The 144,179-nt window shown below is 37.6% G+C and overlaps 3 protein-coding genes and 1 non-coding gene across 6 annotated transcripts; 1 reads left to right on the top strand and 3 right to left on the bottom strand.

Annotated features, from left to right (window-relative positions):
* Window positions 1–7,001: 7,001 nt before the first annotated feature.
* Window positions 7,002–43,679, bottom strand: LOC149842402 (eukaryotic translation initiation factor 3 subunit A-like). Its single transcript, XM_089999135.1, has 14 exons — window positions 43,545–43,679; window positions 39,397–39,557; window positions 38,527–39,008; window positions 35,982–36,197; window positions 35,523–35,891; window positions 35,393–35,422; window positions 33,441–33,668; window positions 33,188–33,349; window positions 31,944–32,162; window positions 31,633–31,839; window positions 10,306–10,512; window positions 10,106–10,186; window positions 9,096–9,297; window positions 7,002–7,636 (listed from the first exon to the last, which is right to left on the bottom strand). The coding sequence occupies exons 2-14, from the start codon at window positions 39,440–39,442 to the stop codon at window positions 7,218–7,220; spliced, it is 2,868 nt and encodes a 955-aa protein (XP_089855261.1). The 5' UTR covers window positions 39,443–39,557; window positions 43,545–43,679; the 3' UTR covers window positions 7,002–7,217.
* A 23,960-nt stretch (window positions 43,680–67,639) lies between these two features.
* TRNAL-AAG (transfer RNA leucine (anticodon AAG)) lies at window positions 67,640–67,720 on the bottom strand. Its single transcript has one exon. It is a non-coding gene; the product is annotated as a tRNA-Leu (tRNA).
* Window positions 67,721–71,943: 4,223 nt separating this feature from the next.
* LOC149842400 (nascent polypeptide-associated complex subunit beta-like) lies at window positions 71,944–76,208 on the top strand. The gene is made up of 6 exons (XM_089999134.1): window positions 71,944–72,021; window positions 73,237–73,304; window positions 74,015–74,163; window positions 74,253–74,309; window positions 75,715–75,753; window positions 75,936–76,208. Exons 2-6 carry the CDS (start codon window positions 73,237–73,239, stop codon window positions 76,088–76,090), a joined length of 468 nt encoding a protein of 155 aa, XP_089855260.1. The 5' UTR covers window positions 71,944–72,021; the 3' UTR covers window positions 76,091–76,208.
* A 13,463-nt stretch (window positions 76,209–89,671) lies between these two features.
* On the bottom strand, window positions 89,672–121,775 carry LOC149842399 (uncharacterized). 3 transcript variants are annotated; one of them, XM_089999133.1, is made up of 8 exons: window positions 121,162–121,775; window positions 120,339–120,438; window positions 116,991–117,059; window positions 116,180–116,297; window positions 109,431–109,486; window positions 90,784–90,845; window positions 90,587–90,683; window positions 89,672–89,954 (listed from the first exon to the last, which is right to left on the bottom strand). In XM_089999133.1, the coding sequence occupies exons 1-8, from the start codon at window positions 121,389–121,391 to the stop codon at window positions 89,901–89,903; spliced, it is 786 nt and encodes a 261-aa protein (XP_089855259.1). In that variant the 5' UTR covers window positions 121,392–121,775; the 3' UTR covers window positions 89,672–89,900. The 3 variants fall into 3 exon arrangements, with proteins under 3 accessions (XP_089855259.1, XP_089855256.1, XP_089855258.1); XM_089999130.1 differs by having other exon boundaries at window positions 109,392–109,486; window positions 121,162–121,627; XM_089999132.1 differs by having other exon boundaries at window positions 109,392–109,483; window positions 121,162–121,523.
* Between the last annotated feature and the right edge of the window lie 22,404 nt (window positions 121,776–144,179).

Genomic DNA, 144,179 nt, shown 5'->3' with positions numbered 1-144,179 from the left:
TAACGAAATACTGAAAACAAGAATATAAAATGTGCCCAAGACGATAATGCCAAAGATGGGTAGGACTGAAACTAGAGAGTGTGACTTCACTTTAGATTTCAAACATATAAAGGTCATTTTGCATTTTACCAACTCCAATCATCTGCTTCAAGCAACAGTACTCTTAAAAAATACAAGATCCATTGGTGAAAACATCACATTGTAAATCTTTTGTCAATTTGCTAACAGATATCAATTTGTATTTAAAACTAGGAACACATAAGACATCGATGAGGCATATTTGTGAATTTATGTTTGCACTGACAATGTGGGTGACTGGAGCAGAGAATCCGATGGGTAATCTTATTAGTGGGCAAATGATAGATCGTGGAGAATGTAACAAATCTAAATTAGAAACTATGTGGTCGGTAACCCCAGTATCTATTATCCAACAAGAAGAGCAAGAAAGAAAGTCTAAAGTTTTACCTGCTAGATTGACTTGTGGTTGTATTTTACCTTGTGACATGAGGGTTATGAGGTGTTTATATTGTTCGGTTGTGATTTGAGGTATAGCAGCTCCTTCACTCGGCGTAGCCGAATTCACCCTTGCATTTGTATTGCCATTGTTGGTTGAATTTGGATAACCATGAAGTTGATAACATCTAGCATTGATGTGACCCAACTTACCGCAATGATCACATTTGGGTCTTGAGCGATTTGGACGTGGTCTTGGTTGGTAAAATATTGGATTCATGCCTTTATCGTCCTTACGCTCAAGGATGATTCATACAACAGCAGTGAAGGTGCTACAACTATGAAGATGAGGAGCATAGACAAATCCTCATGTTCATGCTACAATAGCAGTGAAGATGTTGACAGCGGATGCAAAGACGTTGTCATTGTAGAGAAAAGCCGATCTGGATTGAAACAATCAATCGGTTTGATTGAGGCAGACGTTAATAAACTCTGCAACTCACTTTGGATGGTCAGGTATCATATGCTCTAAGGATCTGATGCCCCAGATGCTGGTGACGATGAAGATGACAAGGATGATGATGAGCTTGCCATTATACTGGAACCAGATGCCGGAAGATTCAAGAAACTCAACACACAAACTATGTTGACAGCAAGTCAACTTCACAAACGAGATCAAGGATGTCGACAAAGAATAAACGAGCTCGGAAAACCGACGCTCTAATACCATATTAAGACGACACGTACGGGGCTATGAAAATAAATGAGGACTTGTTGAGAATAACGTTTGATTATTATTCACGTCTCAAGTATTACAATATTTATACAAGAAGAAAAGAATAAGCTTCACGACTTTTTGGATAGTTCTTATCCATTGGTTGGTTATAACAAAAATCTTTTCAAAGTTTGATCAGATAAGAGATAGTGCATTTGGCTTATCCTTATGTAACCAATCGATGAGATCACGATAAGGATTATCGTGATCTCTGGTTGATCTCTAACACATGAGGCATGAATCCGTTGGAATTTGAGCTGAAGGTGGCCACCAACGTGGAGAATGTTATTGCCCGTATCAAGGGGATAGCTCCACTGTGTGCTGAGGAGGTGAGCTTGTTGCACATGATTTATTCAAATTTTTTGCTTTTTTTGTCAGAGTAAATACAATTTCGAGACTAACCACTGACTGTGACTATGCTTTTATATGTTCATGGTGTTTTTGTTGTAATTATTTACTGAAATTTTGTTGTAGTACTCTCCTGATTTCTCTTCATGGAACTTTGTGTAAGCAACACATGCTTGTTACATATGTTAGTTTCTCTAGCAATGAATTGACAAAACATACCACTCCTTTTACCACTTAATTCACAAAATCGTTGAGGTTGGTCAGGTATTCTCCTTATTATATCGCTATATGATCAGTGATCTTTTGTATCTTCCTTTCTATTCTAAGATGTACAGTTTAAATTTGTCTGGGTCTATTCCCTGGTGGTCAAGGAGGACCTAGGCTTTTATGCCAATAAACTCAGTGAGTGAGGCCATTTTTCCCCGGTCGTTCCAAAAAAAAAAAGGAAAAGATGGAGTTTGAGAATGTTACAGTTGAAATGGTTTGATTTTATTGGACCTATTAGGACGTGGTGGCTACTTTTTCATCGTCTTTTCCCCCCCATGCAGGAGGCGAATGCAACAGATCCACCTGAGTCAGTTCAGAGAGGAGTGACTGATCTAGTTGAAGCTGCATTGTGCCCCAGAAGCTTATGCATGATGGACCCGACATGGGATCCTTGGTTTTTAACAGCTCCGCGATTCGTCCTGCCGTAGATATCATACGATTCACCGAAGTGCAATTGTATCACTTGTTTATCATACTTCAAGCTGAATGTCATCCCAGCAGAGCCGGACCTGTCAAGAGGCCAATGAGACTTGGGCCTCAGGGCCCCTGGGCCAAAAAAAAATTTAGGGCTCATTTTTAATATGGATTCCATTTTTAATAGGGACCCCAAAAAAATTGGAGGCGCTATCCTCGAACTCCTACTATTAATAAGAGGCTCAAAAAAATTCGAGGGACTGCCCCCGAACTCCTACTATTAATAGAGGGCCTATTTTTAGAAAGCCGATTTTTAATAGAGGCTCAAAAAATTTCGAGGCTCTGCCCCCGAACTCCTACTATTAATAAGGGGCCCATTTTTTCCTCCGCCTCAGGCCCCATAAAACACAGGTACGGCCCCATCCCAGCATGTATATTTTGTAAATGTCTTCAATTGCAAAATCTGATCCCATGCACGGTATCGACAAAGTTCAGAGTCCTTGGAACAGTTTCACAGGAGAATGTTCCCTTCAAGTTTTTTACAATGCGAGGAAGCTGTAAAATTCTTTTGATTTCTAGCAGTTTGTGTTTGAACAATTCGTGGTGCAGAAATGTGTAAATGGAAGTACTCATGGCATGGACACGACTGAAGTTACCGTCTCAGGTGAATTTCTTTGAAAACTCGGTCACAAATGGGTCGGATTTCGGGTCAGGCTTAAGCAAAACCCATCCTAGAACTATTTTTGTGGACACTTGTCCGGTTTTGAGCTCGGATCCAAAAACTGCATCTCATTTGTTGGTACTGGATCCTTCACCAAAACGTGCATTCTTTGGAAAAATGTTTAGCAGTGGCATCTCTGTAATCATCACTTAGCAAAAGTCGCCCCTTGATGCAAACCTTTGGGTGGTGGCAACTAATGTAATAACTGAATGTTGTGGGGTCAATGTTATATGGTATTAGTGTATGTACCACAAACTACCCTGTTTTTCCAAATTCCATGGTTTAGTGCGTCGTTCGGGTTGGGTTGAGTCGGATCCGGTTTTGTTTTTTTATTTATCTGGATCCAAGTGTGCTGGATTCAAACTGTTTTTAAAATGGAACCTGATTTCTTGGCCCGTATATCCCTGTACTATTTTCGCTTGGATCTGAATTGGGCTAAGACCAGGTCCACTTACGCCCAACTAGCGCAACCTTATTATGTGCGTTTCAGGTCTCCAACTGTTTTGGATAAGATCTAGTCTCGGCTTTATATTACGGGAGTCAGGCCCAAATCCACATGAAGTCAAACACATGAAGCTGGATGAAATTAGAAGTGTAATATGAATTGGTGCAATACACTTAAGCCAGTGATATGGGTTTGGATCCTGCTACTTTGATAACTTTTTGGGGCCAGGGTTCGCACCAGTCCAGGCCATTGACAAGCCTCACCCAGTCATTTGAATGAGCTAAGATTCCAGCCAGCCCAGGAAGCTTCCAGTGCGGTCAACTCCATCTGCACACTTGTAGCTGGTTAACGTGAGATCAATCTTGATTAGCAATACCAGTTTGAGTAGACTCGGTCAGTTGGGCCAATGCTCAAGGTGTACCCAGCTAAGCCAAGGTGCCTCTAGCCCATTGTCACAATATGGCTAATAACCTTATATAACACGATATATCACTAGTCAATCCAAATCCTACAAATTTACAAAAAAAAAATAGCCCAAAAAATAGACCACGATATGTGTTTGAGTAAAATTCAAGGGGTTTTCCTGTATTTTTCTGTTCTGAAAAATTAACCTTTCAAATGATGTAGATAAGCAAAATTAGACAGCTTTGAAGGGTTCAATTTAGAAAGAGTATGATTCCCTGGGATTAAAAAAAGAACATGATTCCCCAATCCACATTTTTTTTTTTTGAAAGGCAAGCTGGGGTTAGGCAGAATCAAGTGACGGGTCATTACCGGCTTCACTCACCAGGTGGGTTATTCAAACGGGGCTCTAGCAGATAACTCTTAAGCCCCATGTGGCAGAGGGATTCGAACTTGGGCCTTCAGCTTGGCACAGGACCCCGCATACCACATGGGATACCACCTGGCTGGTGGTTGATCCTCTGCATACCTTGTAGATTTGAAGATTCAAAAACATACAGTATGTGTTAGCAAGTAATTGCATTGAATTTTATGTTATATGTTTGTTTATTTTCAATTATAATTGAAGATTATATAGCTAATGCACTGATTTAGTGTCTAAATTTGACTTTTCCTAATATGTTCAATAATATCTTGTTTTGCCGATAAATTAACAATATATAGGCTATATTTAACCGATATGCCATATGTATGGCAACCGATAATTTGCAATTATATTAACTTGTGACTATGCTCTAGTCTCACAGTTGATCTACTACCAACTTGGGTGCTTCCAAATCCCTTGAACTGTGCGCAGAGTTCAGTAACAAAATTGAGAAGTCATTGCTTATGCACTTAGCGGTTTCCCAATTCAATGGCGCAAAGAGCCCATATGCAATTAAGGCACACTCCTGTGCGCATGCTCAGCTACAACAGAACATACACAACAAGTAGTTATGTTCTGTTTTATAATATAGCACAACGTAACATTGAGTATGCACTTAACTCAGATGTTCATTCACAATAACAGCGAGCTTAAGTCGTTTAGCTAGGCGTCAGAAGCAAGGATACTTAGCTCGTGACGTAATGCACGAAACACTGAAATCCATGTGCATGCTCCATGAATTTAGATGTGCAAATCTCATATTGACGTTAATACAGTTCTGAACTGAAGCGAACACCAATTATAACAGTATCAACGAAACAAAGAAGAGATCGGAGATAATACACTCATCTGAAATACGCAATTAGGCAATCGAGAGCTGGATTTAGATCTAATGATTTACCTGAAGCGATTTAGCCGTTCGACAATGAGAATTCAACAACTGAACTGCAAATATCTGTAATTCGTTGAAATCCAATGGTAGAAGATACAATTCAGATGAACTGCAAAGGTTTTCACGATTGAAATTTTTGATCAAGGGATCAGACTACGAAACTGCATCTATTGGACATCGATCTAGCTCCAGCAAACTCAAAGGATCGATCCAAGGGACACTGCGATTTTTGCAACTCCTGTACGGGAAATCGATAGAAGAAGGAAATGAAAGAGATGAAGGAGAGAGATAACTCAAAGGTTATATGGTAGGGGCCAAAGTAACGAGATGTCAACTTTGTTAAAAAGTTATAGATCTTAATTGTGACTCGGGTCGGAACAAGGTCTGGTTTGAAATTTCATAAACCATACCTAGCTTCATATAGTAATCGGACTCTATCAAATCCAATATGGGTTGGGATTCAGTAATACCCAGCCCTTTGACACACCTAGTCTTGACTGGCCAACATGAGTCGCTGACTCGGACATTGCCCCAAGTCAAAGGTTCATGACTAAGCACACTTCTAAAAGGACCAAACAGCTCTGCCAAGTCCCCGGACCCTTATCTCGACAGGATCAAGCCATTGTGGAACTGCACTGGTGAGTCTTACTTGAGCCAAGCCGATCCATTAAGCCTATGTCCAAGTTTTGATTCACTTTTTTTTTTCGGGGGGGGCTATAAAAAAAGTCAAAGTTAGGCTCAACAAGTGGTTCAGTCCATGCCCTTTGGGTGGGAAACCTAACCTTAACCATCAAAAGGCCCGATCACTTAAAAAGAGGTGACCTCCGAGGTGTTATTATCACACTCGCGAGAACAATACAATTGCCTTTCTCATGGTCAAACATTTGGAAGACCCCTTTATTAAAAAAAAGAAAAGTTTCAAAAACACACTTAAACTTTTGGCCATAATAAAAAACATACTTGAGTTTTTAATATTGCTAAAAAAAACACTTAAATTTATGCTCAGTTAATCAAAAACACATTTTTGTCAATTTAACTTGGTTTGTCATTAACCCAAGTTGAGTTAATAGGATAAAGTTACTGATTTACCCTTGAACTAATATTTTTTTCTGAAATTTATCTTAAAAGCGCAGAGTTTTGAAAACACGACTAAGTTTTGGTGATTTTAATATACATTTAGTGGCAACTTAGACGGAAATGAACAATGGATTTCCTTGATTGACCATGAAAAAAAGTTTCTAAAGTGTGCTTTTTAACGATATAGAAAACTAGGTGTGTTTTTTTATTATTGCCCTAAATTTAATTGTGTTCGTGAAAATTTTCCAAAAAAAAAAATATAGTAAACTACCGAAAGCCACCCAATTGATCACCCAATTTACTTCGCAAACATTCTGGTTATTACATTCAATTGGTATCTTTCTTTTTCATTTCTGTTTCAAAAATCACCCTTGGTCTTAAAGTCACTTAATCGACCACTGTTGCGTCAGATTGTCAAGTCAAACAGTGTATAAAATTGCTTATCATCGTTGCTTTAACAAACAAACATAGGATCTTAGTTTTATCATCAACAGAGGGCAAAAATGAATTTTTCATACCTTAAGACCGTACCTGAAACAACTTAATACACACTGGCAGTTGAATGTAATAACTAGAAGCTAAGCAGCTTTTTTGAATATCTGATAATTATTCCCACTCCATTGCCTAAATGCACCACAACCATTCATCTAGGAAGAGGATACCTAAGCACAATAAACCACTCTCTCTCAAAAAAAAAAAAACAGAATCAAGGTAAACTGTGATTCTAAAACAGTAGAAACTTGTTATCCAAAATGGGAACTATCTGGTCAAAACCAAATACAAAAAAGAAAAAATATCAAATAAATGCTTATCTTGAAGAAAAACCAAAGAATAAGTTCATCCAACAAGCTATCAGTGCATACATATTCATCTGTTCTCTCAACAAAACAAGGGCCACATGACCAAAATAAAAAATCCAGGCAGCCGATCAGTATCCTCCACTCATACAAAACTTTTAAGTCAGTACTTCCAAGCTGACCAGTTATAATAAAACAGTTGTCAGCTCTGGTATCGCCTGGATGAGGACCATGAAGTTGAAGACCGCGAGCTGGAGAATGATGACCTCCGGTCATCCATAAGACTTGTCCTATCATCTGAGCGGCCCCACCTGTCTGGTTCAGGTGGTGGCGTTGCACCAGCACCAGCACCAGCACCAGCAGCTTGCTTCTGCAGCCGGAACCTGGGGACGTATTTGCCAGGAGTTGAGCTAGCAGGTGCAGCAGCAGTCTCTGCTGGTTTCACTGCATTTGGCTCTGGTGGCCTGGGATGCCTAGGCTCGTCCATCGATCTTCCAAGTAGAGCCACCTTTCGCAACCTCTCTTTTTCCTCAAGCTCCTTCTCTCGTTGCCTTTGTTTCTCAGCAATCTCGTCCAGTTTTGCTCGACGTTCGGATTCTTCACGTTGCTTTCTTTCCGCCTCTGAGAACATAATGCATCAATTTATCAAGCATAATGGATGACGGGTGGAGAAGGCAACCGCTAGCTATACAGGTCTACCAAGTATATACAATTGACCACGTCAATTTTAGAGACACCAAAGTGTACATTAAGGGTTAAACTACTCAATTCTTTGCAGACGCGTATTTTCAGTTCACTGGAAAAGCGCCAGTGAAACAGTGCAAAAGCCAGCCTCTATCACCACTAAAGTGTGTCGGATCCAGAAACTATTTGAAACCCTATTCAGGACAAAGAATTGATCATGACATTGGATCAATCAGGCTATACTTGATTGATCGTATATTCATTCAGCATAAAAACAGAAGAGCACAAAGAAATGATTGCTCAACTGTGACATTGTTGGAAAAAAGTCACAACATTGTCTACTGTGTGTGTGGTGTGCACATTCACGTGCGTGTCTATAATGTACCATATTTAAGATAACTCTTGTAGCCTCTTGACATGGCACATGAAACAGTCACAATTTTAGAATTTACTTCAGCAACTGGATTTTCTTTAGTCATCTGAAAGCTTCTAGAAAAGAGAAAAAAACTCGCAGGTTTATTACAGCCTAGCAGCAAGATTGTCACTACTATGCAAAGAACATGAATTAGAAGCGGTCAGTGGACCAGTCATGACTTTACAAAATCTGTATTTTGCAGGTACCAGCATATGTGATCAACCTTAGCAAAATACGAGGAATGATGGACAAGAAGAATCAGAAGGAACTAACATGCACTAAATGAGAACAGGAGAGAAGAAAAAACCAAGAGACTGTAGGCAGATCGGTATAAAATCTGGGCTTCATGTCAGCCCTTCAAAAATCTCATCAGTATAATTGGGTCCCCAATGAATGAGGTAGACAGTGATGAACAGGTAATGGTGTTTCCTGTGAAAATGATATTGAAGACGATCAACAAAAAACATATAAAATGGACCGCTGGTTCCTGACGAGACAAAAGGGAGAAGGAAACAGACACTAATACACAAGGGCCTTTTGTCATGTTATTGAACTTTGAGATGGCCATTGTAGGTTTTGGAGCCACCAATAGTTGAAGATGACATGAACTGATTCAAAACTCAAACTAGCATATGGCTAGGCAGAAAGTCAGGATGACTTGGACAACTGGAATAATCAAATACAACTGGCTTGTCTAAGTTATGATCCAGATCTCTATAAGCTGTGTGCTTGACCAAAGCTCATACAAGGAATGACATTGCTGTAAAATGGTCCAAGGCTCAATTATTAACCTATGGATTGTGGGCTTGCTTATTGCACAAATTCCAAGATATTAGTGCTTAGAAGATAAAATGACTCACTATGCAAAACCTAAGGGAACTCCCAATCCATAAGGAGCATAAATATATAAGCCATAAAGCAATGACAATTTGGCTAAGGATATAGTTTCAAGATACAAATTTCCAAGGAAAAAAAAACTACCTTCACGTTTCCGGGCTTCCTCCTCTTCCTTTAGCCTGGTGAGTTTTGCTGCTTCTTCTCGCCTGTAAAATATGATCTTCCTTTGTCTCAACCTTTCCTGCCTCCGTTCAGCTAAGATCATAGCAATTTGTTCATCCCTCTCTCTCTTCAACCTCTCAAATTCATCTCTTCGATGCACAATGAGCACTTGTTCAAAATTTTTCTGCAATAACGTCACAAACTATCAATTGAAAACAGGCCAACTAGCAAATGAAGCAATCAAATAAACAGTTGAAACTACGTAACAGGGATTCGGTTAGCAGGGTGCCGCACCCGCGTCGACGCGGGTGCGGGTGCAACACCGGGTGTGGTCAACCCGACCCTGGGTGCGTTGACCGCACCCAGGGACATTTCGGTTCATTTTTTGGATTTTTTTTTTAAATTTTGCCCTATGAAATGGGCTGCGGAATTTTAAAAAAAATCTTGGGGGGGGGGGCGCTGCCCCCCTATAACCCCCCGCCAGAGGCGCCCCCCCCCCTGGGCCCCTGCCCGCTGACCGTGCAGCGGGACCCGCGCCAGGGGGAACCCCGGAACCCCCTTTATATATATATATATATATATATATATATATATATATATATTACATTTTTGCCCCTGCCGCACCCCCGCACCTGGGTTTTTTGGAAGTGCCGAATCCCCGCACCCATGTGACATAGAGTTGAAACCACATAGACAGACATGTCATACTGTCACAGGATGAAGAATGAAAATTGAAGATACTTTTTAGTTATTTTTAAAGACGGATGTTATTCTTCTCATCATGCACTGAGAAAAAAGAGTGCATAGAGTCTAGTCAACACCAAAGTTGGGCGTGAAAAAGACCCTAATACCTCAATAGCATATGAAAAAATGCTATTACCCAGAAATATCCATGTTTCCCCAGTTCAAAGATGACAATTAGAAAATGGCTTTAAAGATGTCATGCTGCTCACATGTACTAAAATTATCAAATGCAGTTTCCAATAAAGTACCTTGCTTTCCATCATTCTGGATAATCTACTTTTCTCTTGAAGGTCTCCCTCATGCTGCTGTCTGCTCTGCTCAATAGCTTGCTATCAATGTGAATAAATTCCACAAGTAAGAAATGATATTGCAATGGTAAATAGGTGACCACAAGCATTAGATATATAAACAAATGAATCCAAATTCCAGCCAAGGATTTTGAAGCAACCCTCTGCTGGCGTTCAAAGAAGATCTCATCATCTTTTAAACGCTGTTTATATGCTTCCTCAATCAATAGTGCCTCCTCTTCCCTTTTTGCTCTTTCCAAATAGTCCATTGTTTTCGCTAATTTCTGCAGCTTTCTCTCCATCTCGTGTCTCTCTTTGAGTTGTTCACTCAAAGCCAACTCAAGGAGAGCTTGCTTGGTCACTTTCTCCTGCAAATATCAAAAAAAGTTGTTAGTGTATAAAAGACCAGACATAACTTTGTTAGTCCTTATGAGGCCATTCGGCCAGGCCACACGTTGCACATCCTGTCGGAGCCGGTCTTGGGTGATATTTGTGTAAGTAAATGAGTTCCTTCAAAGGTATTCACTAAGTCATCAACAATGGACACTCAAAAGAGTTCCACTAAAAGTTGTTAGTGTATAAAAGACCAGACATAACTTTGTTAGTCCTTATGAGGCCATTCGGCCAGGCAACACATTGCACATCCTGTCGGAGCCGGTCTTGGGTGATATTTGTGTAAGTAAATGAGTTCCTTCAAAGGTATTCACTAAGTCATCAACAATGGACACTCAAAAGAGTTCCACTAAAATACCACAATGAACACTCAAAGAACCACAAAAGGGTTCACTAACAAATACCCACTAAATGGGTTCAAGAACAAGAGAAAAAAATAATGATTTTATTGATTGTAGCACATACTTAAGCAATACATGGGGTGGGGGCTATGCCCCATATTTATACACAAAGGAGAAGACTCATAGAGAGTCGTTGGGATCCCAACGGCTCTATACACAAAGGAGAAGACTCATAGAGAGTTGGAGTCCCAACGGCTCTATTGGGATCCCAACGACTCTATTGTATTGACTAGTCAACATGTTGACTAGTTCAATACCAAGTAAAAAAATAAAAATCTCTAATCCTAGTTACTACTTAATTATATTCTATATAACTATATATGTGTGTGTACATTTATTTTTAACTCTCTCAAACTTACGGTTGGATAACCGAAAGTGTCTAAGAGAAAGTGAAATCTAACGGTAGCGAGAGGTTTAGTGAATAAGTCTACCAATTGATATTCGAAAGTAACGTAGGGAAGATTGATAGTGTTGTGTAGAAATTTCTCTCGTACACAGTGACAGTTCATCTCAATGTGTTTGGTTCATTCGTGAAAGGTCCGATTGTTGGCAATATAAATGAAACTTTCATTGTCACAACACAGTTGTGATGCTCCTTTGCTCTGAACTCCCATGTCAGCCAACAATTTCCTTAGCCAGACCACCTCCATAGTGGTTGTAGTCATGGCTCGATATTCTGCTTCAGTTGAAGAGAGGAAAGTTTTCTGTTGCTTCTTGCACTTCCATGAAATCAACGAGTCACTTAAAAACACACAAAACCCAATGGTTTAGTGTTGTTTATTTAGATCACCTTTTCAATCAGTATTAGTATAAGCAAGTAAATCTAAGGAACAAGAAGCAGATAAAAAAAGTTATCGAAAAATAGAGGTTTTGATATATCTAATAATAGCAAAATTGCTCCTGATAATGCATGAAATGCATATGATTTTATTATAAATTCATGCATTTATATGTGTTTTTATAGCTTAAGTACTTGTGTTTATGATGTTTTAGGTACGAAGGAGCTTTGGTTCGAATTTCATCAGAATCCAAGTTAAAACAAGAAAATTAAAGCTTTTTCAAGATAATCGGATATGTACCGATGTGAATTGGATCCAGACCCGATCCAAAATCGTGCATAATGGACCTTAGATCTGATCCAAACTCCATTTGAACCCAGCTCAATAGATCCAAAAGTAGAAATTTTGAAAATATCCTCCACATGTGGCGCATAGGGTGTGTTTTAGAAATTTTAGAAAGTTTTAAGTAGTTTTTAGAAATAACTTTATTTAAGCCTTGTTTTGGAATTTTTTGTAAATTTCTCTTTAAATAGGGGACGTCCAACATAGGTTAGGCGTCTTTTGCCTAGGGTTTCATGCCAACCTCCATATCTCCTTTACCCTTTTCTTCTTCCTCTCTTTCTCCTTCTATTTTTCTACCTCTCTTCTTTATGCTTATTTTTCTTCTCCTTTCCACCCTGTTTTCCTTTTCTTTTTCATCGTTTGGTTTTCATATTTGTTATAGGTACCCAAAGCTAGAAGCTTCAAACTTGGATTTGGTACGAACCACCATCTACCTTCATGATCGACGGCCGAGAAACTCTCCCCCTGCAACCGACCAATCTCTTTTCTTCCTCCACCGATTCTCCCCCTTCGACGATTCGGTTTCCAATATGCTACAGTAAAAACGCAATCCCAGCAACAAAAGGACGTATATGGCGTGAGATCTGAGGTAAAAGTCTGCTCTTTTCTACCCCCAAACTCGTTGTGCAGCCCTCGAGGTGCGCCTTCTATCCCCTCTCTACTTTTTAGTTTTTATTTTTATGTTTTTTTTTAAATCGAGTCTTGGTCCCTTGAGTTTAGGTTTGGGTTTTTGATATTTTATGTTATGTGTCATGTAGAATATTCTAAGGTCTGATATAGTTTTATTGGTGGTGTTTTAGTCGAGTCTTGAATCGTTCGGGTCAAAAACCTAGCGAATAGGCTCGTCGACTAGAATTAGATTTGTAAATCCTGTCTGTATCAACTAGTTATTTAATTTATTTTTATATTTTCGTTTCTTAGATTAGTTTTAGTTTAGTTTTAGATCTGATCAAGTCTTTTCGTGTTTTATATTCACGCTTTTCCATAAAATAGAATTAGGCATTAATATAGTTTTATCGATTTTCTTGATTTTCATGCATATTGTTCTTTTTCCTTCAAAATCGTTGCATGTAGTTAGATTAATTTTTTTATTATTACGTTATTTCCAATTTAGTTTAGGTCTAGATCAGATTAGTTAATATAAATTAGTTTTTATTTTTGGTAATTAGGTTAGATTTAATTAATTAGAAATTTTAATGTTAGCCGATTAGGGTTTTTGAAGTCATTTTATTTCTTTTTAGTATCAAGTCGTTAGATCTAGTTTTTCTTTTGTTATTTTTGTTAAATAGATTATTTTAATTCCTATAATTCTTGTTTTATTTACTTTCCAGAAAAAATAATTAGTTGTTATTTCTTTATTTGTCATTTATGCATTATTATTCTAGTTAAATTAGATAATCGATATAATAGATAGTTATTCTTTTTATTCCAGCCGAGTAGTTAAACCGTATTTGTTTATTCTCGTTAATTAGTTAGCTTATACTAATTCACGTTTTTATTTATTCATGTCTCAGCATAGTAATTAATTAGTTTTTATTGCTTCTCTTTGTCGTTATTTATTATTTATGCATAATTATTTTTTGTCAATAGATTAGAATAAATTAGTTGTTAGGTTAGTTTTTATTTCAGCCAATTAGAATAGATTAATTTTCTGTCCTTTAATAGTTAGTTTATTTCTGTTATTTTAAAATCCAAAATTTTATTTCCTGTAATTATTTAGATATTTAACTGTTTTATTTATTAATTAGTTTCGCATAGTTAGATAAATTGCATCTTAAACCCATTTAGCAATCATTAATTATTATTTCTATTTAGTGTTATTATCTCACATTAAATTCTGTTTTGATATTAATTAGATTAGCATTAAGTTTATTGAATTACATTAGAAAATAAATCAGATCAGTTAGTTCATTTAGATAGTCTAGTTAAATCAGATTAACCGTATTCAATTCTTTTATTTGATAGTTTTTTTTTTCTTTTAATCATGCATAGTTAATCATTAATTTAATTTCTTAGATTAATCATGATTAACTGTAGATAATGTTAGTTTTAATTCCTTAGTTCAGCTTTAGATTTAGTTATTTACGTTAGTTAGTTCAGATTTTGATTTCAATCTTGCCTAGATTAGTTTTATAAATAATGAGTTGTCGATTTCTTTATTTTAATTCATCGATTGATATTTTAGAGTAGATATTACTCAATCCAGATATGTTATTAAGTTAGATTTAAATTCTTTCAATGTTTAGTTAGTTGTTAGATTAATTAATTATTAGTTCAGTTATTCTTGCTATTCAATTAGCATAATAGTTTTAATTCTTGAAATTTGTATTTTTCAATTAGTTGTTTCTTGATTAGTTTAGATTAGTTAGTTAGTTTCTTTGATTATTCATACATTGCCTTCTTGTTAGATTAGTTATTTTACATTTTTCATCATTCATTGGCATTAAAGTTAATTTCGATAGTTTAGATTATTCTTTATTAGCCGATAAATAGAATAGTTTAGTTTTTAATTAGAATAATCGATAGATTTGTTTTTAGATGATAATCGTAGTTTATTGCTTAGCTTAGATAATTAATTTCATTTGTTATTGTCTGTGTATTCCAGTTACTTGCTGTATTTAGTTAGATTAATTAATTTTTTTGTGTTATTTATCCATTTTATTTAACTATTTAGAATAGGATAGTATGGTTTGTTTATTGTGTTATTTTACAAGTCTTCTAGACTTGCATCAAAACAAGGAGGAGGGTGGGCTCAGGTGATCAAATATTTTTTTAAAGCTCCTTGGATTTTTTTCGAGAGTCCTTGGGCTTAGTTTAGAATAGTTATTTTTATTGTTTTGTTCTTTCTATTTTAGTTAGCATTGTAATTAAAGAATAGTGTAATTATTTTTCTCTTTTGAGATATTAATAAAGTAAAGTTTCAGTGAATTGTATTGCCTAAGTTTTGTTCCGTGAGGAGACGATCCGACTTGCTATTTTGCAACGAGTGCAAGAACTGATTTTAAAATTATTATTTGGTGCACAGTTCTTAGTTTAAAATTATTGTTTAAAATTATTGTTGTTGAGAATAGGTGGTTTTAAGTAAAGTTATTTTATAGTAAGATGCCATTTGTATTTTTGTTTTTATAATTGGGGCTTTATTGTAATTATGCTTCTTAAGCCTCTCTCTATTTAACATAGAGAGAGGCCCTAATATCGAGATGAAGTTCTGAGTTTTTTGTGCAGCCGTCTCTCTCTCTCTCTTTATCTCTCTCTCCCTCTATCTCTTCTCTCTCTAGGTCTCGGGTTATCTTCTACATGGTATCAGAGCCACAGCCGATAGTGGGAGCGTGATCGACTGTGACGTGGGAACGTGATCGATGCTCAACCGATCGTGGGAGCGTGATCGACTGTGACGTGGGATTTTTTTTTATCGAGCGTGATCAAAGCTCGACGTGATCGAGTGTGATCAAGGCTCGGTCGATAGTGAAGGCCATCTTGATCGTGATCAAACTCCTATCCCATGAGTAAAAAGAAATCAATACCTAATCAGGTCAGCGATGAAAATTTTTTTTTTTGATCTGATGACAGATCTGGTCATGCTACTAGTCGTGGATGCTTGTTGTGGGTTCGCAGCTCTTTGTTTTTATTGTTTCGTGAATACCTACTGCCTCGGTGGTATCTCCTGCCGTAAGTCTCGTGACTACCTGTTGGGAGTTTGATTGCTGTTGGTATAGTTTACACTGAACATGTCGTGTGCGATATTGATATCGTTGTTGTTGGGAGTGTGATTGCTGTCGGTAATTTTATATATGGTTGGGGCCCTGTTTTGTTTATCTGGATATCGTTGCTGTGGGAGTTTGATTGTTGTTGGTACAATCTACTCCGGATATCGTTGTTGTGGGGAGGTTGATTGATGTTGGTATAATCTGGATATCGTTGCTGTGGACATGCTGTGATTTCAGGTCGTGACTTTCTGCTATTTTTTTTTTTCAGCATCCAACACGTAGTGGGCTGCTCGTGAGAAAAAAAAAAGTTGCATGACTCATTGTCGAACTGTATATGTCTGGGGAGCTGCCCCTGTTATGAAAAAAAAAATTTGCTGCATATGCAGAAGTCATGTTAGTTGTGATTCACTGACGTGCTGAATTATTTTTCTGTTTGTGGGCTGCTGCTCACTACTGTCGTGGAATTTTTTTGTTCGTAAGTGAACAACTGCTGCTTGGAATATCAGTTGGTGTGTGAGTGTACCACACGGGTTTTCCTGTTTTAGCTTGGAGACTGTTCGGTTTTTTTTAAACCAGAAGTATGGCTGAAACTTCGAAATGTGATTCAAAATTGGAGCATATTGGAGAATATAAGGCATTTGCCAATCCATTTTCGTATGGCTCGTCTGTAAGGCTAAATGAAACTAACTATGCCAGGTGGTCCTGAACATTTATGATGTCGGTATCTGGACATCGTCGAAAACATATCTTGTTGGAAGATGAACCCACTGAAAAGGTGGGAAAATATGTTACCTGGGATGAAGATAATGACATAGTTATGTCATGGATTATGAATAGTGTCGAACCCCATATTGCAGATGGTTTAATTTATTATAATACAGCCAAGCAGATGTGGGATAATCTTCGAGATACATACTCACAAGAGACTAATGTGAGTCGTATCCTACAAGTTGAACAGGAAATATACAATTTACAGCAGGAAGATCAAACCTTGGCCCAGTACTATGCCTCAGTAAAAGCTGCTTTTGAAAGACTTAATGCTCACAGACCTCTCTGTTGTTCAAAACAAAAAGATCATCAAGAACAAACTATGGTTGCTAGGTTTCTTACAGGTTTATCTTCAGAATTTTCTGTTGCAAAAGTCCAAATGTTGACTGGTTCGGATGTACCTGTTAAAATGTAAAATTGTACATATATGTATATATAATAATATTATATTATATATATATATATATATATAAATACATTTTTAATTTCTTTCTTTTTTGTAATTTTTTTCCTTTATTTTTATTTTTTGTCTTTATGTCATCTAGTTCAGTTTGAACTAGAATGACTGTTGCTAGTCAAGTCCTGTCCAGACTTGACTAGCAATAGAGCTGTTGGACTGACACATTCCAACAGCTCTAAATAGAGCTGTTGGACTGTGCCCAACAGCTCTATTGAGTCCTCTTTCAGCTGTGTATATAAAGGGGTGCAGCCCCTCTTGTATTTCACTCCAATGCTTCTTAAGCAATTGGTTTTTCATATCAATAAAGAATACATTTTTATTTTTATTTTGTTTCCAGTTATACCCTTTTTAAGGGTTATGCTTTAGTGACATTCTTGACACTTGCACTTGTTAATCAAAGCTCGTGTTTCGAAGATCCCCATTTCATTTCATGGTATCAGAGCCGCGGAAGTACTAAATCTTGAGGAAAAGCTGCCTCGGTTTCCGTGCCCGTTTGCAAAAGTGTTCGCCACTTAAAGAGAAGTGTTTTATCACTTCATTGGAGAAGATTTCACATCTTGTTGTATTGTTTTTTTTTTCTTTCTTTCTCATTTTCCTTCTTGTTTCTCTTCTATCCCTATTCTTTCTCTCCTTGTAATCGATGGATGACAATGATAAAGTCACCATCATGCCTATGAAACTAAGCGATACGAACTATGTAACATGGGCTTCAATCATGAAGCACCATATATGGGGAAAAGGCTTATGGGGGATTGTGGATGGTTCCGATTCGGAACCTAAGCTATCTCTTACTAAAAAGGAGGGAGATAAAGACGTCCCTCTATCGGAAGAAGAGAAAATCAAGGCTATTGCCTCATACGAGAAGAAATGGAAAGAATGGAGAATATCTCATGCGAAGATAATGTCATGGCTTATCAATAGCGTTGACATTAAAAAATGCTCAAGTCTTGCCAAATTTGATCATGCCGATAAGGCATGGGAATACCTTAAGAATATGTATTCCCTTAAAGATATTGCACACGTGTGCAACCTCCAAGAAAAAGTTCGAATGATGACACAAGGAGACAAAACTATTCGTGAATATTACAATGGGTTGTCCGAACTTTGGGAAGAACTTTCCCTTTTAGAACCAAAGTGGCATTGTGCCGAAGACATCGAGCTTCGTCAGAAACAACTCGATGTTGAACATTTTTACCAGTTTATCACTGGATTAAGGCCGGAATTTGAAACCACTAAATCGGCCCTACTTCACCGGGGAAAAATTCCTTCTATTGTTGAAACTATTGAAGAGTTAACAATGGAAGAAAATCGTCTCGGGAAAGGTTCTTTAAAAATTGAAGATGATTCCGTTTTAGCCGTGTCTAGACCAGGGAATCATGTTCGATCATATAGGCCTCCTCACTTTAACCGACAAAATGGTGACTATGATAAGAAGAAAGTTATTTGTCATCACTGTCATGAACCGGGACACTACAGGCCACAATGTCCCAAACTTAAGGAGCTGAGAGAAAAAAGAGCTGCAATTGCTGGATCAGAGCCTAAAGATCAGGATGCACCAGTTTCCCTGGCCCAACTAATGGAGATCCTTCAGCCTCTCATCAAAGGTGCCTCTTCCTCATCTGAAGCTTCAACCGGCGCAGCAGCCTCATCTTTTTCTGATTTAGGTAAAAATTTCTTGGCTTCTTGACTCTGGTGCATCTTTTCATATGACCCCAAATAATCAAAGTCTATCCAAATGTGTTAAAAATAAAACAAGTGTGTCAAAGGTCTTTACTGCTGATGGGACTTCTCTTGAAATAGAAGGAATAGGAGATTTTGAAAAAATTTATAAAACAAAAAATTTTTTTATTCCAGAAATTAGACATGTTCCCAAATTAAATTTAAATCTTTTATCTGTATCTCAAATTTCTGATTATGGGTGTAATATTTCTTTTTCTTCTCATGGTTGTTGGGTACAGGATCGCCAGTCAGGCAAGCTGATTGGGGAAGGCCATAGAGAAGGAGGACTCTATTACATGGATTTTTTGGAAATGCCGAAGAAAGCTTTTTGTTATAATATTCAAAAAATAGAGTTGGAACTGTGGCATAAGAGACTTGGTCACCCACATATAGCCAAAATCCAACATTTTCCAAATCTAGGGAAATTTTGTAACTCTGAATCATTTGATTGTAAAGATTGTATTCTCGGCAAAATGAAAAGATTACCATTTCAGAACAGAACCTTTTTCTCTTCAAGACCACTTGAATTAATACACTCGGATGTTTGGGGTCCTGCACCAGTAATTTCTAAAGGAGGATTTGTTTACTATGTTATTTTTGTCGATGATTTCTCCCGACATACGTGGATGTACTTTCTCAAACATAAGTATGAAGTATTTTCATACTTTCAAACTTTTCATAATATGGTTAAAAACAAATTTCAAAATGATATTACTATTTTTCGCACAGATTCAGGGGGAGAGTTTTTATCCACAGATTTTCAAAATTATCTTAAATTGCATGGCATCACACATCAAAGATCTTGTCCTTATACACCTCAACAAAATGGACTGGCAGAACGAAAACATCGCCATATTATAGAAACCACTAGAACTTTATTAATAGCAAATCAAGTCCCTAAAGACTTTTGGGCAGAAGCTGCCTTAACTGTCACCTATCTCATTAATAGGATGCTATCTTCTTCGTTACAAAATATCACTCCCATTGAAAAACTTATGAACATTTCTCCATACTACTCTAGATTAAGAATATTTGGGTGCAAATGTTTCATATTTACTGACAAAAATGATAAACTTTCCCCTCGTGCGATTCCCTGTGCCTTTTTAGGATATGCTGAAAACCAGAAAGGTTATAGATGTTTTGACTTCAAAAATAATAAACTATATGTGTCTAGAAATGTTTCCTTTCTTGAAAAGGAGAGCTTCTTTGATTTTAGAAAATTAAAAGACGTCACTGAGTACTCCTTTTTGCTAGATCTAACATCAACATCTGATGAATATGACCTTGATTGTAACTTTGATGATGATCCAAGAATTATTGATCTTAATGTTGAAAATGAAGAAGTTCATAGAGATACTAGTATTCAATATTCCAGGCGACAAGAGTCTAATACTCCATGTGCACTTGAGAAATATTCTAACATTCCAACTAGACAATCATCCTGAATCTCGAGGCCTCCAGAAAAGTTTGTATCATACGAGTCTTTCTCACCCACATATAGGGCAGTTATTGCATTAATTCACTCATATGAAGAACCATCCACATATTTTCAAGCAAAAAATGATATCAAATGGATAGAAGCCATGAAAGTTGAATTAGATGCACTTGAAAAGGCTTCTACATGGAATATTCAAGATCTTCCTCCAGGGAAGAAAACTATAGGATGTCGATGGGTTTATAAAATTAAAACCAAGAGTGATGGTACTCTTGAAAGATATAAAGCCCGTTTAGTAGCCAAAGGTTATGCCCAAGAATATGGGATTGATTATGAAGAAACCTTTGCTCCGGTGGCTCGTATGACTACTGTCCGAACCTTAATTGCCTTAGCTTCTATCAAAAAATGGTCTATTTTTCAAATGGATGTCAAAAATGCTTTTTTAAATGGAAAGCTAGTTGAAGAAGTATATATGGAACCCCCTCCTGGTCTAAGTATTCCTAAGGGTAAAGTCCTTCGCTTAGAAAAAGCTCTTTATGGACTTAAACAAGCACCAAAAGCTTGGTATGATAGGTTTAGTCGTGTTATGATTGATATTGGTTTTCAATTCTGTTTAACTGACACTGCTTTGTTTATTAAGAATTCTGATGCAGGGATCATTGTGCTTCTTCTCTATGTGGATGATATGATCATCACCAAAAGCGATAAACAGGGAGTTGAAACAATCAAAACACTTCTTAAATCTCATTTTGAAATGACTGATTTGGGCTTGTTGAGATATTTTTTAGGCATTGAAGTTGCTTATTCTCCTAGAGGATATTTATTATCTCAGACTAAATTTGCTTTTGATATTGTTTTCAGGTCTGGTATTACTGATGATAAGAAAGTTGACACTCCAGAAGTTGTTAATGTTAAAATGAAGATTGATGATGGAGAACTTCTTGCAGACCCTACTCCTTACAGACAGCTTGTCGGGGCACTTTCCTATCTATCCATTACCAGACCAGATATAGCACATGTTGTTCATACAGCAAGTCAATTTCAACATGCTCCTACTTCTGTTCATATGGGAGCAGTCATGTGTATTATCAGATACATCAAGTCCTCTCTTTCACGAGGACTTTTCTTATCTTCCTCCTCTTCTCTTGATTTAATTGCATATACTGATGCTGATTGGGGAGGTGATCCCAATAATAGACACTCAACCACTGGCTTTTGTGTCTTTTTAGGGGAATCATTAATCTCGTGGAGGTGTAAAAAGCAGCAGAAGGTATCTCTCTCATCCACCGAAGCTGAATACAGAGCCATGGCAACCACGACCATGGAAGTAGTTTGGCTCCGACGACTGCTTGCTGACATGGGAGTTGAAGCAACAAAGGCTTCACAAATGTGTTGTGACAACAAAAGTGCGATCTACATTGCCAGTAACAGAACATTCCACGAACGCACCAAACACATCGAAATGGATTGTCACTACGTCAGAGAGGAATATCTACACGGGATAATTGATCTGCCATATGTCACTTCAGAATATCAGTTAGCAGACCTCTTTACAAAGCCTCTCGCTGCTCCCCGATTTCACTTTCTCTTACACAAACTTTCGCTCATTGTACCGTAAGTTTGAGGGGGAGTGTTAAAATGTAAAATTGTACATATATGTATATATAATAATATTATATTATTATATATATATAAATACATTTTTAATTTCTTTCTTTTTTGTATTTTTTTTCCTTTATTTTTATTTTTTGTCTTTATGTCATCTAGTTCAGTTTGAACTAGAATGACTGTTGCTAGTCAAGTCCTGTCCAGACTTGACTAGCAATAGAGTTGTTGGACTGACACATTCCAACAACTCTAAATAGAGCTGTTGGACTGTGCCCAACAGCTCTATTGAGTCCTCTTTCAGCTGTGTATATAAAGGGGTGCAGCCCCTCTTGTATTTCACTCCAATGCTTCTTAAGCAATTGGTTTTTCATATCAATAAAGAATACATTTTTATTTTTATTTTGTTTCCAGTTATACCCTTTTTAAGGGTTATGTTTTAGTGTCATTCTTGACACTTGCTCTTGTTAATCAAAGCTCGTGTTTCGAAGATCCCCATTTCATTTCAGTACCTACACTTGCTGAGGCATATAACCGTCTAAGCAGACTTGCGATATCTCTTCCACATTCTCAGCCTGTGACTCAGTCATCTGCATTAGTTGTCTCATCTGGTTATGGACGTGGAAATCTTCAGAACATCAGAGGACAAGGTCGTGGACGAGGTGTGGGAGGCAGAGGAAAGCTTCAATGTACATTCTGTGGAAAATCTGGACATTTAGAAGATCGTTGCTGGGATAAGCATGGCCGACCAACCTCCTCTTCATTAAAGTCATATGCTCCTAAAGCTAATACTACTACTCTCGAGGTAACAAAGGCACAAGAAAATATCTCTTCAAGTGACAGTAGTATAACTCTCAGTCGTGCTGAATATGATGAGCTGATAGCTCTTCGTCCTTTGAGTTCTACCTCTCCTGTTGCTGGTGTTGCCTATTCAACCGGGAATCTTCTTCATCCGACTGACCGTAAGTGGATTATTGATTCTGGTGCATCCAGACATTTATGTGGCAATTCCCTTGCTTTTTCAGATCTAAAGGATATTAAGGCTCAGCTTGGAGTCTCATTAGCCGATGGGAGTACCTCCCCGGTTGTTGGTCAGGGAAATATTTTTATATCCTCCTCATTACAGTTGAAAAATGCTCTTCATGCTCCAAAATTTTCTCAAAGTTTACTTTTTGTTAGTTGCCTTGTAAAAGAACAACACTGTAGAGTAATATTTGATACAATGGGTTGTCATTTTCAGGATTTGCTGACGGGGAAGAAGATTGGTGGAGGCTATGAAGAAAATGGAATCTACTACTTACATCATCCAATGGGTATTGTTCATGCTGCAGTGGAACATTCATTTAGTCCTGTTCAGTGGCATCGTCGTCTTGGCCATCCTTCATTGTCAAAGCTTCGTTCGGTCTTTCCTCAGATTCCCTCCACCACATCATTTCAGTGTGAAGCATGTCAGTTGGGCAAGCATCATCGAAGTTCATTTCCTTCGAGTCAGAGTCAGTCTAGTAATAAAGTCTTTGAACTTCTTCATGCAGATGTATGGGGTCCTAGTAAGATTCCTACTAGGACTCAGTGTCGATACTATTTAGTTATTGTTGATGATTTCTCTAAGTTATCATGGGTGTTTTTAATAAAGGAACGATCTGATGTTCCAAATATTATCAAATCTTTAATTCTTGAAATAAAAACTCAGTTTGAATCTACTGTCAAGATTGTTCGCACTGACAATGCTCTCGAGTTTAAATCAAAAGGTCTGTTACAATTTTACCAAGATAATGGCATCCAACCCCAAACTTTCTGTGCTTATTCATCTCAACAAAATGGGGTGGCTGAGCGAAAACATCGTCACCTACTTGATGTTGCCAGGACCATTATGATTCAATCAAATGTTCCTGCAGCATACTGGGGAGATGCAATTACAACTGCTTGCTATCTGATCAACCGCATGCCCTCCTCTTCTGTGGGTGATCAAATTCCAATTCATATCCTAAAACCCAAAAACCCTCTCTTCTCCCTCTCGCCCAAAGTGTTTGGATGTGTTTGTTTTGTACACAAACTTGGCCCTGACCGTGATAAATTAGCTGCTCAAGCTACAAAATGCATATTTATAGGTTATCCCAAAAATCAAAAGGGATATCGATGTTATGATCCTACTTCTCGCCGAGAGTATGTTAGTGCGGATGTATCTTTCTTGGAATCCACTCCATATTACTCTAATACCGGTTCCACGCTGTAGGTTGATCCAGCTGAGTCTTGTTCATTACCTACACCTCCTTTTCCCTTGGAATCCGTGCCCTTATTCCAGAACCACACTTCATCCTCTTCCAGATTTCATAATCCTCCATTGGTATATGTGCGTAGAGATCCACCTCCGCAAGTGCCTCCATCTTCTTATTCCCCTGAGGTAAGTTCTACTGACAATAATGATCTTCATGATGATGATAACAGGTTGATTGCTCTACGAAAGAGGACAAGACAATGTACCTTATATCCCATATCTCATTTTGTCTCCGAAGACAAAATTGGCAATCAGATGAAATCTTTTATTTCAACTTTATCTGCTGAAATTATTCCTCTGAACTATCAGCAGGCAGAGCTTGATACTCGCTGGAAGCTGGCTATGCAAGAAGAAATTGATGCCTTAATATCTCAGCATACTTGGGATCTAGTTGATTCCCCAGCAGATGCTGACATTGTTGGATGTAAATGGGTATATACGATAAAGTACAAATCTGATGGTTCAATTGAACGGTACAAGGCCAGATTAGTAGCCAAAGGGTATACTCAGACATATGGTATTGATTTCTTTGAAACTTTTTCTCCTGTTGCACGGATGGGTACCATTCGTCTTGTTCTCTCAGTAGTTGTTCAGCATGGGTGGAGCCTGTACCAATTAGATGTGAAAAATGCATTTTTATATGGGGACTTATCTGAGACTGCTTACATGCAACAACCTCCAGGATTTGAGGTTGAGGGGGAGTGTCAGAAGGTGTGTAGATTGAAAAAGGCAATTTATGGCTTGAAACAAAGTCCTCGTGCATGGTTTCAGAAGTTGTTTGAAGTGATGTCATGTTTTGGCTTTAATAGGTCAACAGCAGATCATACACTATTCATAAAGAAAACTAGCTCTGGCATAGTTGTTATGGTGGTATATGTGGATGACATCATTCTTACAGGTGATGATGTGAAAGCTATTGAAGCCACAAAGGATCATCTTCAAAAACACTTTGTTACAAAAGACATTGGTTCACTCAGGTATTTTCTGGGTATAGAAGTTGCCAGGAGCCGTGAAGGGATGGTTTTGTCTCAACGGAAGTATGTTCTTGACTTATTAAAGGAAACAGGAATGTTGGGAGCTAAACCAGCAAATATACCTATGGACCATAAAGTTCAGTTGTTTGAAGAAGGGTCAAAACTGGTTGATAGCAAAAGCTATCGCTCCCTAGTTGGGAAACTATTGTATGTAACTGTGACCAGGTCGGATATTGCTTTAGCAGTAAGTAAAGTCAGTCAGTTTATGGACAAACCAACTGAGGTACACTGGAATGCAGCTATTATGATTCTCAGATATCTAAAATCTTCTCCTGGAAAGGGGTTATTGTTCAAGAAAGGTGGAACTCTGGATATAGTGGCCTATTCTGATGCTGACTATGCAGGGTCTGTAGTAGATAGAAAATCTACCACAGGATTTTGTGTGTTCCTGGGAGACAACTTGATCTCTTGGAGAAGTAAGAAGCAAAATGTGGTTTCTAGGTCGAGTGCAGAATCAGAATATCGGGCTATGGCCAGCTGCTGAATTGATGTGGGTTCGTACTGTTCTTCTTGATCTTCACGTGAAGGTTTCCTCTCCCATGACCATGATGTGCAATAACAAAGTTGCAACATATATAGCAAACAATCCTGTATTTCATGAGAGAACAAAGCACATTGAGGTTGATTGCCACTATGTAAGGGATATGGTTCAAGCGGGTCATATCACTACCAAATATCTAAAGTCGGAAGATCAAGTTGCAGATATGTTCACAAAACCTCTTGCTAGACCAAATTTTTCAAAATGTTGTGACAAGCTGAGCATAATTGATATCTATGCTCCAGCTTGAGGGGGAGTGTTGAGAATAGGTGGTTTTAAGTAAAGTTATTTTATAGTAAGATGCCATTTGTATTTTTGTTTTTATAATTGGGGCTTTATTGTAATTATGCTTCTTAAGCCTCTCTCTATTTAACATAGAGAGAGGCCCTAATATCGAGATGAAGTTCTGAGTTTTTTGTGCAGCCGTCTCTCTCCCTCTATCTCTTCTCTCTCTAGGTCTCGGGTTATCTTCTACAATTGTTTTCAAAATTGATACTAGTTCCCATATGGACAGTGGTGAGAGTATATTTAAACTGACTCACGGTGTAAACTGCAGGCACAATGTCAAGCCTCGTAATTGAGAGATATGACAGTGCCCCGATAAGTTGTATGTAAGGTATTTAGTTTTTTAGTGGTTCCCCGACATCAATCTTCATTTTGACATTGACAACTTCAGGAGTGTCAACCTTCTTATCACTTAAAATACTTGACCTGACAATAATATATGAAGCAAATTTAGATTGAATCAGTAAATATCCTTCAGAAGAAAAAGCAACTTCTATACCAAGAAAAAAATTTCAGAAATCCCAAATCAGTCATTTCAAAATGAGTTTTAAGAAGCCTTCTAATATATTCAACTACCTGCTTATCACTTTCAGTGATGATCATGGCGTCCACGTAGAGGAGAAGAAGAATAATACCAGAATCAGAACTCTTAACAAACGAAGTTATGTCGGTTAGACAAGATTGAAATCCAACATTAAGTATAACTTGACTAAACTTGTCGTACCAAGTCTTTTGAGCTTGTTTAAGGCCATAGAGGGCCTTATGTAACCGAAGAGCTTTTCCATTAGGAACAATTATACCAGGCAGTGCATCCATATATCCTTCAACTAATTTTTCATTTAGAAACGCATTCTTAACATCCATTTGATATATGGGTCATTTCTTTACAGAGGCAAGAGCTACTACAGTTCTAACTGTGGTCATCCTAACAACTAGAGCAAAAATTTTCTCATAATCTATTTCATACTCTTGAGAGTATCTCTTGACAATTAACCTAGCTTTTTATCTTTCAAGAGTTTCATCACTCTTGATTTTTATCTTATATACCCATCGACAACCTACGTGTTTTTTTCCTAAGAGAATATCTTGAATAGTCTAAGTATTTACCTTTTCTAAAGCATCCAATTCTACCTTCATAGCTTCTAGCCGGTCAGGATGTATTTTGGGTTCAACATAGTTTGAGGGTTCTATAAGCTGAAAAGGACTCATAGAACACAAATTTTCTAGGGGGTTTATATACTCTAGATGACCTTCTAATTTGTGTTTCGACATGGTTTTCACCATTGATATACTTTTTAAGAGTACATGGATGTTCAAAACTACCTTGTTTGAAATATCGGATACAACTTTGATCTCCATGAGATTGTTGTTCACTTATGTCATGAGAATCTTCTTCTCTTACATCCGGTTCTTGCTCAATATCACAATCATTAATTTTGATAATTAAATCCATCAAAAAAGAATATTCATTTATTTCCTTAGTTTTCTCAATTTTAAAAAAAAAACTTTCCTTTTTCAAAAAGGATACATTCCTTGAAACACAGTCTTTTATTTTTAAAATCAAAGCATTTATATCATTTTTTATTACTTGCATATCCTAAAACGACACAAGGAATAGCATGGAAGAGAGAGTTTGTCATTTTTATCGGTGAAAACAAAACATTTACTTCAAAAGATTCTTAATCTAGAGTAACCTGGGACTTGTTTAAAAAGTTTTTCAATAGGAGATATGTTTTTCAAGGAAGAAGATGGCATTCGATTAATAAGAAAAATGGTCGTTAATGTAGCTTCAGCCCAAAAATCTTTAGGAACTTGATTTGTGATAAGCAAGGCTCTTGTTGTCTCGATAATATGACTATGCTTTCTTTCAGCCAAACCATTTGTTGAGGAGTAAAGGACAAGATTTTTGGTGTGTAATACCATATAAATCTAGATAGTCTTTAAATTCTTTCGATAAAAACTCTTCTCCTGAATCAGTGTGAAAGATGAAAATATCATTCTTAAATTGGTTCTTGACCAATTTGTAAAATATTTGAAAATGTGAGAAAACTTCAAACTTTTGTTTGAGAAAATAAATCTAAGTATATCTCATAAAATCATCCACAAAAATTACAAAATACATAAAACCACCCTTTGATGTAAAGGGTGTTGGAGCACATACATCCGAATGTATTAACTCAAGAGGTCGGGAAAAAACAAAAGTTCTTTCTTGAAATGGTAATCTCTTCATTTTGCCAAGAATGGAGTTTTCACATGTAAAGTTTTCTGAATTACAAAAATTTTCATTTTTGGAAAATATTGAATCTTGGCTATGCTAGGATACCCATGTCTTTTATGTCATAGATCCAAATCTAATTTCTGAACATTGCAACGAAAGGTATTCTTGGGTATTTCCAAAAAATCCATGTAGTATAAGCCTCATTCTCTATGGCCTTCCCAATCAGCTTTTCTGACTCGTAATCCTGCACTCGACAACCACTAATACCCATAGTCAAATAATTGAGAAACTAATAAAAGATTTAAATTTAGTTTAGGAATATATATTTTTGAAATATAAAATCCTTTTGAAATGTTTTCAAAGTTTCCTATTCCTTTTATCTCAAGAGATGTTCCATCAGCAATAAAAACATTTGATCCACTTGAATTGCGACGTTCAGGAAAAATGTATCACCATTTGGTGTCACATGAAAAGATGCACATGAGTCAAGAAGCCAAAGATATTTACCGGGATCGGAGAAGCCGAATGAAGAGACCGCGGCTCCAGTGGATGAGGATTCTCCTTTGAGTAGAGGTTGAAGAGCATCCACTAACTCTGTCAAGGACATGTTTCGAATAGACAAATCTTGTACAATTTTTCCATCACTTGACTCTTGTGGAGGTCCAACAACAACTTTCTTCTTATAAGGTTTTTTTAATTTAGGGCTATATATTTTCACATGTCCTGGCTCACGACAATAATAACAAATAACTTTCTTTCTTTCGAACTCATTGCCTTGCCTTTCATCACTTGGCCTTCTATAGTGTGGTGGCCGGTAGGTGCGAACATAACTTCCCAATTAAGATACGGCTATGACAAAGTCATCGTCACTCTTAGATATTTGCTTTTTAAGCCTATTTTCTTCTATACTTAATTTTTCAATAGTGTCTTCTATTGAAGAAACTTTCCCTTGATAAAGAAGAGTGGATTTGGTAGATTCAAAATCTGATCTCAAACCATTAATGAATTAATAAAATTGTTTCATGTTTATTTGATTTTGGTGGAGTTCAATATCTTCCAAACAATACCACTTTGAGTCAAGAAGAGCCAATTCTTCACGTAGTTCGGATAAGGCATTAAAGTATTCTCTAATGCTTTTGTCTCCTTGAGTCATATTGTGTATCTTGTCTTGCAAGTTGCACACATGTGCAATAACTTTAAGAGAATACATTCTCTTAAGATAATCCTATAAATTGTTTGCATGTTCCAATTTGGCAAGACTTGAACACTTCTTAATGTCAACGCTACTAATGAGTCAAGACATAATCATGGCAATGCTTCATTCTCCACTCCTACTTTTTTTGCACAAATGGTAATTGCCTTATTTTTCTCAACCTCCGTAAGAGGTACCTCTTTCTCACCTTCAACTTTAGTGAGGATTAGTTGGGGTTCCGAATTGGTCACATCCATTAATCCCCACAACCATTTTCCCCATATGAGATGCTTCATAATTGAAGCCCAAGTTACATAGTTAGAATCATTGAGCTTGATGGGTTTTATAGTGACAATTTCATTGTCATCCATTTTTATAAGGGTAAAAGCAAAGAGAAAGACAAGAGAGAAGAAGAAAAAGAAAAAAAGGTAGATACTTCGAACACTCCACCATCAAGTAAGCACTACCAATCAAGAGCACGAGCACTCATTCACCAAGCAAGCACCACCAATCAATATCTTGAAATACGATTACAACCTTACTAGCACTCGAATAAGGATTGTAAAAGAGCTTCAACACTTTAAAATTTGGAGTGGCATGCTTCTCAATGTACCAAAAAAGATTCAGCTTGATCACCAAGCTCTAACACCATGTAAGTAAATGAGTTCCTTCAAAGGTATTAGCTAAGTCACCAACAATGAACACTCAAAAGAGTTCCACCAAAATACCACAATGAAGACTCAAAGAACTACAAAAGGGTTCACTCACAAATACCCATTAAATGGGTTCAAGAACAAGAGATTTAAAAATAATGATTTTATTGATTGTAGCATATACTTGAAGCAATACATGGAATGGGGACTATGCCCCATATTTATACACAAAAGAGAAGACTCAGAGAGTTGTTGGGATCCCAACGACTCTATTGTATTGACTAGCCAGCATGTTGACTAGTTCAATACCAACTAAAAGAATAAAAATCTCTAATCCTAGTTACAACTTAATTACATTCTATATAACTATATATATATATATAAATCTATATATATGTACATTTATTTTTAACAATTTGGACCCCCTCCCAGCCCTAGCATACCTGCTCATGGGAGTCAGGCCTGTTCTGCTATGTAGTGGGCAGACGTAGCAGGGTTAGAATGATTTGGAAGATTTTTCAAACTGCCGCTAGAGAAAACCAATTACCCTTGCCTTACAAAAAATGTGGTACATGTGGATTGCCTGTCTGGGACAGGGGTTTGAGCCCCATCTATTTGGGCTGGGCCCAGGCCAGTGCTTTGACCGCCCATCCATTTTATAGGCTGGGCCAGCCGTTGCCCAACCTTATATCTTCTAAGACAAAAATCAGAAACTCATGCCAAAGACATCACAAACAATCCAATAACCAAATTGGGCTGCTCACTATCATTTGGCAACTGGAATCACCTGGATCAGGAGATTTGGCATGAGTTCCAATACAATAACTCAGTGTAACAACCCTAGATCTACTTACTACAGTTGACATCTGACCCATTGGACCCCTCAGCATTATACATGAACTAACAAAGTTATTCCAAAGTATTAAACAGTGTCCTCATGTCTTCAAACACTAAGAACAAAAGACTACATTCAACCAGAAAAGACCATGCACGTCTTTCATGTTCTGGCACTGACCACAAAAAGCAGGCTATTGTGACTAGGATAAAACATTTCAGAAGGCAATATGAGCTTTCCATAAAGCTCATTAAAGAAAAAGTAACAGCAGCACTTACACATCCAAACAAAAAAATAAAAATTTGTAATTGCAGGTAAATCCTCTTTGATGACAAACATTATTTTTTGCATACCAAATAAGAACAAACCAGAAATTAAAAACTAATAACACAAGTGTAGTAGAGGATCAATAAGTCACTTTCACTTCCAATCGAACCATTCAACTTCACCATCAGTTTACACTAGAAAATATTCAGAAAACTCTGACAAGTCTCGACATACAAAAGGCCCACAAAAATCAAACATGATACCAGTTAAGTTGAAAGAAAGAGTTGATCCAGTTAGAATTAAAAGCTTTATGTACAAGAGTGGAAAAGAATAGGCTCACCAAGCTAGTTCCTAAATATGATTTCACAGCAAGTGAATGAGCATAAAACCAAGTCAAATAAATTTTTCAACCAAATCAGACAAATAAAATTTTCATATAAGTATATAACTATATAACTATATATAATCTACAATTCCATACAATGACAAGAAAGAATACCACAGTTATTATTTCTTTTTTTTTATTTTTAGGCAACCAAGATGTGAATGAAACTATCTAATAAGTACAATCATACAACATACCCCCTCAATGGCAGGCTTCTTTCCTTTCTTGCCTTTGCGCTTTTCCGCTTCCTGGAGCAAAGCCTGAGCTTCTTGAAGTTCTCTCTCCTCTATTTCCCTACGAATCCGTTGCTCCTCCCTTCGAGAATACTCAGAAGCAAGCCTCTTTTGTTCTGCTTCCTCAGTTATTTTCTGAAGTTTTAATCTCTTTGATTCTTCTTCTCGTTCCTTCAAGAAAATTACAATGAGAAAAGATCAATTAATCTCAATATATTTGCCTAAAGCAGAATAAGTAGCAAGACTATATGATACAGGATCAAAAGATCAGATACCATTTCCAACATGTGATGTTCTTGTTCTTCCTTGCGCTTTTCAATAATAGACTTCCGGGCTAAAAGCCTCTTGTGCTCCTTGTCTATAATATCAACCAAAGCAGGCAAGGAGTCACTCAATCTGGACGCCTTTGCTGAAGGATAAATGAGGCTCCTAGCTTTACTGAGTCGTTTTGCTAGAGAAGTCAGATGATTCTGGAGCCTATCCGACTCAAGATCCTGCACATAGCAATTTTTCATTTAACACATGTTAGGTATAATAGTTTGTCTGGAAAGGTTGCAGACAAAATTCAACAGCACACAACCTGTGTTTTAGTTTCTAAATATAACTGATCATTCACATATGGACCATGTAAAGACAGCTTCCCTTCCACATGTGAACCCACAAAACTAAGATAGAGACTCTGCTGGCACAGTGCATGAGGGAATGAAATCCAAGGGGAGAACATCAGAAAAACAAAGGAATGCCTCTGTGTACGCAGAAGTATAAATGCATGTTTTGCATTTGGAATTAAAAAATTACTATACAACCAGGTAATTCAGTATGGCCACTCTTACCAACAACAGATGCAATATAAGCCTCCGGAAGCCATTTTTAGACTCAGATGAGACATCAGACTGATCTTGCAGGAGTGATAAAGGCAAAAAATCTTCATTTAGCCTAAGGAAAATTGATCCCCTTGAACTTTAGATAAGCGGACTGGAGATCCAATTCATAACTCAGGTCATCCATATATTTACATTAACTACAGAAGCACCCTCTGACAACAACAACAACAACAATAATAATAATAATATATGCACGGATTTTGCCTTTATGAAAAAGAAAATAATACACTTTTCCATGCAATATTTTCCACAAGAATGTGTATTAGCAAGAGCTTGCTAAGCAAATGCATGTTGGACATACAATCTCAGCACACACACACACATCAACCACAAGTTCCTTGGAAGAAAGCCTAAAGTTTGTACAGGAAACCGAGAAGGAATAACCTAGTTCACTTGTATGCTAAATAAACAACAGAGTATTCCATATGCATGAACGTGCAAGTTTGTACACTACATGCCCTTACCATGCCACCAAACAATATGACACACACACATCAACCACAAGTTCCTTGGAAGAAAGCATAAAGTTTGTACAGGAAACTGAGAAGGAATAACCTAGTTCACTTGTATGCTAAATGAACAACAGAGTATTCCATATGCATGAACGTGCAAGTTTGTACACTACATGACCTTACCATGCTACCAAACAGTATGACACCCTTCAGATGGTCAACCTTCATTGCCACAAAATTGTATTTCACAGCATCAACCGAAATTCTTTCCACAACTGAGAAACTGAAAAAGGGGATCATCCTTGACAAAACCTCAATTTTCATTGTCTGATACACCTGAGAAACCTGAAAAAGTAAACAACAAGCTGCTTTGTCATATTCAAATGCCTTGCACAGAAAGGAAATGAACAGATAAGAAGGCTTTCATCTAGAAAACCTGCTGCAGCACTCTCAAGGTAGCGAGCTTCTCCAATGAGGGAATATACTGCGATAGCTGCACCTCAGGCACTGGAGAAGCTGAAGAAAGTTTATCACCAAGCTTGGAAAGCTTGCTTAACAATGGCTCAACTTTTGATGCAAGATCTAGGGGAAGGAATTCATTTTCCAAAAGATGGCAAAGTTCTTTGACTTCCTGTGGAACATATGTTATCACTCCTTTGGATGCCTGAGCATTAGAAAAAGAAGAATCCTCAGTTAATGATCCAGGTGACATCTAATATGAAGATCCACGCTTGTCTCAACAACAATGTAATAAGAAGAAATCTAGACAAAACCAAGGCAAGAGTTATCCTCAATTAAAAAAAAAGAATACAGGATCCAGTTAGCCACATACAAAAAAGTTTGTTCAGAAAAAGCTGAATACTAGTCAATTTTCCATAAAAAGAAACTATTCAAAGCTGTACCAGGATTTCTAAGTTTTTCTAACCACTCTCAGCAACAAAGCACAAAGAGCATTAAACAAATACTTGAGCAACCAAGGCCTACATGACAGAATATATTCCCTTATATAAGGTCGTTTAGAGTCAGTCACAAACTTGACATCAGGACAGGCCAGGCTCATGCTGAACTGATATCAAGCCTAGGGAGGAATCAGGGATCATTGTGTCCAGTTCAATCAGGCTTGGGATTTAATGTGCACACAGCACAAGCCTTCATCCAGCTAGACCATGGCAACCAGTCCTAGGCTCAACTTGAAATGAGGACAGGCCTTAACCAAGACCAAATACAGTGCATCTGGTACCAGGTAACCAAAGCCTATGAGAATCACATCAAATATCAACAACAACATCAGAGCCATCTCCAACACAAATCAGAATTACAGATTTCACCTTCAAAATATATTAAAAAAAAGTAAATTTCAGAGATGGGTAGCATCCTCACTAGTGGATTCTTTGTACTACAAAAGAAAAGATAGCATTCATCTAAAATAAGTTCCCCACACGGGAACTGAATTTTCCTGTAGGGGCTTTAATTACAAAAACTAGGGATGAGCAATTAGTTCTGACTAGCACCTTCAACTCATATTCATGGAAATTGAATTCTGAGCCTCCCATATATGTTTTCAGTAAATAAGTCGCAAAGGTCCAAGCCAAAAATCTAACAGACACCAATTATTACATAGTTTCTTTTCACGTAATATACTATCCAATGCAAGATAACAAGTACCATCTAGATATATCATTCAATCTATGTCAGATGGATATGGCTGTGGTTATGGGGATACCATTTTTATGAAGTTTCAAATATGACTAGCATGTAAGGGGATGCAGAACGGGAGTCAAAATGGAGTATTTGTTTGACACAGCATTCAATTAACCAAAAGAAAACATTCTTGCAAATTAATTAGAAATTTTCGACTTCTATCATATTCCCTCATTTACCAATCAACCATCAACAATGTTATTATTATTGAAAATTCCAGTTTTTCTACTTTTAGCAAAGAAGTTGGAGTCTTGTCACATGATTTCACTTTTCAACAACATTACAGCAAGACTCAACTGTTTACAAATAAAAAATAGAATACCTTAAGCTATGAACTGGTTAGAAACTTAGAATACTTTTTGCAGTTTGTTTATATATTTTGTGTATTTTTTTTATTTTTGTATTTTTTTAATTGGTGTACCGCCGCCTAGTCCCCGACTAGCCTTTTTAGGGGCTCGCCACCTACCGCTTTTGACTACATAGAGCATCTCAGATCTTTCTTTCACAATTAAGTGGGACAATACACGTAATCAAGCAAATTATAACTAATATAACAAAAAATATATCATCATATCTTCAACAGCTTTTGTACTTTATAAATGAAAACAAAATAAAAGTCACCAATCCACGGAATTCAGGGCACAAACAGGAACTGTGTGATCTAAACTACAATTTAAGCACTCTTACCAATTCTGACAGAAGTGCAGACCGTGAAAACTGTAACAGAAAAATCTAAATGTTAGAATAAAAAACAAAATAAATCAAAACAAATAAAATACCAAAAATCACCCCCACAAGGAAAAGTGGAAGCAATGACCGCTTCTCTGTTATCACGTTTTGGATCAAGACTAAAGCTTAGAAGGCTGGCCATCCTGAGACTGCGCTCTTTTTCATTTTCAAGTTCAAAATGAGCTGCACCATGCTTTTGATCATAAGGAGTAACTGAAAGTGCAGCTAACAATACTGATGAAGCCATTAACTGCAAATCTTTTTGGGTTAGGTTCTTATTATAACTTTTTTGGAGCGCATAAAGCTTATACCAAGCATAGGCATGATAAAGATGGTTCTCTGAAACCCAAAAGATTTCAGTCAGCTTGGCATAATAAACAGCCATCAATGACGGCTTTGGAGTTTTCTTGACCATGCACATGAGGCCATGAATATCTTCGACTGAACGAAAAGCCTCCTGAAAGAATAAATGAAGACATCAATTAACTAATGAAAATCAAGTGCCAACAAATGCATGCCCAAACTGACAGACTGCTGCTTCACTAACCTGCCAGAGTTCAAGTTCAGTTGCAGCTTTCAACTGCTCAAACCTGGTGTCTAAATAAAGCTGTAAGCTCTCGGGAGCTGACAAGTCAGGTCTATCCCTTTGATCTCTGTATTTGTTTAGGTTTGCCAAATGATTTCTTATAATTTCACATAGCCGACGAAACTCAGTAGTTCTCTTGTATTGCTTACAGAATTGGAAGGCCCTGTGTGCTGTCATCTGTACAGTCAAAGAACAACACAAATTTATAAACTCTAAGCCCCAAGCCATTGTCACGTAAAAATGATAGTAACATATAATACTTGAGAAAACATGATGAAACTGCAACATTTTTTTAGGAGATATAGATCCACAACTGGAAGAAAAGGTTCCCTACATCAACAAGTAGGGGTTGACATGAGCTGAGCTGGTACAGAGCTTGGCTTGTACAAGCTCGGCTCTTCACCCCAGCAGCATGTCCAAGCTCAGCTCGAGCTTGAACATGTCTTGTTCGAACTCGTCTCAGGAGGGGCTCAAGCCAGGCTCGGCTCGGCTCAGCTCGAGCTGAGCTGAGTTCATTTTAGAAACTAAAAAATCACTGCAGAGGAGGATGGGATTTGAACCCGCAACCTCCCAAACAAAATGGCAACTCCCTAACCGGTAGGATAACACATTAGTTTTTAGACTTTTAACCAACCAAAACGTATTACATCCTAAATCAAAAAATTACAAATTAAACAAGGTTAATCGAGCTTAGCAAGCTCTGTAGGCTGCTCAAGCTCAGCTCATTTGTCCAACCGAGCCTAAGTGTCATGTTCAGACTCCGCTCATTTATCATTTCGAACGAGCTCGGGCCAGACTTACACGAGCTGAGCCCGGGCAGGTCGGTTCATTGTGCAGGTCTATCAACAAGCGACTGAAAACAAATCACAGAGCTTCTATTACAATATCCAGGAATTAATTCTGGAGCAACACTAGAAACTAAAGATTCAAGCTCTCTTATCACAAACATGACCAGTGTTATCAAATATGCGCCTTGAGGCGCAAAAGACGTGCTTCGCCTTGAGGCGAGACCCTCTGCGCCTCAAGGCACCAGCCTGAGGCATGAAGACCCAAAAAAAAGCAAAGAAGAATAGTAGTTACTTTGAATTAATTAGATTATTTTCCTTTTATTTTTAATTAGTAAGTTTTTAATTAGTTTTTAATTAGTTTTTAATTAGTTTATTTTGCTTTTTATATGTTAATCTCATATTTTTCAGTACTTATTTGAGATTTTTTATTGCTTATTGGTTGTTGCTTGCTTTATACTTTATAGGACATTATATTTTTCAATTATATAATTAGTTTTCAAGTTATGTAATCAGTTTCTTAGTTACTTTGAATTAATTAGATTATTTTACTTTTATTTTTAATTAGTTTATTTTTCTTTTTATATGTTAATCTCGTATTTTTTAGTACTTATTTGAGATTTTCTATTGCTTATTGGTTGTTGCTTTATAAGACAATATATTTTTCAATTATAGAATTAGTTTTCTAGTTATGTAATCAGTTTTTAGCAACTTTTATATGTTAATCTTATATTTTTTAGTACTGATTTGAGATTTTCTATTTCTTATTAGTTGTTACTTCATCAATAAAGCATTTCTTTATTTATTTGTATTTTTAGATATTTTTTTTATAATTTTTTAAAGTTTAAAAAAAAATGAAGCTTACGCTTTACGCGCCTCAGTTTTTGGTGGAGCGCCTTGCTACGCCTCAACGCTTTTCACAACACTGAACACGGCAGCTGAAACTTAACATTGACACTGCTTAAAAATTAGTTTGTGTTTCACAAAATATGGAAAAAGGGCCATACCCAGTCAGTCCTGTACCAAGATGCTATGATGGGATGTACAAGGGTCAGTCTTAACTTTTGTTTGTGCGAGAAGTAACCTGCCTGAGCACTTTATGTTGCTCAAGAAGTGAGATGCGCTTGAAAAATACAAGAGCTAATAAATGGCACTTCAACTTTCTAAGGAAAATGACATGCCAAATATTTCTTGGTTCTAGACAAAGGATTTTGTTATGTTTGTCCTTGTAGCTTGGGAAACGAGCAATTTTCAGCCATATCTCTTATTTATGGTACTGTTGCACCACATATCTCCAAAAGAAATGTTTTGCAGGTGACTGGCAACTTAAACCTCTCCCATTTCAACTTTCTTGATAATGTGGAGAAAGTTAAACTTCTTCAGTTATTACATGAGAACTGGTCAAAACATTATGGTTTTCAGAAGTAGAAATAGTGTCATTCAAAACATGCAAAAGAATGTGTTTTCCTTTTTCCAACACAAATATACAAGAAAAATCCTCCATTAAAATAGTTAGCATTGCCAATAAATTCAAGAATATCTCCAAGAATAACCTTCAAAGAGTTTTTCTTCATATTTTTAAACAATAATGTCATCAAAAACAAAATGGAAGCAAAGGGACATAAAACTTTTCATGCAAATGCTACCATTTGCAAGCACTAGCAAAATTCGTTGGTTTTTAACAGAAATGATGAAAAATGAAGCAAGTTGGGATCACTTACTGCATAGAGATTTTCCATTTTTGAGTTGTTTCTCAGTATCTCCAGCACAGTTCTGTAAGTTTCCCACAAAAATTTAAACCATGGAGTTACCAGCTCACGGTCAGACCTTTCTTTTCCTTTCTCCCCACTAACATAACTCAACATTAAGTCTTCTGGTTTCTTGTCTGCTTCCAAGTCATCAACATCCAGAGCAACCTCCAGTGCCTGGGCCTGGCTTTGGGCTTGCTCTGCCCGCTCGGTAGCAAGGTGCATAAAATGCTTGATAACCTCCTCCAAAGAACCGACATTTACTTGCTGACATATGATACGGTACTGAATTAAACCATCTTTTGCAAATCTCCCCCTTCTCATTTCAACACATATCTCTATGTACTTGAACATGATCCTTTCAAGTGTCTTCTGCCATGCTCGATATCTCTTTGAAGTTATCAGGTCATGAAGAGCTTGCAGTGCTGCTTGCTTTTGACCAACATTTACCAGTTCTGTGTTCATGAATGAGATATATGAGACGTATTCAATGTGAGGCAGGTAATTACTTGAAGTCTTGAAGAAAAATATATAAAATTAACACATACATAAAAATAAAATGAAAATGATTTGTTTCCAGTGTCCCAAAAGAATGGTTGCTGAACTATCCATCCAGCTTAGGGCTTTCCCTTCTCTCTTTTTTTCGAAAAAAATATCTAAAATTCAAAATTGTCCTTCGGAAAAATATACTAGAAGCTTCACAACAGAAACCGGAGAAAATGATCTTCATAAAACCGCACTTTTTAAGTAGAGTTCCTTAGATTAAAACATGTTTGAAATTGACTTCAGCTACACTTATCATGACATGATTATGCAATTAAACAACAAATGGACATTGCTCACCTTCAGCACGCTTGAGAGCATTTTCTGGCTTTGCAAAGGTTGCCATGATTGCAACAATCTTAAAGAGAAGATATGACGAGTGGTGATCACTACCAGCTCAAATGGGAAGCTCTGTGCATTTAAGAAGAGAAAAAATGCAACACGCCCACTGACGCAGGGACCTGCTCAGTCATAAAATTTTGCAACACATTATCGACAAAGTTTTAATCCTAAAACTACTGGTTCAGAAAATTAATGAAGAACCATGATTCAAATCAATCTATCTATTCTATCCAATCCATTAGCTACCAGAATCATACAACAAGTTGTTTCTGAAGTTGAGGAAACCTCTTTCCCTTAGGGCCTGTTTGGTTGTAAATCCAGAAATTTAGTTTTCTGGATTTCTACTCTCCAAACTTTTAAAACTTCAGGCTTTCTAAATTATGGATAAATGCAGTGTTTGGATGCACTTAAAAATCTGGAGAACATATCAAGAATTTAATTTTCCTTATGTTTGGATGGTTTAATTGAAATTTGAATCTCTCTCTCTCTCTCTCTCTCTCTCTCTCTCTCTCTCTCTCTCTCTCTCTCTCTCTCTCTCTCTCTCTCTCTCTCTCTCATGCTAGTATGTGCGCACAAATGTGTGCATACACAGACTCACTCTCTCACTGCACATGCTCTCATAACATTGTTGATGCCGATTGTCAGCAATGCCACAATTCTCTGTATTGGAATTTTCTAGGCAAGGAAAATCTCATGATAAATAAAATTTATGCATTTGGGGAAAATCACAGGAAATATCAGCATGTATGAAATCAATAAATTTTACGGAAATATAAAACATAAATAAAAATAATAATACAAAATGGGCACTAATAACCCCCTTGATCCTACCAACCAAGTGAGTTTCTATATATTCAAACCGCATATCAAGATTCTCAAAATTATAAATTAATACTTTTACAATTTATTCATCTCATATTCCCTGATGGTGACAAATCAAAGCACTAGTGCATCCAAAACCTTCACTTATCCACACCCCAATTCTAAATCTAACGTCCCAAACAGCCTAATTGATCGTTGTCATGTTGATGACAATTATCAACAATGCTGATGCTGATTGGCTAGTGATAATTTAGAAAACCAACAATATTTAACTGCTATTCTTCCAGTAGACACTGCCATGTTGCTGCCCACTACCAAGATGGTAGTGATGCATCCAATATCCAATCCGGAAGCAGTCAGCTTGACAAGCAAGAGATTCAGGGCTTATACCCACATCAAAGTTGGTGAGACAATCCTACCATTTTCTAATTGGTACCTATACACCCCATATTTTGTCTTATAATGTGGCAACTCAGAATCAAAATGAACAATCTCAGAGGCAACAATAACGAGATCTGCATTCAAGACAAGGAACCTGAGACAATAGATGCATCAGCAAGTCAAGTTAAACACTTCTGAAAAAAAAAACCTAAAAATTTTCTTCGATTATCTCACAGAAAGATCATTGCCTACTCTACTATCTTCCAGTGTGTGAATCACATTAAGGACAGAATATAATATATGTCAATTTGCAACCAATAAAGGAACTAAACATGTGATGGAGCAAAAAAAATTGATCCCTATCAGCTTTTGGCAAACAAATAGGAATAAGGTACAAGCAACATTTTAACTACAGTAAATGAACACTTTATAAAAGGCAGTTTAGGAACCATTTGATAAGGTCGTGCATTTTACAAAAGGGTAAACACACAAAAAGAAAAAAGATCAAATTTTCATTCAAACAGAGCACCGTAACAAACCTCACCAAAACGATCCAACTTATCATTACCAGCACAGTCTAGATTTGTCATGATACCCCAAATTCAAATCACCCAGATCAGTGGATCTCCTTAACATTCCACAGTTACCCACACGAGCAACCATGGCGTATGACCAACACCAAACCAAATGAATGCCAACAAGAGAAAACAACACATGGTAATAACATAAAAAGAAAAAGAAAGCTCACCAGAAACTCCAAGATCATAACCAAACAGAGATCCTCCAAAGCTAGAACCATGCAGGGAAACACCACATATCTTGTGACCTTCCCCTCGTACACTGAACCCCAATAACTAATCACTTTTTTTATAAGGATATTAGACTCACCCCCACTAACTAATCTAATCAATTTAAATCTAAGTGTTTTGCACCAGACGCCAAATACCCCATATTCTTTTGAGTGGAGCGATTTGGCATCCAGCCCTTGATCCAGCAAGATGGGAGGTGGAGAGATATGTGTTAAACTTGACAGAGTAGCCCTAAGATATTACTTTACCTGGAGTTTAGACTTGAACCTAACAGAGTGACAGCTTGCTACCTGTAACTGTAATTTGAACAGACCAACAACCTGAGTCTGTAATTCATCTAAAGTACCTTGTAGCAACTGCTGAATTAAAGTAAAAATGAGAGAATATATCTAACAAAGTAAGGAATGTATAATTCATGAATCATCAAACGTTAACTGTTAAAATGAGCAAGATGAAGAATTCAGCTCTTTAAGAACCAAGAGTGAAATACAAAGTATCAAACAAGACAACAAGATCTGTAGAGATGTCAGAGGGATCTTAAGTTTGAACTCCACCTAAGGCTATTCCATGACAGGACCATCACAATAAAATAGATTTCAAATACAAGATAACATACAATATATAGTTTAAGATGAATAATTGTTTTAAAATTCAATCTCCATTAAGGATAAAGTATGACCAAGAAATTGTTACTTCCACTTGGATTTAAGTTGATGGAATGTGCCTAAATGTATAGGTTAGCAACACACTCCCATTCATCCTCCTTCACACGTATCTCTCCACCAGAACATAACATCCAAATTGCACCCACTCACTCTTTTCGCATTCAAACTCTTTGTATATCCTGCTCACATCCTCCCCTGTGGGTTCACCTTGTTCATCTCTCGTTTTTGCATGAATCCCTACACTCTGTCCTAGCCCAAATATTTCACTTGCTGTATTCTTTGCGGTCATTACCATTATCCTTCTTCATCCATCCTTTCTTCTTTAACAATAGCTTCCACACCACCAAGCAATGCCTCTTCCCTTCTCACATCTGTCTCCACAATCACTACCTTCTTTGCTATCCCACTAGAGTTAGCTGTGAAAATTTCTACCCACTGCTGCTCAAGACTCATTCGATACATTAGGTATCTGCACATTGCACCATTTGCACCAATCTCCTCTATGAATATACCAGGGCAGTACCATTCTCCAATAGTTACAGGAAGACTAGCTATTGGGAAATCTAAGTTTGGTAATGTTGATCTTCGAGCTCCCGTTAGAAATGGCAGTCAAACATGGCATGTTGATAGTTGTGGAAAAGATCTTAAGCAAGTACAACATGCAAGCAGAACATTGTGTGAATGATTATGATGAGAACTTTTTGCATTTGGCAATAAAGAACTGTCAAAGGCTCATCTTGAATTTCTTGAGGGATATGAACTATACAGAAACATTAGCTAAGGCAATTGAAAAGAGTGGGAACACGGTTCTCCACCATGTTGCACGATGTGCACCTGCTCAACAATGGACCAAGTAATCAACCAAACTTTCAATGTACTGGGAGGATCCATTACTCGCCCTATTTGATTTCACTCGTGTTCAATGAATTCTTAACAGAACTAAATTGGAAGAATATAGGTGATCTGAAGCTCACATGGATCAAGCACACTCAACAAATAAGCAAAATCCATCATGAAACCACAACCACCAAATATTCACGCAAAACGTCCCCAACGCACAAAACACCAAAACAACACAAAATTCAGCAAAATTACAGAAAATTAGGACCCCTAGAAAACTCAAATACAAACAAAGTAAATAATCGATTAAAAACCCCAAAAATAAGCGAAATCCTTCACAGAACCATAACCACCAATTTCACATGCAAACTGCCCCTAAGACCACGAAACACAAAAACCAACACAAAATTAAATTAAAAAATAAAATAAAATAAAATCGCACAAAATCAGAGCCCAGAAACTGAATCCACTTGCAAACTCATTCATCAGCAACCAAAAAAAATCAACAGACAACAAAATTCAAGTCCTCAGTACAATTTAAACCAGAATTCAAAAAAAAAAAATCCAAGTTATCAATAAATATATAAACCTGAATCTTAATGGAGATCCGTCTTCTTCCCTTTGCTTGTCAACAAATCAAGCACACTCTTATTCAGAGCAATCAAACAACCAGCAATGCCTCAAACGATTTCGATCGAAATTTTTGGCCTGAAATCAGAAACTAGCAACACCTAAAACGAAACAATGTTAGACATCATGGGGGCGAATTGATGAACTCAAAAAAAGAGAAGAACAAAAAAAAGAAGAGAGGAATCGAAGAAATAAACGCCAAACCCAAACTCTGACCCTTAAAAATCCAGAAAGAGTGAGCATCTCCTCGTCGAGTACACGATCGTTGTCGGCGAGGTTGGAGCTCGTCGATGAAAACGAGGTTGCCTCTGGTCTTGGAGAAGCCGAAGAAAATCCGACGATACTCTTCGCCTTCCGCAATACGGAGAGAGAGACCGTGGTTTTTAGATAAATGAAACCCTAATTTTGTTTTCTTTGTTTTTGTTAATCCAGGATTCCAGGTATCAACTAATTTCTATTTTTTTTTTTTTATTAATCTGATTTATCAAACAACAATAATAAATAAATAAAACTCCGGCTCTTTATGTTTTTCAATATCCCATCTTTCTAGTGGAAGACCCCACCCCGTGGTATGTATGCGCCAATAAGACCACCAAAACCCTTTGTGGCACTAGTCGGACACAGAAGTCATGGGTGATCATTGGTCCGATGCTTCTTCGGGCGAAACCAAATCCCAGAGGGTGTGACGTGTACAGGGCCCGGGTACATATTCACCACGGCATTCTGATTTGCGATTACTAACGATTTCAACTTCATGTTCCCTAGTTGCATAGAACAATCCCAACTGAGGCAATCTTTCTGGATTCGCTCCGCCTTACACAGCCTTTCTTTTGTTTTGGCAGGGTGTATTGTTACCACTGCTTACCACACCATCGGGCGGCTCACCGGCATGCCGAGTCTTCCTCCGCCAACAATTGTTGTTGAACCGTCACTTTTCCTTTGTTGATCATGTTATCTATGGTAAAATAGGCATGCGTATCAACGTCTAAGCTCACAGTCAACCCACAGCATCACGACTGGACCTTCCTCCGCGTCCACTTGAGAGCCTTCAGAACTTCCACTTGACTTAACAAGGCCTTCGGAACTGGACTCCACAGCTCCACCTTGATGGATTTTTGGAAGACCATAGTGAAGCGGTCGTTCACTTTGAATCCTCGTGAGATCGTGTTTTGGTGAATTTTCTATAGGTTCACACAAGTGAATAGAAATTGAGTGAGCTAATTAGAAAGATCTCATCAAAGAGATGTTCAGGAGTACGCTCGGTTCACCAGGTTCTACCTTTAGCAGGCCCAATCCACCTCAAAATAAGAGTTTGATCCTAGCTCATAATGAACGCTAGTTATATGCTTAACACATGCAAGTCGAACATTGTTTTCGGGGAACTATTGCTAGCCAAAGAGGGCTTTATGAAAGGATGGAGATCACAAAAGGAATGTCGATTGGCATCAAGTAACTTGTCATAGTAATAATATAAGAGTAGGGCTAAACAATGGGTGGAGAGGGTCTGCCCAGCCCGTTTAATGGGAGGGCTTGACCGGGCTATTGACGAGCCAAACCTAGTCAAGCCTAACCTAATGGGATCAGGCCTAGGCTTTGCTCGGATTGGGCTCGGGTCTCACGGCCAGGTCGTTAGGCTTGTGGGACTAATTCAGACCGGTTTGGACTGGGTTGCAAGTCACTGTACTTTTATAACATTTCGCATTTTTTTAACTAAAATCTAAAAAATACAAAAGAATAGATGGGCTTCAAGATGAATCTATTTTTTTAATCATATATTTGACCAGATTATATATATAGGGGAATGAAAAAACTATAAAATACAAAACCTACTAAATGAAACATGATATTGGATTTTTACGAATTTTTGGTATTTTTTTGAAATTTTAACCATATAAATGTGATCTATATGCTTGTTTTTATAAAAATCACTTCTTGAAACATTTGATTCATATGCATGAATAGGTTTTATAAAGTTTAAAAAATGAATAACCTATAATTTTCATAAATTTGTTAGGCTATAAATACCATTTTTCATCCAAAATGCACGATCCAAGTGTCGGTTTCTAGTAAATCAATTGTGCAGATTTATAGTGTCAACATTTTGAAAAAAAAAACATCAGAAATCCACAATCATGTTTCATTTAGTAGGTTTTGTATTTTTTAGGTTTCCATTTTTTCATATATATATATATATGTGTGTGTGTGTGTGTGTGTGTGTGTGTGTGTGTGTGTGGAAGAGAGTATCGTCGATCGCTCTCTTTTCCTTGCAAGGCGCTGACTAATGTCAGAGCGCAATTGTCTCCTTTCTCTATATATATCTGCATTGAGGATGTTGGAACCCTCTCTCTCTAGGTCTTGAGGATGTTGGAAGCCATCCACTGGAGTCCCCCACGACTAGGCACCCCCACCAAGCGGTGAGGACCCTTGCGTGCTTGCTCCACCCCTTTCAAATGAAATCCACAAAGGTATTTTCTTTCTCTTTCTTTTTCTTTTTCATATTTGAGGGTTTTAGGACTTTTTTTGTGACCCTTAACTTTTTTTTAGATTTTCAGGATTTTATTGTCCTAGGCTTATGGAAAACCTTGGGTTGGGTTTTGTAAGATTCGTGAATTTTTTGTAATAATATACAAGGTATTTTACCTATATTCATCGTTTTAACCTAAAAATATAAAACAAAGGAATTTTTATGAGCCCACTAGGCTTAGGATACGTACACGAACCTCCTCGATGATTTTCGTCAAAAAAAATTCAAATGACTATACCAAGCTCATTAAGTAAAACAAGAAAATTTCAAGGAGCCAACCCACTTAGTCGCAATGAGACAAACCCTGTGACCAATTTCAGTTTTTCTCAAAAAAAAATCGACGAAGTCCATAAACATGCGGACCCCATAAAATATTTTGTGGGTTCCACTAAAAATAACTGGTGGGTCGCATGGAAACATAAATATCAATTTGTTACTTTGTGCCTAAGTTTGGTGATGTGTAAAGCTCCTTGCCATATCACATAAAGTGAAATTAATGCTTTGTGATGTGACAAGCTCCTTGTCATTTCACCTTTATTGTTTTTGGATTTTGGGTCTGGATCATATCCAATCTATATCCGAACCCAAGACCCAATTTTTTTTATAAATAGAGAAGAGGGGGTCTCATTTTAGTCATTCACGATTTTGGTTCTCTCCCCTCTCTCTTGCTTCCCTCTCTCCTTTCTCTCTCTTGCTTGGGTCAAGCCTACTTGACCTAGATCCATGCCCATTTGAGGTGAGCTTGAACCTACCAAGCCTACTTAGGTCAAACCCGCTTGACCTAGACCAAGCTTGCTTGAGGTGAGCTCAAACCCACTTGACCTAGACCAAGCCCAGTTTGAGTGAGTTTAAACCTACTTGATCAGAAAAGCTTCTTCGCCTTCTTTGCTCTCTTCTCAGTTAGGAACAGGCAGAAGGAGGTTCATTGTCCCACTTCCTAATTTTCTCAATTTAAAGATCGCTGAAAGCTTGTCCCACCAACCACAATCTCCCACACCGCGCAAAATTGTCAAAAGGTAAGGAAAATACATGTGATGATGGATGATGGCAGCTGCATATTTCTAATATATGTATTTGTATTTATGTCAAAATAATATATTATTATACATACCTGCAACCTTGTATAGCCTTCTCATGTGAAGCAAACACGCTCTTAGGCGGCAGAGTGATAATGCCACATGCATCGACCTGTGTGTTGCTATGCCCTTGTTGCGCTCGACATTGTGCCCAAACATGGGCCTAGTCATCGACGTACTCTCCCTAGAACACTGAGAGAGCTTGTGCTCGTGCCCTCTAATGTACCCTTGTGAGTGTGGTTCAATACTCCTACCTATATCTATATAGTTATTTCTTTTTTTTATTTAGGCAGGCAAGCGGTTATGCTCTAAGGCCACATGCTTACACAATTTATTTAGCTTGATGCGCTTTCACGCATGGGCCACATGCTTATGCAATTTATTTAACCTGACGCATTGTTTGGGCCTAGGCCACTTTCTTATGCAATTTATTTAGCATGGCACACAATTCACATCTAAGCCATGCATTTATTTGGGCATGTACGCATTTTCATATATCGCTATGCTTTTACGTAATAATTATGCATTATATGCATAGAAATAGTACATATATACTTTACACATTTATTTGGCACATACGTGTTTAGTGTAGCTACTTTGCTTTTAATTATAATTGCACACATGTATAGGATATACATATTGGTGACTGAATCTAGGTGCTCAAGCACTTCAAATACCCTATCTCATGCAAAATGATGCTTGATGATAAACCCCTAAGTAAAGGGTTTCGAATTTGCACAAAAACACTAAAGGTTTCAGTTTTCTTTTCACGTAATCACTTAAAGTCACAGCCCGAGGCCCCATGCAAGTCTAGGTTTCTGATAAACCACGAGAAATGCAATATAAACATAACAGTGTGAATCTCTCCAAACAAGCATAAAATAATTCTCGTTTATTAAGGCAACATGATGCTGAATTTTTGCTTGAATCGACAAAGTACTCGCACAAGCTATGGATGCTCGAGAAAAGATGGCACGACCATGCCTTCATATGGATGTATGTTGTTTGGGGCCACGTCCTTGGTGGCTCGGTCTAATCTGCCTCAAATAGGCAGGTTACTTGTAAGCACTGTTGTGTTTGAGTAGTTATTTTGCCTTGACTCAAGGTGTAAGAAATCACAATTTCCTAGATTACTCGTTTGATCTTCTATCTGAAAACTGGGTTAATTATCATTGCAGTAGTATGACCAAACATGTTCGTACACTGGCAATTGTGTTGAGGTTTAAAAGAAACTTTGTTGTGCAATGATGTACAATGCTAATAATGAATCACAAAGAAAATGTTGAGATCGCCTTTACAGGCAATATGCTTGTTTCAGTTTAAAAGACCAGAGCATGGTGAATGGTTTGCTTGAATGAATAAACTTGTAAGACTACATCAAACGGGTAGACAGTGTCTAAACAATTAGGTGTATACATTATTTTTCCTTAATAAAGAGAACCCGATAAACCCATTCACCTTTATGTTCTATCAAGAGAGAGGATAGGATGCACAAGCTTTGATAGATAAGTTGTTAACAACTATGCCCCTCGAGTGGCAATGACACATTATCCCTAATCATCGGAGTTAAGGGAGATGGCTACCAATTATTATCTTAGGTAGTAGATCCCACAACCGAGAGAGAATGACCTAGAGACTGTGAGAGATCCTTAGTTGATCATTGTCTCTGAGGAATTCTCTCTCGGGTTCTAGGTCATCCCCTTTGTATCAAACTCGACTAGTCATTCAGGTTACCACTTCACATAAAATAACAGATGCCCGAATGATCTCAACTGTTTATACGATATCTCCAGTGCAAACCCATGGGTTGGTAAATATCAAAACAATAACTTGATGCACACACTAGTTGTTTAGAATAAAAATACTGCTCCACTTGTACAAACTCACAGATGCTAAGATTGCATATGTTATGTTATTTTTTAACCATAATTAATACTATGTTGATTTTGTACAACCTTATGACATCGTTGTACTGATTAGGCTAGTTGTAGTCTGACACCTTATCACTTTAGGGGACAAGTGAACGACTACGACAAGCGATGGTGCAATGACGTTGCGACATCAAGGATCCAATTTCTCTCTCTCTCTCTGGCACATTTTGAAGTTTTTTTGTAATAGTCATTTTGTAATAAACTATTAGAATCTAAGCTTTTTTTATTTGAATAAATGTTTATGTGGTATTGCTAGATTTCTGCATGTGACCCGCCCAGAGTTCGCTAACTTGGTATTAAAAAAAAACTATTTTGCTTCATTACCTTTTCAAACTCTGAAGAAGGTTTAAACTACAAAAAAAATCTAATTTTCCAAGTTAGGCCTTTGAGGCGTTACAACTTTGGTATTAGAGCCATAGAGAGAAATTGGGATTCTTGATTGTATGACATCCGCATTGTACTGTAAGCAATTTCTACTTAACTCTTTTTTATCAATCCTTGATAAGAGACTCTTTTTTTGGATTAGATGACCTACCAAAAGTCGATCAAGGCAAGGAATGCCTTAACCAGGGTCGTTGAACGATAACAAGTGTTTTTTCGTAAATGCCACTAAGCCCATCGAGGTTAGATATGCCCACGAGATCAAAAGGGTTGTCACTTCTACGATGAGTTTGGTCATTCTACTGATGAATGCCAATTCAAGCAATGCCATGATAGGAGACAACTAACACTACAACAAAGCAGTAGATTAGCGACGACCACATTCGGTCGCTAATCCGTCGCTAACATGGTTAGCGACGGATTAGCGACAACGAGGCGACATTATGCTTACGTCGCGAATATTTTGACGCTAACTAGCGACAGAATTATTCTGTCGCCAGGTCCGTCGCTAATTGCGACGGAATAACGAGCGCTATATTCTGTTGCCAATCCGCCGGTACTAAACGGCGACCACGGCTTGGCGACGGATTTACTTTCGTCGCTATGCCGTCGCTAGATTAATATGAATAGCGACGGATGGTTTTGTCGCTAATCCGTCGCAAATACGAAAAAAAATTAAAAAAAAAATATTTGAAAATTAAATACCGAGAACTGTACAATTTCTATTTCATGTACAATTTATATTTCCTGTAAATAAAAAACAAACCACACAAAAAAATTCATATAACAAGAATCTACAACAATTAATCGTTCCACCTTAAAATTAAGAAGTTTAATTATTTACAATTCAACAATTATAATTAGGAAAAATAAAAAAAATAGAACTTCTTCAACACAGTCCTCTAATCATCGCCAAGATTTTGTGCGTCATCTTATTCATTGTCTTTATTTGTCCCTTCAGCTCCACTACCCTGATCATCGCTAGCAGCCTACACAAGAAAAGAACTGTCAGTATTGATAAACAAAATATAATGAAATAAATTACACACTATATGTGATTCTATCATATGCTCATGTGTGATCTAAGGCAATAAAAAAACTCTATATGTGATTCTATCATGCTCATATGTGCTCTAAGGCAGACAAAAAGTTATATATATATATATATATCATGCTCATATGTGTGCTAAGGCAGTCAAAAAATTGAATATGTGATTATAGCATGTTCATATGTGTTCTAAGGCATCTAAAAAAACTCTATATGTGATTCTACCATGCTCATATGTGCTTTAAGGCAGGCAAAAAACTATATATGTGATTCGATCATGCTCGTATGTGTGCTAAGGCAGTAAAAAAATTGAATATGTGAATATAGCATGCTCATATGTGCTCTAAGGCAGGCAAAGCCAAAAAATTTATATGTGATTCTATCATAAATGATATATAACATGTTCATATGTGTTCTAAGGCAGTAAAAAAACTCTATATGTTATTATAGCATGCTCATATGTGTGCTAAGGCAGTCAAAAAACTGAATATGTGATTATAATATGCTCATATGTGTTCTTAGGCAGTCAAAAAACTGAATATGTGATTATAGCATGCTCATATGTGTTCTAATGCAGTCAAAAAAACTTTATATGTGATTCCATCATGCTCATATGTGCTCTAATGCAGTCAAAAAAACTTTATATGTGATTCTATCATGCTCATATGTGCTCTAAGGCAGACAAAAAAACTTTATATGTGATTATAGCATGCTCATATGTGCTCTAATGCAATAAAAAACTCTGTATGTTATTATAGCATGCTCATATGTGCTCTAAGGCAGTCAAAAAACTGAATATGTGATTATACCTGAGAGGGACCTGGAATCGAAGATCCCCTATCCTGAACAACGGCCTTGATCTCATTTCAGAGAAAGGGGGCGACGGTGTATTGAAAGTAGTTATTCAGTGATTCATTAATGATCTGGCGTACATCATCACCGGAAAGAATAGTCGGCTGCTTGGAGCTTATGTCGGCGCAAGAAGTCGGTGAGCCGTAACTGGAAGAACCAATAACTGGTGAAGTGTTTATATTACTCCCAAACCCGAACACGCGACCTTTTTTGGGTTCACCTGCTGCAGTCACCCATGCTGTAGGATCAAATGATGGATGCTGAGTAGCGTCATCGCCATATCGCTCTACCATCTGTTGCTCATATGCCTCCTACAAAATAATGTTTAAAGTATTCATTAATAATTAATGATAACATTATGATAACTGGCATATATATTACAATAATTATTAATAGAATTAATACATACCGTTGTCGTTCTCGCCTTCTCTGATACGAAGACTCTTGTGGTCTTCTGTTTATGTGTTTTTACAAACACATCCTTATATGGTACATTGCCTCCTTTTTCTGCTTCCTGCGAAGTTAAATGACAAAAGATTTAGTACACAAGTTTGCAACAATACTTATAAAATTAATATTATATATTGATGAGTTACCATTTTCTTTAGGTGGCTCCCAAATGTCTTAGATCCACCTGTGTGTAGATGGGCTTCGGGCATCTTCGATCGATTTTGTGCAGCCTTCGCAGAGCGATTTCTAAATGCATCTCCCGCCCACTTATCGCACATTTCATCCCAGTAATCTCTCATGATAGTAATAGGACCATGGCCCTTCCACAGTAATGGATCATCTACTATACCAGATGCTTTTTTTGCTGGAGTCTTCATAGTGTGCAGCATGTCTGCAAATCGATTGACAGCCACCTTCTGCCACACCTTCCTTGCATCATTTTCTTCCACCGTAGTTGCGAAGCGATTCGAAGCCTACAAATATTTTCAGAAAGTTAGTAGACATTGCTTAAATAAATTAAATATAAAACACATTAACTATGGGGAACAACTGTATACCATGAATGAGGACCACAATCTGTCTATCACCTCCTTTGGGTACTCTTTCCATTGAGCAACTGGTCCTGGTAGATGTTGAAGAAGTGAATTCCTAATCTCCCGTACTACTTCTTGTGGCTCAAACCTCGTGCTGCACATGAATTGTTACACAGTAAATATCAATATAAAATATTTAAAAGATATGCAATAATTGAAAACAAAATACTTACAGTCGATTATCGATATACACTATTCGAATGAGTCTTCTTGTGCCAGCCTGAAAAGACCCTGTTTCCTGTGTTGGCTATTGACTTGTGTGATCAACTGGTGTAGGTGGGTCGTGTACAGGCGCAACATCATCTATAAAAAAATACATTAGAAATTCTCAGAATGTGCATTTGAACTAATCAAGCATCTAATTAGTTATATAATATACCTATCACAGGAGCCCGTGAAGATGAAGGCTGAGTCTGGCTACTACTGGATGAGCGACCACTATAACCTCCACGAACCATATTCTAACAAATAACATATGTCATACAATATATTCAAATAATTCACATCAAGTATTACAATGCATTCAAGTCATTCACATCAAGCATTGCAATGCATTCAAATAATTTAAATCATTGACATCAAGTATTGCACTAATTCAAATCATTCGTTAATTGCATAAATTATAATACATTCAGATAATTGAAATCATTCACATCAAGTATTACAATGCATTCGAATCATTCGTATCAAGTATTAATATATATTCAAATAAATTTTTTAATCATTCACACCAAGTATTGCAATACAACTCACATCAAGTATTACAATGCATTTAAATAGAGGTTTGTAGTATAAGATTTTGCTCACTAGCTTGAGAATTCTTCCTCGTCACTAGTTTGACTTTCTTCTTCTTCTTCTTCTTCTTCTTCTTCTTCTTCATTGTTTGCCCATCCACTTGGTACATCATTTGGATCACATTCCTCTATGAATGTTTCATCGGCCAATGGAGATAAGACATGCATATCATGCGCAACATCGTGACCATAAGCGAAGTCATAGACATCATCTGATTGATAGTAATCACTGTCTTCAGCTAACTCATCTTCCTGTAACTGATCATACTCGGGGTATAGTTTGGATTTCACCTTGCAAACTGCCTACCATTCATTTCTATCTGACTTTTTTATACTCGGATATGAAGTATAATAAACTTGTTGAGCTTGCGAGGCTAATATGAATGGTTCATATGTTCCAAACCTGGATTTATGATTCACCTTCACAATGCCTGAAGCTTTGTCGAGTCTTGTTGCAGTTGGATTAAACCAATGACACTTGAATATCGTAACCCTGTTATTCATGCCTAAGTAAGTCAACTCCATTATTTCCTCTATAACACCATAGTAATCATGTTCATTTTCATCGTAGCTGCTACCCTTGACACACACGCCACTATTTATCGTTGATTTGTTTATACCGTAGTCTTTTGTATGGAATCGATAACCATTTATGATATACCCGTTGTAGCATTGCACAACTTTGGTCGGACCATTTTCTAAATCACATATTCCTTGATCTTTAACATCACCATGGCGAACCTACGCACAGACATAAACAATTATTGTGATCACGATCAATTAAGTAACTTAGTGTTGTTTATAAGTACAAAATTTATGTTAGCTTCTTTACCAACTGTTTCAACCACTCCACAAACTTAGTTTCACGTTCTTTTTGTACTTCTGCATCAGTGAGATGTGAAACTTCGCTTTGCAACTCCAGATCAAATCGTATGCAAACCACAAATACTTATATTACCGAGCCATGTATCCACATATAGAACATAAAAGGATTTATAATTGAGTTGCATATACATATACTTACTCAATGTATGGGTCGATCGCTGAGCAATTAAAAAGAATATAGATGTGTGCTGCATCTTGCTCTCGATCTGTCAATAGGACTGCGGGCATCTGTTAATACATCTGGAAAGTATCGCAATCTTCTTAGAATCTCTATGCCGGACAATCTTGAGGATGAACCTTTCGTTTCAGTTGTGCCTGCTTTAAATGCATTCTTTTGACGTCGGAACGGATGATCGCTGGGTAGAAATCGACGATGGCAATCAAACCAGCAAGGCTTCCTTCCATGACTCAATCTAAAAGCTTTAGAATCCTCCATGCAGTACGGACAAGCCAACCTCCCATGTGTGCTCCAACCAGATAACATATCATATGCAGGGAAGTCACTGATTGTCCATAGAACAACGGCCTTCATGTTGAAATTTTGTTTTTTGTGGGCATCATACGTGGTAACATCGTCATTCCACAATACTTTTAATTCATCAATCAATGGCCTTAGATATACATCAAGATTTTGGCTAGGTGAGGTCGGACCAGGGATCAACAGAGACAAGAAAAGATTTGGACGTTTCATACACAAGCTTGGTGGAAGGTTGTATGGAGTTACAAATACTGGCCAGCATGAGTATGGAGTTGATCTACCCCCAAATGGATTAAATCCATCTGTACATAGACCGAGTCTAACATTTCGCACTTCCATTGCGAAGTTCTGATGAGTACGATCAAAGTGCTTCCAAGCTTCAGCGTCAACAGGATGCGTGATCTTGTTTTCATCGTGTCGAACTTTATTTGCATGCCATCTCATGTGTTTAGTTGTCCTTGAAGACATATACAATCGCTGCAATCTAGGAGTGATAGGAAAGTAGCAGAGCGACTTGTATGAAACTTCCTTTGATCTCGTGCTACCATTGCCTCTTGTCTTTGGCTTGAACCGAGAATGCCCACATGACGGGCATGATATGTCGTTTTCCTGCTCCTTGAAATACAACATGCAGTGATTTGGACAAACATCAATCTTTTTGTAACCCATACCTAGAGCGTTGACCATAACTTTCGCACGATAGAAATTTTGTGGCAATTTCTCATCTTTAGGCAACATACTCTTCACAATCATGCACAAACGGTCAAAACATGATTGACTCAAATTATACTCGGACTTCAAATTCATTAGTTGAAGAACTGCAGACAAGATAGTGTGACTCTCACAACCGTTCCAAAGTGGCTTATCAGCATCTCTAAGTAAATCATAAAATCTACTAGCTGCATCGTTTGATGATTCTTCATCTACGGCAGTTCTTACATCACTAGAACTCATAGCAGAACCCAGTTCTGTTCCTGCGGCATCAAATATCAAATTCGTATATGGATTATCGTGCACCACATTCACCCGTGCATCAAAATCGTTTCTAAATTCTTCTCCATGAAACGTCCAGTTCTGATAATCACTCACAAAACCCTTCCTGTATAGGTGATGTCTAACGCCATGAGGTTCTACAAATCGATTATTCTTACAAATCTTGCAGGGACACCTAATCCGACCTGTGGGATCTACCGTACTGACACTTGTCATTGCAAATTCAATAAAACTGTCAACACCATCCATATATTCATGCGATAACTCATTGTCCACTATCCTACGGTACATCCATTCACGGTTTGCAGTCATTCTGTCGTATGATGTTACGAATAGTATCCTAACCAGTTAAAAGAGAACCATCAGAATGCTATGATGAAGAAAATATCAAATTTATCATGCAATATATGATGTCATACAATCACAAGAATTATGATGCATGCATTGATAACTTAATATTTTCATATGCAAACTATTCATGACACGATACATTCATTTGAAGCATGCTTTCAGTATACAATTTCACATGGAAGACATAATCAAATTGAAAGTAACTACATGTAAGCATGGATACAATCACATCAAACATTGCAATACATCGAAATAATTCATATCAAACAAATGTCAAACATGTACCTGCAACAAACACACTTCAATATCCCACTAACTACTACCATGCATAGCATGAACTCCGTACTCCAAAAATAAGAACACTTCCATATTCATACATTAAAATCATGCTCAGCATGATCTTCGAACTCCAACAAAGCAGTCCTAGATATCAACAACTAAGTGAGTGTGTGAACAATAAAGTGTTACATTCAATAAATTAAATAACATGTGATGCACTTGCATCACTTACTCACCACGGGTATTTACCCGATTTGCATTGTTTTTGTCACTTACTTATCATGGGTGGCGGGGCACAAGCGAGTTCCGTTGAGAAATCTGCAAAAAAAACTGTGTTAAAATGAATATTGAAGCTAATTAGGGAAACACAAACACTTATGCAATGCAAAAAACAACTAAATTGTTGATGATATATCTAATGATGAAATGCGATGAAATAAAGTGTGCAAGTAATGTACTGCAATGAATATTGAAGCTAATTAGGGAAACACAAACACTTATGCAAAGGAAGAAAAAAGACTAAACAAAGAAAAATAGAACAAAGAAAAAATAGGAAATGGATCATAAATTGTTTATCTCTGCTCAACGGACGATCTATAGAAGATCATTCTTATACAAGAGATGACAAAACAAAAATTTCATAAACCAGTACAGAGAAATACTAAACAACCACTTGCCTAATAGATTATAAAAAAGAGAGACACACTAAGAAACCATTTGCAAAATATACAATAAACTAAACCACAACCAATTAAAAATGGGATAATGATATACTCTCTTTATATATAAAAAATATCAATTCTTATTTTTTTTATTTTTACTCAAATTTTAAATAGTTTTTAGATCCAACTTGAGATCCATATCCGAAGCTAAAATCCATATTAAATATGCCTAAACATGGATAATGGTGGGGTGAATCCGGTTGTACAATTCAAAACAAAGTTATCTAACCCATTATCTGTGTGTGACCAAGTTGCCCGTAAAGCATAAATCAAATAACAAACTTTCTTGTAGGATCAAAACAAAGATTGAACGGAGTAAAGTTGTTATAAAACATACAGACCGTGTGTTATATCTATTTTGTTCAGTCATTTTGTCCAGTTTAGAACATCAAACATATCCTAAGGCTATGCTTAGAGACCGATAGTCAGACATATTTATGTACTTGGAAAAACTGTCAGGCGCCACTTGTTGAAGGTGGTAGTTACCAGTTCCAGGATTTAGTGCAATTACAAAGAGGAGATGGGGGTCACTTTCTTTCCCAAATGCATAAGCTATCATCTTAGCTGCCGTTTCCATTTGTCCACCACCAACACCAAAATAGCGTGAAGAAATTTTTATCAAATGTATAAATTCCCATCCCAACAACCACCGAGATGGTATCCCATGTGGTAAACAGAGTCCTGTGCCAAGCTGAAGGCCCAAGTTCGAATCCCTCAGCCACAAGGGGCTTAAGAGTTATCTGGTAAGGTCTGCCTAACCCCGTACAAGAGGTGTCAGAAGAAGCATTGAACATCATGGAAAAAATGAAAAAGAAGACATAATCATAAAAAGATAGTTTCGGAGGAAGCAAAAATGCAGATGAGGAATCAGAGGAAGAAGAAGAAGAAGAAGAAGAAGAAGAAAATGCAGATGCAAATGATTACCTGCGCGTCACCGGGCGGTGGCGGGAGGCTGACGGGGAGCGGCAGCTGGCGAGCGGCGGCTGGCGAGCGGTAGACGGCTGGCGAGCGGCGGCTGGCGAGCGGTGGACGGGGAGAGGCGGCTCGCGAGCGGCGGCGGCCGGGCGGTGGCGAGAGCCGATGGGCGGCGGGAGGGAGAGCGCGGCGGGCGGGAGCAAGACAGCAAAACAGGAAAAAGGGAAAGAGGGATGGGATTAGGGATTTACGCGACATTTAGCGACGGAATAATTCCGTCGTTAAGCCATTGTAAATCAAAATACCAAAAAAGCGATGGAATATATTCTGTCGCTAATTAGCGACGACAGAGTTCCCTCTCTAAATCCATCGCTAAAATGGTGTTCTTGTAATAAGAATTAGCGACAAAAAATTTTAGTCGCTAATCCGTCGCTAAGTAGCGACAGATTAGCGATAAAAGTTGTTTCCTCGCTAATCCATCGCGAATTAGCGACAGATTGTATCTCTAGCTAATCTATCGCTAATTAGCGACGAAAAAAATCCGTCGCAAATTTCCGTCGCTAATTAACAATTTTCTTGTAGTGTAAACCCACAAGACTTCTCTGATGAAGCCTCCTATACAAATGCCCTCCCTACAAACCCGAGATAATTAAGATCTCTTCAGACTCATCAGGTGCGGAAGGTAATAGATTGTCTAACTATGCACCAGACTCATCATTCTATACCCCGACTGCATCAAACTCAGTGGTCTATACCTCGGCTGCACCAAACTCACCTTTTTACACTCCTGTTTTACCCCATCTTCTATGTGCAAGGCAAGGCGCACGGGTAAAACGAGAGACTACCTCAAGTAGTTCTCAAACCATAGTTAGGATAAGGTTGGGAGAAATGGAGTTTTTGTGTTGGTTTTGGAGTCAATAAACTCATGTTAGCTGGATTTTCTCTTTTTGCAAGATAGACCATCAATGTTGGGTTTTTGTATAACACTTACAAATATATAACGTAAATACGCTTACTTCTGATATTTTAATGTGTTATCGAATCCTGACTTGGTCATCCTTTGATTTGCATCAAGGATGACTCGATGAACCAACGATGAATCACTCGACGAATGGGCCGAATAAAGAGGATTCATCATGGATACCCTCAATACTCTAGCCACAGCTTCCAGGAGCCAAGTGCATGCCCAACGGGATCATGTTGCACCCATAGGGGCAAACAATCATCAGAGCGGAGTTACTTATGTGAAGTTTTCAAAACTAGACCCTCTCACCTTCATAAACAAGACCGATCCAGAGCCCACTGAGAGCTAGATTGAGGAAACATAATCAATCTTCCAATACTGTCTATGCTGGAAGAGAAAAGGACGAACTTTAGCACTTACTAGTTAAATGATAATGCCAGAAAAATGTGAGACACAACTCGAAGAGTCTATTTTCTTGCTATAGAAGTCATCCCTTGAGAAAAACTCTAGGGAGCCTTCCTCGAGAACTACTTTCCCCTCCATGCACGAGACAAGAAAAAGATTAAGTTCCTAGAGTTATGTTAGAACTTAAGTCTGGTGGATTACACCACCAAGTTCTAGAACCTAGAATGATATTGCCCCAACCACATCACAGATGACCATGAGCGAGCAAGCAAGTTCATTTAGGGGTTGAAGGAAGCACTCTGTTACAGGGACTTGACCAATATGCCCTTGACTTTTCTTGCCACTATTGCAACAACCACCCTACTGAGCAAGGGATGGGAGTGCTCTAAGGGTGTTATGAGTAAGAAGCTAGTTGCGACTGGTGGGGTTTCAAAAGTCTATTCTCGAGTGGTGTTATCATTGCAAAATTTTACTTTTGCAAGTCAAACTGTCATTTGAAAAAGTTTTTGAAAATAACTCGCCTCTGTTTTAAAATGCAGGATAATTTTGAAGAATGGGACTCGTCTGCCGGTACGAGGTTCAACCGTTCCTGGCACCATAACCAGGGATAATTGAACCAAGGATCAATCATAAGTTTTGCTTTGCTTTGCTTTGCTCAACTTGTCTAAATCGATGTTCTATTCCCTAAATGCACAAAGAATCAGGCATGTGATATGAACTTTGAAAAAATGCAGATTGAGAACATGATGCATGTTTTAAATATTTGAAAGAATTCTTGGAAAAAAAATAATTGGAAATCATGAATTTCATTTGGAAAACATTTCTGACATAAAGGAGAATTGATTTATAAAGAAATCCTATTGTTTTGAGAATATCAATTTATGAGAAAATTCAGACAACTTTGAGAAAATCAAATTTTTTGAGATGAATTTATGAATTGATCAAAAGAATGGGCATGTAGCCCTATGAAAAACTATTCATGATGCAATCTAACCTAGATGATGAATACAAATTGAGAAAATATTTTCTGAAGAATTTTGATGAAAATCTTTGAGAAAAAGTATTTTTGTGATTATAGAACTTAGATGAAATAGATTCTTTACATATTTCTGACTATGGCCATAAATATGTATTGAATAATATCTCATTTGATTCTAAAAGGGGTAAATATTTAGAAAAACTTTGAAATATGTAATGATTTCTGAAAATGCCTAAGAGTGTAGGCCATTTGTGGTTTAGAAAAAGATGATAAATCTAAGGTTTAGTTCGTATTCTAACTATGGCCACAAATATAAAATTCACCGAGTTTATCGACTCCTTAGAAGCTAGTGCACATGCCATTCATGTAGACCATTGTGAGTTTGAATATGCATGAATCATCATCCATCACACATTGACATTTATATAAAAAAATAAACTATATGCAATGCGGTCCTATTCTAAGCAAGAAATTAAATTATTATTCCAATGTTTACAATTACAATTTACATAAAAAGGGAAAATAAAATAAAAGAAAATGCACTCTTGAATGTCCTTGCAAAACTAGAAAACTTGTTAGTGAAAATATGTTGACTTTTCTGGATTTATTCAATAATATCTAAAAAATAATGGATTTATCCAAATATAAGCCTTTTCTATGTTTTCCTATGATAAACATAACAAAATATGATATAAAATTGAAAAAATAATAAAAATAAACAACTTTAAAATTCAAAATTTGAAGAAAATTGACAAAAATGTCCCTAAAAACAAGACTATGGACTTGAAATCAGGGTTTTCAGAAAAGATTTTGGTAAAACTTTGGATTTATGGCTCAAATGGATTCAAATAAACATCAAACCAGGTGTGAAGCATCCTAGCATGATTATAAACATGATAAAATAATAAAAACATGAAACTTTTTATAAAAAATTTGAAATATCACAAAAATAGTATTTTTTTCCAGTGTCACCCTGTTTTCATGATTTGATCAAATAATATATCAAATGATTTTAAAAAATAGTAAAAATTGGCGTGGATAGTTATAATAACCCTAAAATTAAACTGTATTAAAAAATATGTTTTTGACATTATTTTAATATAAAAATTGAATAAAACCATAAAATATACGATTTTGCCCATGGGCACGTACCTGTCATAGTGTTAGACCCAAATCAGGTATTAAACCACCATAGAAACTCATAAGAATTTACAGAAAAGTACTAGACAGAAAAACAAAGATTTCACTTTTAACAGATTGGAAAAATCATCTTTGGTTAGGGAGATATCGCTCTAGCAATATACGATTAATTTCGGCTTATATGTAACAAGTTGGAATAAATATATCCGATTTCAGGTATAAGAAAATACAGCAAATCATGTTCAAAAATTATAAAATTTTAGCAAATGACAGTAGATACATAGATGAAAACAATCCTTTTTACGGATTATCGATCAAATCTCTGTATAGGGAGATACGATCTGCCCAAGTTGATCTAGGGTTTAAACATGATATAACAGGCTCTATGAAACCGATTTTAATTTCTATCAGAGGAAAAATAGCAAACAAATATATAAAAATCTGAAAAATTTACACGAATACTAGATAAAATAACAAAAACATTTCAACTTACAGATTATTCATCGGATCTTCGACAAAAGAGATATTGCCTCAGCAAGACATTCTTGAATCCCCATAGCGATTTCACAGTTTAAAAAGCAGGGTTCGGTTTATTATTCTTTTGATAGGGTTCTAAAACTCAAAACAATCCAATTTTTTTTATAAAAAAAACACTGACATGTTCACGATTTAACCCTAAAAAAATTGTATTTTTTTGACATAAACTTAAACATAAAATAATGTGATTTCCGTATGCTCGAGATCGAAATCCATAAATTATCGAAAAAATATGAAAAACCTAATCTAAATATGAAAATAATAAAGAAAACATGAAAATAACCCCACGAATTTGGATTTGACATTTAAATAACCAAAATAAGCATGAACATGATAAAAAAATTAAAAAAAATCATGGAATACACAATTAGAATTTGATTTAGCCTTCGAAAAGAGAGATTCGACCCATTAAACAGGCTAATCTCATATTGTTATTGGCTTAACATAAAAAACAATAAGTTAAACGATTTCAACGGTTTGAAATCGTGAAAACGTCCATACACAATATTAGATTGCTTTCTTGAATGAAAAAAAAGCTTGGAATCCATATACAAGGGGCGACAATGGTGAAAACCATAGCAAAAAGCATAAAAAATTAATAAAATTAATGAAATAAGGTAAAGAGAACTCACCTTGGAGGTTGTTGCAACAATGGAGGGATGAAGGCTGCTGAAGGAGAGAGAGAGAAGCCTCATGAAAATTGACCCCCTTTGGGGTCCCTATTTATAGATTTTGAAAACCCTAGAATTAGGATGTAATTAATGCTTTTGTTGACTTTTTCAAATTTCTATCTAAAACCAACTTGGGGGGGTGTTTTTTGGTGGGACTCTAATTACTAACCCTAATTGATCTAATTGGAATTCTAGGTTACTTAGGAAGCTTCCTAAGGTGGCGCCACTTTTGATTTTAAAACCTTAAAACCCTAAGTTAAAATCTAAAGTAAAAATACAACAACAACAACGCCTTCATCCCAAAACTTAGGGTCGACGATATGAACCAAAAAAGAAAATCATTCTGGGTCTTCCACATGAATCCTTCTCCTCCAATCATTTCTATCCAATGCCATGTCCTCGGTGAGGTTCAAATCATTCATATCTTTTCCTATCACCTCCATCCATGTCTTCCTAGGCCTACCCCGACCTCTTTTAACTAATATATTTTCCCATTTCTCCATCCTTCTAATTGGAGCATCATTAGGCCTTCGCCGAATATGTCCAAACCACCGTAAACGATTATCTCTCATCTTATTTTCAATGGGTGCAACGCCTACCTTCTTACGTATCTCCTCGTTCCAAATCTTATCTTTTATTGTATTTCCACACATCCATCTCAGCATACACATATCAGCTACACTCATTTTTTGAATATGATGTCTCTTGGCAGCCCAACATTCCATACCATATAGTAAAGCGGGCCTAATAGTCGTCCTATAAAACTTTCCCTTCAACCGCAATGGCATTCTACGATCGCACAACACTTCAGTTGCACTTTTCTATTTCATCCACCCAACCTTTATCCTATGATTTACATCTCCATCAATTTCTCCATACTTTTGAATGATAGATCCCAAATATTTGAAACAATCATCCACCAGTATTTCTTGCTCACCAAGCTTCACTACACTCCCATCACTACTTTGTTGCTTACTAAACCGACATTCCATGTATTCTGTCTTACTCTTACTCAACTTAAAACCTCTTGCTTCCAATGTCTGTCTCCATAATTCTAACTTAGCATTAACCCCAGCTCTAGACTCATCAATCAAAACAATATCATCAGCAAACAACATACACCACGATACATTTTCTTGAATTGATCTCGTAAGATCATCCATTACTATAGCAAATAGGAAAGGGCTTAAAGCATATCCTTTATGTAACCCAACCGTCATAAGAAAATTGGTTGTCACCCCTCCACAAGTGCGTACATTGGTTACTACTCCTTCATACATATCCTTAATTATACTAATGTACTTGAGAGAAACACCTTTCTTCATCATTGTCCACCAGATAACGTCCCTAGGTACTCTATCGTATGCCTTCTCCAAATCAATAAAAACCATATGCAAATCTTTGTTCCTCTCTCTATTTCTCTTAATAAGTTGTCTAAGAAGATGTATAGCTTCCATAGTTGATCTTCCAGGCATAAAACCAAATTGATTCTCCGATATTATGACAACCTTCATCAACCTAGACTCAATCACCCTCTCCCAAAGTTTCATAGTATGACTCATGAGTTTTATACCACGATAGTTTGTGCAATCTTGTATATCACCCTTATTCTTATATAGAGACACCAAAGTACTCTTCCTCCACTCATTAGGCATCTTATTTGACCGCCAAATCTTGTTAAAAAGATTTGTCAACCATTCTAAACCTTCCTCAACCTAGACTCAATCACCCTCTCCCAAAATCTAAAGTAAAAATAGAAATTTTAAAATCAAGTTTTGATTCTTCTAGACTCCTAACCTAATTAGAACATTGACTAACCCTAAGATAACCCTAACTCTTTCAAATATGGTGCCACCTAGGGTGGGCCCCACTTGATTTTTCGAAAGCGATTTTCTTAAAACTTGAAAATGAAAGTTTTCAAAAAGAGGTTTAGAATTTGGAATTGAAATTGAAAGTTTTTAAACCAAATAGAGTTCTGTCTGGATCAGAACTCTCCCAAATATGGCATCAACTAAATGGACCCCATATCAGGGTTTTGAAAAAGTTAAAATAAAGAGTGAAAATAGTTTCAAAACAGAGTAAAAATCACCGAATGAAAATCAAATGTTTTAAAAATATAGTCCTAAGTGAACTGAAATTCTAGACCAGAGTCCTAAACCAAATAAAACTCTAAAATTTAGGTTTTTGAAAGATTTTTTTAAAGTGAAAATGAGTCAGAAAAAGTAGTTAGGGTTAGAGTTCTAACTCAACCAAAACTCTGAAATCAAGTCTTGAATCAACTGGAACTCTGCAAAATAGACTAATTTTTGAAAAATAAGTGAATTGAATGAAAATGAAAGTAGAAACATAAATCAGAATGGAGTCCTAACCGGATTAGGACTCTGGTACTCATTCCTGATCGGACTGAAACTCTAGATTTTTTTGTTTTCTCTGACAATAATTAAGAGAGTTTTTAGGAAACAAGTGAAAATAGAATGAAATTTGAAATCAAGATTAGAGTCATAATCAAACTGAAACTCTAAAATAGAGTCCTAGTTCAACTGAAACTCTAAAATTTTGGGTTTATTTTCAAAAATCAAGTAAAATAAAGGTAGCAGATGAAATTATGGTAGAGTTTTGAACCGATTGAGACTCTGGGACAGAGTCCTGATTCGACTGAAACTCTAAAATTTTGGTTTTTTTTTTTGTAAAACAAATGAAAGGATTTTTGAAAGCAAGTGAAAATAACAAGAAGCAATGAAATCAGAATAGAGTTCTGACCCGACCGAAACTCTGGGGACAGAGTCCTAATTCGACTAAAACTCTAGAATTTTGGTATTTTTGAAAGATAAATAAAGGAGTTTTAAAAGTTTTTCTCAGAATTTGATAAAATGAGTTGAAAAATGAAGTTAGGGTCAGAGTTCTGATCAAGCTGGGACTCAGAGACAGAGTCCTAATTTAACTAAAACTCTCTGATTTTTGAACAAACAAGGAAGTTTTAGAAGCTTTTCATAAAAATAGATGAAAACAAGGTGAAAACTGAAATCAGAATTAGAGACTTGCTCTAACTGCGACTCTGGGACAGAGTCCTAATTCGACTAAAACTCTTAAAATTTAGGGTTTTCTAGAAAACAAACAACAGAATTTTAGAAAACAGGTGAAAATAAGATAGAAATTGAAGTCGGGTTTAGAGTCCTGATCCGACTAGGACTCTGAGGAAGAGTCCTAATTCGACTGGAACTCTGAGAATTTTTGTTTTTTTTGAAAAGCAAATGACGAGATTTTAAAAAGAACTTTTGAAAATAAGTAAAAATGAAATAAAAAATGAAATCAATATAAAGTTCTGATTCGATTAGGACTATGGAGTAGAGTCCTAATTCGACTAGAACTCTGAGAAAAAGACCAAATAAGGGGAGTAAACAAGGTATGAACCCACTTCTAACTCAGAATCAATAAATGAAAGATTGAAAGAGCTTAAAAATGTAAAATGACAAAGTCCTAGTTCAACTAGAATTCTGAAATAATTAGAATTATGCAAATTTTAAAAGAAATTATTGATTCAGAAGTGACACCACCTGGATGGGTCTCATTTGAGGTTTAAAATGACATCTTATTACATAATTTATGAATCCGAATTCAACTTTGCCCCATCAAGTCTAATTCGGATTCATATACTATTTGCATTTCATATTTAAATTCTGACCTAATCTGATCCAACCTAAATCTGACCCATGTTGCATCCTTAATTACTTGTTGGAGCCTCTTACATGAACCCTACGCTTGAATTATGTGTGATCAAAGAATCATGGCTGTGAACAATCTTAGAGGTTTTGTCAATGTTTTCATATGGTGAGGTATTGGAGGGATAGATCAAAGTTCTTGAAAGGCTTACGTTTTGGACCATCCAAAAAGTAGGAGGTGAAGAATGTTTTGGATTGTTAAGGTTGGGTTTTTAAAAGTGTTTGTGAAGAGCTATAGGAGTTGTAGAATGTGTTGAATTGTTAAGTTAAAGGTTAAAATTATCAATTTAATATTTTCAAGAGCATGCTCATAACCTTTTGCCGAAAGGGGAAGTTGACTGTAATTGACCTTGTCCCAATGACTACTTTAGTTGCAAAAGTTTTGGTGGACGGAAAACTGTTAATTTTGATGAATAGAAAATTAAGAAATCCTAAGTTAAAAAGAAGTAACTGTTTGGAGGTATTATTTTGACTTAAGAGCCAACTTGAAATTTTTAGTTTGGAGAAGAAAAAAGTTATGTTTTCTCTCCCCACAATTTTCTCTTCTTTTCTAACGTCACACAGCAACCCAGAACCGTAATCTTATTCATTGATTAATATTAAAATCTCTACAGCACGCTTGAAAGCGAGAAAGATGTATAAAAAAGTGATGCAAAACGAAAAATCCGTACAGTTTTTCGACAATTCCAAATGAGAGAAACTTTCTATCTGAGAGTGGTTTTCTAAAAAAGTTTTTTTTTTTATGAGAGAGAGGTGAAAGAAATGTTTCCTACCAAGAGAAAATGATGATCCACCACCCATCTCACTACATCTCACAACTACCACCACCCACCACCATCACCCATCGACCATCCGGCGATCCAAACCATCTGCCTTCAGCAACAATGTCAACAACACCGTAACCACCTGCCATCACCACCATCGACAACACCGTCAACAACACGGTGACCCACTGCCTCCAATCCAGCAGCATGATCAACCCAAACCATCTCTAGCACCCCGCTAGCCGACCTTGTTTTCCTCTGTCTGATCCAATAGCACCCGCAACTTGCACTCCTCTTTATCTCATTTGGCGACACCCACCTGAGGCAAACCTCCTCCCTTCACGTTGACCCAGACCACCTTCAACCACAGCTGAGCTTGCCATGAAGGCGATCGCTGCCGGTGCCGGCCACTATGCCGTCGGCCTCCTCTTTTGTTTGATCCAGTCACTATGCCATTGGTAATCACCATGAGGGAAAGAAGAAAGAGAGGGAAGGAGGAGAAGGAAAGAGAGAATTTTTTTTTATGCTAGACAAACAAGATAAAACTTTTCATTTAGAAAAGTTATCCTATCAAAACTGAGTAAAAAAAATACAAAAAATGAATGTTGAGAGTGGGATTTGAATCCACGCCCTTTCGGACCAGAACCTTAATCTGGCGCCTTAGACCAACTCGGCCATCTCAACGTTGACATCTTTCTTCAGGTAAAATAATTATCAATATATTTTTTTTGCAGTGTTTGTTATGCATTATTTTTCGATAGTCAGGATCGGCTTATATTCCCAACAAAATAATCCCAAACATTTTGTCTGGTCATCCAATGGACATATAAGTTGGATCCAAATCCAATTATTTATTGATTTATATCAATGTTTTCAATCAGGTTCAGATCTAATCCAATCCTTTTGTATCTTTTGCATAAAAACACGTGTTCAGTCTTATTTTACTGGATCCAACATTACCACATATATTTTAGATCTGGATTCAACTTTACCACCTTATTCTGAAATGATCTTGAGCTCGGATCTTATAAGCAAGATTCAAATTCGGGATCAGATCTGGCATGTCCCAGCACATATCTGATATGTTTGCACCCCTGGGCCATACCCAGACCCAGGCCCCCTTGAGGTCATAGACGAAGCCAATTTGGATCGGGACCGACACATGTAAGTCAAGTGCCTGCCCAAGTCCAAGGTCAAATAGGCGTAGGGTTGCAAACCGTTTGAATTCAGGTTGGGGCTTTTGCAAAATTTGACTGTTTCGGATCCGATACAATCTGACTATAAATGTATTTTCTCATCCAAAATCTGAACCGTTTGGATCCCTAAATAGGTGATTGGTTTGGTTAAAGCTACATGGCCTCAAGTTCTCAGACTGTAAGCTCATGGTTTTGTGCTTCTATTCCAAACAAGGTAACTACGGAAAAGATGAGTAAAGGAGCCAAATGAGCTGAGCTTGAAGTGTTTTAGCTCGATGAGTCGGGATGGGGTGCAATATGATTGCACAAAAATTTGTGCATTAAGTACACAATCGCCCTCCGTCAGGTAGGGGTGGCAAAACCTGACACGACCCCCCAACCCCCCTCTTAGGCGGGTTCGGGTTGGGCAAAAATGAACCTGTTTAATAAACGGGTCGACCCGCCTAACCCGTTTATTAAACGGGTCGGGTTCGTGTTAGGGGTATGCCAACCCGGCTGACCCATTTAATAAACGGGTTAGGCGGGCGGGTTAACCCGCCGACCCGCCATCCCGCCAACCCGTTTACCCGACCCAACCAGTTTATTAAGCGGGTTGGCGGGTCGTGTTGGGTTACCCGTTTAATAAACGGGTTGGGTTCGGGTTGAGGTATGTTGACCCGCCAACCCGACCCGATTGCCACCCCTACCGTCAGGTCTTGGGTCCCACATTGGATAAGCCCTGTCCCCAAGATGGAGGGTGATCAGGTGCTTAATGCACAAATATTTGTGCAATTATATTGCACCTGATCTTTTCATTAGTTTGACTCATTCTCACAATAAGCCCAAGTTAACAAGCTAAACGAGCCTATCTTGAAGTGTTCCAGGTTGACTCATTCTTATAATGAGCCCGAGTTAAACTAGTCTAGTTCGAGCTGGCTTCTTTACAGAAAAAAAAAACCATTTTGTTTTGGAGCTTGAAGAAATTGGATTTAAAAAAAATACATTGTTTTTGAGCTAGAAGTAATAAGATTTTACACATAAACCTATTTTTTGCAAATCAAATAGTTCAATCATATGTTATCTAATATTACAATATATTAAGTAAAATATATTTCTTAGTCCTTAACAAGTTTATACATAATACAAGTAGAGATAAGGTGAGTACTTATTGCTCATGTTCAACTTGTGGAGCTATTTTTCAAGTTTCAACAGGCACTTTACAAGATGAGCCGACCCATGAGTAGGGGTGTCAACCGGTCGGGTTTGGTTCAGACTCAGAATCATGTTCAAACCAGATTTAAGATGATGGTACTGGGTCCGGACCTGAGTTTAATCAGACCCATCATAACAGAAATCATACCTGGATCCTATAAAAACTACATGAACCAGACCCTAACCGTACCTGGTAAAATAATAATTTTTTTATCATTTTTACATTAAAAATTTGCGGATCTTAATCATAACTCTGGTTGGACCCGGGTCTGGTATAAAATTTTACAAACCATACCCAGATCCATGTATTAATCCGACCCTTTGGGTCCGACCCTTTGGGTCCGACCCAGATTCTAATCGGGTCTTCTTATTTATCATCAAAACCTGACCCTATAGGGTTTGGTATGGATCGGGTCTGCATCAAACCTGACCCGTTGACACCCCTACCATGAGCGGCTTGGCTTATTTTTCCGACTCAAACCCAACAAATTTTTTTATAGAGAGAGAGTCATTGGATGAGTGTCTCAAATGAATGATGAGAGAAAAGGAAAAATATTAGTAGGGTTTGCTTAAAAAAAGTAAAACCTGACTTGTTTATACCCGACCCAATTTGTACTCAAAACCAGTACCTACATGGGCACGTAAGGCCGGGTGGTTGCGTTCTCATCCGGGATTTACCTCGCAAGGGGTGGGCCCTCCGGTCCTCAATGACAATGAGGAGGGTTTCCTAGTCATAAAAAAAATCCTATATGAGCTTACAACTTCAGTTGTACCCTTGACCAAAAACAAATTGAAATGGGTCTGGTTCCAATGTTTAGACCCGTTGTAGAACAGGTGTAATAAACTTGAACCGAAATTGACCGAGTTACATAAGCAATGTTATTAAAATCGGTTTACTAGGTGAATCGTTTTTAAAAAAAAAAAACTGAATCATTTGTGAATCGACAACTTTTTATTATTGAATGACACGTGTCATTAAACACAAAAAAAAGAGTAAAAAGATGCACAAATATTTGTGCATTAAGTATCTAATCACCGTCTGTCAGTTGTGGGGTCCAAGGCCTGTTGGAGGGCTATAAGGTGCTTAATGCACAAAATTTGTGCCATGTGATTGCACTCCATCCGGACTCCCAAAAAAATATGTTAAAAACATATAAATAATTATTTTAACCACTTAAAAAAAATTAAAAATAAATTGACACGTGAATTGGCTAAGGGACGACTCTATCTAAATTGACCTGTTTTAACAACATTGATCTGAAGCTGGGACAGATGTGGACATTTCTGCCAAAGTCTATTGGGATCTGAGTCAGGATCAATGAAGCAAATGTAATTGGATTTAGGTCATAAACCAGTTTTATCCCAGCCCGTTATACTTTTCCCTATATACTCTACTTTAGGGCTGTCAACTGGTTTGGTTTGGTCGGATACTCTGATCCTACCCAAACCTGAATCTTCAAGTATGGGCATGCAAAATGCCGACCCAAATAATATTCAGGTTGGCCTAATCTATATTGTTTGATATTTACCTAGAGAAACTACCCACTGGAGTATAGCTTAGCTGTCAAGAGACATCATGTTCAAAAGGTGAGTATAGCTGAGATGCGTATGCTTAGATGGATGTGTGAAAATACAATAAAAGATAAGATTCAAAACAGGGAGATACGTAAAAAGATAAGCGTTGCACTTATTGAAAATAAAATGAGAGAATCGTTTATGATGGTTTGGACATATTCGACAAAGACCTAATAATGCTCCGGTTAGAAGAATGAAGAAATGAAAAAAATATATTAGTTAAAAGAAGTCGGGATAGGCTTAGGAAGACATGGATGAAGATGATAGGAAATGATACGAATGCTTTGAACCTCACAGAAGACATGACATTAGATAAAAATGATTGGAGGAGAAGGGTTTATGTGGAAGACCCAGAATGATTTTCTTTTTTGGTTCATATCGTGGATGGCATGAAGGTGTAGTTGTTGTTGTAAACTATCCACTGGATTAAAGACCTAATTCTGCCTGTTGTATTTAAGTTCACTGTCCTTGAGCTTACTCGTTGCTCTAATACTTCTGCTTGCAAAAGAGGTAACGCCCATGAGATTTAAATCTAGACTGCTTGCCTAGCAACTTAAGCCCCCATCCTACTGTACCAAACCCCTCTGGCATGACTTGAGCAATATGGTAGCCGGGTTTGAGTCATGATTTTTGTTAGTAACTTATTTCTAATAAAATTTTTCTTAAATTATGTTGATCTGGGTTTGGGATTCCATTTTCATCATCCGGCAAAACCCGAACCCAATCATTAAATTATAAAGGTGGGTCTGGATTAACCCTGACCCGATCTGTTGACAGCCCTACAGTCCACTACTATAAAACCAAATCGGATCCGAATCCTATAAGACCCGCAATCGAAAAACCGCGATACGGGCTGAGCATGACCCGACCCGTTTTCATGTCCCAGGGCAAAATATGAAAACAAGGGGAGGAGGTATAAATTGTGTCTACCAATCTATCCACTTTCCCCGTTTCCCACCAGTGAGCCCTCCGCTCGGCGGCGTCCCTAAAACCCAATCCTTTCTCTCTCCCTCTCTCTACAAGGTATGCCCTCCGAGGAAACCCTAACCCTAGATTTTTTTTCTGCGTTCTTCCTTCTGTTTCCTGTAATTCTTCGTGGATTTTTGTATATATTTGATGTTAAGATTTCCTGGATGTGTTCATGGAGTGCTTTTTGCTTTTTCTTTTAGGGTTTCTAGACCAGATTTAGGGTTTTAGGCTGCAATTGGTAGTTCACATTCTCATTTGCATTTCTTGTTTCCTTTAGTCGTTAACGCGTTCTATGAAGGGACTCTGTTGTCTCTCTTTCTCTCTCTTGGCGGGGGATTGGATTTGTGTTTTGTGGTCTCACGATTGGGGGATTAGAAGGGTATCTGAAGCTTGGAGGAAGTTAAAAATCGTGTTTTTTGGGAGATTAAGTTTTGATCTAGTTGGTGTTTGACCGAGGGAGGTATACGAGTGAAACGTGGTTTCTCTTATAATATTTTGACATGATGAAGTTGCTGTCTTGGTGTTACTTCTTCATTTATGCCATCCATCCGTTTTAGGATTTGGTTTTCCCTTTTTGGAAAGTGGGTGCTTTGGGTTAGTCTTCTTTGTTCTTTTTGTTTGCCAGAATTGGCACGAGAGTTTTCAGAATTCAGTGAGAGGTCTTTGCAACTATGCTTTCGTCCGATCAACATGATTTTTAAGGCTGTTTTGAAGGGGTTACTTGATAAATCTCATATTTAACGAGGCTTCTGAATCGTTTTTATACTTGGAGTCACTCAAGTGATCGAACCCATTTTCATTTAGGTCGAGGAAAAGGGGTGATTTGTCATGTGAACCCAAGCATAGTCCAGACGTGCTTACTTAAAGAGGGGACCCCCTACACACCTCCTTCCATACTTTGTTTTCATCTTGCTCCTATAACGTGATCTTTTAGTAATTTCTCCCTAAATCAGCGTTTGTAATTGCTATTTTATCATGTATCTATGTTTATATGTATCCATTTTATCCATAGCAGAAATACATCCAAGATTTGGGGGTTCTAATGCTGATGCCACATTACCTAGCATCATAAGATTGTATATTATGTCTTTCTGCATGCTCCTTAATATCTCTTGCTTGATATTTGTGATGTTTTCTTTCCTTTTTCTTGGATGAACAAGTATATGGACATTATAGCTTTGGCACAGCGATAATTTCAAATAGTATTGTGCGTGGATACCAAAGACTGGACCCACATTTGCTCATTTTTTTGGATATTTTTGTATGCAGATGAACAGGGAAAAACTAATGAAGATGGCTGGTGCTGTCCGCACCGGCGGGAAGGGGAGCGTCAGAAGGTGTGCTGTATGCCTTTTCTTTTTTTCAAGTTCTTAAAAGGGTAATTTAGAGGAGAATATGAGATTCTCTCTCCAGCACAGATAGGTGATGCATTTCTTAGTTTCTAAAAACTATGATATGAACATGATGTGTCAAAAGGCATCCAGTCCTGAATTTCATATTCCATGTTAATTTTTTCTTTTTCCTTTCAAGATGTTTTAAATTTAGAGTAATTTGTTTAGGGTTCTTTGAACTGAAAAAGTTTAATGGTCAATGGCAACTATATCCTAGAAATACTTTTTCATTTTAAAGTAGAAAATGAATGCCACTGTTTGCTTTCGAAAATCTAGAACCACATACCCTAATTTGGAATCCAACAGAGCATGCTTTGCTAGAATTTTGATTGGTTTTCATCATGACTGTAAACATCAAATTTCTGTCAAATGGGGGATTCTTTCCAGATAGAATTTGCATTTGGAAGCTATTTTAGGTGCTTTATGGTGACATCTAGGAGTCTAGGAATTTTCACATTCAAGGGACATCTCTGGTTTATTCCATATATAAACATAGTGTTGATGACGTCTTTGCGTGCATAGAAATTTTTGATCAGTCATTGAACATTAAACATCTTTGTGGTTAATTTCACTTGTATACTTCTAAATGAAGGCATCATTATTGCAGAGCTTGGGGTTCATTTAGTTATTAACTTATTTGGTTTTATGTAAATCAGAAAGAAGAAGGCAGTTCACAAAACCACAACAACTGATGATAAAAGGCTTCAGAGCACCTTGAAGAGGATTGGAGTAAATGCAATCCCAGCTATTGAGGAGGTCAACATATTTAAGGATGATATTGTTATCCAATTTCTAAATCCAAAAGGTACTCCCTCTCTCTCTCTCATGCTATGCAGCCTGGATACACGGGTACTAATGTTTTCTCTTATGTTTCATTTGTTTCTTGTACTGCAGTTCAAGCCTCTATAGCTGCCAATACTTGGGTGGTTAGTGGATCTCCTCAAACAAAAAGTAATGCTCTCTCTCTCAAACACCTACAAGACATATACACATGCATGTATCCGAAGTCCATACATGAGATTGTCCCAATATTTGATTGAGTTTTTCTATAACAAAATTCAAAGTATATGATATACTTTAAGATATCACTGGATTTGGACTTGATCTCACTATTGGTTGTATCAATTTTTTTCGTCCGCCTGACGACCTGGAATTTTACATAATATCTTTTTGCATTATTTAAGATATTGTTTTCGGATTTTTTTAGAAAATGAATACATGCTTGATACATATTTCCTTTAAAAGTGCTATATCTGCTGGTCTTCAGTATTTGTCTCTCTATTACATATTTTCTCTGATGGTATAGAATATTGCTATATTTTTGTTAAAACAAAGAAACCCAAAAGTATCTCAAATAAAATTTCTCTGATAGTTCAAAAGTATTGCTATATTTTTATTAAATGAAAAACTCAAAAGTATCCCGTATTTGAATTTATAACAATACTTATTATAAGATTATGTTAATATCATCACAAACATGTGATAGAAAACCTGATGATATTAACATTTTTGGCATTTTCATGTTCTCTACTTTTGTCCATGAAATTTGGCATGTTGCCAGCTGTAAGGTTGTGTAAAAGTGGTGAATGCTTGAACTTGCTAATGGGTTATAAGATCTGGAATGTGTTTTCTGGTCAAATCTGTCATGGCGTGGACATGAGTATATTAACTGTACATGTTGATCTTCTAGCAGCAAGAAGACCATGTTTTCCCATGAATGAACAGTTCATTTTCTTTGATTACTAGTGAACTGGCCATTCTCAGAACTGATTCTAGGTTGGGATTCCATATTTCTTTCTGTGAGGCTCACAATTCAACCTTGTAGGAGTTGCTGGTCTATGAATTTGAAAATCAATGTTAAGATCCGTAGCTTGGTTTGTGCATGGCGCTTTACCTTGCTATTGCTGTAAATCATGTCTCTTGCAGACTAATTATTGCAGAGGAAGTCTGCCCATAAGACTTCCAAAAGGTTTATTTCAGGTCTTTGTCTTCATTTTTTATTCATATGCACTTGCTAGGTTAGACTGGAGCTATTGCTTAGGTGTATATCTCTCTTGTAAATTTTAGTTTAGAGTTGGATCTGAGTTGAGGTTGACTTCAAGATTTCTGTCTTCATGCCTTGAATGAATTGGTACCTATCTTGCTGTAATTTGGATGACACTGTTCTAGTGTACTCATACGGGAGGCAATGAGGCACATACCTCAAAATTGTGCAGTTTTATGGTTAATTACCTTCTTTTGTTGGGATAAGTAACTCACTGGTTAATTGTTTTAGATGCTTCCTGTATTTTTTCCTTAAGTTATCCTTGTTATCAATGCTAATATGTGTTTTTTTTTCACCTTTTGTTTCTGGCAGAACTTCAAGATCTTTTACCGTCAATCATCAATCATCTTGGTATGTGTTTTCTCATTATTTGTTTCTTCTTCATACTGCTTTCATGAGCGAAGGCTGCGGCATGTTGGAAGTCTTGCTTATGTGGCATATAACTGATAGAGAATGAGATGCTTCACAGACATATTTTCTTTTTTCTTTTTTAAAACATCCTCTTGATATTCATTGCGTGTAAATATGTTCAGGACCTGACAATCTCGACAATCTGAGGAAGCTTGCCGAGCAATTCCAGAAACAAGAATCAGGTGTGGCCAAGCCTGAAGATGATGACGACGAGGTTCCGGAACTCATCGCAGGACAGACGTTCGAAGCTGCAGCAAATGATGGTGCAGCCTCATAGAGAATTTGAGTTTGTTTACGCCCCACAAATCCTTTGTTTATTTCTTGTTTTCCTTTTTAAATGTGACCATTTGAGTAGCCGTTTTGGTGGCAATGCACTTTCCAAAATTCCTAGATTATGTTGCGTATGTGAGATGCTACCCTTTAGGTGGTTGTTAAGGTATAATGGACATCTTTTCTTTTTTTACTCAGAGAAACCGGCCCAGGCGCAGAGACCTACCCGTGCTGGCTCAGCCTGCCGTACTAATGGTCTCTGCCCATGTCGGCGCAAAACTCTGAGGGCTTATTTCTGGACCCCAGGGAGTCACCAAGCTTCGGCTTATGCAGGGGGGGGGAGGTGGGGTGGGTGACGCCCATGGGATCGGAATCTAGACTGCCTGTTAAACGGTCTAGGCCCCATCCCACTATGCCAAACCCCATGGGTCAAGGTATAATCGATATCTGTTTTGCTTTGCCTCACCTCTATGTGATTATGGACTCTTGATATGTCTGCATATATTTTATGAGTTCCGTGTAAGCTATGGACTGGGAAGACTGCTGGGACAGTGGTTAGGGAGCAGAATCATTTCTCAAGCCTGCCTTTAGGTTTTTCTAGGGCTGGCTTGGTCTAACCGTGGCATTTGTCGTTTGAGCCCCCAACAAATCCCAGCAGGTCACAAGTCTTGTTTGAGCCCATTTGGCTAGTTGCTTTGGTGACCCTTCCCGAAAATATAATAAGAGTATATAAGGATATTTTGAAATCGATGTCAGATTGGGGCTCAACAGCAAATGGATGATCAGGTGCAGCGGTATATTACATTTGTGCAATGTGATTGTACCTGATCCTTCCTCTATTTTTGATAGGTCCTGTCATTCACATAGTGAAAAAGAGAGTGATACCAGATGGTATCCCATGTGGTAAGCGGGGTCCTGTGCCAAGCTGAAAGCCCAGGCTCGAATCCCTCTGCACCATGCCACATGGTGCTTGAGAGATATCTGTTAGGGGTCTGCGTAACTCCAGCTTGCCTATAAAAAAAAGTATCATGAATATAATGACTGCTCAAAAACCGAGCTTGGCCTGGCTCGTTTGGAAAAACAAGTGTTTGAGCCCGGTTTGGGTTTGCTCCAGCAACGTAAAATTCATTTATTTATTTATTGATTTTTTGAATTATATGAAGGGCGTATCTGAACATGCTACCTCTTTAATCAATAATGGGCTAACGCCTGGGGAACGTTCTTTTGATTTACAACAAAACTTCCCTTATTAGTATTTTCAGACGAACTGGATGAACTTCATTAGGACCAATTATCATATGTACACAGGCACTCACATTACCTTCATATTATATCCAATTTGAATGAGATCCTTCATATCATTTCATATGGGGCCTTTTTGAAGCCAGCTAAACATGTTTAAGTTGCTCCGATATGAGATTCAATGACTCAAACCTATAAAATGGACATTAGCACTGCAGATTGTATAGGTCTTATTATTTTACTGGTTAATATGAATGCAACTTCTAATGCAGCTAGATCCAACTTATGATTGCATGTAATTATATAACCATTCAGGATAAATAGCTGACCAAATCGGGATCTGTAAAGGCTTTCCCTTTTGGGTTCTGAATCAACTAGATCTAATTACGTCCAACCCCAATCCGATACAAGTGTAATGTCTTTGCTTTTCCAATTGTTCATGTCCCATCTGGGTTTACCGAAATGCACCCAATTGACAAGTCTGGTTCAAGTTTTTGTTTTGGGTTATATGAGGTCGAGAAAATGGAAGCCCAAACTCCACTTAAATAAATTAAAGGTTATTTAGAACGGAAAATACTGCATTTCTTGAAAACCATATAATTTTAAAAAATCTGCTCGATGTCCAAAATTGTAGTTGTTTGCTTTTAAAATGACCATTTTAATCTTTGTGCGGTTCGTCTGGATATATTAGTCTGTAAATTCATGTTTATTTTTGTGGACCTCATGAAATTTGCATAACCAAATTTGTAACCTCCTTTTAAAGCATAACCAAATTTGTAACTTCTTTTTAAATTGAAACCTCTAAACTTCACAACTATTTCACTAAATTTTCATATATAACATGAAATTCACAAGATATACTGCAAAACTTCTTCTAATAACTGACCCTCGAGGAGATTCACAAATATATGGAGATTTGCAGACCTTACGAAGTTCATGTAACCATATTTGTGAACTTGTAACTTCAAAACATAGTAGAGATCGAGCATCTGGAACATCTTCTTTGGCGACTTCTTCTCCTTGGTGACGGACTACGGGAAGCCAATGAGTAGGCTCACCGCACCCTTTCTCGTGATATCGGAGAAGCACAACTCCTGCATGGGTTAGGACGAGGGGAGGATGAGATTGCACAGGACGTGCTTGCCGACAAAGAAAGTCCTAACGACAACCTTAACGGTGTGGGTCTACCCCTTGATCTTTAGATCAATGACCTCCCAATCTATTTTCTGAATTTGAGACGTGGTCAGGTACTTGATCCTTAGGCGATAGAGCCCCTACCTCCTTACTTTCGAAAAGTCTTATAGGTCTTCATGCACTCCTTTTTTGTAGTTAGAGGCGATCATGCACTCAGAGATAGAGCGAAGGTTAGCCATGGCGATCGATGTCACATGATCCATATCTCTGATCAAACTCCCTACCTCCTTCTCGTCATCAGAGAATGGGTCAGAGATGACGAATTCTTGGTTGAGGTGGGAGCGGTTCATGACAAGGATCTAGTAGTACTCTTTCTAGAGCCACTTCATGGTGGTCTGCATGAGGTTTTGCCTCCAGGAGAGGTCCGACAAGGTTGGGTCGCTCGCGGCAAGGAACCACATGGCGCTTTGGAGGTCATTTACACTCCTTGGCTTCCCGGTGGCTCTTGCAGCAAAGGGAGGTGAATTTGGTGGGGAAATCCCACTTGGAGACGATTGCCTCGATGCTCGTGATGATCTGCTGCTCCTTGAAGGCATTGAGGCAAAGGGGGGACGCCAAACCGAGGAAGGAAGCGGTAGAGGGATCTCCTCCACCCCTGATGTCGACAGTCATGATGCCACAGGGGGTTTAGCTTGCCTTGATGCTGGCAGCAGGGGTAGCCGAAGTTCAGTGATCACCTGACGGAGGGGGTTCTCTATCCCTGATGCTAGCAACAATGTTAGGCTCTAGCAACTCCACCTTTCTACGCAGCTTCTTCAGAGGGTTGCCCCGATCAGTGACTCTGACTGATGATCTACGTCTAGCATCTACTACGCACATGGTAAACCAAGACTCTGATACCAATGTTGGAATTTGGAACCGACGATGTGCACAGTGAGGGCAAACATTAGATCGACAGAGGAGAAGAGAATTGGGGTTTTGATTACCGACCTGCTTCAAGGAGATTTTCTCTATACACATATCAAGCTCTCCCCTAGAGAGGCAGGGGCTGGGTCTAACTATATTGCCCTGGGTAGCCATTTCCCCGATCATAACTCCCCTCATAGGATTGATACAATCCAATGAGTTTTAAGCCCACCACTATCTTAGTGGCTCATAACTCAAGGGCCCACTATGGGTCCTAGGATTCCTTGCCCACTACTTTGGGTTATTGGATTCTCTTATCATATCTCATGATACACTCTAGATCCAAAATCTTGATTCATATTTTAGATCTAATACCTGGATTTAACTTTGGATCCACTTTATGTTGAAGGTTCACTATGTGAGACCCAATGGCCACACTAGATCCGTATCAGGATCCAATCTCTCTCTCTCTCTCTCTCTTGTATTTACACTAAGGTTAGGTTTAAGAAATGGTCTATTTGAATGTATGGGCGTTGGGTAGCAGAATTGCCGATGCACTCTAATGTTTGGGAAAATGGTTTTAGCAAAATGTATGTGATGGAGAGGGTTTTGGCAACTCCAAAACCCTCTCCAATGCATAAAATCGACACCTACCCACTTATGGAGGTGGGTTTTGTCAATTCCATGGATGAATGCTCTGCCCAACACCTTGCCCAATGCACAAGTATTCTTGGTTGTCCCTCTCTGTAACGACCTCTTTCTTCTTCCCTCAATTGCCCTTCTTTGCAACAGCCTCTTTCTTCTTCCCTCCATTGAAGCATGCATAGAGATAGGAAGGCAAGTTTTACTTTTTTTTTTAAAGATTTTTATTGACTTTATTAGCATTTTTAATCTAATTTTCTCTATATTTGTTTCTTTTTTTAACTTTCCACCATTATATTCACTCAGATTATGGGGGTTTATGGATATTGGTGGTTTCTTTTTATATCAATTTTTTTGGTCCTCTTGTTTTCATCGTGATTTCGTGTTATAAAGTTGAATGAAAATTTTCCTATGCTCATTTTTCTGTTGTTTGTTTTCCTCTTAAATCAGTTTGGTTTTTCAATCTTTGTGTGCAGTGATTTTTCGTTGATATTTTTTTTTGTAAAATTTTGGCATAAATTTCCCTCTTCTCGACTGGCTTCAACGACAATCCTGACTTGCCTCCCTCCACTTCCATCACTCCTCTCAATCCAAAACCCAAGGCCTTGTTAGTGGTGGTGATGTTGGTGTTGGTGTTAAATTAAAAAATTTCCTTGGTAGAAAACAATCCTTCACTCTCCTAGGTGGAGGAATATTTTCTATAAAAAATTATATTTTATAGAAAAGCTCTTTTAGAGAAAAATTCTCTCTTGTCTGGAACAGTCGAAAAATCTATATGTTTTGAAGTAAGAAAAGCTTTCGTAGAAAAAGAAAGTTTTGCCTACTTTTCTAAAAGAAAATTTTTTATTTGTTTGTGTAGCACGAAAAAAATAGGCTGAAAAAGTATGATTTTTTTTTGCTTGTTTGTTTGTTTATGAAAATTTTTCCCTCCTGTGTCAAGTGCTAACAAATGATAGTTCTTCTAAAATATTGCTAACAAAACAAAATATGCAATAATAAAATTTTGAAGATAGTAGCATTATCAACAATACAATTAATGATGGTTGAATAATGCATCAAGGATCTTGCCTTGTTCCTGTTGTTGCGAATTATTGGACCTTGTCCTTGTGTCCTCTACCCAACTTATGTTGTAGACAAAAACATATATAGGATTACAAACATGAAAGATGAGTTGTATTATATATAAAGAAAAGGAGACATCAAAATATAACAAAAATATTTGTTATTAAACGATAAGAACTGGAATATAGGGGGGACTGAAAAGCAACTGAAAGTGAACAAAAGGAATATGAGATATCAACAACAATGTTGATGCATAAAACTATGTGGCCTAATTGCTCATGCTCTGCATATACATTCATGAAAAGTAAATGAGAAAAAGAAGTAAAGAAGCATATTGTTGAATCAAGATCTTCTTCTAGACGATGCCTTAGGCTATAAGTATAGAGGGAGATGTCACCCAGGAGGTTGGTAGTGATTCTTTTAGGAGAAATCAGTAGTACGATTATTTTTTTCTTGATCAATGTCATGAAAGCTCTGCATTGTGAAAAATTTGTGTGAGTGGATCTTTTGAAAGCCATAAGCATCCCCTAACAAGTCAAATTGTCAAGAGAAAACTACATTTGTGTGAGTGAATCTCTTGAAAGCCATAAGCATGATGTTGTGTTTCGGGTGGTCCTAGGTTAGGTTTGGAGCTTATGTGGGCTCGGTTTGGTCTAGATTTAGTCAAAGTCAAAATCGTGTAAGTAGGGTAGGCTGGTTTTGATAGATTCTAGTAAAAAAAAATCTCAAATTTGAAGAGAATATTTCAAACACTTTAGGGAAGGTACTGACCAATTTCAAGGCTAGGAGACAAAAAAAAAGTCAATACAATTTCTAAAATAGGATAGACAAACATGACATGATAGGATCAGACTGACAGTCACACCTGATTTGTAAAATCGATATCTCAATATTGAGATATGATAAAATTGAGATTTTTGAAGGGTTCAAACTAGATATGATAAAAGTAGGGACATTTGAGAGAGGGGAGGATGCACCCCCTTGTTAGCTTCACTGTGCTTTGTTTTGGTGTTGACACGTGCCACATACTAGATATGTCATCTCAACTGTAGAAACTTTGTAGGACGTTGACACTTGTTTAGAGTAGGACCCACTCCGGATCTGCCACCAAAGCCGCCATATCAACATATGTGACTCCCACACTGATTGGGCTATCCACTTTAGCATTGGATCTAGAGCACCATCTAGATAAGGATGATTGGCTGGATCTGGATCTTCTCTTGGGTCTAGAGCTCTAAATGGATTTAGGTAAGGGACAACTGCTAGACCTTGATTGGTACAAACCTAACCCACTTCTTTAACATTAAATAAATCAAATACTAACATCCAAACCCAAAGACTCGCTACACCCGCTATATTAAAACTAGAAAAAAAAACACTACTGATTCAAGATCTATGTACCTATGTGGCTTAAAGCCTAAAAAATCGATATTAAACAAAAACCTTTTCATGTTATCTAAGCTTTATTTCTTGGATTTCAAGGTTGAAAGAGAAACCTTGATCACAAAGGATGCATCAATTCAGATTTATACAACATTTACATAAAAAATCATTGGGTTGTAGAGGCAAAAATTAATGGAGGAGGAATCTCTCCTTGGTTGCAGAAAATAAAATGGAGGAGGAAGAAGGTTGCTGGATTACCTTGAGCTTACCTTGAGAAGTGAATGAGCGTCAAGCGAGCGATAGAGAAGGAAGGTCACTGGGTTGTAAGAAACCAAAGTAGAGGGGGTCATCTCTCCCTAGTTGCAGGAAAAAGAAGAGGGGGTGAGAGGGGGCTTTTCCCTAAGCCCAAAAAGTTTTTGATAAGAATGATTCCTCCACCCTTTCCGATAAAAAATGGTACTTTTTAAAAAATGTCTTGAAAAGGTTGGAAAAACCATACATTTTTTCTTACCATCCTTCACTTTTCCTTGACGTTTCACTTCCAAGTGTATCTTTTTTCTCCTTACCTACCAGGGGGTACAACTAGCATGAAAAATATCTTGATATTTATGAAAATATCATGAGAGATTAGATGAAAGTTTTAAACAATTTCTCACAATATTTTAAAAATATCACATTTTTTGTAAAAACACAAATGTCATGTTTTAAATGGGATATTTATGTTTTTAATGGCTATTTATCATGAAGAATTATGTGTTTATATCTTTAAATATATTTTATTTGTATTTCTTCATAAAAATTTACTTTATTTTTTATTACCGATATTTTGCCCAAAAAATGCAAGTTTTTTTTTTTCAAAATTATTCTATTTCTCACTAGCTTTTGGTTGCCATTATTTTGCCGTTTTAAACTTTTGTCACTATGGGTACACCAGGATTCGGCCGAGGGATTGTTGCAATCTTTTGGGAATTTGTACTTTATCATGAAATATGCAATTTCATGATATACCACAGTAACACATCCCCTTGCTTTTGTCACCCAAACAATCCCACGTTTTACATGTGGAAGGGTAAGGAGAAAGAAGACGTGAGATTAAGTCCACAAGGAGTTAGGTTTCACTCATTTCCTATGTCATCCCCCATCTCCATATCACTCTTAAACCTTATCATGAAGTTGTTTTGATCAAAATCTGACCATATAGATGGATTTCAGCATGGTTGATTTAATAAGGAACGACCCTTAGATCATATTTTTTTAATAAAAAATATGATTTTTTAAAACCACATTTTGTGCTTTGTCAACTATAGATTTTTGAATTGCCAAAAAGTCCTGCACACAAGTCAGATTTTGATATTCATTAAATGAGTGATGTAGATCTCATCTGTGGAGTTTGATTTGAACTTAACAAGCTGCATCAATGAAATCCTAAGGAGTATGAAGATAGGGATGACATAGGGGATGAGTGAAACTGATTGACCCTGCCCATCTAATAGAGGCGACTTGTGAATGTTACCAAGACATCATGAGTTCGAAACCCATGAGATCAACCCTTGCCGCAAGACTGAAGCTGGGTGTACTCAGTGGGCAGGCAACGGTGGGGGGGCTTCAAAAAAAAAATGTGAGACCCCAAGTGATATTGGGTTTATATTTTATATAAAATATATAAATATATGTATATACTATTTATATTTTATAGTATTTTATCAATATATTATATATAATATGTATTATCTGATATATTTAATATATAAATTTATTAATACATGTATAATATATATATATATATATAATATTTATATTATATGACTCCCAATAACTCAAAAGTTTTGTAAAAACCGAGTTCAACCAGTTTTTTACCCAGCCATCCGGGCCGAGTCAACTGAGTCAAACTATGATCAAGATCACTATCTTGTAGGGTTTTAGGTGTGGAAGGACCCCAAAGTTCCATGACAAGACATGCTTAACAAGGGACAAGGGAAATGGTCACACATCACGTGGATTGCCAATTTCAAAATTAATGGCCTTAGGTACAAATTAAATATTTAACTGGACGGTTAAGTGCACTAATATAACCTGGGGATCACGAGTTCAAATTCCATAGGTTGTCTCTCAACTTATGTCACAAGGACACACCATTTTGGCAGTGTGTCCCTCATCATACGACCAGACATGCTATAACACATCGATCCAGACGCAGATTACAACAACCATTATTTTATAATTTTATTAATTATTATTTATTTTTAATCGTAAATAAATTTTTTTTTGAGGAAGGAAAAAAAGGAAATTATCAAAAGATCAAAAAAATGAAGAAGGAAAATAAATTGTAAATATTAAAATATCCAAAAATAGTTTTGATTGATTAAACAAAAAAAAATGTGTCCTCTATCTTATTTTTGAAAAGCTTTTCAAACTTGCGAGTTGAACCTACATCGTCCATCCTCATGTCCTCGTATCTTTGTGACATAGCTCACAACTTACCTATAAAAACTGTCTCTATTGGGATTAAGGCCGGTAAAACAAACCGAGCAACTTATGGCTCGGCTTGTCCCAAACTCGTTCGTGTTTGGATGGCGAGAGCTGAGCACGAGCCAAGTTGAGCACGAATAAGAGGTGTTTGTGTCCACTCACATATGTCAAGAAAACATGTTAGCTACATTGGGTGGTTGATTTTTCTTACTTCTAACAAGTCAAGGATTCCTTTATCACTATGAACCCTTTCCGAAAAGCTTACATATATATATATATATTTAGTTTAGGCGAGCCAGCTCAAGCTTCGGCTCTTAAACAGCCCCTGCAGTTTGAAACTCACAAATGCATATCCCTTGGCCTTTGCTATTTGAGGAAGTTGGGTGTACTCCCTGGTGGGCAAGAGAGATCTAGGTTTTAGGTCAATGAACTTAGTGAGCAAGGTGACTTTTTTCCATTTCCACACTAAGTAAAACATCTTTTTATCTGCATCTTCTCTTGTTTTGGTAGAAGATATATAAATGCAATTAATGTTTATAGGTATTTGAAAATTTTAAAGAAATAATTTCTAATAATTTCAGCCGAAGTGTGTGTGTGTGTGTGTGTGTGTGTGTGTGTGTGCATCCATTTAATCTTTCACTATCATGACAAAATTCAACCATGACAATGCATTCTTCGGGTGCAAGATCTTAGGGGGGAGTTGGGTCACCAGGGAGAGTTTGAACAATGTCACTAATATAAGAATTGGAAAAAAATTCTAGTGAGGAAAATTCTCACAATAAATTTTAAAATTTGCTTTTAAAAGATTCTCAGAAAATTATTGGTATTACATTAAAATTTAATATAATTGAAATATAAACTACCAAAAAATGCATTTTTTTTACAGGAAAGCTGGGATAGCCTAGCCCCATGGAGTCCCATTATGTTGTACCATACAAGACTATATGTCACACGGTTGAAATACACTAGGAGTGTATAACTCTATGTAGAAAATGTTTGCTAAACCGCCAGCTAGCTATCATATCGAAACCCCGGTAATCCACTTTAAATTAAAAGAATGGATCGGGTGGCCAGCCGGACCTAGGCCAGAGCCAGACCCATGCGATCCAGAGCATGAACCGGCTCTTGCCGGGTTTGGGCTGGGCCGGTTTTGGAGATTGTATCGGTTATAAACAAATATATGATGATAAAATTAAGAAATTTTCAAAATATTGCTAATAGTTTTTTACATACATTTGAAAAGAAATAACTATCTAAGGCCTGTGCATAGAAAGAGTATTAGTGTCGTAGTCACAAATCTTGTTATGGGGAAAATCTTGGCGAGGAAATTCTCACAACATTTTAAAAAGCTAGTTGTTCTCAAGAAAATCTCAGAACAATATCAATATATAAACATATAAAAATATAGAAAATGCATATATAATACTAGAAAAACTGGCGAAATCATTCTTGACATGTTAATATCATGTTCAAAACACGATATTTTCAAAACAAATGTCATTTTGAAATTATCGTGTTTTTTAGCAGCAAAATAACAGTTTTAGACACATTGAATTAAAATCATGATATTTTCAAATTATCAGCGATATTTGTGACTATGGTAAAAACCACCACTTCATGGTGGGAGTGGGATCCATGAAATGACCTAAAGGCTTTTGGCATTGCTAATGCCATTCAGACTTCCGACCCCTCTAGCACATTGTATTTGGATACCAATCATTGAAGATCCAAAAGGGTAATAAAATCCGTTTTGGATTTAAACTTCAAATTCTATACAGCTCGATGTTTTATGACGGATTTATGTTTGGATTCAGATACATTCTGATCCCTTTACATATTTTACATGTAAAAACCTTGATCTAGGTCTTCCTTTACCAGATCCAGTATCACCATATACAATTCAGATCTGATCTCAATCTTACACCATTGGATCTTATTCAGAATAAACGGGTGCACAGACCAAAATTCAAATTTGAATTTGCATCAGGCAGGATTTAGCCTGTATCTGATCAGTTTTCAGCCCTACCTGAAGTGGGCAAAACCTGACCTAAACTGTCAACCAGCTTTGAGCATGCCACCCGCTATAAAAGCAAGTACATTGCTCTCATACAAAGGCATATCATCCACAGGGGCTCCCCTGATCTGGTGGGGGCAACTTGTGAATGGCACCAAAGTTGACGGGTTAACGCGATGCCACGAGTTCGAAACCTACTTGCTGCAAGGTTGAAACTAGGTGCAGGGACCTCATGGGCTTTACCAACCAAAGGCCTGCCAATGTGCAGTCAATGATTGAGGGGGGTGAGGGAGTGAGGGTTTCCCTTGGCCTAAGCCAAAAAAAAGGCATACGTACCATCCACACAAGACATGGCCCCTCACCAACCTTATCTACGAAGAATAAAATTTCTGCTTCACTCTCCACCAAAAACATACCATCCATACAAGAGGCATGGCCTCCTCACTACACTTATCCACAAACCAACATGGAATTTCTGCTTCACTCTCTACTCACACCAACAACTCCAAATCCATCAAAGCTCCATCGACACTCACCAATTTCTCTACAAGGAGAAAAGCATTCTGCACCCTATTTCTATATGCACCATCTTTCCTCTCAAGTCCTGGACATGGGCTCTGCCTAGAGTTCAAATTCATCGCGCCAGAGCAAACGGTAGAGGAGGCACAATCAGGAGCAAGAATCCATTCCCGCGAACTTGTTGAACTCAAGGACTTGATACAGTTGGAATCATGGAAGGAAGCTCAGAAGTCACTGAGGTCGAGCTCCTCGCGCTTGCGTCAAGAGCTCTACACGATAATTCAATCAATGCCGGGAAACAAGAGACCTCAGCTGAGGAAGCTATACTCAGACTTGTTCAATAGCGTGACCAGAGTAAGTTTTTCAGTGCTAGTCTCACCATCTGATCATAACTGTGTTCAAGATCTGTCAATGCGATGCGACTAACGATACATTTTATCAAACAGTTGGATTATGCAGCTCGAAGCAAGGACGCGGGACGAGTGCACGAATACTATAACAACATAGTCATGACACTGGATTACATTTATGCAATCATTCAGTAAGCTTCACTTAGTTCTACTGAGTAATGTAGTGTTTCCGATTCTCAATCATGTATCAGCCAAACAAAGACGTATGACAAAGGGCATTGTTTTGGTCTTCCAAGAGTATATACTAAGCAAAGCTCCTCTTGGTTTCACTGAGCAATGTTTTCAATTCTCAATCATGTATCAGAAAAGGAAAGAAGAATGACAAAAGGGAAGCTTTAGTCTTCCAAGAGCATGCCAAGTGTTGTGATGGCTAAATCATACCCTCATAGACCTGTACATGGTCATTTATACACGCCAAAATTTACAAGAGTATCATTAGAAAATAAAGACGAGCAGTGTACCCAAACTCTTGTGGAGTTTTATACCAAGAACACCAGAACAGGTTCACAGTCAATGAGGCATCTCTCGGCCCATAATGTTATGTTCAAGTTTGCTAGAAAGGGAAACGGAAACAGAAAAAATCTTGTGAAAGGAAAATGGGAAAAAAGGTTTTTCAGGCGCATGTGAAACAAAAAACAGGGGAAACACTAAGAAGAAGAAAAACCTTAATAATATAAATAAATTAATAAAATCAAACATGAGTAACATGAAAGGGAATGATTAGAAAACGCATGGGAAACACGTTTACACAAACTTTTGGCGTTACTCAAATGTTTCGCAAAAATAGTGTTGGTTATTTCAGAAACGGTTTCCTGGGAAACACATTTCCCATCCTCTTATAGCGTTTCCGGCAATCCTGATTATGTTCAAACAAAAGCAGTGGGTTTTCCACTTTTATCAAAAAAGAAAGAAAGAAAGTATAACCGACTCTTGTGCATGAGCTTCATCATTTTTTTTTATAGATAGCTGGGGGACAACCCTTATAGGATTTGAACCCGAGACCCCTCAGTCAGTTGTGATGGTGCGATCTTGCCATCTAATTATGTCATCTGACCTCGAGATCGATCAGATCTTGCAATAGCTGTCAACAGATAGACAACCAAACTGGGTTTTGGACATGGGATCTGATTTTTACAAGAGCAAGCCTGACATGAAAAGTACACGAGAGCCTACTAGAATCGTACCTGTATCTTTGTGACAGTGTATCCGTGTACTCAGGCTTGATGAAACACAAATTGTGCCACAGTCCAAGGATAGACAGGTGTTTTTTTTTTCACCTTGTCCCTCCCTCTCCCCCTCCCCCCCCCCCCCGGAACGTTATAGGCCCAAATCTTCTGATGAGAAACTATTATCTCATATACTCAGATTCATCTAGGAAGAAAAGCACATGGAGTTAGAATTATGCATAACTTTAAGGCTTCCAGTTTTGGGAAAATTTTGAAACTTTAGCCACCAATTATGGTGGATGTTAACATGTAAATTAATGAGCTTATGATTATTACATCAACCATAACTCGTACACTGAATGAAAATCCATATCAATTAGGATTTGTTTGCACATAATGTGTATGTGCCATGGTCATGAATTCCCAGCTGTTCCACTCATATCACGTCCATGTTTGTACTCCCATATTTCCAGTGGACATTCAGTATCATCAAATCTAAAAACAATTTGCAGCTGCAGCAGCAAATACCCAAGAAAATAAAAGAAAATGGGAAAGGAAAAGCGACCTAGACCCTAAACGCTTTCACAGAAACTAAACCCACTTTCTTTGAAACTTATCATGGGCGAAGGAGAAAAACAGAATTTATTTTCTGCAGCTTCATTCAGTATCTATATTTGTAGTGCTCTGAGAACTTTACATGGGCCTGCATGTGTGCATGTGCAGGTAGCTGCATACAGCTGCGTGTACATGCACGCGTGCGTGTGTAAGCATGTGATACATACAATTGAAGAAGCTCCAACCAGCTCGTGTTTCACACAAGGAGGTCTACAACTCGCTGATCAATCACCTTTCCCTCAGTCCATCACCACCTTACCTCATAAGCTCTTGCTTCAAGTGAATAGCGGGATCACAATATAGGCCCCCCTGCACCACAAGATACCAAGATCTCATAAAAAAATCAACTAATCTGTAAGCAAGAAGGTTCTAGAAGTGATGAACTCCTTGTTGAAATGGAGAATGTTTAGAATGATGAACTGATCTAGGAGTGATAAATCTCAGTTTTGTTTACACCCTGATTTGCCTGGTAAGCTCAGTTGATTTACAGCCGCACTATGATGCAGCGATCCAAAATACTCCAATTGGATAGGATGCTCTAGATCACCATATGAGACTACAGAATAAGAGTTGGGCTCATTTGTACAGAGTCATTCAAGAAATTGGTCAGGTGTTTGATTGACAACCGTGAGGAAATTGTCAAATAATGGGATAAAACTTTGTTAAGTTGAAAAATTCAGGTTGTTAAGGTGCTTTATGTGTGAAAAACATGTTTTCAAACTCTCGTTGAGTTCATGTAACAATTTTCATAATATTCAAATAACCACCAGTTATCGGATATTTAACCTGAAAAGCAAATAATTTAACCAGCAGTCATTGACTAGAAATATTGATTTATATTTGAAATGAAAAATGATTCCTCATTGGTAGCAAAGTTTTGGATGTTTCCTGCAGCACACTTGGAAGACATGTTTCCAAATAAGCATGAGAGAGAGGTTCACCTGAGTGGAATTAGGGAGAATGGTACTTGCAAGTTCTTCATTGATAGTAACGAGTAACGGGGGCATCTGACTCATTATCCCAGGCATCCCACTCATGCTGTACAAATTTAAGCAGGACCATCCACAAGTGAGAAAAGACAGACAACATATAAAAATATAAAATTAGGATGACAAAAGACCAATACTTGCTGACATACTCATTCAGGATGGTTGCAATATTACTTCTGGTGCGATGGAAGAGATCAATATTATCCTGTACCTGAGTAAAATAGAAAGATCCATATTAATTTGACAAAAGTGCACTTCTTGGAGTGCATAATTGCATTACAAAGTGATCCATTCAAGTATAATGTTATTAGAATGCTTGAGCAATTCTGTGTATCTGTAATCACAGAAAAATAGCAGGGGATAATTTAACTATGAAAATTTCTTAAACTGACAAAAACTAGGTGCATCTTGTGACATCAGCTATTCTCGCAGTACAACAAAATATTTAGACTGTCCATGAAGGTCAGCTGTTTGCACAGGATTTGAAATTCAATTCATGGCCCAAGGAAGTGCCAAAGGGAATGTTCATTTGAAACCACTCTCTGAATACCATAACTAACAAAACCATGACAAGAATGACATCAGGATGCAACACAAACTACGTGATATACCTCCTGTTCATATTTAGTCTAGATAATATCTGCACAAACATCTTGCAGTGCTCAGAGAGAGAGAGAGAGAGAGAGAGAGAGAGAGAGAGGATAATTCTGGAAAAGGCTCATAGAGTAGTGTATTAGAGTTGAATGACGTGATCAGATCCATACTGGTCAGAAAAATTGTGCTCAAGTCATAAGACGTGCTACCAACATCTTATCCTGAGATTTTAAGCACAGTAAGCAAGATCAGAACAAGTTTACTGAAAGATGCAGCTTTGCTCCTTTCCCTTGGTCGTGGTCTCCTCAACATATTGTGATGGTACAAGATCAGTACCATCCAAATGCCACATAAGATCCAAACTCTTTATGAATGGAAATGGAGTAATTTGTCATTTCCATATGAGGTAATTAGTAGGGGTGAACTTCTTAGGGACCAACTTGGACAGACATGATGAGTACAATCTGTAAGAAAAGAACGAGCGAGGAGAGAGAAGCTCTAATGGCTGCAGGAGAAACCCTCTTCTTGCTTTACATTAAGTAAACTCATATACAGAAATTAGGGTACGAAAATACCCATTACAGACAATACTAAAATTACAACATGTCATTAATGAGCATGTGTTAAAATAGATAAAATGAATTGAGTCTGGATCTCAGGATCCAGACCCATACGTGAATGACTACGTCTTTTCACCCTCCCTCAAGTTGTACATAGTTTTGAATCATGAACAACTTGTCTTTTAACATCCATAATCTATCCTTAATAAGTCCTTTTGTAAACAAGTCAGCAACTTGATCAGCAGTCCGAACGTATTCTGGTTCAATTTCTTTTTTTTCGACCTTCTGTCTTACAAAATGTTGATCAATTTCAATATGCTTACCACGACTGTGGTAGATAGGATTGAATGACATGTTGATAACGCTTTGATTATCACACAAGAGAATGCTTTTAGAAATTGATTCTCCTACTTCTGTCAATAGGTGTCTAATCCATGTTACTTCAACTGTAGCAGCTGCCATTGATCAATATTCAGCTTCTGTGCTCGACCTGACTATAGCCTTTTGTTTCCTACTGCTCCATGAGACAATTTAAGCCAATGAAAACACAATATCCTGAGACTGACCTAAGCTCATCTGGGTCTCCTGCCCAATCTGCATCTGTGTAAGTAAAAAGTTCATGTATGTGATGGTCATGCATACTTTTTCTGTACAGAAGACCATCTCCAATAGTTCCTTTCAAATATCGAAGAATGCGTTTAACTGCTTCCATATGTCCAATATGTGGTTCATGCATGAACTGAGATACCTGATTGACAGAATAGACAATGTCAGGCCGAGTGAAGGTAAGATACTGAAGCATTCCTACTATCCTGCGATATCCTGTAGGATCCTCATACAAATCTTCCTCTTGGGAAATGAGTTTCTGATGAAGTACACTGGGTGTGCTTAGAGACTTGCAATCTGTCATACCTGCCTTGCTAAGAACATCAACGATATACTTATGTTGAGCAAGTGTCATGCATTCAGGAGTCCTGTCAACTTCTACTCCAAGAAAGTATCGCAGCTTACCAAGATCCTTCATCTTGAATCTATGGTTCAGAAGTTCATTAACCTGTTCAATATGTTAATTAGAGTTACCTGTAATGATAATGTCATCAACATATATCAATAACAGGGTAACTATCTCTTTGCAATTGAATATGAAAAGAGAATGGTCAAGAAGAGATCGACTAAAACCATATTTTTCAACTTCAATCGAATAACTGTCAAACCAAGATCGAGACGCTTGCTTCAGACCATATATAACTCTCTTTAACCTGCACACGTATTCTTTAGAGTTCCCTTCTGTATACCCAGTGGGCTGCTCCATGTACACTTCCTCCTTCAGAGTTCCATGTAGAAATACATTTTTCACGTCCAGTTGGCTGAGAGTCTACTGATGTTCAACAACCAATGTTAGTATGATGCAGATAGTGCCCATTTTCACGATTGGGCTGAAGATCTCATCATAGTCTTGTCCTTGCTCCTGTGTGAAGCCTTTTGCAACCAGTCTAGCTTTGTACCGCTCGATAGTGCCATCTGGCTTATACTTTATCTTATACACCCACTTTGACTCAACCACATTTCGATTCTGTGGTCTGGGAATAATATCCCAAGTGCCACATTCATGAAGAGCCTCTATTTCTTCGTTCATGGCCTCAATCCATCTCTTAGAATTTATTGCTTGATAAAATATTGTGGGTTGATCTTCCTTGCCGAGAGAAGCTAAGAAGAGTTGAAAATCCATTGTGAAGTTCTCATAACTAACCCACCTATCAATTGGGTGTCGAGATCGGGTAGATCTTCTGTGAACGGGTGATTGAATGGAAGCAGAAGCAGAATTCTGCTCCTGATTAGAGTTGAGAGGTATCTCCTTCTCACGTCTAGAGTAAACAATGTCCTTATACTTTTTGGGAGCCGACGATGGTTCAAAAATCACACTTTCCTGAGTTCTTTACGCAGCAGTTGATACATTTCCCTCACCTCTTTGATTACATTCAGAAGAACAAACATCATCAATACTAGAAAGAGATCTGAGTTCAACCAAGGATGATAAACTACAATTTTTGGAGGAGTGTCAGCACTATGACAAAAATTTGATTCGGCAAACACAACATTTCTGGATATTTTGATGTGCTTGCTCACAGGATCATAGCATTTGTACCCTTTGTAATCATCAGTGTACCCAACAAATCTGCACTTTAAGGCCTTATCTCGAAACTTGTGCCATATTGAACTGTCAACATGAACATAACATACACACTCGAATACACGCAAATCATGATAATTTGGATGCATACTATGCAAAGAGAAATAGGGTGATTTGTTTTCCAAAATGTTCATGGGCAATCGATTTATGACATAAACTGTTGTATGAAAAGCCTCTGTCCAGAAGGAAACTGGAAGATTACTGTCATGCATCATGCTCATTGCACTCTCGACAATATGGTGATGCTTCCGTTCAGCAATCCCATTCTGTTGAGGTGTATGAGGGCAAGACACCTGCCTCCTTATCCCATTTGTTTGGAGGAAACTAATAAAGTCATTTGAAGAGAATTCACCCCCTCCATCACATTGGAAACAAATGATATTCTCAAAGAATTGATTTTGAATAAAGGAATGAAAATTCTGAAATAACTTGAAGGTTTCAGATTTACTTTTCATAAAGAAGATCCATGTATATCGAGAATAGCTGTCAACAAAGATGAGATAATATCTAGTGCCAGACATTGAAGAAACTGGAGCCGGACCCCAAACATCAAAACATATGATTTCAAATGGTCTTGAAGTTCTTTTATTAATGGAATGAAATGGAAGAACATTGTAATAACCGTGAATTTTATCAGATAAATAAACATGAATTTCATATTCAGAAGCTGCTACATGGATACTTTTATTGTTTGATTTTTATATCTAATTGGATCTTGGATGCCCTGCTTGGAGCTTCGATGTCGGATCCTTTTATATTATTTGGATCTTCGGTAATTGGATCCAGACAAATACCTAATAATAGATCTTTATTTTTGGTTCAGATCCTTGATATTGGAATCTCGATATCATGGTTAGATTTGGTAATGGATCCAACACTCATTATGTGGATCTGCGAATTTATAATCAGATCTTAAAGGAGAAAACTTTATACAAGATCCATAATAGTTTATTCTGGAGCCATATTCATCTACTGAAGGTTTGGATCCAAATTATATCATTTAGATTCATAGTTTCAATAGTGTAATAGAGAGAAAAGTTTTAGATTCAGGATCCATAAAGGGTCCATATTTATGTATAATATCATAAAAATAAAATAAAATAATAATAAACATAACTTATATATATACCCAAGTTAATAAATGGATCCACAGTTGGATCCATATTTCGGGAAAGCTGTGGAGCCGCACCATAGGAGAGTCGCAGATCCGTTGGATCTCAGGTCATGGACTCGGACCCAAGCCCTGCCCCGCATACGAAAAAATAAAGGGGAGAGGGTCCCTACCCGATAAATCAGTCGTTAGGGTTCATTTTTGAACCCTAACTCATCGTGGGGAGTGGCTGGGGAACGAAATGTGCAGCCGCCGATGGCAGGGGGGAGATCCCGAACCCCTCTTCCATCTCTCTCTCGCTCCTCTCTACCTCCCACACCTCTCTTCCTTCCACTCGCCTCTTCTTTCTACTCCCGCACTCACTGTCTCACTGTCCCTCTCGACCCGAGCTCGCCAGCAGGAGCAACCGATGCCGGCGATCTCCCTGACTGCGACAGCCACCTCCTCGTCGTAGGAACAGGTAGGTTTTCCTGTTTTCTTCTTCTTTTGGGTATTATGTGGGTCGAGTATGGGGTGCGGGGGCAGTGAATAGGGATTTACGAGTGCAGTAAATCCCAAATCCGACAAGAAATTTTGGGGATTTAGGGTTTAAGCTACCGAAATTCCAGAATCTCCGATTTGGGGATTTTGGAGTTTCAATAGTAAAGAGATAGAGTGTCTGGCATGGATTTAAATATGGGGAAATCGAGTTGCTATTCGGGATTTCACGGTGAACCCCAAACCGAAACCCCAAATCGTTGATTTGGGGGTTTTGTAAGTCTGTCAAAGAAAAAAAAAAGGGGGGGTTTTCTATTCCTGCTTTAGGATTTCCGAAATTTTTCTTTTGGGTATTGACTGTGTTCGGTCATGTAGGGGTGGTCGGCAACACCTCCATCCATGGCATCTTCGAGGAGAAACGCTGGAACAGGTAGGATCAGTAACTTTTCTTGTGGGTTATTGATTGGGTCTGGGTGTGCTTGTGTTGGTCAAAAAAAAAAATACTTGAATGTTGAAGGCTACTGCTAACCTAAACCGAGAACCCAATTTCTTGGATTTGGGGGTTTCTTGTTTTAGATTCATAGGATTGTTTCTTGAACGCAAAATGGGGGTAAGGAAAAAGGGGTCTCTTGGTGTTTTTGATTTCTTTCGTTGGTTATAGTTAAGGTATTTATGAAATGAGTTGGTTGGCGTTCTTGATTTTCTTCATTTCAGCACTTTTGGAGTTTTTCTCTCCATTTGGGTGTATTGGATTTTGCGTAAATTTTGTTGGATAGTCTGGATGTGGGGTTTAGTGATCTTGGAACAAAAAGATTCTCGGGAGCCTTGCTGCAATAAATGTACAACCTTTGATTGAGGCTGTGAAATTTTATGTCTGTTACGCTACCTGAAAGGGATGTTTCAAATATACCATATGTGGCTAATTGAAAAAGGTAGAATCATGGTCACATTACACAATTCGTTTGGATCTTGTCTGCTTTAGGAAAACATAGGCATAATTTCCTACAAATGATGCTTGTTCGTGGAGACCCTCGTCCACCTTGTCACTCCCCAGTCCATATCCTCATCAGCCATTATATTTTTCATTCAACTCTTTGGTTGTATGCATACAACCGTATCTATAGGTGGCATGTTGTAATTTATGGTTTAAATATCCGGTGTGATAAGGGGTTGATCTGATGACTTATCTTTGACCCTCCTACCAGAACAATTTCTTTTTAGGTTGTAGTTATACATGATTAACATCAAAACCCATGACGATAGGAATGGACTTTGTTTGTTTTACCTGTGCATGAACCCATTCCTCATGTTAATTTTCTTTACAATAGAGCATGTTATCCGTTCCAATTACTAATATTTGCTAATTTAGGTTCTGATGTTGCTTTTACATTGAATCTCTACTTTATCAATGCCCCAGTTTCACAGTTAAGCTCTCTTTATGACAGTGAAATTTATACACCACACTAAATAGTTAATAATAGAAAAATCCTGAAGGAGGATGCATATCTGACTTGGAGGTTCAGATATGGCAAATGCCACGAACATAAAAACAATGTAAACATATGGGTTATATGATGTTTTGTTGACAGTTTAAATACTTGAGTAATATGTTAATTGGTGGATTGTATCACAACTGATTTCCTATTAGTTTGTTGACGGTGATTAGAGTTGATTATATGATATCTTGTTGGGTTCCATCACCAAATCGGATTTTTTTTTTATATATTATTATATTGATTGATATCCAAGATAACTATATGTCATTTTACTGACTATATCAAATCTGTTTCAATGTTGGTTTAATAACTGATATCAAGTCTGAATACATATGTTTTCGTTACCCATTATCATGTTAAATTTTGAATTCTTTTATTATCTATTATCATACTTGAGTTCCAAGTTATTTTATTTCCCATAATCGGTATTGTCTTCAAGTAGTTATGTTGGCTGTGATCAGATCTGAGTACATGTGATTATGTATAATCTTATACAAGTTGTATGCATGATATTGTGGGAAATTGAATATGCTGTAGTCTAATAAGCTTCTTCCTCATAATTTCTTAAACTGCATATTGCTTGACGATAAATGCATATTGAGCTGCATAGTTATTTGGGTCCAAGTGCATATTAAACTGCATAAATTATGATATTCGAAGTGCCTACTTTTTTGAAAGTTCTGATTAAGCTGCACCCTTGCTAACGTTAAAATGTCTATGGATTTGCTTATCCTCTAAGGTTTAACTTTATGTTAAAGTGTATAAACTTTCTAACGATCACTGTCCTAGCACACTACATACTTTCTGAAATTATCAAATGATAATAAAGACACCAGAGCACTATGGGAGGGTGTTTGGGAACTCCTGCCTAATGGGCAATATGGGTTGAATACCCGATACGGGTATTTGGACTGTTAGCTTGTGTGCTATGGCAATGCAATCAATGAAAAACTTAATCTTAAGTGTTGTGTGCCCGACTGATTTAAAAGGTACCGGGGCATCGGTGCTTACCGGTTTAAAGGTACCGAAGCACTCTGGGTAATAACCATAAGACTGATGAAAGACTTAAATTTAAATTATGTGGCCTGACTGGTTTAAAGGTACCGGGGCTTGTGTGCTTGACTGGTTTAAAGGCACCAGAGCACTTTGAGTGGGTTTATGCAATCAATGTGACAAAGGGTTGGGACTGTTTTGTACACCTTGGTAAAATGACTAAGGTTGGGGATTCTACTGCTATGATAGTAGAAGGAAGTCAGGGAAATGCCCTATACTTCGGGAATATAATTAAATGAAAAGTTTAACCCACTCAAATTCGGGCTTACCTTGGAGAGGGTAGGTGGTACAAAACTCTGGGGACATGTGTTTGTTTTCGAGCGTAAAGCGACTCGTTGGTCCCAGTCCTCAGAGTTGGGGGACCCGGACTACCAAATGTGTCCTAGGTGGTAGCTCCATGTTCTTCTGCAGAAGTTAGGGATGCATCCTGTTTTGGTTTTGGCCTTTGGGAGATTCTCTCGGTCACTGGCCGCTCCCTTAGGATTTTCAGTCTCAGTTAAAATGTTCGGGTTAATAAAATAACCTTGAATAATATACCCCCGAACGTTTTCTTCTGAGATGGTTGCCTTGGCCCACGTGTACCCGTGGGATAAGAAAAGATAAACATTAATTAGAACAGTTAGGTATCACTATGATGGAGTCATTAAAGAGACATTTGCATATTTTTCAGTATGCTTTATATTGTGAAATTGTAATGATCTGAAATTCTGAAATGGGTAAATACGAGGTGATTGAACTATTACATGAAAGTTATGCATGTTATTGTTATTGTTGTTGCATCGCTTACCTCACTTGCTTATTAATGTTGCTTACTATGCCTTACCTGCTCAGTTATTGTTATTGCATAATTGTTTACCTGCTCCTGTCTATGACTGTTGATTCCTGTTGTTGCTTACTTGCTTATGTATATTTTGAAAATCACCTATGACACCCACATCTCATACTGGACTCATGATATACCTGCATTAAGAGTTACTGTTTTCCTACTTAGACGTGGTAGTCTAATTCCAATTAATTTACTATTTTTCAGGTAAAGAATAGGGTTTATGAGTGGTTGCGGGATGAGGTATCGGATCGAGATTTTTGGATTTATTGTTCCAGGGATCGCTTGGGTTTTCTTTTATGATTTTAACTCTGATGATTTTCATTGATATTGAAATGAAATAAATGTGTTGGGTTTTCTCTCCGCCGTAATGTCTCGAAATGTTTAGCCCTATTTTATTTCTTGTTTCCGCTGTTATATAAAAAAAAAAAATCTTCAAATTTTGGGTTAAAAATTTCGGGGCGTTACAAACATGACTCTTACACTTAAGACAACTAGAACATTTTTTTATTTTGAACACTTAAATTCAGACTTGACTTGAGAATAAAACTATAAGCTTATTAATAAAGCGACTACTACAATGACCCAAACGACCATGCCAAAGATTTGGCTCAATACATTCAGAAAGATTAAAAATACTATCAGAAGGAACTGAAGATGATGATGTGAGCTTCAAGATGAAGTCAGCAGGCTGAACACGAGAGGAAGGATTCTCTTAGAATACATACATATTCCTTTGACGTTTTCCTTCAACGAACGTTTTCCTTGTGTGAAGGTCCTTAACACAAACAAAAAAAGGAGTAAACTCAACTGTAACATTAATGTCATCAACAAGCTTAGATACAAAAACAATATTTTTCTTGATATTAGGAGCATGAATGACATTTGAAAGAGCAAGAGAAGAGTTGGGCACAGGAATTACAAAATTTCCAATGTGCGAAATATGATGGTGAGACCCATCTCCAGTGACTACTATTTCTACCAACATAAAGAACAAGATTTAGGAGCTTACCAGCATCACCAGTGACATGGGTAGCTGCATCAGAATCAACATACCAAGTGCCTTGATCATTCTGTTTGATGTTCAATTCAGCCAAGACAGATAACAACAGTTCTTTGACTTCTCCACTATTTTTCAATGTATCTGTTCTCTTTCTTGTCTCCAATTGTTTCCCTCTATTTTGCGGGTTAAACCAGCAATTTGCCTTTATGTGGCCCCCTTTTGTTACAGAGAAAGCAGATAGGTATTGTTCTTTCCCTTTGCAGATTAAGAGGCATACTGGGAGTAGGTAATATTCCACGAGCTCCTTGTCCATTCCTCTCTTGACCTTACCTTTCTCGAGATTCATACTTGCCACGCCCTCGACCATAGTTAACTCCGGTGGCAAGAACATCATGTGCTCCACTGGGGTTGTGATTACCTTCAAAGTCATTTTATACTGTAATAGCTTAACGCGGAGATCTTCAAATGTAGGTAAGTCTGGCAGACACAGCAAGAAAGTAACCATCATATGATAATTGGGTCTCAGCCCGCTCAAGGTTTGTTGCACCACACCTTTGTCACTGATCGCGCAACCCACAATCGCAAATTGATCTGTGATAGTCTTCATTTTGTTTAAATAATCCATGACAGTCATGGAGTCCTTTCTCAGCATTTGAAACTATTTCTTTAAAAATAAAACTCTAGCATGGGAGACTTGAGAATATGTTTGAACAAGACGATGCCATAGCTGCATAGCTGTGCAGTCATCTGGGATTGCCACAAGCACCTCCTGTGACAACGTGGAAGTGATGTAGGCAACCAAAGCCTGATCTCGCTTCATCCAGGATATATATTCTGGATTTCTGACAAAAGTAATCCCTCCCCAGTCTTGCCATCTTGTGATATGAACTCTGGAGGAACAAAAACAGAGCCATCTAGGTGTCCAGAAAGGTCCTGACTTCTTATGAATGTGATGATTTGTCTTTTCCAGGTGAGAAAATTAGAGTTGTTCAGTTTCTCAGATACAAGTTGGCTAAGAAAGTTAGAAGAGAAGCCAAATTGAGAAGCAGAAAAAGAATCCATAGGCGATTGAAGGTGAAAGCAAGACTTTGAATCATAACTAAGAACAAGTTCAGAGAACTCGGTTGCCTTTTTTTTTACGCGAGGCAGAAACCGAGGTTATGCAGCAAAAATGATAAAAAACCGAGGTTATGCAGCAAAAACGATTTGAATAAAAGTCGGTTAATGAAATGCAAACAGGAACACATTATTTAAATATAACGAGCTTTTCCTTTCAAAAAGAAAAACAAATAGGAAAGGAAACCCAAAAAAAGATCTGATGTTTTACTCAGATAGAAATCTCTAAATCTGACCTTGTCTTTTTGAAGAAAAGAAGAAACAATGTAGACGTGATATGAAAACACGTCAAAGAAGATAACGAGTAAGAAATAGAGAATAGAAAAATATACTGAAACTTGCACAGAGAAATACATTAGCTAGGAGGAGTAAGAAAATGATAGGATTCAGATTTTAGAAAAATACGTTGGCTGGAATATGCAGATTCAAATTTTAGAAATAGAAAGAGATAGGATTCAAATTTTAGAAATAGAAAAGAAAATATGCAGAAAGAAAGAGAATAGGAATTCGTTGGCTGAAAAAGGAGTACATCGGAGAATAGGAATATGCAGAAAAGAAAGGAATACGTTGGCTGAAAAGGAGGAGTAAGAGAAGAAATACCTTCGACCGAGACCTTGGAGAGGATCACGGCTCTGATACCATGTACGAAAAGAACGAGAGAGGAGAGAGAAGCTCTGATGTCTGCAGGAGAAACCCCAATAGGGTCGGCTCTTCTTGCTTTACATTAAGTAAACTCATGTATAAAAATTAGGGTACGAAAATACCCATTACAAACAATACTAAAATTACAACATGCCATTAATGAGCATGTGTTAAAATAGATAAAACGAATTGGGTCTGGACGTGAATGGCTACGTCTTTTCAAAATCTGATCCTCAGTGACATAAGATCCAATGTCCTTGACTTCAAGTGGAACAAACTTGCTCAGACACTTGGGGAAAATTTGTTTCATTCCCATGTAAAGGAAAGGCTTTTTCATGGGAATGGGCACAATTTTTTAAAATACCCTGCCAGCTCACCTTCTTCTGAAAGGATTTACACATAAAAAGTAGTAGTGGTAGGAAAAAATGGGGTCCACTTGTGCCAGCATGGCACTTTCCCACCATGACAATTTGATGTTTGTTTCAATCGTAGTGGAAGAGGATGACATCAGGATTGCCAGCTCAGCACTTTCCCATGAAAGTTGCATGACACAAATGAGGCCTTAGTGCACTATGAGAAAAATCAGTAAGAACAGGCCTGAAAATAAGACTAGAGGAAGGTTCCTGCTCTTAATCTAATGTTGTCTTCGATCGTCAACGGATGTGAGTCTGACAGAGACCTTCTGACACTCTAAGTTTGTCAGGAAAAATGAGCCTGATAGAGCCCTTTTAACACTCTAACAAGTTTGTTAACAGAAGAGAGTCAGATAGAGAGCTTTGGTCACTCCAGCAAATATCTACAGTGAATAAAAACAGGATGCAGAAATTAATGATGATTTATGGGCAGTCTGCAGTTAATAGTGTTAAGATGTAAATGTAAATATATGTATGAATTGTCATACATATATATTTGTTTCATATTGTGCATATGTATATTATTTATAATAATGTAATAAGTAAATATCCTCTACGGATATTTTTGCCATTTTACTCATGTAATAGGGACTGATCATTAGGAATGATTTTTCTCTTTTTTATTTATTTTTTCTTTTTTGTAATTTGCCCTTTTAAGCAAGGGCTCTATGGTCTTTTGACCATAGAGTCATTGGAGGCTCTCCAATGATCATAAATATGACTGTTCTATTGGGAGCTCCCATTTGATCTCTCTCCCTTGTAATGTGTATATAAAGGGGCCTTGTTCCCCCTCATTTGTTAATGCTTCTCTTAAGCATTTATACTAAATAAAGATGAATATTTTTTACATTTTGTGTTTTTCTATTTAATTCAATGTTTTATAAGCATTAGTGCTTCAATTGTTGTTCGTTGGCTATTGTTTTGTCCTATAGTGGACTTGTGTTTGTGCACATTGTGGTTGTGAACTCGTAAGCCTTTAATGACATTGGTTCGCGGCTATGCACTTTTGTAATTGTAATCTTGTAAAACCCTTAGTGACATTGTTTTTGTATTTTTTGCCATTTCATTACATGGTATCATAGTCAAGAAATTCTTCTTGGCATTTTGCCTCTTTTGGGTCTTGAAATTTTTTGGTTCGAGTTCATGCTTCGTGAAGGATTCATGATCATTGTATAGCTTGGATTCAAGGAAAATATAGACCCGGTATGTATCTTATATCTTTAAGTATTTCTTGTATTATTTATTTCATGCATTATGCATGAAAAAATATTTATTTTCTTTATCGTTAATATATATATATATATTTGTTATTATTATTAAAACAAAAAAAACTCTTTAAATGATTTTTTAATCATCATTGGACTTGTTTTTTATTAAATAACTCATAAGACTTATTTGTTTATTTTTGAATATATATATATATATATATATATGCTTTGAAATCATGTTTGAATATTAATTTTTTAAAACTTGCTTTATTTGATATATATGTATACAATTGTGTGTGCTTGACCATGTATTGTTGGCATTTAGATGCTTTATTTGAACAAGTCATGATTATAAAATCATGTTCATATTATTGAACTTGGTTTTGATCTTTTTTTGATAAATTTTTATATATTTTAAAATAATTTGAGATATTTCAAAATAATGATGTTTTGTGTATTTCACAAGTATAATTTTATAAAATTTTGCTTGAACTTGTATTTAATATTTCTCCTTACTTTTGGTGTATTAAAAGTAGCATATATGATCTAACTTATAAATAATTTTTATTGATATTTGACCCTAATGCACTTATGATTGCTTTACATGACGAAGAAGATTGTTTTTTCATGCATAAGGTATTGAGCATAATTTCTTATGGGAATTCATTTACTTTAATAAATGTCTTTTATGGGTCTTTTGTGGGATAATAGTTATGATATTAGGTGTTTTTATTGTTGATCCTTTTTGTAGTACTTATGATTATGTTATTAGTCTTATGACATTATTTTATATTATTTGCATGTGATTTAAATATTGTGTTGCATACTTAAGTTTTTAATAGAATATTAAGTTGAGAATCATGAAAAAAATTTATGCTTTTATTAGAGTTATATGTGTTTCTCTCATGGTTGACTTTAGTCTGTGCTTTTATGGGAGTTTTATGTGTTTCTCTCATGGTTGACTTTAGTACTTGTCCATTATTGATGGACGTGTTTGTAAAATTAGATCTTTGGTGGACATGTGTGTTCTTGATTAAAGACTCTTGATTCATTGCATACTTGTTATTTATAAAATATTTAATTTTTATATTGTACCTTTAGTACCTTAAATCTATCACTTGCATATATGCTTAAATTTACTTTTATGCATGTCTTTTATATAAGACATGTAGCTTTAAGTTATTTAGATTATTGCATATACATGAGTTCTTTTGATCTCTTTGTGAGAATCCATGATTAGTTGTACTTGTGCATGCACTTGAGTTTTTATATGGTTTTTTGAGAATCTCTATATATGTTTTGGTCATCTTTAATGGCATTGATCGTCTCATAGTAGACTTGTAATCTAGATTGAGCTCTCTCTATATAGCTTGCTTATATTAACGATGCTTATGATTGCACTATATTCAATCCAAGTTTTTCATCCACCTTTATTGGATTTGATTTAAAACTTTGTTTTTTCAAATCGGTTCTTATATTTGAACTCACTTGTTTGGAAAATGATTTTCATGAGTATTTATTGCTTTCTTATGGCATTTATTGAGTCTATCACAAAATTTTATATGATTCATCATTTATCTTGCCCTTGTTATTTTTTATTCAGAGATATTAGGGTGAGTTGTGCGCACCTCGTTTTATGTCAGTTTAGATTGTCAACTTATGGTTTGACTCTAACTGATAGTTGTTTGATCTTTATATCTTAGTGTATTGTATCACTTATTTGTTGTATGGCCATTGTTATTATGGATGCTTGTAACTCTTTATCTATGATGACTATCTATTTCTAAAACCATGGTGTTTCGAAAGATGATTAAAATTAACATTCTTATTGATAACATTAGTGTGTTTTCATTACAAGCGCTTACCTTTTTGTGTTTCCTCCTATGCTGCCTCTTATCTAAGTGTCATTATACGTAGACAAGAGATATTTGTTCACACCTTCGTGTACGTTTTTAACCTATTGTTGGCATTGTAATTATACTTTTGATCTAGTCACTGATACACTTGATTTTTTAGTGTCATTATATGTAGACAAGAGATATTTAGTGTGTGATTTTAGCCTATCGTTGGCACTATACTCTTGATCTAGTCGATGATACATTTAATTTTTGAGTGTCATTATATGTAGACAAGAGATGTTTATTCACACCTTCGTATGCGATTTTAGCCCATCGTTGACATTATACTCTTGATCTAATCGCTAATACACTTGTTTTTAAGTGTTATTATATGTAGACAAAAGATGTTTATATACTCCTTCGTATGTGTCTTTGGCCATTTAGTGGCAAGATGATTATGCGCTTGTTCTAGTCGTTGATACACTTATGTTTGAGGTTTGGAGGCCTAATGAGATAATTGCTTGCTTGTGGTGATCAAACTATTGTTGAAAATTGCAAAGTATCACTTCTTGAAATTTGTGAGAATTAAATCTCTTCACATTTTTTGCAAATTAGTGTTGATTTGTAAATATCACTCTCTTTGTTATATGTTTTTTTTCTAAATCTCTCCTTGAAATTTCTAATCTTTTACTACTTATTTTTCCTTGTACGAAAGATATTTATGGATAAAAATTTCAAGCATTTTTTGCATACTTGTGATGTTTAATAAAAATTTATTCTTTATATTGTGAGCCTTCTTGCTTAAGCCCTTTTGTGGGTGTTGAGAGTATGTTCCTTACAAAAACACTTTATATTGTGCACTTGATATTGGTGGACACTTTCGTTCGTAATTGAAGGCTATTTGATTTTTTACATTAAAATCATGCATTTTATTGATAAAAATAGTTATTTTTATTATCGTCTTATGTGTATTAAATATGCTTTAATTGCATGTTATATATATATATGTGTGTGTGTGTTTCATATTGATTATCTTGTTCATATTATTGTATACATGAAGTTAATTAGTTTTTTTTTTAGACCTCTTTTTTTATTATATGCATGACTGAAATGCTTAAGATATTATTTGTGCATAATTGTTTATCTCTTCTTAATGAATCATATATCCTTTAATGATCAAATTTTCTTATGGTTAATGTTATGATTTCTTGAAAAATATGTTTATTTTATGATTATGGTTCGATTTCATAAAAATTCATCCATGAAGAATACTCCTCTTGTCTTTCTTAATGATCATCTAATGTTTCTAAAAATTATTACTTTGTATGAAAATTCTATTCTTGTTTTAAAATATATTGGTTTTAAAACTTTATAACTATTGCGCAGGATATTTTTCTTATGTAGTTGGAATCTTTTGATTGTTCTCTCTAGTGTTGTGAAAAGCATTGAGGCATAGTGAGGCGCTCCACCCAAAACCGAGGCGAGACATAAAGAGTAAGCCTTAATTTTTTTTTTAAACTTTAAAAAATTTCTAAAAAAATATCTAAAAATACAAGTAAATAAAAAAATGCTTTATTGATGAAATAACAACCAATAAGAAATAAAAAATCTTAAATAAGTACTAAAAATATGAGATTAACATATAAAAGTAATTAAAAACTGATTACATAACTGGAAAATATATGAGATTAACAAAAAAAAGTTAAAATATACTAAGAAACTGATTACATATCTGAAATAATTGGAAAATATATGAGATTAACCTACAAAACTTAAAATATATGAGATTATTCTAAAAAATATGAGATTAACATATAAAAGTAACTAAAAAATGATTACATAACTGGAAAACATATGAGATTAACCAACAAAAGATAAAATATACTAAGAAACCGATTACATAACTGAAAAATATATGAGATTAACCAACAAAAGTTAAAATATATGAGATTAACATATAAAAGTAAGTAAAAAACTGATTACATAACTGGAAAATATATGAGATTAACCAACAAAAGTTAAAATATACTAAGAAACCCATTAACATAACTGAAAAATATGAGATTAACCAACAAAAGTTAAAATATATGAGATTAACATATAAAAGTAACTAAAAAACTGATTATATAACTGGAAAATATATGAGATTAACAAACAAAAGTTAAAATATACTAAGAAACCGATTACGTAACTGAAATAACTGAAAATATACGAGATTAACCAACAAAAGTTAAAATATATACAAAACTGATTACATAACTGAAATAACTGGAAATACATGAGATTAAGGTTTTCTCGACATAAATCTCACAAAATTTAACATTGACTATAGGGTTTTTCTCAACCAAAAATCTCAGCAGTAATTTATGTTATAGCACGGATTTCTCAACAAAAAATCTCAATAGAAATATACTTTAAACAATAAAGACTTTTTCGTGGCAAATTTCAACAGAAACACACGTTGACACGAGATTTTCTCAACCGAAATCCCAGCAAACAATCATAAGGATTTATATCCACAAAAATTCCAGCAGAGATACACTTTATCGATAATGAATTTATCAACAGAAATTCTAGCAACATAACTTTTATAGCAAACATCTATATATTGTGTTATGATTAAAACCAACTCCCACAAATAAAATAAAGATAAAACTACTATATATATATATATATATATATATATATATATATATATATTTCAGTTTTACAAAGGACATCAAGCTGATGAAATCAAAACTAGCATTAACGCTAACTACTAGGGTTTTCGACAAGCCATCCAAACTGTATGAAAAAGAAAAATACAAACAACATTAGAACTAAGATGTTGGGTTTTATGAAAAGAAATTCCAACTGAATAAGAATCAAGATGTTGTAAATTTAACAACATTAACGTTAACATGCTAGGATTTATAAAATAAATAATACAAAAAATTCAACTGCAAATAGTTCAAGCTGTTGAAATCAAAATCATCGTCAACTACTGGGTTCATAAGAAATAATTCAAACTACTGTAAATCAAAATCAATGTCAGTTGTTAGGCTCTATGAAAAGAAATTAATTCCAATGGAGCATGATAGATTCCCTACTCATAAACGAAGCAGCCAACATTTCATTTACAAGAACAGTACCAATAATTACTCATAAAAACTAAAGAAATGCAAATCCCTAGGGGCCATAACCAGTTTCAAGAAGATTATGCCTCAGAAATCTTGTTGTAAAAAAAAAAAAATATTTTTTGCGCCTCAGGCTTGCGTCTTGAGGCACAGAGAGTCGCGCTTCAAAGCGAGCCACGCCTTTTGCACCTCAAGGCATGTTTTTTATAACACTGGTTCTTTCTATAGGCTCTTAAAGATGTGATTGATTGAGAAAGGACATCTTTGATGCATCATGTCGTGAAGATGGAGATAGCTGATGCATGCGTTTGGGGATGATCATCAATAAAGGCATTTAAAGACTTAGATTTTTCTCATTGATTCTTTATTGTATTTTCAAACTTTCGGTATATCATACTGTAAGTTTGAGAGAGAGTGTTAAGATGTACATGCTATATATATATGTATATATATTATTTATAATAATGTAATAAGTAAATATCCTCTAGGAGTATTTTCATCATTTTACTCAAGTAATAGGAATTGTTCATTAAGAACAATTTTTTTTTTATAATTTGCCCTTTTAAGCAAGGGCGCTATGGTCTTTTGACCATAGAGTCGTTGGAGGCTCTCCAACAGTCATAAATATGACTGTTGAGAGCTCCCAACAACTCTATTGGGAACTCCCATTTGGTCTCTCTCCCTTGTAATGTATATATAAAGGAGCTTTGTTCCTCCTCATTTGTTAATGCTTCTTTTAAGCATTTGTTTTTCTATTTAGTTCCTTAATGTTTTATATACACTTAGTGCTTGTGTTGTTGCCCCTTGTTGGCTATTGTTTTGTCCTATAGTGGACTTGTGCTTGTGCACATTGTTGTTGGGAACTTGTAAGCCTTTAATAGCATTGATTTGCGCATATGCACTTTTGTGATTGTAATCTTGTAAAATCCTTAGTGACAATGTTTTTGTATTTTCCGCTATTTCATTACAAATATGTTATCTATAATATGGCTGAAAAAGAGCTCATATATCGAGGCATTCCATCCAATAAGTAACAATTATATTACAGCTGAAAAGAAATAAATGTAGTTCGTGAATGCAACCGAATGGAACATTAAATAGGTCCACATAATTCACCCTGTACGCTTCAAGATTGGCAGCAATCTGGCTAAATACCCGGGCATTTTCTTCCAAAAGATGCCTGGTCATGTTTGTCAATGCTGAAGTCGCTGCTGCAGAAACAGCACTGCTACGTAAGTTTAGTGAAAACAAAACTAAAAAATATAGGGAACAATGAATGAAATCAATACATTGCACGTTATCCAGAAACAATTCCAACCAAAGAATAACAAGAATGATTAACTGCACAGAGAGACTTCATGCAGGCATGGTCCAATAGAATGCTAAAGTTAAACAGCTACCAAAACATGTTAAGCAACACAGGCATCTGGCATGCCATAAAAGTGAAAAGAGCTCTATGCATATAGCCAGAAAGATTACACCAACACAAAAGTTCAGAACTTCAGACAGGGGATCATTTGGGTAACAAACTGAAAATAATTTTCTGGTGGTGAATTGTTAAATTATATACATTAATCATATAATGTAATACATATACATATATTAATATATATGTATATGTATCTACTCAAATATATATACAAAATATATATTTCTATTTATTTTGTCATAAGGGTAGTTTAGTCTTTTTTCTATTTTTGCGCACATTCACTTTTCGGATGTGATTGTAATTATTTTTCTTTTATTTTTATTTTTCTTTTTGTTTTTTTATTTCTTTTTGGATGTGTACCTAAAAGGTACCTTGGGGGCCCACCAACATAGTCGTTGGGCCCTCTCCAACGGTCACATTTGTGACCGTTGGAGGGGCTCCAACGACTATGGGTGGAGCCCCTCCAAGGCCCCCTTTAGTGATGTTATAAATAGGGGTTCTCCCCTTTGTATTTCTCCATGGCTTTGAGTCAAAGCCCAAGTTCTCAATAAATTGATTCCATTATTTTATGCCTTTGTGCATTTGTGAGTTATTTGTGGGTTGTGCTTTTTGTGCACAAGTGTTTTAAAGTGTTCTTATTGTGCTTTCGTGGTGGGTTCAATATCAAGAATATTAAGGTCTTGATATTAGTATCTTGTTGGAGATACTTTTACATGGTATCAGAGCCTCGTTGGAAGAAAGAAGATCGTGTATCTCGCCTCTTGTGAAGCACCTCGAAAATCGTGCCCTCAAGCTAGTGAAGTTTTTGAGTAAAGCATTTGCTCCGGGCAATATTTTAGAAGCAACTTTTGTCAAGAAAAGGTTGAAAATCCGTTAAGGTACGCTTTATTTTTCATCTTCTCTTCTCCATAATGGGTGAAAAAGACTCCCACTTCTCCCTTGGTTTTAAACTTAGTGGTTCAAACTACCATGTTTGGGCCGGCAACATGGAAGCCCACATCAAAGGGAAAGGTCTTTGGGGTTATGTTCAAGGATCCATATCGGAACCCGAACCCAAGCTTTCTATTATAGAGAAAGGGAAAATCAAAATTCTTGAAGGAGAAGATAAACAAAAGGCCTTAGAAGAATATTCCAAAAGGCATGATGAGTGGGAAATGAAGAACTTCAAAATATTGTCTTGGATTTTTTCGTCCGTTGAAACCAAGATCAATGCCAACATCATCAAATTTAAAAGGGCCTCCGAAGCTTGGTTATACCTTGAAAAAATGTATACGTCAAGAGACTTGTCTCACAAATACTACCTCCAAAAGAAAGCCTTGACTCTTCAACAAAATGATTTATCTATTCGGGAATATTTTGCCGAATTATCATCTATTTGGGACGAGCTTGCCATGCTCGAACCAAAATGGAGTGGAGAAGCTATTGAGTTAAGGCACAAACAACTTGAGGAAGATCGTTTCTTCAACTTCTTAAATGGTCTTAGACCCGAATTTGAGCAAATTCGGTCCTCCCTTCTATCGGCTTTTACCTCCCCATCTATTGAAGATGTCATCACCAAGCTAAGTGGTGAGGAAACACGTATGGGGATTAGTAAAAATAACCCAAGCATTCTTGCTACACCTTCTCAAAATGACTATGAAGTGGTCAATGCCGTGTCAAGACCCGGTAATAATTTGAAGACCTACAAACCGCCCCATTTCAAAAATCAAGGGCAAAATGATCGATATGGCAAGAGAGATTATAGCAAATTAACTTGCCATTTTTGTAAAGAACCGGGACATATCAAACCCAATTGTCCTAAATGGAAGAAATTCCTCGCCGCGGCTTTAGCATCCCAATCGGAGGAACGGCCTTCAACATCGAATGAACCTCTTTCGCTTCATCAAATTATGGATGCTCTTCAACCTCTTCTCAAAGGAGGCACTTCTGGAGCCGCCATGTCATCTTCTTCCTCTCTTGGTAAGACATCTTGGCTACTTGATTCTGGTGCTTCGTTTCATATGACTCCAAGTCATTGTTTTCTCTCTAATTATTCTGAAAATCGCCTTCCATCTTTTGTCTCAACCGCGGATGGAACCCCTCTTGAAATTAAAGGAATGGGTAATTTTGAAAAACAAGATTTTTTTATCCCAAAAATTCGTCTTATTCCAAAACTAAACTTAAATTTACTTTCTGTTTCTCAACTCTCGGACTATGGTTGCGATATAAAGTTCTCTTCTAATAAATGTTGGATACAGGATCGCCAGTCCGGGAAATTGATTGGGGAAGGCTCTAGGAGAGGAGACCTCTACTATGTTGATTTTCTTAAAATTCCCAAGAATCAATTTTGTAATGTTGCTCAAAACAAAGATATTCATGTATGGCATAAGAGATTGGGTCATCCCAACATTGTTAAAATCTCTTATTTGCCTTTTGTTAAGCATCTTTGTAATGAAAATTTTGTTTGTAATGAATGTATTCTTGGAAAAATGAAAAGTCTTTCTTTTCCTCAAAGATCCATGTTTACAACAAAACCTTTTGAAATCGTTCACTCCGATGTATGGGGTCCCGCTCCGGTGATATCCAAGGGAGGTTTTTCGTACTATGTTATCTTTGTGGATGATTTCACTAGGTTTAGTTGGATATATTTTCTTAAACATAAATATGAAGTTTTTTCAACTTTCAAAACATTTCATATGATGATTTTAAATCAATTCAATGGAAATTTGAAAATTTTTAGAACTGATTCGGGTGGCGAATACCTTTCCAATGAATTTAAAAGCTATCTTGAAAACTATGGAATTCTTCATAAAAAATCTTGTCCCAAAACCCCCCAACAAAATGGGTTGGCTGAACGGAAACATAGGCATATTATTGAAACCACACGAACTTTGCTCATTTCTCAAAATATACCGAAAAAACTCTGGGCGGAGGCCGCTCTTACCTCTGTCTATCTCATAAATAGACTTCCATCTAAAAACTTGAACAAGATTTCCCCGTTTGAAAAATTATACGAAAAAGAACCTGATTATAGCAGGTTAAGGGTTTTTGGATGTAAATGTTTTGTCCTTACTGATAAAAATGACAAACTCTCCCCTAAGGCCATTCCTTGTGCCTTTCTTGGTTACTCTGAAACTCATAAAGGTTTTCGCTGTTATGATGTTAAGAGTGATAAACTTTATGTTTCCAGAAATGTAAGCTTCTTGGAAAATGTTAGTGGTTTCGAAAAACTTGAAACTAATGATGAGAATATAGATTATTCTTTTCTGTTTGATTTATTAACTGAAGATGATGATACGAGCGATGATGAAACAAATCTAAATGTTGAAACTCATACTGATCAACCCATTAATGAAGAACCACATAGGGATCCTATAACCTACTCTCATAGAGATAGGAGTACTTTTAGAAGTGCCCTCGAAAGATATGATAGTGAGTCTACCCCTTCAAGTGAAGGAAATCTTCGTAGGACCGAAAGATCAAGAAAACCCCCTTCTAGGTTCATCTCATATGAGTCTTTTTCACCAAAATATAGAGCCTGTCTAAGCGCCATTCACTCGTACATAGAACCTAGGGATTTTGAGGAAGCACGTAAATACCCAGAATGGATAGTTGCTATGAACAATGAACTTGAAGCCCTAAAGAAAGCAAAAACCTGGGAGTTTCAAGACCTTCCTAAAGATAAGAAAGCAATAGGGTGTAGATGGGTGTTTAAAGTCAAAACTAAGTGTGATGGGTCTCTTGAGAGATATAAGGCCCGCTTAGTTGCAAAAGGGTATGGTAAAAAATATGGGATTGATTATGGGGAGACTTTTGCCCCCGTTGCTCGGATGGTCACCGTCCGATGTCTTATAACTGTTGCTTCAATAAACAAATGGAACATCTATCAGATGGATGTTAAGAATGCGTTTTTAAACGAAGATCTAAACGAAGAAGTATATATGGATGCTCCTCCTGGAATGGAGTATCCTACAGGGAAAGTGCTTCGTCTTCGGAAAGCACTGTATGGTTTAAAACAAGCTCCCAAAGCTTGGTATGATAGGTTTAACTCTGTGATGTTAGATAATGGTTTTTTTCATCATGCTTTACTGACACTGCTTTGTTTGTTAGAAAGTCTAATGCAGGGATTGTTATTCTGTTGCTATATGTGGATGACATGCTTATTACTGGGAGTGATTCTAAAGGGATTAAAAGCATAAAGTCCATATTAAAGGATAAGTTTGAAATGTCTGATTTGGGTTTCTTAACTTATTTTCTGGGTATTGAGGTTGCATACTCTCATAGAGGGTATTTTTTGTCTCAAACTAAGCTTGCATCTGAGATTATTGACAGGTCAGGTATTACAGATGATAAAGTTTGTGAAACTCCTGCTATAGTAGGAGCAAAAATGAAGATTGATGATGGTGTTCCTCTCTCCGATCCTACTCCCTTCAGGCAACTAGTAGGCTCGTTGATGTATCTAAGTATCACCAGACCAGATATCTCACATGCGGTGCATACGGCAAGCCAATTTCAGCATGCACCAACTTCTGTTCACATGGGTGCTATCTTGCGTGTCGTGAGATACCTAAAGCACACTATTAATAAGGGAGTTTTTTTGTCTTCCTGTTCTGAGTTAAAATTAATTGCTTATACTGACTCTGATTGGGGAGGTGACCCAAATAACCGTCACTCCACCACTGGTTTTTGTGTTTTCTTAGGAGACTCACTGATCTCATGGAGATGCAAGAAGCAGCAAAAGGTATCTCTATCATCAACTGAAGCTGAATATCGTGCCATGGCGACTACTACCATGGAAATTGTTTGGATTCATCAGTTGCTGGAAGATATGGGAATCAAAATTGAAGGGCCTACCAAGCTTTGCTGTGACAACAAAAGTGCGATTTATATTGCTAAAAATCACACTTTTCATGAGCGGACTAAACATATCGAGATGGACTGTCACTATGTTCGGGAGGCGTATCTCCAAGGAATCATTGACCTTCCATATGTCACGTCCGAGTATCAGTTGGCAGACTTCTTCACTAAAGCCTTGTGTGCTCCGCGCTTCAACTTCCTTCTTAGCAAACTCTCGGTCATCCTGCCCTAAGTTTGAGGGGGGGTGTTAAATTATATACAATAATCATATAATGTAATATATATATATATATTTTATATATATATATATATATATATATATATATGGTAATACATATACATATATTAATATATATGTATATGTATCTACTCAAATATATATACAAAATATATATTTCTATTTATTTTGTCATAAGGGTAGTTTAGTCTTTTTCCTATTTTTGCGCACATTCACTTTTCGGATGTGACTGTAATTATTTTTCTTTTATTTTTATTTTTCTTTTTGTTCTTTTTATTTCTTTTTGGATGTGTACCTAAAAGGTACCTTGGGGGCCCACCAACATAGTCGTTGGGCCCTCTCCAACGGTCACATTTGTGACCGTTGGAGGGGCTCCAACGACTATGGGTGGAGCCCCTCCAAGGCCCCCTTTAGTGATGTTATAAATAGGGGTTCTCCCCTTTGTATTTCTCCATGGCTTTGAGTCAAAGCCCAAGTTCTCAATAAATTGATTCCATTATTTTATGCCTTTGTGCATTTGTGAGTTATTTGTGGGTTGTGCTTTTTGTGCACAAGTGTTCTAAAGTGTTCTTATTGTGCTTTCGTGGTGGGTTCAATATCAAGAATATTAAGGTCTTGATATTAGTATCTTGTTGGAAATACTTTTACATGAATATGTATATTTCAAGAGTTTTGACATAGGCCTACTATCCACGCTCCAGTTTTTTCTCCAACCTCTAGTTCTCAACAAGTTTGGAAAATATACATTTACACATGTATATATGTGTATGCTAAATGTTTTCCAGTATGAATACATACGTATTTATTGGTTAATCTAACTAAACCATTTATATAAACTTTAGCAGCATTTAACTGACTGAAATGACCAAAAACACCTTCAAAAGTAATGCTAGTTTTAAAATGATGTAGTTACTTTTAAGGGTAAAATATGTTTTTTTTAAGGAAAAGGAAAAAGCCAACACAATTTAAAAAAGTAACAAAGGGCGGCTTTGTAATCTTAATTTGAAAAGTAAAAGTGACATTGTGACCTCAAGAATGTAACTCCTTAATTGACATGTTGAAGGTACTGCTAATATTAATATAAAGGGGTCTAAAGATAGATCAAGTCATCTACATTAATAACAAAGGGTACTAATGAATGTATGTACATGTAAGTGTGTGTGTGTGTGTGTGTGTGTGTGTGTGTTTGGGCGGGGGGAGGGGAGGTTGAAGGAAAAATTGGGCCTCTCTAAAACATAAGCCTACACCCGTTTTTGAATTTAAAAATGTAAGCAAAGCCATCTCCGAAGACGATAAACTTTAACTATATTGCAAAAAGACCAAGACACTAGACATTCAAAAATATGGCAAACTGAGCATAATAGCACTCAACTCCCTAAAGCAGAATGGAGAATAACCTACCTTGGCATGATAAAGCATTGTTGTTGTCCATCTGACGCATCATGAAGGGATATGTACCAAAGTTTGGCTGTGGAACTGGACATACGTTAGCCCTACTAGAAGAATCCACCATCTTCTCCTGAATAATTGCAGCTGGTTAGAAATTTGAAAAACCATTCCATGACATGCCCACATTTGGGAGAAGGATGATGAGTTGATGACTGATGGAAGTAATACAAAAAGAATCAACTTACAAATGTGCCTGTTATGATACAGAACCATGGTAACTTATTGTTGTCTCGGTTTGTATACAAAAAATCTTCAAAGCCTAAAACTAACTCCTTGAGTAGGCTTGGTGTAGCTTATTCACCACAAGGTCAAGTCTAGTATGATACCTGGGAAACTATTTGGCCATGAAAATCCTAGTTTAATATAAACCCATTGACATTTTTATCCTCTTTAAAATTCGACCTTGCAACTTGCTAGCAGAGATTGAATCTACCAAAATGGTAAATAGAGGGTACAAAACAGATCCAAAGGGTTGCATGCATCATCTGGGATCGGACCTATGCAGATAAAGTATACTGTTTAAAACCATCATGTTTGTTTACCAAACTCTCTCTCTCTCTCTCTCTCTCTCTCTACACACATATATGATATATATTTGCTACAATCAATTGTACCTACAATCTAGTTGGGATCTTATGATGCAAGTCATTTTGACTGAATGACAACTGGTCCCTACCTTTACAAAGCTATTTTCACAATGGCTATTGAAGATTGCATGAACAATGAAGATGACTATAATAGGAAGAGGTATTGAGCTATTTACCTTTCTATCTTTAAGCTTCTTCCCAGCATAATAGTCTTCTGGCTTCCTCCGCTTTCCACCTTCCTTCCTCTGTAAATAGAATCATGTTTCATTGCATCGGTAATGAAGACAGAACTCAAGAATAAATAGAATTACATATCCTTAAAGAAAAGAAAAAAATAAAGCTGTATAGCTATTTAATCAAAGCTTCATATTCAGAGAAAAGAGGAACAAAGAAAAACAGATTTACCATGTAAAATTGGAAGGACATACATTTCACTTTTAATGTTGACCACCCAATATCAAATATTAAGTTTTTCAATTTAATTCTCCTGATTGCTCTTACTGAGTGATCAACTAAGTAAAACATATCGGTTTACTATGAATTGAGTATTTTCAAATGGTAAGCTAGGCATATAGAAGAAATAGCACTGAAGAAAACAGCAGGTAACTATGTAAAACTTAGATGGAACCAAAAATAAAGATTATGTTAATGAAATCATAAACTATATAAAAGTGCTTATGCAACCCCAAAACACCTGGGCACACTGCACCCACAACACCACCTATACAAACACATACATAAATACATACATAAGTCCATAAGAGCCACAATGCACACTCTTTTCACACTGAGAGGAAAATCTAACTTACAGAACCAAAGGTACAATTACAGAAGGGCAACTGACATATTTGACGATAGTCTTACGTATAATACTATAATCCTAAGAACACATTAAATTTGCATACTGTAGCATCTCAGAGTAAAAGCACAATGAAAAAGAAAAGGACAAGACACAACCTAAGAAACTAGTAATGGAGTCATATAAGTTGCATAATAATGCATACATAAACCCAGCCAAAGTTGGAAATTGCTCATTCAAGAACCAGAAAGCCACATACCAAGTGATTTCTAAAGAAGCACTGACACATTGTCCACCTTAAGGAGTAATCTGTGATCAGTTGAAATTCTTATAAGTTGTACCCTCTCCCACACCTTAAGGAGTAATCTGTGGTCAGTTGAAATTCTTATGATCTCTATGGCCTTGAAGTGCTACTCTGCATACAGGTTAGCATTTGGTAAGGTGGACGTCAACCTGACTGTTTTATCTACCTACATGGGTGCAAACTGTATGACTCAATCTGGACCTAAATGTGTGTACAGGATGGTCTATTTGCTAGGCTGTGCACCTTGGATCGTGTTTTTCCGATGTAAAACATGATTTTCTGAATCATGAAATTTCATCACATCGTAAGCTGTTGATTTTTTCAGTTCTTGAAGAACCTGCATACAATGCAGAACCATTTTCTTCTAAATAAACAATGTAGATAATATCTGTCAGATTTGATTGACAAATAACCCAAAAAAATTATGAAGAAAATGGTGTTCACTACTACATAGGACATCAGGTTGACCAGACCAAATATTAACCCTGTACATACATGCAGAGTCGCAGACATACATACATACATATTCACAAACCAATGGATTCTTGTGATTTGAGTATGCATGCATATAATTCCACTCATAATTCCATTTAGAGATAAGAATATTATGTCATAGCACATACATATTCTATTATGAAAATGAGACATCATTTATGCCGCACTGTAATTTTAAGCTGCAGTTCCTAGCTGACCTAATTCATTGAAGTAGAACTGTAGAAGACTTGGGAAATCTAGTATGTAGTTATATTAATGCCTCTAATCCTTATGTCAGTGTATGTCGCTAAGCATACTGCTGGGCAATTCATAGCTCTTCACAACTAGAGAATAACTTAGAGGTTCAACAAAAAACAAAATATCATGTTTCTTTGTTTCACACCAACAAACCATAGAATATTTATGGAAAGAAAAGCAGCAAGGGATTAATAGATGAATATCAATGAATGAATAAGAGATTAAAATGTTTTAGAAGCTCCTGTGCTTTGTCTCCGATGGTTTGGATTTATGATCACTAAACAATGTATTCTATACAATGGACAAATAAAACAGAAAAGAGCAAGAGACCTTTATATCACCAATTCACCTATTATGAATGTATTTTCCAGACTATGCTTCAAAATTCAAAATTCTAGTACAGCCAAATAGAGACCTATGAGAATTCTAGGCATCTAGGTTGCAACAAAGTGCCCCGATAAGCAGGGGATTCTAGGGATTCAAATTCTAATACAGGGCATTCTAGGGATTCAAATTCTAATAAATTCCAGGAATCTAGAAACCCTAGGGTTTCTTCAGATTCCTGGAATGGAGCAGGACCCTAAAAGACATACAATTATTAGGCCACGACATAATTTGCTGCAACATGACCTGACTCTTATCCAACTTTTTGAATAAGATTTCCTTCCATGGTGCAGAGAAAAGGAGTAAACAAACACTAGCAAGAATAAAACCAATCAGATCCAAATCTCCCAGTAACAGGGGCTAGGTGTTAAATAACTGACTAATGTTTGTGTTTTAATTCAGATAGTCAACTCAACAAGCAGCAGAGCAACACAGTGGTCAACTGTGATCAACGCATCACATATTTTAAAGGACCCAGCAGCATAATCATATTCTCATTCAAGAGAAAAAGCACATAAAATATGCATTTCAATTATTCACAAACTTTAGGCATGCGTGCTTTCACAAATGGATAAATCCACGACCAAGGATAGCATTTATGTTTGACCTATGGTAATACAGCACCAAGCAACAAAATGTTCCTTGAATTTTCAAAATCTCATGTTACTCTCGTGTTAGAGTGCAGTGGCCCCTTTGAATTTTGATAATGATTTATGTTTTTTCAACCCAAAATAATGCTAAACTTTCCCATATTTTTCAGCTAACTTTACTTTATCACAGGTTGTTTTCCCCAAGTTTTTTCTTCTTTTCATGCCACCAAGATGACTAAGTTCCACTCCATGACAATCCTGGAATATTTACTTTTGGGGGGGATAATCCAAGGGAACCCCCCCCCCCCCCCCCCCCACACACACACACTGGCTGGCCTCTGGTTGGTAAAACCCTTGAGCCCCCCTTCCCACTAGTGAGTATGCCCAGCTTTGACCTTGCGGCAAGGGATGCCACCCATGGGTTTTGAACTTGTGATGTCCCGGAAAGATTTACTTGGAATAGTCATTATACATATAAATTTAAACAGCACCAGACAAGCAGACAGGCACAACAAAGAGTGCCTGCCGGCTGCCACTAAGCCAATGTAGAACAGAAAAATCCAAGGAAAACATAACCAAAAATAAGAAAGGACAAGCAATTCAAATTACAAGCTCAGTTCGCCTCTAAATGTACCCAATTCACATTCAATGTGCAGTATGGTGAGAAATTACCAGGATTTTGTTACTTGTAGATGGGAGAAAAAAAAGAACTTACTGTCATCCAACGACACCTCAGAGCGACATCACGCACAGTCTTTTCTCGCAACTCAGAAGCAATTTTAATGTACTTCATGATGTTAGTTTCATCAGAATATCTGAGACGAAAAACAAAAAGAAAAAGGAAATCAGTATATATCTATACAGTAAAACAGCGCAGGGGGAAATGAAAATGGCCAACCATAAATAACCGAGTCCTAACACCAGGCACTTCATGGATGTTGACATAAAGTTGAAAACAGAAGGATATACGAAATCATCACCATAAATAAATTTATGCAATATCCATCAAAAGATACACACTACTAATTGAAGAGAAGTAGAAAAAGTTGCCGAATTTGTGTTGTAGCAGCCTAAACAATCAACATACGCATTTTGGTAAGGAAATTCAAGCAACACATGCTGACCAAATGTTGAAAATAACCAAATAAATCAAATTTCACATTGATTCACATCATGGTTTTCCTAAAAATGAACTAAAGACAAACTGCCCACAAAAGGAAAAAGGTTAAAAAACTGAGGCATTCCTAGTTAGGCGACATGGGTACCGTTATAACCGTTGAATTTCCATAAAAGCTAAAAAAGGAAAGCTTTATATTTGGTGAATACCACGAAAGCAATAGACCACCAACATCACGAAACAGAAAGAAAACGGGAAAACATCAAGACACTGGGATGGGTAAGAGAGAGAGAGAGAGAGAGAGAGAGAGAGAGAGAGAGAGAGAGAGAGAGAGAGAGAGTACTTAAGAGAGAGAGAGAGAGAGAGAGAGAGAGAGTACTTAAGAGAGAGAGTACTTAAGAGAGAGAGAGAGAGAGAGTACTTAATTAATCTTTTCTCCAATATGGATTGTTCTTCAGGCGACCAATCCACAGCCAACCCGGTGTCGTGCTTGAGCGTGGTGTACACTTCACCGAAGAAGCCAGAGTCCGGCGACAGAATTCCGGCAGAACTGTTGATTGTTCCCGATTGGAAGGAGATGGCATGTCGATTGAATGCCGCCGGCGGGATCAGCGTCCCCTGATGAAACCCCATGTTCGAATTAGTCGCCATTTCCCTTCTACCTCATATTCCAGCAATCCTCACCAAAAATGAGAGAGAGAGGGTGTGGATTATACGCCCTAATACTGATGAGGATGTGTATACCTCTTACATGAAATTTAGGAGCTACAAGGAAACCCTAAAGAGAGAGGGAGAGGATGTTGACAAATGCTAAGGGTGGAAAAATTATAGTCAGCAGGGAACTTTAGAGAGAGAGAGAGAGAGAGAGAGAGACGGGGGAGTGGATTATACCCCCTAATACTGACGAGGATGTGTATACCTCTTACATGAAATTTAGGAGCTACGAGGAAACCCTAGAGAGAGATTGTTGACAAATGCTAAGGTAGAAAAAATTATAGTTAGCAGGGAACTTTAGAGAGATAGAGGAACCAGATCTTGGAATTCAGCACTAGTGCAGATCCCAAAGAGGCATTGATGCCAAATTGCCAATAATTGTGAAAAAAAGGAACCAAATTTTACCCTTTTCCCCTCGTTTTTGTACACAGATCTCTCTCTCTCTCTTCTTTTTGTTTTCCTATCAACTTATTATATTATATAAAATAAAAAATAGAATAGTGTGTGAATAAAATATTCAAAGAAGAGAAGGTTTACGGGTGCTTGTTCTCCTCCACCTCCCTCCCCATAGCCGCCGTTTCCTCCAATCAAATTTTTTTAAAAGCCCCTTTTGAAGTCAAATTTGGGTATGCCTTTTCCATCCTTATACCAAAGAAATAATCTCTTTATATGTACGCACGCACACAAACATACACATAAAGGAAAACTTACATATGTGAACTTCGCTTCAATATTTTTTCTCAAATTTAATCCTTCAAATGTGTTCAACATCTCGCTGTCAGGTCATATTTTTCAACTAAAAAATATGACTTGAACACTTGAATATTTATAAAAGTTTTGAGTTAAGAACTTCAAGTGTTATGATGAGGATGAGGATGTTTTGAAGGAGCAGAGATCTCGTTTTCTGAGTGATTCATGTTCAGCAGCGTGAGCCTCAATGATTTGCGCATAGAAACCTGATCTACTCAGCTGCTTCTGCGGCTAAGAAAACAACATAATCTTCTCTCTCTCTCTCTCAATTCAAATTTGTAAATTACATCTCTATGGTTAGATTTTAGAAAACCCATGCAAATCTCAATTTAAATGAAAAATCACATATTTCCAGTTCACATGTTCTAAGGACTTCTCTCTCTATATATATATATACACCATAGCCTCTCTCGTTCTAACACCATATATATTTGAGCATGGTTTGTTAGAACCATCAGATAACGACATAGATGGTATTACTTTTTGTCACAATAGCTTAACTGGTTGCCAACTAAAAAATGACAAATTTTTTTTTCCTGAGAGTTTTCTTTTTTTGTCGCTTGAAAAATCTTTTTTTTAAGGCAAAGCAAAAAAAATTATTTAATTGAAATAGAAATAGCAACAACATGCCGGCAGGTTATATGTTTCTCCAGGAACACGCACGGTAGCTACAATGCATGTTCCTGAGTTCTCTTTGAGCGCCGCGTGGCGCTCAGTGAAGTGTACGGAGGAGTCGTACATCCTGCAGGCTGATATACGGTGGTGTACGACTCTCCTGTACACCCCACTGAGCACCACGCGGCGCTCAAAGGGGACTCAGTAACATGCACTGTGCACACACAACAAAATGAGGATGAGGTATCCTCATGGGCAATCAAAAGTGACGACAAGGATCAGACAATACAACATACACTAGGGAGGACTCAGCATGGCTGGATTGGCTCAGCCTGCCGTACTTAGGTCTCTCCATGTCAGCGTAAAACTCCAAGGGCTTATCCCTTGACCCAAGGGAGTGGCCAAGCTTCAAGCTTATGCAGGGGTGATGCAGCTAGACTGCCCATCAAACTATGTAGGCCCCCATACCACTACATACCTAAATAGATTGTGAAAGAAGCAACAGAACCATAGCGAGGGGCAATCTTCAGGTAACACTGACATAGCGGGCATGCGAAGGTGAATTCCTATTCTTTTGGCCCTATCCTACTTATTAATCTTCCCAATAAGAAGTATCTAAGCTAAAAACCTAGCATGGAGACAGGGGCCTTTACTCTGGGCAAGTTTGGAAGAAAGAAAGACGTAGGAAAAGTGATGCAAATTCTGTACGATTTTTTTCCAACCTGTCTAAACGAAAGAGACTTTTTCGCTGTCAGTTCTTTTTAAAAAGTACACCTTTCGATACAAAACATTTTTCTGTAGAGGTACCGGAGGAATGTTTTCTACCAAGAAAAAATTTATTTTCACACAATCCACCATCCATCTCACCACCACCACCACCACCTCTTTCTCTTCACTCTCAATTTTTTCATTTTCCACTCTATTTTTCTCATGCTATACAAACAAGTGAAAAACTTTCTTTTGGAGAACTACTCATATAAAAAACTCTAGTAGGCAAAACTTTCTTTTCTTATGAGAGTTTTTATCTCTTCCAAAGAAGTGAGAAAGATGTCGGAAAAGTGATGCAAAATGAAAAATCTGTACGATTTTTTACCCTTTTAAATGAGAGAGACTTTTTTGTTGAGTTTGCTAAAAAGTACACTTTTTGATAGAAAACATTCCTCCATAGAGAGTGGTGGAGGAATGTTTCCTACCAAGAGAAAATTTATTTTACACTCCCCCCCACCACCCACCCTCCTCCTCCTCCTCTCTCTCTCTCTCATTTTTTCATATTTTTCCACTTTATTTTTCTCATGCTACACAAACAAATGAAAAACTTATCATATCAAAAACTCTCATAGGCAAAAATTTTTTTTCCTACGAGGGTTTTTCTCAGGTTTGAAAGCAAAAAATATGTAAGAAAAGTGAACCGAGGTCGAAAAAACGTAAAGTTTTTTCGACCTCTCCAAACGAGAGAAAATGTTTCCCTGAGAAATATTTTGAAAAAGATACATATTCATGGGGGGGAGTGGATGAGTCTTTATTATCAAGAGAGACGTCCCCTCTCTCGCCCATCCTCTTTGGTTTGTGAACTAAAGCAGAGAGAGAGAGAGAGAGAGAGAGAGAGAGAGAGAGAGAGAGAGAGAGAGAGTAACAACTACCCTCTTCCATGGGCACCACCATTACCTCCTCGCCGATGGAGGGTGTCGCCGGTGGCACCTACCCTTTTCATGATCTTGAGGTGGAGGGCATCACGGAGGCATGCCATCAGTGCCGATGACGATGAGGATGCAAACTTTCCTCTACTTGGGGATCTTGAAACCATTCTTTTTTTCTGTTTATTGTGTTTGGGAGTCTTGAAACAGTTAAAATTTTCTAAGTTTTTGTTTTCATATGGTGTCATTTTTCCCTATTGGTCTTCTATTTAGATAGAAACTCTTTCCTCCATAGTATAGAATGGGTCCCTAGTTCATGGCGACATTTTATTTCTGATGTAGACATTTTTTTTTTATGTTTGTTGTGTTTGGGAGTCTTCAAACCGTTAAATATTTCTTAATTTTTTGTTCTGACTTTTTTTTCTTTACTGTTTATTGTGTTTGGAGGTCTTGAAAACCTTAAATATTTCATAATTTTTTGTTCTCATGTGGTATCCTTTTTTTCTTAATCCAATTTTTTAATTTTAATTTTCCAGCTTTTTATTTTTGCCTCATTTGATGTTAATTGCTGGGTTTTTTTATGAGTGTTTAGTTCATTTTGAAGTGTAGTGTTCCGTGATTGCTTTTCACGATTAATTGGAGAAGTTGGGATTCTTTTCACTATAATTAGAAAATTTTTCCATAAACAAACAAACAGGCAAAAAATTATCTTTCGATTTCAGCCAGTTTTTCTCATGCTACACAAGCAAGCAAAACATTTTCCTTTAGAAAACTCCTCATATCAAAACTTCTCACAGGCAAAATTTTCTTTTCTTATGAGAGTTTTTATCGTTTCCAAACGTGCAGTAAAGCGCATTGTGAGGAAACCAATCTATATATGGTATTTACGTTGCAAATACAGTTTGTCACTTAAAAAATCAGGCACCTTGGTCAAAATCATGGCGTCTGATTTTTTCAGACAACTTACCAACGTCTGATTTTTTCAGGCGACAACTTAAATGGCATCTGAATTTTTGTTGAGATTTTTCAGCCAATCTATCTGATTTTTTTTTTCAGATAGATTTAGGCAAGTGGCTTGACCAAGGTGCCCAATTTTTTCAGGCCACAAAAGGGTAAAACCATATAAAAAAACGGATTGACCAAGGTACTGTGCTCAATCACTAGTGCCATTTACGTCGTTATCGGTAGAATGCTGTTCTTAAGTAAAAGCATAATTGTTTGGGTTTGTGAAATTTTGACATTATGAGCTGTTGATTTTGTGCCGCTTAGAAAATCTTTCTTGCACACAACAATTACATGATATAAAATATGTTTTTTCATTAAAGTAATTGCATAATGTAAAAATACCAACGTGGGCTCCACGTAGTTGGTAGGAGCTGTAAATGCACGTCTCATTGTGGTAGAACGTTGCAGGTTCAAACCCTAGCGGTAGGTTGAATAGTAACTGATGGGGTCTGCCTAACCCCAGCCTGCCTTAAAAAAAAAAATTGCATAATCTAAAATATGTTTTTCACTAAATAAGCCATGTAAATTATGGGGTTCTTTTTTACTATCCAATCCTTTCACCGGATGATCCAACATGAGTTTGCTGGTATGAATCAAGATTTTCATAGCTTTTTATAAATCTAACCCTGCAGATGCATTCAGACTAGGAATTGATTATTGGATCATGGGTCAAGAAATGTGATTTTTTATGCTTGAATATTTATGAAAATTCTAAGCCATTGTTTTTTAGCCCTTAAAAGATCTTTTTATACATGTAATTGGATGATCCAAGAGTCTGTTTCTATAAAGCCAAGCATCTAGATCATATCTGCATGGTGAAATTTAAAAAAAAAGATAAAAAAAACCCAATGAAAATCTTGGTTCATACCAATAAACATATTTGGTTGGTAAACATATTTTAGTTGCCTTATATATACATATAGAATGAACATGTCATCATTCAATTGTTAATTAGCTATGATATATTTGTCAAATCCTATTAAGTTGGTTGCGTTAGATACAATGGTTTGATGGAATTCTAAATTAAAGGCCTGAACCCAATGAGCTTCTCAGGCAGACAAATTCAAAATCAAGTGATTATAAAAGATGTAGAGTGTAAGTTGTTCCTGTTGTTGGTATGAAACAATAGTTTCTTAAACCATACATGCAGTGCGTGTTCCTGGGTCTCCACTGAGCACCGTGTGGCGCTCAGTGGGGTGTAGGGGGAGCCGTACATCCTGCAGGCTGATGTATGATGGTGTACGGCTTCCCCCCTACACTCCACTGAGAGTCATGCGGCGCTCAGTGGGAACCCCGGAACAGGAGATGCACAGGCAACATCCTCTCATACGTGGGGGGGGGCACATCTCCTGTGAACCACCCCCCACCACGTGGGGCCAGATTAGCATTTGATTGGAGCAAAATGGATTTTGTATAAATGGACCTTGTGGCAAGCATCAATTCTTGTTGAATTTTGATATCGCTAACTATCAAATGACAATCTAAATTATATTAGAAGAAAAATTGTTGGTTGTGATAGTGTGCAATTGAGCATTCCTTTTGAATGGCCAAAAGCTTTTTGTGCATTGACATTGTTGTGCTGTGATGTAATGCAATGCATTGGGATATGTGATATGTTTTTGCCGGACTTACGTAACCTATGTCACAAAGACACGTGAACACGAAGATGTGTTGAAATTTTTGGAGACATAGGACACGAGGACAGTTTTTTAATCAATAAAAAACTAATTACAAATTGTATTTTATTAAAATAAAATAAAAATATTAAATAATATTATAATATCCAATGAATGTCCATGTCCACGCGTGCAAGCGTATCCTCTCATGTCACCAAAGACCCACCACCAAAAATGTCGTGTCCAATGTGACAGTATATAATGTATGTCACAAATATTGCCGATATTTAATAATAATGTGATGTCTTAGTAAGTTAAAAAGCTTGTTATTTTCAAAACATCGCCTATTTAAAAGAATCATGTTTGATCATGATATTATTAATACAATAAAAAACATTTTTGCAATACTTTGTATTTTCTGTTTTATATGTGATTATTTTTCAAAATTTTGATTAAGTAAAGACAATCTTTTAAAAATATTATTAGATTTTCCCTCATTGATTTTAAGGGGAATGAGTTTTGATGATGTTCCGGGGCCTTCATACATACTCTTGACCCTCTCCTCTAACCAGAAGGACCTCAACTATTCTCAATAGGAAGAAAGCCCAAATTTTGATGGAAAAAATGAAGCGTTTCGTTCACTTAACCAAAATTGAACTTTTAATTTTAATAATGTTTTAGAAGTGTGTGATTTTTTACTTTTGTTTTTCTTGGCTAGGTCAAGGAAAAATCCCCCATCACGGACCATACATTGGCTGGTCTCCGGTTGGTAAAACCCTAGAGGTCGCTCCGGCCCACCCCGGAGTACACCCAGCTTCGACCTTGTGACAAAGGACGCCCCTTGTGGGGTTGAAATGTGACTTTACCCTTCTAAGACTAGTTATGCAAAAAAAAAAAAAACTTTCTGAACTCAAGCACAAAACTAAGCTTTCAAAGTTTGTAGAAGCTTCTAGTAATTATGGTACATGATGTGGTATGAAGATTTAATTTCAAAGCCCTTATCCAATGCCAGTGGTAGTTGTGAGTAGGGATGTCAAGGGATCGGGTATAACCCGATCCCGGCATATACCGAATCCTATAGGGTTAGGGTTTGGTTACAAAAAAGGGGGCCCGATTAACTATCTGGGTCGGACCCATGAGGTTATAGTTTATGAAATTTTATAGGAAACCTGTGTGTCCCACCGGAGTTCCGATTAAGATGAAGGGCTTATCCAAGATTAACAAGCGCACCACTTGTGTCATTAGTCACTAATCAAAAGAGTTTTGATGTTCTATTAATAAAAAGCAAAAAAAAAAAAAAGGAAGAAAAAAGAAAAAGAAGAAGAATAAAGGAATCTTTCTCTCAAAGCCCAAATGGCACATTGGTGTTTTCCATTCAATCTTTGGGCATTGTCATGGTCCTCTTGAAATTATTGCTTCTTTTATGGCCAATGTGCTTTGGCAACTAATCCCAGAGGCGTATGGCCACTGTGGTGGTTGTGGGCCCCACTCCATGTGGAACTTCCCCCACACTGCTATTAACACTTTTCCTTGTTCTTAGTGGCCTATAAAGGCAACGTATATATCCACGTAGAAGGACAAAAGGGTTAACAGTGCCCTCTGATTTATACACCTGGTTTTGCAGGAGCCAAGAACTGTTGTTTCTTTCTTTCATTTCAAGAATATTTTGAGTTCTATGGTACCAATATATTCATCCTACTAACATCGTAATTAAAAAATCTAATAAATAAAAACTTATTGTTGTTAGGAAAGAGCTATAGACATTTGATAGTACAAACTGCTAACAATTCTGTCCAAACATATACAACAACAACTACGCCTTCGTTCAAAAATAATTGGGGTCGGCGATATGAACCAAAAAAAAAAAAATCATTCTGGGTCTTCCACATGAATCCTTCTCCTCCAATCATTTCTATCCAATGTCATGTCCTCGGTGAGATTCAAAGCATTCATAACAATTCTGTCCAACATATAATGTGTAAATATAAAAAATATCTTTATGAATTATATGAGGTACCATACAAGCCCAATAAAAGAAGGCCAATATTTGCTATAATGGACTTAGCAAAACCCTTCTTTCTTTCTCTGTTCTTTCCATGGTAAATTTAACCACAGAGATCTGATCTAGATGCTCCATTTAGTAGGAATTTGTATTTGGATGGCCGGAATCTAGCTTGTATACAGGTTTCTCAGGCAATGCAAAAATCTATAGCCACAAACTTACTGAAATTTTCATACTTGAAAGAACATAATTCAAAGGTTGATTCCAACTAAAACAATCAGGAAGAACACATCTATGAGGTTAGATTGATTCAAAACAACTTGCATCGTCGTGAGATCCCAACTAAATTGCAGGTACAATTGGTTGTAGCAAATATACATCCAATAATTTTTTTTTTTGATTTACTGTGAGTGATTTAAGGACATTTTTTTTAAAAAATTTGGTACCAAGGTGAAAGATGACCATAAATCCCAACCCCAAACTTACAGTGGCCAACTTGCATGATCATGGACTCAATCCCACAGAAACGAATTCTAGAGGACTCCTATAAGTGCTCTTGCTAGTCAACTCATATGGCTAAGCAATTTGCTCGGATCCCACAACTTGTCACATCAATAGATTGGGTGGCTGCCCTTGTCTTAAGGTGGTTGCCGTTTCTTCCACCAATAGAACACGCACGTCTTAATAGTGGAGGTTGGCAATGCCAGGTGGCAGCCTCCCATTGGTTGAAAGTGATTCACAATTCTGGCCCTTGTATGATTTGGAGCTTATAATGTGCTTGGGACACATCCCAAAATAGATGTCACCATCTAGTGCCATTCTTTGTCATTCTTCCCTCTCTCACCAACTTTATTGATTGCAACCAAATGCTGTGCAAGCTTGGCACTCACAGAGAATGATCTTTCAGCTTTTCCATGTTAAAAAGTGGTTAATTTTTTTTCAAGAAAGATATCAATGCCTTTTAGAGGCTTACATCATGGTAGGGTTGTCATACAGCAATGTTGCTAAAACCGGTTTCTCAAAAAACATGCTAAATTGGATCGGGCAGTTTTTTATTCCATTAATCTCAAAGTTGATCTTTTATTTAATTTTAATTTTTACAAATACTTTTTTTTTTAAAATATGTTAGTGAATCGGTTCTGGGATGAACCAGTTTGATTCCAACCAATTCTGCTGATTCGAGTGAAAATCAGCTGATTTTTGCAGGAGCTGAATCAGCCAGCATATTGTTTTGGAAAAGGACCCGTTTGATCCATCTGAACCAGCAAATTCAGATCGATTTTAACAGCACTGATGAAGAGCGTGCACAAAGTTATTCATATTTCATTTTTTATTTTAGATGCATTATTGAGAGAGAGAGAGAGAGAGAGAGAGAGAGAGAGAGAGAGAGAGACATTACTAAGGCAGGGGATCAACAAAAAGTTGAGTCTGCGAAAACTAAAAACAACAGACCCAAGATAAAGGGCCGAAAGCACAAATGCAAAACATAAAAATAGGAGAACACAGAGATCAGCCAGAGTCTTGAAGAAGAGAAGGCTGCTGAAGGGGTGGATAACACGGGAGGAGAGGCGCATAATTGCGTATACATCAGTCAAGATGCAATGGACCCAAGATAAAGGGCCGAAAACACGAATGCAAAACATAAAAATAGGAGAACACAGAGATCAGCCAGGGTCTTGAGGAAGAGAAGGCTGCTGAAGGGGTGGATAACATGGGAGGAGAGGCACATAATTGCGTATACATCATCCAAGATGCAATGGACGAGCTTATTGAAAGCAACCAGAATTTGACGGACGATCGCATTGTTGCGAGTCATCCACACAACCCACCAAGAAGTAAGAAGCCAAGTTCTCCAGATTAGTCGCCACTGCTTGCAACTGCGAACCCATGGCAGACCCCATAGAAAGTCGAGTGAGAAGGATTCCTGTCTCACAATTACTTCAGGCTGATTCCACGTACTTTTAAAGAGATCCACAAAGATTGGACAGGCCCAAAACAGATGGTAGGTGGATTCTTCTGCCGCTTGGCAAAGGACGCACCTACTCGGATACTGAAAACCCACATTCTTAAGGAAGCTGTCTGTCTGTACCCTATCGTGTATAATTAACCAGACTAAGAACCGGGAGCATGGAGTTGGCTCATTGACCCATAAAAAATGCTCAGGAAACCAATTAGCCCCAGGAGGAAGAAAAGATCGATACAGAGTTTTGGTGCACAAAACGCCAGTAGGCGTAATTGCCCATTGCAAAAACTATGCGTCAGGACTGAGATCACCATCTTGGATGAGGAAGAAAGACATGGACTTAAGCCACATGCGATGCAAGTACGAGATATAAAGTCTGTATGGGGATGACAAATATAATAGATCGAATCAAGAGAACCGTACTTAGCATGGAGCAGAGGAGCACACGGATTGCCTGGACGGTGCGCCATCCAGCATTGCTTCACGATGAGAGCAATACTCCTTAGTCTGGGAGCGAAGATCCCCAGACCACCCATACGTCTTGGTAATACCAATGAGTTTCATCCAACCAGGTGGCGCTTAGTCCGAATGTGGCAACCAGACCAAAGAAAATCCGCCATCAAACTGGAGAACTTCTTCTCCACACCCTTGGGCATCAGAAACATGGATATAAAAAAATCTAGGATAGATGACAAGACGTGTCTAATAAGGATAAGCTGACCGACGATGAAAATGTAGAAAGCTTGTCAGGAAGAAATTTTGATCTTGACTTTTTTTTGGATAGTGGCAGTCCAAGCGGCTGAGGGGATGCGCTTTATTTATAAAGGGAGACCCAGATAGAAAATAGGTAAATCTGAAGTTGCACAACTAAAAATCTGCTATCTGACGACCAACAAAGAAGATGGGGCATTAAACATGGATAGGCAACATTTACTATCATTAAGGGATAAATCTGAAAGAGAGAGGAAAAGCTGGAGGATGAGCATGAATCTCAACATCTGTTGCACGGAAGCGTGGCCAAAAATGATCATGTCGTCAACATAGGTGAGAATATGATGGAGGAATTCCTGGATGCCAATGTGATCGATTATGCCTTTATCCGCTGTCCTCTTGAACAACACCACGAGACCCTCGATGATGGCGTTGAATAACAAAGAGGAGAGAGGGCAGCCTTGCTGAATATCGCGCCCAAACTTGAACTGCCTACCTCTTGCTCTATTAAGCTTAATAAAAAAGTGAGCATTTGTTACTAGCTCGCACACCTATCGAGAGAAACGGCTACCGATACCGAAGTTGGTAAGCATGTGGAATAAGAAAGGCCAATGGATCGAGTTGAAGGCTTTATGGAAGTCGAGTTTGAGAGAGAAGAAAGTTTGGACGTTGATATGCAAAGAGTGAAGAACTTCCGATGCCAAGATGAATGAGTGTTGAATCCGCATGTAGAGGATAAAAGCGAACTGGGTGTCTGAGAAGATTTGAGCAACGATGGCTCTGAGCCTATTGGCCAAAACCTTAGCAATAATGCGGTATAGCACACTCATAACCGAAATTGAACAAAACCTCGAGATATCAGAGGTTGCCACATCCTTTGAGATGAGAGAGACAATGGCTAAGTGCGTGTGAACTGACAGCCGACAGTTGCAATAGAACTCAGCGAAAATATTGATAACGTCATGTTGAATGCAAGACCAAAAGATACGAAAGAAATCCATGGAAAAGCCATCGTAGCCAGGAGCTTTCCATCCTGAAAGATCGTTGATAGCCGAAATGATTTCAGCGTCAACAAACTTAGATTGCATAGTTATGGCTTGAGATTGATCAATTGCCCGTACGAGAAGAGGGCCAATAGTGCCGTCGGCGGATATCTGGCCAGCATAAAGGGTCTTGAAATAGTGAGAAACCGCTGGAAGGACATTGTCGATGGAGTAGCTGACTCTTTTAATGGAGATAGAGAGAATAATGTTCCTCCTGTGGTAGTGCGCAGCGTAGGAGTGGAAGAAGCTAGTATTGCTGTCACCAGCTGCAAGCTAATGCACCCTCGCCCATTGTTTTCATCGAATTTCATCTTTGATCCGCCATGTTTGCAGAAACAAAAAAAACTCAGTGGATCTGGCCTTTAAGCTTTGAATAGTCGAATTAGAAAGGGAGTCTGGGAAAGACATAGAATGATGAATGGTCGACAACTCTTGCTCTCAGGCATCCATTTGCTAGAATTTACTGATATAATAATTCAAAAGCCAAGTTTTGATGTCACCGTTGAGGCGAAAAAGCTTCTCATGGCACCAAACGAATGCCCTGACCACAGTAGAAGGCTTGCTCCACAAATGGTAGAGCACATATTTGAACTCTGGCTTCTTCATCCACCACTTTTCAAAGACGAAAGTCCTTGCCGAGTTAAAACCTTTCTCCCAATGAGTGACAACCTGGCTATGGTCCGAGACAGAAGCAGGAAGTAGGTGATGTCAGGGAGGATCTCTAGCAGATCGGGGGAGACGAGCACTCGGTCGAGCAGTCTGTAGCATGGGCGAAACCTTCTATTCGACCACGAGAAAGGCTCACCATTAGGAGGAACAAGGTAAAGTTGTTGTTGTTGGACAAAATCCTGAAAACCTCGCATAGATGCAGTCGGAGAAACGGGAGGATTTAAGTCATGAATAGACAACAAGCAGTTAAAGTCCCCCATAAGAAGGTGCAGCTCCCCAAAAGAATCAATAATCCTACTCAAATCGGATCATAATGCTGGTTGAAGGGGAGGACGGTTGGGGCCATAGACAATAGTGACCGCCGTTGTATAGGTTCCCGCTTTCAAGGAAAAGGCAATCGAAAGAGAGAACAAGTCATCATCAACTTTAGAAATACACAGAGAAGGCTTTCTGAGAATAAGAATACCACCAACGTAGTGGACCGTGGGCTTAAAAAAGAAGTCTGCCCCTCTCCAAATTTCAGAAATGACAGAGCGAGAGACATCTTCAATTTTTGTTTCGCATAGGGCAATGAGATTTGGCTTTTCCTGGCGAATCCAGTTTGCCAGGAATAGAAGCTTGTTGGGAGAATTCAACCCTCTGATATTCCAACATAGAGCCTTCATAGTTGAAAGTCAGCAAAACTCTGAGGGGTGGGAGCTCTGGCTGAACGCCGAGGAAAACCACCAGCATGGGAGGTTGAGGGGTGATGGTTGCAACAACGCCCTCGACAGACATAACAGGCCCCATCATCTGATTAATAGAACGAGCTAGGAGTCGGCATATGAAAAATGACCCCAGATTGGGTTACCGCAGAGGAAGGGAGAAGGTCAGAGACCGCAACAATAGATGCGAGCATGATGCCTGAGATATGAAGCAATTGTTGCGAGGAAAGAGAAACATTGAGAAGCCAGACAACTTCATCGACTTCAATACTAAGCGTAAAAAAGAGATGGCTTTGCCCTACTATAGGACCAACACCCGCAGGAGATGAGTCTTCAGAGGTAAAAGTAACCGACTCCCCAGTCGAACCTTGGTCGACTGCCAGATGCGAAGGGTGACGAAACACGAAGTCCGCAGGAGGTAGGAGGAAAGGAGCCTGCAAGCGGATCACCATGCAGTTGATAGCTCGATAGAATAGGGCATTGAAACCCATGACGTGAACCGTCAGGCCATCAAAATGCCTATATGGAAAAAGGATAAAGTGTGAGTTCCCAAAAAATTGATGCTTACGAGAGCCACACATATCTCTAAAAGCCATCGCAAAATCGTGCAAAATGGGAGCACGGGCGGAGGCGCCAACTGATAATGGCACAACGGCCTTGACAGTAGAGATATTGAAAATATGAGCATGTGGAAACAGGATGTTGACAAATTGCTGGTAATGAGTGCCATCATCATAGGTCGGATTCCCAAAAGCCTCGATAGCGCCAAACAAAGAGGCTTTTGGCGGCTAAAAGGATCGATAATCGAGAAACCACCTGTGTGGAAACATGAAGGATGGTGGATTCCAAAAAAATAGATTCCCGAGAGGAGCACCAACATCACCATGGGCCATTAAAGCACCTCTAGAAGGAGCGACAGAAGAGCAGTCATTAGAGGTAGGATTTCCACTGTCTTCGAGAGCACCTACCAAAGACGATGATGGCAACAAATAGGAGCGAGAAACGATTGGAGCACCGGGCAAGCTTGAGCGGCCACCGAGAACAGAAGATGACAAAGATGGTGTCGGCGCTGACTGCACAAAGGCTTTTTCGGTGAACAACATGGGCAATGAAGGCAACTGGCTGATTAGAACCCAGAGATCCAATTTTGAAAGCCTGAAACGATGATTTGGGCTCATGCAATTTGCCAACCTGCACCCAAGGAGAGAATGAGGTATGGCGCTGGGGCATCTGTGATCTTCGACTATCTTGGCAAAAAATCAACTTCTGCCGCAAATAGCAATTCTGGGGGCTGTGTCACGCTTACTCTTCCAGATTGGATGTCATCGAGAGAGAAAAGAGGTGGCACAACGATGATATACAACAAGATTCCGAAAGTTAAGGGAGAAGCACTCGACACACCACCAGTCTCCAGGCTTCGCATGGTGCAGCTGAGCGAGAGAACAAAATTCGGAGAAAGAAAGTTGCTAGGAGGGCTTAACCTCCTGCCAATCCCGGTCATCGCCCCAGCTAGGAGAAACTCGAAAGAAAAATGGCACGTGAAGCAACGCCCCCACCGAGCAACTCTGAAGAGGCTCCCTCCTAACAACGCGGATGAAATGCCAAATATCCTGGGGAAGGAGCGAACCTTAAGCCACACAGGAAGAAAAAATGTCTGAAAGAGAGGAGAACAACTTGAACGATAGCCGAAATTGAAGAGCAACATGAAAACCTCATCATCGGAGGGCAAAAATAGTGCCCCAATCATTTAGAGCATTCTGAATGAAGAGAAGGGCCCGCTGGTTGACATGCAAAGAGTGGTTGGAACCGATACCCCAGAAGAAACATGGCGATGAAGACATGTAGATAAGCTGACTGACGTTGCGACTCCTCTCAGCAGCATCAACGAAGCTAAAAGCAAAGATGAAGACTGAGAGATACTGGACAATGACTCCAAGAGAGAACCCAAATAGGCACCTTCTGCAAGAATGGAGTCAGAAAGAAACCTCCAGGAGCAACAATGGTCCACGGTGCCACGTGGTAGCCCTTTTTCTGTTGCAGTCTCCCCCAAAATCCCTGCCACAGGTGTTGCATTCCACGACCACACACCACAAAGAGCGAGCGAGCGAGCGAGAGAGAGAGAGAGAGAGAGAGAGAGAGAGAGAGAGAGAGAGAGAGAGAGAGAGAGAGAGAGAGAGATGAAAAGCGATCAACGTTACTTAAAAGTGAAACTCAACAAAGCGTTGAGAACAACATAACATGAGAACACCAATAACACACAAAAAATAGAAAAACCTGAACACAAAACAGAAAACTCAACCAGGACCACAAACATCTATATGAGGATCGGTTGGTGGCAGAGGCAGGTCTTTGAGATATATACGTAAGATAGCATACACATCAGCCAAGACCCTATGGGTCAAACAATTAAGGTTGAACGGGACATCCCGAAAAGTAGCATCATTTCTGGCCATCCATATGAACCACCACATTGTAAATAGCCAAACTCTCCAAATAGTCCTCCACTTCTTTTCGCGTCTAATTATAGCAGGACCGAGGATAAGATCTAACGCAAAGCAGTCCTCCTGCACAAATGGAGCCCTCCAAGTTTTAAAAAGCAATTCTTGAAACACTTCACATGACCAAAAAATATGTTATGTAGTTTCTTCAGCCTCTCGACAAAGCACACACCAACTGGGAAACTGAAAACCCATCCTCTTGATGTTGTTATGGGTCTGTATCTGGTCATGAAGAATCAACCAAGCCAATACCTTGGTCCTCGGAGATGGTCCCTTCGCCCATAAAGCATTGTTGGGGATCCAGCCCTGACCTGGAAGTAAAAGAGAACAATAGACCTTGTGGACTTGGAAAACTCCCACATTCGAGACTGCCCATTGAAGCCAAGATCTGTCTACCCCCACGTCCAAATCCCTATCAAGAAACAAACACAATGCCCTAAACCATATTTTTCTCAAATGCGATGTGTATGGTCCATGAGCCCCCCAACGAACAACAAGCGAATCAATTGGACCATATTTTAGCCGGAGGAAGTTTGCGCATGCATCCTGTGACATATGAGTCAACCAACACTACTTCACAGCCAATGCCACACTCCTTTTACGCAAAGCAAAAATTCCTAAGCCAGCCATAGTCCTTGGCATAACGATGGAGTCCCATCCCACTAAGTGCCTCTTATAAGGTCCATTTACACCACGCCACAAAAATAACTCGGTGTCGTCATTTTCCAGATCAGTAGGATGAACGAAGTTCCTTCTCTCTCTCTCTCTCTCTCTCTTGTCTCGCCCTCTCTCATCTCTCTCTCAACCCCATCTCTCGTGTCCTCTCCTTTTCTCTCTCTGCTTCCACCATTACAATGCAGGAGACGATTGAAGCTGCTTGCGAGGAAAATCGATCAAGCGTTCTGGGTCAACAAAGGAGCTGTGTCACACGTTTGCAATCGATCAAGAGAAACCTACCACTCGGATCAATTTCTATCCTTAGATCCATCACAATGACCATCTCCGACATCCACCATTGCTGACCATCTCCGTCCACCACTGAGTCGACGACCATCGGATCTGTCCATGCCCTCCGAGCCATCCTCTTCTCGCTGCGATGACTCTCTCACCAGGTTCTTTGGGTAGTGGCCGCACCACCACTTTCGTTTCTTCCACTGGTGTCAAGGGGTTTCGACCGTGGATGGCCACCAACATCAAGGGGTTTTGTTCATCAGCCTGCAAAAGGGGTTTTTCATAGTGAAAGGGGTTTCAGCCACAGGCGTCAAGGATTTCGGGGTTTTCGCGATAGGCGTCAAGGATTTTGACCACCACTGTCAATCCATCGATGAGTCGTTCCTCTCTCTCTCTCTCTCTCTCTCTCTCTTTCTCTCTTTCTCCGTAAGACCACTCTGCCCGCTTGCTGGGGCCATCAACCACGATATGGCCCTATTTTGATGCCCTTCCACTCCCTCACCAGACTCCCTCTCACTCTCTATCGCCCTCTCTTTGTGAGGACTTTATATTTGTGCGGCTTCTATGACACATAATCATCACCACCGGCTGAATTTTGGAGCATTTTGGGGGCTCAGCTCTCGGCAGCCTCGTCGCATCAACCGTGATGCCATGCGTGTTTTGGAGAAGTCCCTTAACGATTGGGGGGTTGCCTATTGTCTGTGACAGTATAGTGCTTTTGTTAGCCTGCCCTTCCGCGTAACAACATCCTTCTTTCATCTACTTGGAGAGGTTTTCGCAGCATGCCTAAAAACCAGATTGTTAATGCTCTCTGACATTAGGAAATTCCTGCGAGCAGTGTAGAAGGAGGCAACAGGGGCTTGCTCTGTCGGTTTCATCCTTCATCCGCCTTTCCTTTTCAGACTTTCCACGGAGGAACTGCTCGACGGATGGCAGCTTGTTCCATTAGCGTGGCAACAGTCCTTCAGTTCTGTCATTGGCAGGGCACAAATTTCACGAGCTCGGAGGGCCAATTGGTGGTGCTCAGAATGCTTATCATTGAATTTTCGCAGTCATACCAGTTGCTTCCATTGTGGGTGTGAGCGTCAAGGACGCAAACACCCTGTTTGCTGCGCCCGACGAAGCTTTCGCCATTCTACTCACTTGCCTTCAGATCCGGTTAATCGCCACGACAAATAATGAAAGAAGGTTACCTTCAACAATCTGCAGAAGCTATGTGTGTTCGAATCTTTTGAACCCCCGTGTCAGGCCTTTCGAGTGGGATCCATCTGGGTTTTCGTTCGCCGGACAAACCAAAGTTCCACTGGAACGTCTCCATTGTCGCCAAAACCTGCTTCTCTAGTGGACGACCGTTGCGAACTCATGAAGGAGCGGTTGTCACAGTTTCCCATAATATCGAAGGCCCCTTGTTGATACTTGAAGAAAGAATCTCCTCGTGAAGATGTTAACATCATTACTCGCTCCGCACTAGAGGATCAAGTTTATGGCTACTTAGATGTTGTGATCCATGACGCTTCGTATTCTACCCGTCCTGTTTTGAACACCTGCGAGAAAGCAGCCCCTGAAGGACGTATTGTTCTCGACCAACGCACAAATATTTTAATTTTATGCCATGTCATTTTCCCGACGGTTGGCAACATAATAAATATCATCATGGAACCCTTTTAGATAATCTTGGAAACTCCTTTGACCTACATCTCCTATCTCACTTCTTGTTTTGGAATGAAAGTTTTATATTATCGATCGGATACGGCTCCCGCCTTAGTTTGTGGCAGGGGGTGGGTCAGAAACATGACTTTTTCGAGGCTCCTCAAGCAGTGCAAATAGACATTGTGCACAGAATCAATGAAGGAGAATCCTTACGGAAAAAGGAGGATGATGACCGATTGGTTTCTCAAGTGATGGGCTTTGATGTCACGGAGGCAACACAACTACTGGGTATCAATTTATCAGAATCGCAACTCCAGGAAATCTCGAAGGATCTTACGGTTCGTGCTACAGCCGTGGTTTCATCAGTTAGTTAGCCTTCTCCGTATGATGGGTATTCAACGTTCTCTAGTTTGGGATCTACGCGAAATAGAAGGGTTGCCAACATGACTACATCTCGCGTGCAAAGGAGAGATGTTGTTTCATCACGTTGTTCACCCCGGACACGCAGACCTCAGATTATTCCAGATTGTGTCCAATGAAGATGGCTTGCTAGAATATTTGGGGCTTAAACTGCCCGACTAAACGCTTATTCTTGTCCAATTAAATTAGACAGAAAAATTTGGATGTGATTGCTATTTGTGAAACAAAGATGAAAGAGGTTTCTATTGCTTCGGTTTTAGAGCTGTGGAGGGGTGCGAGTTTCTGTTTTAAAGCGGTTGTTAACCATGCTGGGGGTATTTTAATTTTGTAGAAGTCTTCATTGAGGGTGGCTGAGGTGGACCTGGGTCAGTTTTCGATTTTTATCGCTTTCCCTATACAAGCTCTAAACCGTGTGGTCGTGCTTACTGCGGTGTATGACCCAAATTACTCTTCTAGAAGATTATTGTTATGGGAGGATCTAAATCGAGTGCTCACTCTGGCTGGTGATTGTCATATTATATTGAGAGATTTTAACTGTTTATTGTCTATTCAAGACTCGAATAATTTAGTGATGCCTAATCCATTGATCAAAGGATTCCAAGATTTCGTTGCCGCCAATCAATTATACCCAATGCCATTATCTGAAGAAAGGTTTACTTGGTCTAACCGACAGGCACAACCATGTTATAGGGTGATAGATAGAGTCTTAATTTCAACTGGACTACTTGAGATCATCTCAGATATAAAGGTGTGGATTCTTCTCCCAACCATGTCCGACCATGGTCAGGTGATTGTGCAATGCAGAGGGGACTTTAGATCAGTTCGTCAATTTTCTTTAGAGCAGTGGTGGTTAACTAAACAAGAGTTTCATTTAGTGGTTGAGGGCTCGTGGGGTTTGAGGGTTCATGAAGACTGCTATCCAATATCAAAAGAAGCTTTTGCGCTTAACTAAGGATATTAGACTTTGGTTGCAAAGGCGGTCTGTGAGTAAGTTTCACGAGATGGCTGAATGGGAGGCAGAGATCTCATCACTATTCAACCTATTATCTTCCACTGAAGGGTTGTCAGACGTGCAGCTGTAGGGGTTGCAAAGCAGACTTGCTGATCAGACAATGTTATTGAAACGTTGGAGGCTAAAAGAGGAGTTGAAGTGGAAGCAACATGCTCGAGTGAAATGGTTGGCAGCAGGGGATGAAAATACTTGTTTTTTCTATTCATTTGCTTCTGATCGGTTTAGACAAAGTATCCTTCAATCGATCACAATTGACGTGGTGTTGTGGGAAGGGAAAAATCTTGTGCCAGCGATCTCCGACTATTTCAAAAAGCTTTATTCTATTCCACCAAATATAGAGGGTAATATTGGGCATAAGTTATTTCTTTCTCTTCAATCGGATCAGGACTTAACCTTGCAACATAGGTTTTTAGAAGCAGAAATCATGAACGCAATTAAGTATTTGTCGGGTTGGAAGACACCGAGAGTAGATGGTTTCCCTGTAGATTTTTTCAAAGTATTTTAGAGAGTAGTGAAGATTGATTTGTGTACAATGCTTGATGAGTTTCATCGTAACTCTAGACTGCCTAGGCAGTGTCATGTCAGATTAATCTCTCTTATTCCAAAAGAAAGCGTCGCCACAGATATTATGCACTTTTGTCCCATTTTCATAATGAGAGCCTTGTATCGTATAGTCGCAAAGGTCTTAGCATCAAGAATCAAATTGGTGGTGTCTAATCTTTTTTCTGCTTTTCAGTTTGTTTTTATTCCTAATAGAAGAGTTCAACAAGCATATATTTCGGCTTCAGAGGTCATTCACTCCATGCACGTGAGTCATACTCTTCACTTCATGTTGAAGCTTGCTTTTAATAAAGCATATAATTCTATGTACTGACCTTTTTTGTCGCAAGTGGTGAATCACATGGGATTCGGTAGCCATTTTTTCAGATGGGTGTCAGAGCTTATTACTAATGCACAAGCCATGGTGTTCATTAACGGGGTAAAAGGTGAGCAGTTTTTTTGCGGAGCGGCCTACGGAAGGGATGTCCGCTATCTCCGCTTTTGTTTAATACAGTGGTAGAAGGGCTTGCGGTGATTCTTAGACGCACGCAGACAAAGGGCTTTCTACAGTTGTTGGATATCCAAGGGTTTTCTGGTCATATTATACAATATGCAAACGATATGCTAGTTTTTGGAAGGATTTCACTACAGCAGATGCTTCGCGTTAGGCTTATTCTCATGTTTTTTACAGCTTTGTCTGGGCTGAAGCTAAATGAAAATAAGTGTTCGGTCAAGCTTCTAAATGACGATCCGGCCAGTCAAAACACGGTGGGAAAAATTTTCAACTGCGCTTTAGGGCCATTGCCGATCAAGTACTTAGGCTCCCCTACAAGTCAAGCCAACCTCTAAAACATCATGGTCACCGGTTGTTGACAAGGTGTGTCTTAAGCTTCAGTCTTGGCGTGCAAGATATTTGTCTCTTGCTGGCAGAATTACTTTGATCAGGCATGTTTTGTCAGCAATTTCTGATTTTTTCATGTCGGTCTGTGTCATGCCTGTCAATGTTGAGCACCAGCTTAAGCGCGTCTTGTCAAGGTTTTTGTGGAGAGAGAGAGAGAGAGAGAGACCTCTTTGTGGACAAATGGAGATGCCAAGAGAAAGTGGCCACCAGAGAGAGAGAGATTTGGAGATTTAGTGCTGGAGCAGTTTCAGAGTGCCCTCTGATTTATTCACCTGATTTTAGAACATAATCAGGTGAATAAATCAGAGGGCACTGTGAATAAATCAAAGAACATAATTCAAAGTGCTGGAGCAGTTTCAGATTTGATGACTCAAAACGACTTTTGAAAGATTTGGACATTTAGTGCTCTCAAGTTCTAGTGTTGTGGTGTGACAATCTGGGCGTCACATATCTATCAACCAATCTTGTGTTCCATGCTAGAACAAAACACAGAGATTGATTATGTGAAGGAAAAAATTGCAAAGGGAGAAATAAAAGGGCAATTTATTCATTCTGAAGACCAAGTTGTAGATATTCTCACTAAAGTTCTTAATGGGCCAAAGTTTCTACATTTCAGAGAGAAGTTTAATCTCTGGGAGATTAGCTTGAGAGGGTGTATGAAGATTCAAGACTCTATTGAACCAAATCCAATCAATGAAAACTGATCCAATTCAGTTAGTTTGAGGGGGCGTGTTTCTAAAGAAAGTACTGGAGACTTGGTGAACAAGACTTTCTATTGTAATAAGATTTCTGGCCAAGAAAATCAAGCATACAAGTTAGCTAATGAAAAGGAAAGTCAATGCTACAAAGTTGCTAATATAGAACTTTCCAATTTGTCTTGTAATCTCACGAGATCCATGATGGACTCTCCTTCCTTGAGTTTAGGCAATTCTCATGAACTTAAAATTTTTTAGAAACTTGATAAAAAGAGAGAGAAGAGGAGGTTGAATAGTGGACGTAGGTCATCCTGACCAAACCACTCTAAATCGTGTATCTGATCTTGCTTGCGATTTTACACGTTTAACGTTGAACTATGACAATCTTTTGCTTTGGTATATATATGGTGGAAAAGCAAGAGATTCTGAGTTTATTTGGATACCTAGGAACAAAGGCCAGTACCTACCGAATTCAACTAGCTAGGTCCTGTATTAGGTTTACGCCAACACGTTCAACAGTGATTAACAAAACCAAGGCATTATATGGTCTTTAGGACCATAAGAGTTGGTCCCCAACTCAAACTGTAGAGGGTGTGCTTCCAAAACCATTACCAATTGTAAATATGAGGACAAAGCTCATAATTCAAAGTATAATAATTCTTGGTAATCTCTCTCTCTCTCTCTCTCTCTCATTTTCTTGTTACAATCTTAGAAACGGTTAGAAGATAGTGACTGAGGCAGATCTGGCACTATTTTTCTAGTTCACTTATAGAAACCCGTTGGAAGATGGTAATTTAGGTACAGACAAGAGAGAGAGAGAGAGAGAGAGAGAGAGAGAGAGAGAGAGAGAGAGAGAGGTTGTGAAGCAAGCCAACCCAGGGTATTGAACAATATCTTGCAACAGAACCTTTAACAGAATCTTTTGCTTGATTGCAGAAGAAAAGAAGAGAGAGACTCACTGAGTGGTATCTCCATTAGGTACTTGCTTCATAGCTTCCCTTTTCTTCTTTCAATAATTCTCAAGGATTGCATCATTGACCACATTCTTGGACCCCCACCCAAATATTTTTTTTCTCAAGTAGAAAAAGAGTTATACTTCATATGTAAGTTCAACAGCAGATAGAACACAGCATATATATATATATATATATATATATATATATATATATATATATATATAGAGAGAGAGAGAGAGAGAGAGAGAGAGAGAGAGAGAGAGAGAGAGAGAGAGAGATTATTGGTGTGGTCTAAATATGACAGAAAAGAAAGGAGCCAATAGGCTCCACCTATTTTGGTTTCAAACTTTTTGTAGTGCCTTCTTTTTTATGTAAAACAAGGTCACTGCA

The sequence above is a fragment of the Nuphar pumila genome, chromosome 3, assembly GCF_984573655.1.
Source record: "Nuphar pumila chromosome 3, dmNupPumi1.hap1.1, whole genome shotgun sequence".
In the NCBI taxonomy this organism is placed as follows: domain Eukaryota; kingdom Viridiplantae; phylum Streptophyta; class Magnoliopsida; order Nymphaeales; family Nymphaeaceae; genus Nuphar; species Nuphar pumila.
Note: the sequence above shows the minus strand (reverse complement) of the source record. Positions and strands in the feature narration are given on the sequence as shown.

What these genes read in the sequence shown, in the direction of transcription:
- LOC149842402 (XM_089999135.1), bottom strand. Translation starts at nt 39,442, where the DNA reads ATGGCAACCTTTGCAAAGCCAGAAAATGCTCTCAAGCGTGCTGAAG. An exon ending in AACGTGATAACAGAGAAGCG is followed by an intron (nt 35,423 to 35,522) that starts GTCATTGCTTCC and finishes TTTCTGTTACAG; the next exon opens with TTTTCACGGTCTGCACTTCT. An exon ending in CCTTGAGAGTGCTGCAGCAG is followed by an intron (nt 33,350 to 33,440) that starts GTTTTCTAGATG and finishes TTACTTTTTCAG; the next exon opens with GTTTCTCAGGTGTATCAGAC.
- LOC149842400 (XM_089999134.1), top strand. Translation starts at nt 73,237, where the DNA reads ATGAACAGGGAAAAACTAATGAAGATGGCTGGTGCTGTCCGCACCGGC. An exon ending in CCAATTTCTAAATCCAAAAG is followed by an intron (nt 74,164 to 74,252) that starts GTACTCCCTCTC and finishes CTTGTACTGCAG; the next exon opens with TTCAAGCCTCTATAGCTGCC. An exon ending in GTCAATCATCAATCATCTTG is followed by an intron (nt 75,754 to 75,935) that starts GTATGTGTTTTC and finishes AAATATGTTCAG; the next exon opens with GACCTGACAATCTCGACAAT.
- LOC149842399 (XM_089999130.1), bottom strand. Translation starts at nt 121,391, where the DNA reads ATGGCGACTAATTCGAACATGGGGTTTCATCAGGGGACGCTGATCCCG. An exon ending in TGAGGTGTCGTTGGATGACA is followed by an intron (nt 117,060 to 120,338) that starts GTAAGTTCTTTT and finishes TTCTATTTACAG; the next exon opens with AGGAAGGAAGGTGGAAAGCG. An exon ending in AGAAGCTTAAAGATAGAAAG is followed by an intron (nt 116,298 to 116,990) that starts GTAAATAGCTCA and finishes GCAATTATTCAG; the next exon opens with GAGAAGATGGTGGATTCTTC.